The 144,179-nt window shown below is 46.5% G+C and overlaps 1 protein-coding gene across 5 annotated transcripts; it reads right to left on the bottom strand.

Moving 5' to 3' along the window:
* Positions 1 to 40,982: 40,982 nt before the first annotated feature.
* RIMKLB (ribosomal modification protein rimK like family member B) lies at positions 40,983 to 137,304 on the bottom strand. Of its 5 annotated transcripts, XR_006575114.1 has the most exons (11): positions 136,829 to 137,298; positions 135,364 to 135,872; positions 128,525 to 128,747; positions 67,622 to 67,852; positions 62,559 to 62,645; positions 59,737 to 59,940; positions 56,918 to 57,063; positions 51,904 to 52,084; positions 49,993 to 50,146; positions 41,435 to 41,503; positions 40,983 to 41,186 (listed from the first exon to the last, which is right to left on the bottom strand). XR_006575114.1 is itself a non-coding variant. In XM_044997985.1 (8 exons), the coding sequence occupies exons 4-8, from the start codon at positions 128,697 to 128,699 to the stop codon at positions 56,600 to 56,602; spliced, it is 1,161 nt and encodes a 386-aa protein (XP_044853920.1). In that variant the 5' UTR covers positions 128,700 to 128,747; positions 134,581 to 134,651; positions 135,364 to 135,872; positions 136,829 to 137,304; the 3' UTR covers positions 52,117 to 56,599. The 5 variants fall into 5 exon arrangements, 2 of the variants coding, with proteins under 2 accessions (XP_044853920.1, XP_044853912.1); XR_006575113.1 differs by having other exon boundaries at positions 49,993 to 52,084; XR_006575116.1 differs by lacking the exon at positions 41,435 to 41,503 and having other exon boundaries at positions 49,993 to 52,084.
* Between the last annotated feature and the right edge of the window lie 6,875 nt (positions 137,305 to 144,179).

Genomic DNA, 144,179 nt, shown 5'->3' with positions numbered 1-144,179 from the left:
GTGTCACTTCTACCTCTAGAGAGACAAGGTGGGCGAGGTAATATCTTTTATTAGACTAACTTCCGTTGGTGAAAGAGACCAGCTTTCATGCCACACAGAGCTCCTCTTCAGTGCACAGCCTTGAGGAGGTTATGGAGAAATGACGGATCATGAGGAGCACTTTGAGGGCCAAATCTAGAAGAGACACCATGGCTGCTTATGGCAGGCCTGACTCTCAAAAAACAGTGATAAGGGAAAATCTGATAGGTGCAAAACCCTTGGCAGCACAAGATTTGCAAACCTGTTATTTTGCATTCTGAAAGACAGAATCTAGACTGAGTTCTTGAACTATTTTTGCTTTAACGCCTCACCTCCTCCCAAGGGAGGTTCACTTATAAAATATTTTTCTTCCTAAATGGAAGTCTCTGCTCTTCATTAGGGGTATAGAACCCCCCAGGCCTCACAAAAGCTACACTGGTGCAAGTGGATGCCTTCGCCATTATTCTGCCATTAGAATTTATCTTGCCCTGCTCCATTTTTCACCCTCCTTTTTCCAGTAGAATTTCTCTCTCTCTCAGGGCAGGTCTACACTAAGGGCGGGGGTCGAACTAGGGTACGCAAGTTCAGCTACGTGAATAGCGTAGCTGAACGCGAAGTACCCTAGTTCGAACTACTTACCCGTCCAGATGCCGTGGGATCGAAGTCCGCGGTTCCAAGGTCGACTCCGCCACCGCCGTTTGCAGTGGTGGAGTACCGGAGTCGACCGGAGCGCGCGGGGAGTTCGAACTATCGCGTCTTGATTAGACGCGATAGTTCGAACTCCGAGAAGTCGAACTCACCGCGTCGACCCGGCAGGTAAGTGTAGACTAGCCCTAACTCTGCTTCATACTTCAGTCCTGACTTTCCAAACAGTTTCCCTTTCTGCTCCTTTTCTCACAGTTGCTTCTAAGCAGAACATGAGCACAATAAAATAACAATTAAAGACAAATATTTAAACCCACAAGGTTCAAGCATATGGGGCGACTCTAGGCACCAGCAAACCAAGCACCTGCTTGGGGCAGCCCATTTGCAGGGGCGGCATGGGAGCTGAGAACCAACAGGGGGCTCTGGGAGCTGTAGTTCCTTGGTTAGCTCCCTGCCTATAGAGCCAGCCCTGGAGCAGGGAAAGAACTACACTTCCCAGCATTCCCTTGGTCACTACCAACTGGAAAGGAAGGAGGGGGACCTCATGCGGCAGCATGTGCTGAGTGCTGTGAATGGCAGGGAGACCATATTTTAACATTAAAAAAACAGGACACTCCAGGGGGAGGGAAGCCCCAGCCTGCCACCATCCACTCCCTGCCCCCCACAGAAACCCAACCCCCCCCCCGCTCCCTGTCCCCTGATCACCCCCTCCTGGGACCCCTGCCCCTAACTGCCCCCCAAGACCTCACTCCCTATCTAAGCGCCGCTGCTCCTTGTCCCCTGATTGCTCCCTCCCGAGACCCCTGCCCCTAATTTCCCCCCAGGACCCCATCCCCAACTGTCCCCTGACAAACCCCTGGGACTCCCATGCCTATCCAACCGCTGCCTGTCCCCTGACTGCCCCCCTGAGCTCTGACCCATCTAACCCCCCCTTCTCCCTGTCCCTTGACTGCCCCCTGGAACTCCCTATCCCTTCTCCAACCCCCCAGCCCCCTTACCGAGCCACTCAGACCAGCGTGTCTGGCTCCGCGCAGCTCCAGACACGCTGCTGCATACATGCTGCCGTGCTCCCCCACGGAGCCCACAGCCACTCCCCCGCCCCCACACACACATACCCAGCACCTGCCTTCCAGATTTAAACACCTCAAAATTCAGGAGTGCTCAAGCTCAGTTTGGGCAGCTGTTACTTCATTTCTCCCAAATCAAATATACTGATCCACTGTAACTTGCTGTAGAAAAAGTAGGATAAAATTGAGCAAGAAATGCTTCTCAGTGGTTTTTAGGACTGGAATTGCTATTTTCAACAGCCATTGCCTTTTTGTTTGTTTGTTTAAAAGGAAGACAGTGATATTGCATTGTCAAATTCCCCATAGAAAGAAAGAGTGGACCAAAAAGCACCTCAACTTTTCCTCATTTATGGAGGACAGTCTTATAATATGCATCCAGATATCCTCCAGTCACACAAGCCGAAAATTGTTCCACTTTACTGCAGCTCTGTAACCATATGGGAACCAATCCTGTCTGTTTTGTGCACATCCAAAATTCCTGCTGAATGACCCTCCCTGGGAGCGAGTTACCAGTGACCCAGGGCTGCAGCGGTAGGAGGGTGCAGGTGGTGCGGGGGAGGGAGGAGAGCCCAGGGCTGGGGTGGCAGGAGGTGTGTGTGTGTGAGCACTGGTGGGGGGGGGGGAAGGGAGGAGCCCAGCGCTGGGGTGGCAGGGGGTGGGGGGAGGACACTGGTGGGGGGGAACGGGGGAAGCCTAGTGCTGGGGCGGCAGGGGGTGTGGATGGGGAGGGACAGCCCAGGGCTGGGGCAACATGAGGGTGGGGGGGGGGGAGCCCAGGGCTGGGACGGGGGGCAGCCACATTTTTTTTTGCTTGGGGTGGCAAAAAACCTAGAGCCAGCCCTGTCAAGCATGTTAGCCAATGCATATAGGTTATATACACGCACACACAAACCATATTAATAGGCATTATGCAGATGGTACTAATATAATGTGTGTGTGTGCGCGCGCGCGCTGGCTAAACATGCTAAATTGCACTATGCTTATTCTTGCTCATTTATGCTAAGACATATACCCCACAACGCCCAGGGACAAGTATAGGTCAGCAGCTTTGCTTAGGCATGGGAATAAGCAAGTGTAGACAAGCCCTTAGGAAAACACAGAAGCTGTCAAAGGCTAGATGGATGAGTATTATGAAACAAAGGTACAAGGTGGTAAGGAAATAATGTACAGTGTATAAATGCTTTGTATTAAGGAGTATCTTCATGCCTTTTAACATTTCAAATTTAATATTCAAAACAAAAGATGGGAAAGTACAGGGAGGCACCAAAGACAAAACTGGCACAGGCTGGCTAGTTAAACTTTAAGTGACATGAAAATTGCTCTGTTACTTGTAAACTGCCATTAGATAAAAAATGGCTAATTTAATGGGCCATTTGAGAAGCACACCTTCTGTGTAAGGTGAACAAAATACGCTGCAAAAATTCATTTCCTGGAAAGGATTGTTGACGTATTAACGCCTTCTTTCCTGTACTGTATTGCTTTATCCTTAGACATTACATTTGGCTGAGCTTGGTTATTTGGTCTCTTGAACATTCTTAACAATGAACTGCAACTATAGTCAATTAGTTGGCTATACCTTTTCATCAATAAGTGGGTTCGCAATTAGGCAAAAACTCGCTTGACATAGATACAGCCAGACTAAAGATACACAAATCAAAGCTGTGCCATTAACCTTGAGGGCTGAGGTGACAGTTATAGGTAGCTTGTTTTCACACCCCAACGATTTCCTTGCTTGGGTGATGCAATGCTACATCTCTTACTCTCCCTGGGCTGGATTGCATAATAAGGTTATCAGTACCTGGAGGGAGACTTAACCTCTGTGATGAGGGAGCTGGTCAAACTAGAGGAATCAACTGACTAACAGGTTGGTTTGGTTTTCAGAAATGGCAGCTGGAGCATCATCCTAGTTTAACTGGTTTTACTATCTCCAGCAGACAAGAGCTCACACAGCTGGAGATGTTTTGATCCTCCTAGATCTCCCCAGGAAATGCCAGAGGGAAACTGTTTTCTCTTGAGTTACCCAAAGAAATCTGAAAGTTAATCCAAGGATGGCCTAACACAGATGGGACAGAAGGGAGGTTGGTAAATGCTTCCTGTGAGAATAATCCTTCCCCTCAGTACTGCCCTGAAGTGCCACTGTGGAATACCCAGTGGAGATAAGCCAGAGAACAGCTAGATTGGTGGTATTGCTTTAGATTATCTCTGGCAGTCAGCTTCCCTCGAGCTATAAGTCATTAGCCATTTGCTCAAGAAATCACATCCAGATTTCGATTATCTCATCTTCCTATCGCTAACTTCTTCTTTTGGAGAAAGTTATTGAAAAGTTGGGGCAAGACATCTTGAGTACTGTCCGAAGGCTTCAGTCAGAATTTCATTGTGGGCATCTGTAAACCAGCAGGCAAACACCAATCTGAAAGGTAGAATAAAGTTTCCAACAACCATCTAATCCAAAGTCCTTTTTCAGGGCTGGCTTTAATTTAAAACAAGAATTCCAAAACCAAAGTAAGTAAATTCCAAACAACCACCCAGGGCTTTCCCAACATCTGCCCACTGGGAGGGGTCAGGATACTCCCTTCCTGGCTAGTATAGCCACACACTTCCATGGCCCTATGTCTCTCCTATTTGCTATCTTGCCTAAAAGGCAGGAAGCCTATTAACTGGTTTGCTGAAGGTCACATGACTAGAAGCAAGCATTTGACCTGCAACTACAACCCCCTATTTTAAATTGCTCAAGAGACACACTGGGGTGTGCTCACATGCTCTGAGGTCCTGTCCTCTTTTATATGATGGCAGAGAGGTTGCATTGGTCTCTGGCTGCTGAGCTGCAGATTGGCTTTCTTTGCCAATTTGATCTAAGTACCTATCTGGCCTCCATTACTGTATTTATCTGAGTGTCTCACAATCTTTCATGTATTTATCCTTGTGACACCCCTCAGAGACAGGGCAGTGCTATTATTCTATTGCACAGATGGGGAACTGAGGGCCAGTGCCTGATGACCATGGTGCATGCTGGAAGTATGTGTAACCCCCAAGGAGATGACCTAGATTCCTGGAGCTCTGTCTGCTGGCAGCTCAGCGAGGAGGAGCCAAGGCAAACTCAGAGTCTGCCCGGAAACCAATAGGGAGTGAGATGCCCCTCCTAGGGAGTTCAGAAGAGCGGAGAAGCCATTTTGGAGGGGCTGGAGCCAGCCAGGGCCAGGGCAGGACTGGCTGTGTGGGGAGCTGGGGAGTCCCAGGCCTGGAAGCAGGGTTCCCCCTGAGAACTGGCCTTTAGGGACCTGACAGCAGATCCCTCAGCTGGGTTTTCCTTCCCCACGGATGTTTCCCAATTGGTAGTGTTTGCTGAGAAATTTCCCCAGCCAGGCTGGGTTCACCTCCAGCTCCCCTGGTGAGACCAGTCCCCACATGGTCAGCTCTGCTAGTCCAGGGCTGCTGCCTGCTGAGTGTGTGACTGGAGGCTGGGCGAGGAGGCTACAGTTTGGATATTAGTGTAGTTGTATAACCTACACCTTGAGCCCTGCACCCCTTTGTGATGAGGGGAGATCCTGGGACCAACGCAGCCTGATTCCTGCTTGAGGAGGATCCCTGTCAGCAGACAGCAGCCCCTCTGCAGTGACTAAGGAGTGCAGAGTCATCTTCAAACCTGAAGATCATTCATGGAGTTCGTGAGTGCACCAGCTTTTAGTTAGTTAGTCAGGGAATTTGTTTTGGGGACCCCCTACTCCCTGAACTGTGTCCTCAAGCCAGGGAGTGAGGGTTTGAGGATTTTATAACCTGCTGCTTATTACACCTGTGGAGGGATTCGCCACCTCCTCCCACTTGTGGGTTTTATGGGCTGTACTGAACCCAGTCAGCCACACTGCTAAACCACTGCAGAGAATTTTATAGGTCATCAAGGGCCCCAGCAAAGTACGCGTACCAACAGGACACTAATTTTACACTTGTTACATCAAGTCACGGGTATTTTCAGTGTGGGCACCGGTGACCCTAAAAATAGTATTTCATCCTGTTTTTGTTGCCTGTTTAATATAATTGTGTTGAATATATTTTTAGGTGTTGTGTTATTTCTTGGAAGTCTCCAACTATCTGGCAAGTAAGTGGGAATTACTCTGTAGTTAGAATTTTCCTCCCAAGCTGCCCTGGTGACCTGCCAGGAAGGAGCGAGGGGGGTGGAGGCACTGCCAAATAATTTCATTGCAAAAAAGAAAAGAGACTCACCCTGCTGAGTGGATGGCGGGATCCAAAAGAACCCAGACCTGTCCATCAAAACCTGTAAGCGGATTGGCATTAAAGGAGGTAACCAGGTGGAGAGGGGCGCTACATATGCAAAATGGACACCTAGATAAGACTTGAACTCCTGTAGACCTCAGTTGCACAGAACTAGTTTGTGTACTGGGGACTCTGAAATATATTGGCTAAGGCAGCATGACCATGTCTCCATCTAGTTGCTGGTTCCTGTGCAGATAAATCAGAGCATGGTCCAGTAAGTTATGGTAGAGACAAAAAGCACTCAGGTACTATAGAAGTGGGTGCATTTCAAACACCTGGAAACCAATTCTTCACCTCCTGCACAGAATAAGAGTTCAAAGATTCCCCCTACAGTTTCATTTGGGAGCTGTTCTTCACTTCCTTCCCTGTGTTGCTTATCATCATTCGGGTAGAGTGACTCTCTTGATCTATGCCTCAGAAATAGCTGCATTTTAGGGATGAGTGTGATCCCTGGACAGTAGAGTTGGTCATATACTGCAGAAAAAAGTCCACAGGTATTCACTCAAATTTAAACCACCAATTTGGTTTTGTCGTGGCTAGGGCTGTTTGGTGTTTGCTTGCCAGGGAAGTCAGAGCAAGTGAGTTTATTTGCCTGAGTGCTTGCAGAAAGCTTGCACAGTGGAATATGCACATCAGAAGTGCCAAAGTTGCATCATAACTTCTTTTTAAAGGGGGCTCTTTCTAAGTCCTCTAAAATCAACATGCTTAGTCAGATTTCTTGAAATTTATTGAGCCTCAGGAGGGTGCAGGGTAGGGTTAATGAGCCAAATTTGAAGACATCTCATCTAGAGGGTTGCAGAAATATAAGGCATGAAAAAAATAGCCATTAAAAAAAAAAGTTTACCTAGCTTTTTGTAACTGTTGTTCTTCGAGATGTGTTGCTCATGTCGATTCCATTCTAGGTGTGTGCACCCCCATGTGCACAATCGTCGGAGATTTTTGCCTTAGTGGTATCCATAGGGCCGGCTGTGGTGCCCCCTTGAGTGCCATGCTCATGTGCTGGTATATTAGGTACCGCCAACCTTACGACCTCTCAGTTCCTTCTTGTCAGCAACTCTGACAAAGGGGCAGGAGGGCAGGTAATGGAATGCACATGAGCAACACATCTCGGAGAACAACAGTCACGAAAAGGTAGGAAACCGTTTTTTCTTCTTCGAGTGCTTGCTCATGTCGATTCCATTCTAGGTGACTCACAAGCAATATCCTCGGAGATGGGATTACAGCTCATGGTCTTGCAGCTTGCAGCTCTGCTCTACTGAAACCAGCATCGTCCCAGGCCTGCTGGGTTAAGTGCATAATGGGACATGAACGTCTGGACAGACAACCGGGTGGCCGCCCTACAGATGTTCTGGACACTTGGGTTAGGAAAGCTGCTGAAGAGGCTTGCGCCCTGGTTGAATGGTTGGTTACGATCACCGGAGGAGGCACCGTTGCCTGATTGTAGCAGCAGCGAATGCAGGCAGTGATCCAAGAAGAAATTCTTTGAGCGGACACAGGACAACCTTTCATCCTGTCAGCCACTGCGACGAACAATTGCGTCAACTTGCAGAATGTCTTGGTCCTTTCAGTGTAGAAAGCTAGCATCCTCCTGACCTCTAGGGAACGCAACCTGCGCTCCTCCTCCAACTTATGCGGCTTTGGAAAAAAGACAGGTAAGTAAATGTCCTGGCCTGTATGAAACTACAAGACCACCTTGGGCAGGAAAGCCGGGTGTGGCCGCAGCTGGACCTTGTCTTTGTAAAACACCATACAGGGCAGTACTGAGGTAAGGGCCCTAATCTCAGAGAGCCTGTGGACAGATGTTATTGCAACCAAGAACGTGGCCTTCCAAGAAAGGAGGAGGAGAGAGCAGGAAGCCAGAGGCTCGAACGGGGGTCCTGCAAGCCATGACAGTGCAAGGTTCATGTCCCACAGAGGGTTGGGGTCCCTGATGTGTGAGTAGAGGCCCTTGAGGACCCTAGCAGTCATATCTTGGGAGAAAACCGACCTACCCTCAAACGGCAGATGGAAGGCTGAGATAGCGGCCAAGGGGACCTTAACAGATGAAAGGGACAGGGCTTTGAGCTTGAGATGCAGAAGTTAGTCCAAGATTAACTGCAGTGAGGCCCGCTTGGGCCCAATGCCTTTATCTGAGATCCAACAGGCAAACCTCTTCCATTTGGCCAGGTAGATCTCTCTGGTGGAGGGCTTTCTGCTGCCCAACAGGACCTGTTGGACACTGGCCAAGCACTCCTGCTCTTACACATTTAACCATGCAGCAGCCAAGCTGTCAGGTGTAGCACCGCCAGGTTCAGGTGCAGACGACTGCTGTGGCTTTGGGACAGCAGGTCCAGCCGGAGCGGTAGCTGTAACACAGCAGCCACCGAGAGGTCCAGCAATGTGCTGAACCAGTGCTGGCGCAGCCAAGCCAGCACTATGAGGATCCCCTTCACCCTGTCCTGCTTGGTCTTCATGAGGATTCTGTGAATTAACGGCACTGGAGAGAAGACATACAACAGACCCCCTGACAACGGGAGCAGAAAATCATCCAACAGGGAGCCTCTGTCAATCCCTCAGATCAAGCAGAAAACTTAGCATTTCCTGTTTTCCCTAGATGCAAACAGGTCCACACGGGGAGTCCCCCACCTCTGGAAGATGATGCTGACCACTTCCGGATAGAGGGACCACTCGTGGTGAAATGAGAAGGTCCTGCTGAGGTGATCTGCCAAATCGTTCCTAGCCCTGGGGAGGTGCGCAGCTACGAGATGGAAGTCGTATTGTACACAGAAGTCCCAGAGCCTGAGGGCTTCTTGGCAAAGGGCAGACAATGTTGCTCCACCTTGCTTGTTGATATAGAAAATAGCCGCTGTATTGTCCATCAGGACTTGAACCACCCTGCTTCTTATGTGAAGTAGGAAGGCTTGTCAGGCCAGGCAAACCACTCTGAGCTCCCCGACGTTGATGTGTAGGGAGCAATTGTGACTTGACCAACCGTCTGCATGCTGAGATTGCCCAGGTGGGCTCCCCATCCCAAGTCTGAGGCATTGGAGATGAGGGTCACTGATGGGGATGGAGCCGCGAAGGGAGCTCCCTCCAACACCAATGCAGGATTCTGCAACCATGTGATTTACCACCTTAGACATGGCAGATATGACTGCCAGATCCATCTTCACATTGGTAGTTATGTGCAGGGTATCATGGCTCCAACGTTTGGGTTTCCAAGAGAGGTTCAGAATACAGTAGAGGGACTCCCCATTTGATGGTCATAAGCTTTTCCTGGAGACCATGACTGACTCCCTGCGTATGTTGAAGGACTCCAGGGCTACCTTATGCTCCTTGAATATCTATGAGCAAGAAGCATTATAGTAGATCACAGACTGCCCAGAGGTTACACTTGGCTCAGTTCTCAGGATACCGTAGACCAGCAGAACCCCCCAGAAAGAGACATAGGTTTCTGTGGAAGAGGTCTGCTCAGCTGCCCTTCATGTTCAATCAGGTGTCATCTAAACAGTAGTTCTGATGGGTTTGATGAGGGTTTGAATCTACCTGTTCCTCTGGATTTATAGCTGCACCCGTTAGCTTACCTCCCTCCCTTTGGGGACCTTCTTGTCCATTTCCACCAGGTGTGAGAATGGATCACCATAGACCAGTGTGTCTGGGAGGGCATAATATCAGGCTACAGCATCCATTTCCTGTCACTCCCTCCCTGCACCCCCCCTTCTCTGTCTCATAAGCTTCTACTGATGTAAGAGGTGGGCTCTCCTTCAGCTAGGAGCAATAAAACCGGTTCCTTCCCCTTCAAGGGGCAGGGCATTCTACTCAAAGTACTACCCAGTACCAAAGAAGGATGGAGGTTGAAGCTGGTCTTAGATCTAAGACAGCTGAACAAGTTTGTGAAGCCTCAAAAGTTCAGGGTGGTGACTTTGGCAACTCATTCCTTCACTAGAGGAAGGGAATTGATTTTTGTCCATTATCCAACAAGTCACCTACTTAACTTACCCTCCACAACTATGGACTGGAATTGCTCCCTGGAGTCATGTGACAGCTGTTCAATAAAGGCTGTGAGCCTGTTGTAATTAGTAAAGTTGCATTTGGCCATGATTGCCTGATGATTTACGATCCAGAACTGCAGGACTGCAGATGAGTAAGACTTTCATTCAAAGAGATCCAGCTGCTTTTGGTCCTTGTCATAGGGGATAATTCTCCAAAAGTGCTGCCTACCCTGTTCATTCACAGCATCCACCACTATGGAGTTAGATAGGGGATGGGAAAATAAGAAGTCGGCATATTTAAGGGTCACATAGTACTTCTTATCTGCCCTTTTACATGTTGGTGGAATAGTGGCTGACATCTGCCATACTATCTTAGCCAAATCCAGGAGCATCTCATTATTAGGTAGCACCACTCTGGAGGGTGTTGCTGACTGCAAAATGTCTAGCAGCTTGTGATGAAGATCTTTAATCTCCTTCAGAGGAATCTGCAGTGTCAGTTACCCTTCTCATGAGGTCCTGAAACTGTCTGAAGCCATCGGCCATGAAAGGTGGTGGAAGGATATCTGCCTCAACCAGCAATGACAATGAAATGAGAGTCTCAGGGATGACTTCCTCATCTGCCCTTGCCTCCTGCTTTTGAAACATCTCCTCCTGCCACGGATGGGTAGAGGGAGAGTGTGAAACCCTGGTCTCCCTCAGGGACAGTACTGCTGGTCTGTTGAATTGCTGTCAGTAGACAGCCTACTATGGGTCCCAATATGGCCATAAGGAAGTGGAGGTAGCATACTGATCCACAAGGTCCTGCCTGTGTGAAGGTGGATTCACAAAGAGGTATGTAGAACCACCCCTCACAGAAATTGAGAAGACTGATTGGGAGTCTCTTCTTTTTCCTCCACATCCTCTCATAGTGGGTGCATAGACGCCAACTCTGTGGGTGTTCCGGTGCTGGAGCACCCACGGGGAAAAATTAGTGGGTGCTCTGCATGCACCAGCAGCCAAGTTCCCCGCCTCACCCCACCTCACCTCACCACCTCTTACTCCCCTGAGCGTGCTGCCTCCCAGTTCCTCTGCCTACCTCCTAGTGCTTGCCACCACCAAACAGCTATAGCAAGCTCTGGGGGGAAGGAGGGAGGAGCGGGAACGTAGCGTGCTCAGGGGAGGAGGCGGGGCTGGGGTGGGGATTTGGAGAAGGAGTCAAATAGAGGCAGGGAAGGGGCAGAGTTGGGGCGGGGACTTTGGAGAAGGGGTTTGAATGGGGGCCGGGCATGGATGGAGTCGTGGTGGGGCTGGGGGCAGTAGAGGGTCGAGTACCCACCAGCGCCATTAGAAGTCGGTGCCTATGGGTTTGGGAGCAGCCAATGAGGACAGAGAAGAGTCCTATGCCACAGAATGGCCACACAGAGACCAAGGTCTCAGAATCAAGAGAGCAATGGGGATTCTGGTTCATCTGACACCAAGAGGTCCCTCAAGTATCAGAACTCCTGCGGTACCGGAAAGGACCACAGTACCGTCTCCATAGCTGAGGTTGCTGGAACTGGAGCTGACGGTACCAGTGATGATGGGCGTACTGGAGGCTTTATAGACATCAGGTGCTGATGCTCGCTCAGTACTGAGGGTACTGCTGGTACTGGGACCCCCAGCTGAACTGCTTGCATTGGGTTAAGGAGCACAATGACATCAATGGCTAAGCAGAGTGCTGTGGTGCCAATGGCAGGGTTGAGCTTGATGGTACCTTGTGCTTACTCTCCTTACTGGTGAAGGGTACAGATGCCCTGTTGGAGCAGTACTTCCTTTCCTTAGAGCTCTGGGGCTGTCAAGGCTGATTCCCCACTAAGGCACTTCGAGTGCAGAAAGTGGGGGCCTGCAAGGATTCTAAAAATTAATACAGGCCACTCCAGGCTGCTATTAAACTCCCAAGGTTACAGCTTCTCTCTGACCTTGGCTTGGTAAACGCTGCCACCACCCAAATGCAAAAAATCCCCTTGGACCCAGGAAGGAGCACTTGGGAATTCCTCCCTGTGGGGTACCCTCAAGCCCTTTCACCCCCACCCACACCCCCCGAGGAAGAGCTGAGAAAGAAAACAAAGGAAATTAGCTGTTGCCACCAGCTAATCAAACAACATGCACAAACCTCTTAGGACACAAAAATCCAAATCCTGTTCTTAAAAAAAGGTACATTTTATTAAAAACAAAAGCGAGAAAATACATCTGGAATTTAGGCTTTTGCTAGATTTTAAGAGCAATTCCAAAAATTAAGCACCCCAAATAGCTTTCTTGGGGTTCAGCTTTAAAGGTTACAAGCAAACAAAAGCATCAGAGGTTAGCACAGAGGAGATCCACAAGCCAAAATAAAGAAATAAACCTGATCACGTTTATCTAAATATTCCCTATACAAATGATTTCTTCTAGGTATGGAAGATACTTTTTCATACCTGGTTCAAACCTTACACAGCATTCCTGCTTATAGCATTGCTGCTCCGTGTCCCTGCAGCCCAGAGAATGACAGACAAAGGGAAGTTTTTCCCAATTTTAAAAAGTTCTAGCCTTCCCATTGGCTCTTATGGTGAAGTGCCCACTCCCTTTTTTTTTCCTTTTTCTTTTTTGTACATATGCAGGGAGGTAAAGCAAGCAGAAAACAGCTACCAAGAGGAATTGTACAGCTAACTGGCTTGTTGGGTGTCGATAAAAGGGAGCTAGCCCCCCTTCACTTATCACAGGGGCTTCACAGGCTTGCCAGTACCAGAGGAAGAGTGCTTGGCCCCAACAGTACCCTTGGAGACAGAGGACCTTGACAGGGACCTGGTCTTTTTCAGAACTGGCTCCTTACAGATAGATCCATGCTCCTCTTTTGGGGAGTCTTCCCAGTATGTTCCAAAGACTTCCCTTTCTTAGGGGAAGGATGCCCTGACATTTACTGGGCACTGGATCTGTCCAGAGACAGATGTACATGGGAGAGGATGTCTCCTGACCTGCTCAGAGGGTGGTTGCCGGGAGCATTCCATAGCCAACAGTCTGAGCTTTATCTCCCTGGTCTTCCTAGCCCTGGACTTATGGACCAAACAGAAGGAACACTTCTGGGAGATGTGGAACTCCCCTAGGCAATGGACACACTTGTACTGTCTGTTGCTTACCAGTATAGCCTCCTGGCAAGAGAGGCAACATTTGAAGCCTGGCAAACCAGGCATACCCTGCAAGGAGAAGACAAGTTTCCCAGGGGAAAAGGGAGGGAAAACAGCCCTCTCACTTATTACTAAACACTAACTGGTAACCTACAACTACACACTAACTTTGAAGGAAGAGAAAAGGCTGAGTATGCTCTAGGCCAGGGATCAACAACCTTTGTCATGCGGCCCATCAGGGAAATCTGCTTGCAGGCTGGGACGGTTTGTTTACCTGCAGCGTCCGCAGGTTCAGCCCATCGCAGCTCCCATTGGCCGTGGTTTGCCATTCCAGGCCAATGGGGGCTGTAGGAGGTGGCATGGACTGAGGGATATGCTGGCCACCGCTTCCTGCAGCCCCCATTGGCCTGGAAGAGCGAACCACGGCCAGTGGGAGCTGCGATTGGCCAAACCTGCAGACGCTACAGGTAAACAAACCGTCCTGGCCAGCCAATGGATTTTCCTGATGGGCTATGTGCCAAAGGTTGCCAATCCCTGGATAGGTGGACATGGGCTTCCATGTTGGGCTAAGGTAGTAGAAAAGGAACTAAGGGTGGTTTGCCTGCGCTCCCCTCTTTAGCCTTGGTATCTGCCACAAGGAGGAATAGAGTGCACGCAAGGGCTGGACACTGTTAGCTAGATATCTCTGATCGAGGGCTTGAGAGGCGCATGTGCACCTGACGTGACGCACCCACAGGGACAAAACCAAAGAAGAACAAACCATTTACCAATAGAACTGTAGAGGCAGTTACTTTGCTGCCTTCTCCACTGGCTCCTCCTCGTTTTTCCCACACGCCAGTAGGCTACATGCATGGCTCTTGGTGCATGGCATTGAGAGGAGTTTCTTGGCGGCACTAGCGAGCATGTCCTTTCATGGACTAGCTGAGTGCCACAGAAGCAGGAAAACTATGCCTGAGCCTGCAGCCCTGGACATAGAGGGGTTCCCATGACTGGATGGCATTACAGACTACCACGGGGGCAGGGAATGAAATGCAGGTGGCTTCAAGGAGACACCTGTTACTTTACCAGGATAATTGGATTTATATTATGCTGTAAGGATGGAGTGAGGCTCATGCAGATTTCCTTATCCCTGCTGTTCCTTTTCTTTGCTTCAACATGCTTCCTGACTAGCCTGGGCTTACCTGCCCCAAACAGCCTTTTTATCCCATTGCTCTTTGGACATGCCCCTCTCATAGAGCGGGTCTTGCTCTGCTTCTTTCTCTGTTCATGTAATACTTTCCTTCTCTCCACATGCTCGTATAGACTACCTGTTGTTCACAGAGTCCTCTTTGCAGTTCCCATCATCTCAACCAGTCATCTCTGTATCTCCAGCCTTAACTCTGCCCCCTTGTTCAGGTGCTTTATGATACAATCTTTAAATACAAGATCACATCCTATTTCTCAAGTAACACTGTATCCCAGACTTTTTTTTTTTTTTTTTACAATTAGAGATATAAATTTCTGCTTTCTACCCCCACTCACTTCAGCTGCAGGACTGTGAGGAGGAGGGAGTCAAAATAATTTATTTTTTAATACTTTATGCTCAAAGATTACAGACCTGTCTTTGCTTCAGTTTTCCAGGGAACAAAAAAATCTTTGGGCAGCGATCAAGCCTGGAAAATTTTTCTGCCCACAAGTTATTAAGTTCTGGAAACCACGGAACATTCTCTTCTGTCTAACGTATTTATATGGTCTCTCCCTGCCTTACTGTAATATCTGAGCACGTCAATCTTTTAATGTATTTATCCTCTCTGCACCCATGGGAGGAAGGAGGACTACGGGAAGAACTGTGGCACAGAGAGACTAAATGACTCACCAAAGGTCACACAGGAAGTGTGCGGCAACGCAGGGAATTGTTCCTGAATATCCAGTGTCCCAGCCTGGCACTGACTATCCTTCCCCTTCCTCTCATGTGGGAGGTTTTCTTCCAAAAGCTGTACAAGCCAGGATGGCCTACACTAAGCCCTGAAGAAGTAATTGGATTAAGCTGCAATATCTTACAAGCCTACAGTGCTACAAATAGCTACTTTATTCCAATAGAAAGGGGAGAGTGTCAATTTTTCAGTGGGACACTAAGGCGAGATCTACATTGGAAACTTTTGCCAGTAACATAACGTTGCGTAGGGATAAGATTCTTCATGACATTTTATATTAGCAAAAAGCCCTAGTCTAGACACAGTTGTACAGGCAAAACAGTCCTTTTGCAACATAGCTTATTTAATTCAGGGAACTGATCTAAGCTATATGGGCGAAGGCACTCTTTTAGCAGTATAAGCGGTGCTTGTATTAGGGGAATTTGCCAGTATAGCTATACTTTCTAGTGTAGACATACCCTAAGTACTTGCTTCTAGTGCTGGAGTCATAAGATACTGGACCTTAAAACTACAGCATTATTAGGTGTCAAAAAGCTAATTTAGAGTTGCCTACAATTTTCAGTTATAATTTTCCTCTCCTTCTGATTGTTGTACAGTTGGATTTGAAATACATGGCTGAAAAGCACTATATAATACAGGGGTGGGCAAACATTTTGGCCTGAGGGCCACATCTGGGTTCCGAAACTGTATGAAGGGCTGGGTAGGGAAGCCTGGCCCCCGCCCCCTATCAATCCCCTCCTACTTCCTGCCCCCTGACTGCCCCCCTCAGAACCCCGACCCATCCAACCCCCCCGCTCCTTGTCCCCTGACTGCCCCACCCCCTATCCACAGCCCCGCTCCCTGACAGGCCCCCCCAGGACTCCCATGCCTATCCCCATCCCCTGTTCCTATGGTGGCACGCGGCTGCTGGGGAGGGGCCGGGGGCTAGCCTCTGCAGCCAGGAGCTCAAGGGCTGGGCAGGAGGGTCCTGTGGGCCGGATGTGGCCAGCAGGTTGCAGTTTGCCCACCTCTGATATAATAGCTAAGTATTATTGCTACTTGAGGGCAAACATAAAAAAAAAACAGGAGAAAAAAATGTTAAACTCCCCACAACCATTTTGAAAACTGATTTTATGTAGCATATCCAGAGTATAAGGCCTTACAGTGGAATGCACTAGGCATCTTAACTATAGGCAGTGCTACCTGCCCCTGCAGGTAGCCGCTAAGAGAAAAGGCTTTAATAAAAATATAATTTTAGCTCCTGGTGCACATATCTAACTTTACTCACATGTGTAGTCCCAATGGAACTATTCATGTGAGTGAAGTTACATGCCTGCAGGATCAGGACCTATATATATATGTATTGTAACATTCAAATCAGACAACCTTATAATTTAGTTCATTCTATATTTTAACTTAGACTTGCAATGACATACATTTTCAAATTATTCTCAACCTGATTTCCACCAATGATTCAAAACAAAATAAACAAACAAGTGATTTAAATCACTCCACCCTGCCTGGTTGTGACTAAAATATACATGTTAAATAACACTTCTTCTTGCCACCTATGTTTGTAGGGACACTGATATCAAAGTCACTTTAGAACGGATATCATTTTGGATAATTAAAAATAAAGCACTTTACACATCTAGTTTCACTAACCCTCTCTCTCCCCTCCAACCCACAAAAAAAAAACAGATTCAATATGTCACAAACCAACATCTTTGCCTATGTTATTAATATCACTCAGATTATTATGGTGAAAGAATTTTAAACAAATATCTTTAATGGCATTTCTCTCAGCCTGGAAAATGAAAATTCAATGAAATCCGTTTCATTGGTTTACAGCCAGGTTTACTTAGCATTTCTCTGTGCTACAATGTTAGCTAGCTCACCCTGCTGGGATTTTTTGTTTGTTTTTAATCACTAGAAAACTTTCTAATGGATTGGGGGGTTTTCTTAGTTTTGGACTTCAAGTTTTGATTGATTTAAAGGCCTTTCTAGAAAACAAAACAAAAATGTGTGTTCATATGAGATACTAAAGCCCCCCCTCCTTTTTTTTAATTCCATATTTAGGCCTCAAATTACAGTTTTCAAAATGTCTCCTTCACAAGAATAAGGAAGCAACAGCTTCAGAAAATGCCTGAATGAGGAAAAACAGATTTTATTAGATACCAGCAGGGGGAGACCGAGCCTCAGAAAAACAATCATCCTTTCATTGTGGTGAAGCTATTTGGACAAAATCCTCTATAGTGTAACAGCACTGGAATCAACTGACTTACTCCAGGGATAAATTTAGCCCATTGAGATGTGGCAGTCTGAGTCTTGTTTCTATCCCATATGATATATTAAACACAATGACAATAGTACAGATGAAGGCACAGGTTTTCAGAATGACCTCTGATTTGGGGTACCTCTGCTTTTGAATGTCTAACCTGGGACAGCCTTAGGCCTGATTTCCAGAGGCGGTAAGCATCCTTTGTGCCAACTGATATTAATGGATACTCAGCATCTCCAACAAAATCATGTTGTGGGTATCTCGAGTTGGGGACCCACAATTAGAGACAACAGTAGAAAATGGGTTCACTTGTTTCAGCTCTGCAGACATGGTGCAAATACTAGTTAAAGTGACAGCAAGTGCTTTTAATAAACTTTATCTGGGGGAATAACTATGGTGCTTTCAGGACGGGAAGATAAGTAAATCTTATTACACCTCCATCCTAACCAGCAGTGATCCCTGCCTAAGTGCTGGGGAGGAAAGATTCACACAGCCATAAAGCAGCAGTTAATTGGGGGGGGGGGATGTTTCCTTGTCTGGAAGGCAGGGGCTGGTTTTTGAACAGCAGGGAAGTTTGGTGATAAGGAGACCCCCACCGTTAATGACTAGCTGAGGAAGGTGTGGATGAGGAGAGGATTCTAAAAATGAGGATGGGAATAATGGAAGAGTGAGACTTGCTGTGGGCAGGAATCTCATCTCTTCCTGCTGATCAAAAGTTTCCCCCACTCCATATTAGCACCCCTTGCTTCCAAAACCCTCCTAACCAGCCTGCTTCACTGAGTCACTGCCTGCGGAACTGCTCTGGCTCCTAAGGGTGACATCTATTCAATGGCACTTACCAAAACCTGTAATTAAAAGACAGCTAAACTCCTTCAGGCAACTGAAGCAAAACACACACACACACACCCACCCCAGTGTGAAGGGAAATTACGACCGCCCCAATTCCACATGAACAAAACAATGCGCCACAGTGTGTTGAGTTCAAAGAGGCACAGAATACAGAGAGGTTAAACATGAGCCACTCAGGCTAAGGGAAAGAAATGGAAATATAATTAAAAAGAGATGGCTGGGGTGATGTAATTTTGTAGAGTTTGGCTGCTTGTAAAATAGACTCAACTCTCTCTCCAGGCACACTAGAGAATCCAGGGGCCTAATCCTATGAGGTGCTGAGGACTTTCATTTCCCTTTTAAGACATCAGGCATTGAGAGCTTACAGCATCTTGCAGGATCGACTCCCTCTCGCCCAGGGAAGCATCCAGAAAATCTGTTCCCAACCCAGCTGCAAGCTCCCCTGTTGCAAACTGCTCTCCTGTCCCAGCTGGGCAAGAAAAGGCTTCAATCCCACAGGGGGAGAATAGAGCAGCAGTTCTCAACAAGAGCCCAGGACCCCCTGGGGGCCACAAGCAGGTTTCAGGGGGTCCACCAAAATAAACCAGAGAGGGGCCAGTATTAGATTCACTGGGTCCCAGGGCAGAAAGCCAAAGCATGAGCCCCACCACCTGGGACTGAAGCCTGAGCACTTTAGCTTCATGGGACCCCCCTATGGCATGGGGCCCTGGGCAGCTGCCCTGCTTGCTACCCCCTAACGCCAGCCCTGGTTTTAATCTACTGGATCTGCAGAAAGACAGTTGTTATGGCACAGGTGGGCTGTGGAATTTTTATAGCATGTTGGGGGGGGGCTCAAAAAGAGGTTCAGAACCCCTGGAGGAGAGAAACATGTACAGAGCTGGTGTGGATGTTTGTGGGGTGAGTTAGGAGAGCAGTAAACAGAAAGTTCCCTCTTAAACAGGAAGGGAATGTGATGTGCCCCAACACACATTGGCATAAAGCAGGATATGTCTGCATTCCCCAGGGACTCAAGCTCTCATCCCCTCAGGCTCCTTATGCTCTTAAGACAGACTTGTAAAAAACTTGATCTGTAAAATGAGGATTGTGACCCCTTGGTGCCAACTGGCAGAGGGCACAGGGGGAGCACAGGGATTTATGGGGATCCCCTAGGTCAGATATACACATAATAGCTCACCAAAGGTTGGCATGTGAGGTCTCTGCTCATTAGAAGGTGGCATAGCCCTGAAATGTTCCTTTCAGGCAGGGAGGTAACAGACAACTATCTCCCTGTCAAGCCATTTGGGTATTGTGTATTGTCTGCCTCACACTGTCTGCCTGTTTGCATACAGAGCCACATATGAATTAGCAGATTGCAAAATCTACAAGAAAAGAAATCTACAAGATGAAACAAACAGCAGGGAGCATCCTGTCTATGAATAAAGAGAAGGAATTGTCTATCTTGGGGTGTAAGGAAACACACGGACTCCTTCAACTGGGAGGCAATCTCACCACATATTTGCCTCATGAAACAAGTATCACAGCCAACTTGTCTGCAAAACACTGCAAGGATTTTGGGTAAGCAATATTCTACGAGCTATGAGAGTATCTTGTTAATTAACTCTAGGCGCTACAATGTGCATTAGGACTTTGTTTTACTTGTAACCATTTGTTTCCAATACTTCCAGTAGCTACTACTTGAATCTCTATCTTTGTTAAATAAACTCATACTTGATTTCACTGAAAACATATCCAAGTGCTGCATGTTAAGTAGAGTGGTGATGTGAGGTGTAATTGGTGAGCTGGGGTGTACTGTTCCTTTGGAAGCAGCAAATCACTGAATACGGAGTGTCTAGGAGGAGACCAGGGGCTGGGCACTACAGGGAGATGCTCAAAGGGCTCATGTGTTGGTGTGTGCCCATCACTAACCTGTAGAGTGACAGTGGGGCCTACGACGCCTAGAGCGGAGTGCTTGTGGTGCCGGTGGCTGGTGGAGTTGGGAGCTGACCCGTGGCAGGCACAGACAAGGCTTCCTCCTGTTATAGGCAGGTAGTAGTGAGGTGCCTCACAACCCTGAATGCCACCAGGAAGCATCACAGGAGTAATGCTGACCTACATTCCAAGGTCAGAGAGTGTGAGCTACTTCACTGCTTTAGAGATCCTCAGCTCGAAGGTGCTACTGAAGGTCAAATTACGTGGCTTCTTTGAGGAGACTGACAGGAAACAAATTCAAGTCATTTGGAAGAGTGAGATCATTACGTAATACAGAGCCAGCTCTGCTCAGGGCTGGAGTATGACCACCACCAAAGACTAATGACTGTCACTCCCCTTGACCAGGTGTGCATCAGGGGAAGGTGTAGTGGTAGGTCTTTTTCTTGCAGCTATGCCCATTTATTGCAAACATCAGGGAGTGCAGGAACAGAAAAAGTGATTGATCTTCTGAGGCAGTGTGTGTGTGGCAGGCAGAGCTCCTCATAGGACTCTAACCTGCCTTTAAAATACCACTTTGCCTCTCTCCCTTGGTTTCCACCTACAGATAGCAAAGTGCTTCACAAACCCTGGGGAGTTAAGGGTCACAGAACCATGGGAGGGGCACATCCATAGTTTCTCCATCTATAAAATTGCAAGACTGAGGCACAGGATGTCATGTGACTTGCCTCAGCTCACATAGTAAGTCAGTGGCAAGGCCAGGAAAAGAACAGAGATCCAAGTCTTGTGGCACTCCCCTCTAGCCACTAGACCACTATGCCTTTCCTAAACACACACATGATCTATTCTCTAGAATATTAACAAGCAAACCTTCCAAAGGGCTGAGAGGTTTGGTTCACAGGATCATTGTTTTTCCCTGCAACAGAGCAACTAACATCACCGAAGGGAGAGTGGGGCAGAACTGGCAACAGGCATCTCTCCTAGTCAAACCTGTTACAGAGCATTGCAAGAAGACGAACCCAGCAGAAAAATTAGTTGTAAAGAAATCGAATTGCATCAAAGAGCAACAGCAGTGGAACAAAGTAGGGAGTGACCATAATTGCTCCTCCTGAAGGAAGTTCTACTTAGCACCTTTCACAGCTCAATATGATCAACTAGACACTCACAAGGTCAGTATTATCCCCACGTTACAGCAGAGGAAACAAAGGCAGGGTGTTAAGAGACTTGACCAAGATTTCATAAGGCAGCTGCAGATCATGAAAAACAACACTGCTATCCTGACTCCATAATCCCTGTTCTAACAGACAATACTGCCTCATGGTATCTATCAAAACAGACAAAAATAGGGCAGCCAAGGTGTTGGGGCGGGGGGGGGGGGAGTGACCCGGAAAAGCAGCCAAGGTGACAGAGCAAAAGGTGCTGGAGGAAAAGCGATCCAGAGAAACAAAGGGCAGTGTCAAAGCACAATTGTCTGCACATCTCATACACAGCTGGGAAAGCAGGCCAGCCAAATCAAGAGGTTTTCCAAAGCTTGTGCTAACAAGGTCACCCACTCCACTCCATTACGCTAAGAAGTTTTGTTTATAACAATGGCTCCACTAAAGGAGAATGTGCTGTGCAGATTCAGGAGTGCGGCAGAAAAGACGGTTACTCACCGTAGTAACTGTTGTTCTTCGAGATGTGTTGCTCCTATCCATTCCATTTAGGTGTGCGTGCCGCGCGTGCACGGCTTCTCCGGAACATTTTTACCCTAGCAACTCCGGCGGGCCGGCTGGGCGCCCCCTGGAGTGGCGCCGGTATGGCGCTGGATATATACCCCAGCCGGCCCATCCGCTCCTCAGTTCCTTCTTGCCAGCTACTCCGACAGTGGGGAAGGAGGGCGGGTCTGGAATGGATAGGAGCAACACATCTCGAAGAACAACAGTTACTACGGTGAGTAACCGTCTTTTCTTCTTCGAGTGATTGCTCCTATGCATTCCATTTAGGTGATTCCCAAGCCTTACCTAGGCGGTGGGGTCGGAGTGAGACATGGCCGAGTGTAGGACTGCTGAGCCGAAGGCTGCATCGTCTCGAGACTGCTGCACCAACGCGTAGTGGGAAGCGAAGGTGTGTACCGAAGACCAGGTGGCCGCTCTACAGATGTCCTGGATGGGGACATGGGCCAGGAAGGCGGCCGACGAGGCGTGCGCCCTCGTCGAGTGTGCGGTGAGTCGGCACGGGGGGACGCGAGCAAGCTCGTAGCATGTTCGTATGCATGACGTCACCCAGGATGAAATCCGCTGCGAGGAGACCGGCTCGCCTTTCATGCGGTCGGCGATCGCCACAAAGAGCTGGGTTGAACGCCGGAAGGGCTTCGTCCGGTCGATGTAAAAGGCGAGGGCCCTGTGGACGTCCAGGGTGTGGAGCTGCTGCTCACGAGGTGAGGCATGCGGCTTCGGAAAGAAGACCGGGAGGAAGATCTCTTGGTTGAGATGGAAGGCCGACACCACCTTGGGGAGGAAGGCCGGGTGCGGTCGAAGTTGCACCTTGTCCCCATGGAAGACAGTATACGGGGGACCTGCCGTCAGGGCACGGAGTTCCGAGACTCGTCTGGCGGATGTAATGGCCACGAGGAAGGCCGTCTTCCAGGTGAGATGAAGCAGAGAGCACATGGCCAGGGGCTCGAAGGGTGGTCTCATCAACTGAGCGAGAACCAGGTTCAGGTCCCAGGTCAGGGCAGGAGGACGTACCGGCGGGTATAGACGGTCTAGCCCTTTAAGGAAGCGGGCAACCATTGGGTTAGAGAAGACAGACCGACCTGCCATGGCGGGCCGAAAGGCTGACAGAGCCGCCAGGTGCACTTTTAGGGAAGAGATCGCGAGACCTTGACCTTTCAGGTACCAGAGGTAGTCGAGGATGGTCTGGATGGGAGCCAAGAATGGGTTGAGACAACGTTGGTCGCACCAGAGTGCGAAGCGTTTCCACTTTGCGAGGTAGGTAGAGCGCGTCGAAGGCTTCCTGCTTTCGAGCAGCACTTGTTGTACCGGCAGCGAACAACCTCTTTCTGCGTCGGTCAACCACTCAGGAACCAAGCTGTAAGATGCAGCGACTGCAGGTTCGGGTGACAAAGCCTGCCGAGGTCCTGAGTGATGAGGTCCGGCCATAACGGGAGGGGAATGGGATCCCGAACCGACAGCTCGAGCAGCAGGGTGTACCAGTGCTGTCTCGGCCAGGCCGGAGCGACAAGTATTACGCGGGCCCTGTCCCTCCGAAGCTTGAGTAACACTCGGTGGATGAGCGGAAATGGGGGGAAAGCGTAGAGGAGGGGATCTGTCCATGGCAGGAGGAACGCATCCGAGAGGGAGCCTGGAGCTTGACCCTGGTAGGAGCAGAACCTGTGGCATTTCCTGTTGGCCCGGGAGGCAAACAGGTCTATCTGGGGAAACCCCCACCTCTGGAAGATTGTGTAAGCCACATCTGGGCGAAGGGACCACTCGTGGGAGGCGAAGGACCTGCTCAGATGGTCGGCCAATGTGTTCTGCACCCCTGGCAGAAAAAACGCTTCGAGGCGAATCGAGTGGGTCACGCAAAGATCCCAGAGGAGCATCGCCTCCTTGCAAAGCGGGGAGGATCGGGCTCCGCCCTGCTTGTTGACATAGAACATTGCTGTGGTGTTGTCCGTGTACACCGCTACACAGCGGTCCTGGAGGTGGGTCCGAAAGGCGAGACACGCCAAACGGATCGCTCTCAGCTCCCGGACGTTGATGTGGAGGGAGAGCTCCTGGGCTGACCAGAGACCCTGGGTGTGCAGGTCTCCTATGTGAGCCCCCCATCCAAGCGCCGAGGCGTCCGTGGTCAGGGTGACCGACGGGCGAGGAGGGCGGAATGGGACCCCTGCGCAGACAACCTCCGGCTCCAGCCACCAAGCGAGCGTCTGGAGAGTGGGCTTTGCCACCGTCACCACCATGTCTATGGGGTCGCGATGGGGGCGGTACACCGATGCCAGCCACATTTGGAACAGGCGAAGTCGCAGCCTTGCGTGTGCGGTCACAAACGTGCACGCTGCCATGTGACCCAGCAGGCGCAGGCAGGATCGCACCATTGTTGTAGGGAAAGCCTGCAGTGTCCGTATGAACGAGACCATCGTCTCGTGCTGAGGACGAGGTAGGCAGGCTCTGGCCAAATTGGAGTCGAGGACCGCTCCTATGAACTCCACCCTTTGTGTTGGAACTAAGCTGGACTTTTCCGCGTTGATAAGCAGGCCTAGAGACCGGAACAGGTGCAGTATCTCGGTCACCTGAGCCGCTACCAACTGTTGGGAGCGACCGCGAATCAGCCAGTCGTCGAGATACGGGTACACGTGAATTCGACGACGGCAGAGGGCTGCGGCCACGACCGCCATACACTTGGTGAACACTCTCGGTGCGGTGGAGAGGCCGAAGGGTAGTACCGCAAACTGGTAGTGGGCTTCGTTGACCACGAAGCGCAGGTAGTGTCTGTGGGGGGGGTAAATTGCCACATGAAAGTATGCATCCTTCATGTCGAGGGCGGCAAACCAGTCTCCCGGATCCAAGGAAGGAATAATGGTCCCCAAGGTCACCATACGAAACTTGAGCTTGCACAGGTGTCTGTTGAGCTCTCGGAGGTCTAAGATGGGACGAAGGCCTCCTTTCGCCTTGGGGATTAGAAAGTACCTGGAGTAGAATCCCCTGCCCCGCCTGCTGCGAGGCACCTCCTCGATAGCACCCACGCTCAACAGAGTCACGACCTCCTGTAAGAGGACTTGCTCGTGAGAGGGGTCCCTGAAGAGGGACGGGGAAGGTGGGTGGGAGGGAGAGGGCGAAATAAACTGCAGGCGGTAGCCGTGCTGGACGGTGTTGAGGACCCAGCTGTCCGACGTTATGGAACGCCACGCCGGGAGGAATCGGGAAAGGCGACTTGAAAACAATAGGGATGGATCCGGGTGGGAGAGTGGTGGGCCGTCCTCGGGCGTCCCATCAAAAGGCCGGTTTTGGGCCTTGAGGAGCCTTGGAGGAGCTCTGGGCCTGGTTACGCCGACCCCCCGATGGTCTGCGGCGGAAAGGGGCCGCTCGGCGATTATTAAATGGCTGGGACCTGGCCTGGGTGAAGGGCCGGTAGGGCTGTTGCCGGAACGATCGTCTTTGGGTAGCCGGGGTGTGCATTCCCAAAGTCCGAATAGCAACCCTCCCATCCTTCAGGGTCTGGATTCTCGTGTCCGTCTTTTCAGAGAAGAGACCCTGAGTCTCAAAGGGGAGGTCCTGGAGGGTATATTGTACCTCCGGCGGCAAGGTGGAGGATTGCAGCCACGCAATACGCCGCATCGTTATCCCGGAAGCCATGGTTCTGGCTCCCGAGTCTGCGGAGTCCACGGCCGCTCGAATCAAGGTCCGGTAGGCTGTCTTGCTCTCGTCCAGGAGCGCCGAGAATTCCCGGCGAGAGTCCTGCGGGGTCAGCTCTGCAAATTTACTCAGGCACCCCAAGATGTTGAAAGTGTTCCGGGAAAGGAGGGCCATTTGGTTCGCAATGCGGAGCTGAAGGCCTCCCGCTGAATAGATTTTTCGCCCCAAGAGGTCCATGCGCCGCGACTCCTTGGACTTTGGCGCAGCGGCCGGCTGCCCGTGCCTTTCCCGGTCGTTCATGGACTGGACAACCAGAGAGTCCAGGGCTGGGTGCACATACAAGTATTCGTACCCCTTGGGCGGAACGGAATATTTTCTCTCCACCCCTCGCGCCGTAGGGGGAACGGAGGAAGGCGACTGCCAGATGGTAGCATTATTCCGCTGGATTGTGCGGATAAATGGCAGTGCTACTCTCACGGGGGCCTCCGCTCCCACGACATCGGTAACTGGGTCATTGACCTCTTGGACCTCCTCAATGGGCAGGTTAATGGCCTTAGCTACCCATCGGAGAAGGTCCTGATGCGCTTTCAGGTCAATAGGTGGGGGTTCGGATGGCGATGCACCCGCCACCGCCTCATCAGGTGAAGAGGACGAGGATTGGCCTGGCAGCACCTCCTCAGGCAATTGCTCTGCCCCCGGGCGATCAGCCGCCAGTGTCTCCTGCCCCAATGGCGGGCCTCGAGGGGAGGTGGTCTGTCCCGTTGGAGACGAAGGGGGCCTGCTGATAGTGGCCTCCGGCACGGAACGCGCCACACTCGCCTGTCTCGGTGGAAGGGGGGGCCCTTGCTCATGTTGGGCCCAGGGTACCCAAAATCCCCACTGCTGGGGTCCATGGTCCCGTGGAAGAGACTCAGCCCTGAAGTCCACCACACTGCCCTCCGCGGAAGCAATGGAGGGTTCCCGCGAAGGCCAGGGAGGAGCTGTGGCGGCCCCCAAGCGGACGGCCGACGCCGGCGTCACGTGTCTCGCCGGTGCCGAAGGTCGGTGCCGGTCGTGAGACGTCAGCGGAGAGCGGGACCTGCGCGAGGCGCGGTACCGGGAGCTCGACCGACGGCGTCGGGAGCTCGACCGACGGCGCCGGGAGGTAGACCGACGGTGCCGGGAGCTCGACCGGCGATGCCTGGAGCTTGATCTTGAGCGCGAGCGTCGTCGTCGTGAGCGGCTCCGGGAGTCTCGGTGCCGAGAGCGATACTTGGAACCGGACCTGCTGCGGTGCCGGTGACTCGGTGACCGGGACCGTCGCCGGGAGTGCGACCGGCCTCGCGATTGAGAGCGGTGCCGGGACTGCGACCGGTGCCGAGACGGGGAGCGGCGTCGCGATGTAGACCGCCTTCCGGACCGGGACCGGTGCGGCGGCAACCGCCTCCGAGAGTGGGACCGGGATCGAGACCGAATCCTGGAGCGCCGACCGTCTCGCTCAGCCGGGGAAGGAGGCCGCATCATCAGCGGTTTGCCTATTGACTTAGGCGCCCGCACCGGCGGTGCCGGGGGCCGGAGGCTCTGAGCTTCCGTGAGCTCAATCAGCTCCCTCGCCGTCGCAAACGCCTCAGGCGTGGACGGGATCCGCAGCTCCTCCTCGGTGGGTACCGGGGAGCTGGGGGGTGCCGGACTCGACGGCCCTTGCGGCGCCGGAGTCGACGGCACGGTGCACTGCCTGTGCACTGCCTCAGCCTGAACCGTTTTTGTCGGCGGCGGCTGGGCTAACGGCTTCTGTGGCTGCTTTGCAGAGGCCGTCTTCGGCGCCTTATGCTTCCTTCCTGGGGAGAGGGAGCGGTGCCGGGACTTCGGTGCCGGGTGCCGAGGACCCTCCGCGGCACCGGAGCGGCTCGGTGCTGCCGGTGCGCTGCTCGCCGAGGAAGGCTTCGGCGCCGGTGGAGTTGGCGCCGGAGGCTGGAGCGAAGCCTCCATCAGCAGCTGCTTCAGGCGAGAGTCCCGCTCCTTCCTCGTTCGGGGTTTGAAGGCCACGCAGATCGGGCACTTGTCAGTCCTGTGCGACTCCCCGAGGCAGCGGAGGCAGGAGTCGTGCGGGTCACTCACCGGCATGGGCCGCTGGAAAGCCGCGCAGGGCTTGAATCCCGGTGCCCCGGGCATAAGCCCGCACCGGGAGCGGAAGAAGAGGGCTAACCCCTCTAATTCCCTACGAAACTACACTATACAACTATATATACAACTAGAACAATTAACTTAACTAACTACTAACAACTATGTACACTATAACTATGGAGAACGCTAGGGCAGTGGAGGTAAGGGAGCACTCCACTGTTCCTACTGGCCGTCACGGGCGGGAAGAAGGAACTGAGGAGCGGACGGGCCGGCTGGGGTATATATCCAGCGCCATACCGGCGCCACTCCAGGGGGCGCCCAGCCGGCCCGCCGGAGTTGCTAGGGTAAAAATGTTCCGGAGAAGCCGTGCACGCACGGCGTGCACACCTAAATGGAATGCATAGGAGCAATCACTCGAAGAAGAAGAGAAAGTTACTCACCTTACAGTAACTGAGGTTCTTCGAGATGTGTGTCCCTGTGGGTGCTCCACTCTAGGTGACGGTGCGTCCCGGCGCTGTCGATCGGAGATTTTCGGTAGCAGTGCCTGGTTGGGGCGCATACACCCAGATGGTATCTCCCGTCTAGTTGTAATCTTCCTGAGTGCGGTGCGCCCCACACCCTCCTCAGTTCCTTCTCTACCGTGGAGAGTCATCTCAGTACTCCAAAGTAGAGGGGAGGAGGGTGGGGAGTGGAGCACCCACAGGGACACACATCTCGAAGAACCTCAGTTACTGCAAGGTGAGTAACTTTCTCTTCTTCTTCGAGTGCTGTCCCTGTGGGTGCTCCACTCTAGGTGAATGTGTAGCAGTACCCACTACGGTTGGTGGGACTTTGGAGATACGGCAGGGAGTACTGAAGATAGTACTGTATGACCTACTATTGTGTCTGCCGTGGTGTCTTGCATTAAAGCATAGCGTTTTGCAAACGTGTGTTCAGATGACCATGTAGCTGCTTTGCAGATATCGGGAATGGGAACATTGTGTAGGAAGGCAACGGATGCCGACATGGCTCTAGTGGAATGAGTTCTAACGCCTTCAGGCGGTTGAAGATTCTTCGCACGGTAACAGGATCTGATGCAGTCAGAGATCCACTTGGATAGGCGTTGTTTAGAAATAGCCGTGCCTTTTGATCTTTCGGCAATTGAAAGAAAGAGTTGTGGAGACTTGCAAAATGGTTTAGTCCTGTCTAAATAAAAGGCAATTGCTCGCCTGACGTCGAGAGTACGCAGGGTTGCGTCTTGCGGAGTTTTGTGAGGTTTGGGATAGAAAGTAGGTAAATATATAGGTTGGTTGAGGTGGAAGTTTGACACCACCTTAGGAAGAAATTTAGGATGTGGTCTCAAAGTGACTTTATCTTTGGAGAAGATTGTGTATGGAGGGTGGGCCATCAAGGCACTTATTTCTCCAACTCTCCTTGCTGATGTTATGGCAACTAGGAAAGCCACCTTCATGGACATATGGAGATCAGAGGAGGTAGCCAAGGGCTCAAATGGAGGTTTCATGAGAGCATGAAGAATGAGGTTAAGATTCCATGTAGCCACTGTTGTGTGAATTTCAGGGTAGAGATTTTGCAGGCCAGAGAGAAAGCGTTTAATGGTGGGGTGTGTAAAGAATGAGTACCCATCCAATAGTTCGTGGAAGGTGGTAAGCGCCGCCAGGTGCACTTTGATGGAGCTAAGCGAAAGTCCGTCCTGTTTTAGTTCAAGGAGGTAATCTAGAATGTTAGGAAGGGTCACATTGTTGAGTGCTAAATGTTTATGTGAGCACCAAAGAGCGAAGCGCTTCCACTTCTGAAGGTAGGTTTTGCGGGTGGAGTCTCTCCTACTGTGCAGGAGGACATGTAGGACTTGCTCGGAACAAGCTAGTTCATGGGTTTGGAACCATGAAGGAACCAGGCCGTGAGGTGGAGCTTCTGGAGTTGGGGATGAAGGACCCGCCTGTTGTCCTGGTAAAGGAAGTCTGGCTGTTGGGGAGAGCCCATGGGTGACGGGAGGACATGTGGAGAAGGTAAGGGTACCACGTCTGTCTTGGCCAAGCCGGGGCAATAAGGATGACCTGGGCCTTGTCGTCCGCGATCTTCCGAATAACCCTGTGTAGTAGAGGGATAGGCGGGAAGGCGTACAGGAGGTAACTGTTCCATGAAATGAGGAATGCATCCCCTAGGGATGCAGTCCCGAGTCCCGCCCTGGAGCAAAACAGGGGGCATTTTCGATTTCGGGTCGTGGCGAAGAGATCTATTGATGGAGTGCCCCAGTGGGAGAAAAGGTGTTGGAGTACTGTGGGGTGCAGTTCCCACTCGTGTTCTGTGGAGAAGTGCCTGCTGAGTGCATCGGCAGTAGTGTTGTGGCAGCCTGGTAGATAGGAGGCGATGATCTGTATTCAATGTTGTATGCACCAATTCCAGAGTCAAATGGCTTCCATGCAGAGGGAATGTGATCTGGCACCCCCCTGTCTGTTTATGTAATACATACATGCTATGTTGTCTGTTAAAACTCACAGATATTTGTTCTTTATAAGGGGAAGAAAGTGAAGGCATGCTTTCCTCACTGCTCTGAGTTCTAGGAGATTTACCGTATTGTCCCGAGTATAGGCCGCACTTTTTTCCCCTAATTTAAGTCTTTAAACTAGGGGTGCGGCCTATAAGCGGGATCTTGCAAAAAAAAACCAATAAAAATACTTTAAATCCCAGCCGCGGCGGGGAATCAGAGGGCTCTGGGCTTCCCGCCGCGGCGGGGAGCCCAGAGCCCTTTAAATCCCAGGTGCGGCGGGGAATCAGAGGGCTCTGGGCTGCCTGCCGCGGCGGGGAGCCCAGAGCTCTTTAAATCCCAGCCGCGGCGGGGAAACAGAGGGCTCTAGGCTGCCCGCCGTGGCGGGGAGCCCAGAGCCCTTTAAATCCCAGCCGCGGCCGGGACTCAGAGGGCTCCGGGCTGCCCGCCGCGGCGGGGAGCCCAGAGCTCTTTAAATCCCAGCCACGGCGGGGACTCAGAGGGCTCTGGGCTGCCCGCCACGGCGGGGAGCCCAGAGCCCTTTAAATCTCAGCCGCGGCGGGGAATCAGAGTCCCAGGTTTTCTGTGGCTCCACCCAAGTCACCTACATTCAGACCCATTCCAGGGTAGCAGAAACAAGTCCAAAGAAAAGTCCAAATTAATAATTCTTCTGCCCTCTTGGGCTACCGTTCTCTTCTCTACTTAAAAATCCTGTCTCAGGGCTCCCTCCCACAGGAGCCTACATTACTCCCGCTGTGAATTTCCCTCTGTAGAAAAGTCCTGCCTTCCCCCAGTCTCTCCCTAGATCTTGCCCCCATTTTTTCCAGGGCCCACCACGGGTACCAATCCTGTCCCTCTGGCCTTCCTTAGTCTGCCTACCCCAGGCCTTTCCCGGGGAGGGAACTCCTTACCTCCTCTCTCATGGGTCTTCCCTCCACAACTGAGCTCCCTCAGTTAACTTATTAGGCCTTGCTCTGCCTCTTCTGGCCAGGAGGCAGTTAATTAATCAGCCACCCTACAGATGCAGAGCATGCCTAACTGGAGTGTTTGTCCCTTATCTTGCAGGTGATGGGGATTAAGCCCCATCACACCAATCTAATCCAGGTTTTTAAACTATAATTTGAAAATATGAATTTTTTGGTGAGTTTGCACACAGCCTATGATTTTAGTGAGAAAAATAGGCCTTTACAAATTGCATGTGTATATTTTCTTTAAGTTAAAAAAAGTTAAAAATTTAATTTTTTTAAAATAGCACCAAACTTTAAGGGTGCGGCTTATAATCAGGAGCGGCCTATACTCGGAACAATACGGTATAAGTAGATGCGTCTCTGATGGAGACCATCGACCTTGTGCTCTGTGTTCTCCTAGATGCGCTCCCCAACCTATCAGGGAAGCATCCGTGGTGAGCATGAGCGTTGGGGATCGTTGCTGGAAGGGAACTCCTGCACAGAGGTTTTCTGGACTTGTCCACCATTGTAGGGAAGTTATTACATTGGGAGGAGGAGTTAGCAGCATCCCTAAGGGATGTCTGCTGGGTTTGAAATTGGAGTTGAGCCAGCCCTGGAGGCATCTCATATGTAGCCTGGCGTGTTGAACCACGAAGGTGGTAGCTGCCATGTGACCAAGGAGCTGTAGGCAGATTCTTGCTTGTGTCCTGGGGCGAGTAGAGAGTGTGCGTATGAGGTGTGTGATAGCGAGGAATCGGTTGTATGGGAGCGAGGCCCTGCTCTGGGTTGTCTTGAGATGAGCTCCAATGAACTCTCTCTGTTGCGTAGGTATCAGGGTGGATTTTTGGGTGTTTATTTGGAGACCTAGGCTGTGAAAGAGGGAGATGGTGAGACGTGTGGCTTGAAGTGTGTCGCCACAGGAGTCGCCCTTGATGAGGCAATCGTCTAGATAGGGGGAAAGTGTGACTCCGTGTTTGCGGAGGTGAGCCACAACGATGGCTACGGTCTTGGAAAAAACTCTTGGAGCCGTGGAGAGTCCGAAAGGAAGAACTCGGTATTGGAAGTGATCGTGACCGATTGTGAATCGTAGGAAGCGTCTGTGAGCTGGATGAATTTATATGTGGAAGTAAGCGTCTTGTAGGTCGAGGGCTGTGAACCAGTCCCCATGATCCAATGCGGGTATTATTGTGCCCAGTGTGACCATCTTGAATCTTTGTGTCCTCACGAATTTGTTCAGTTGGCGTAGGTCTAATATAGGCCTCCATCCCCCGGTCTTTTTCTGCGTTAGAAAGTAATGGGAGTAGAAACCTGTCCCCTGGTGTTGCAGAGGCACAGGCTCCACTGCGCCTAGTTGCAGAAGGTGAGCCACTTCTGTGCGAAGTAATTGCTCCTGAGAGGGGTCCCTGAAGAGGGACGGGGAAGGGGGATGGGTAGGAGGGTAGGAAATAAAAGGGATGGAGTAACCGGTCTGAACTATTTCGAGGACCCAGCGGTCCTGTGTGATCCGCTACCAGGCATGTTGGAAATACTGGAGGCGGTGGCCAAATGGGAAAGTAAGTGGTGGAATCAAGGGGTGGTCGTGCAGACCCTCGACCAAAGCTTCAAAACTGTTGTTTATTGCCCTGTGGACGGAAGGTGGTGGCTTGGTTTTGATTTTGTCTGCGTTTGGGAGGTCTATTACGATTCCGAGTTGTGTCGTACGGTCTGGATTGAGGGCGATAGTACTGACATGTGCGTGGTCTTTGGTAGGGTTGGTATCGCTGTCTCCTGGGGAGAGATGCGCATAACCACAGCAGTTGCGGTAGTACGGGCTGCTGTGTCCGCTGTGTCTAAAGACGCCTGTAGGGCTGTTCTGGAGATTAATTGTCCCTCAGACAGGATTGATTTGAAGTCTGCTCTTCTGTCCTCTGGTATGTAGGAGGCAAATTCGAAAAGCTTATTGTAATTATTGAAATCATAACTGGCGAGGAGGGCAGAGTAGTTAGCAATCCTGAACTGTAGTGTAGAGGATGTATAAACCTTGCGTCCCAGGACATCAAGGCGTCTAAGGTCTTTGTCTTGAGGGGTGGGTCGATATTGTGACTGTTTGGTCCTCTGTGTCACTGCATCGATGACAAGGGAGTTCGGTGGTGGATGAGAGAATAGGAAGTCTGCGTCTTTTGCAGGAATGTAATATTTACGCTCAGCCTTCTTGCAAGTTGGTACCAGAGAAGCTGGGGTTTGCCAGAGTGTGTCAGCTGGCTCCATGAGTGCTTCATTTATAGGAAGCGCGATTTTCGAGGGCGCAGACGGTTGAAGGATTTTAAGGAGTTTGTGTTGCTTCTCCTGAACCTCTTCTAAGGGAATATCCTGGCTGATCGCAACCCTCCGAAAAAGTTCTTGGAACTGTTTGCAGTCGTCCACGGCCTGTGGAGGTGGAGGGAGGATAGCTTCATCTGAGGCTGATGGAGAGTTAGGATTAGGCGAATCAGGATATGGTGCATAGCTCCCCGGTTCAGGAGGGGGTTCAGGCACCCTGGAAGTGGATGGAGCAGGAGACTGAGGTACCGAAGGAAGGTGATTGATAGGAGGATTCTGCCACGGGTACCACTGCGGCCAAGGCATGGGGTAGGAGAACCCAGGCATCACCCACGGAGGGGCAGCATAGGGAAACTGAGGCTGCTGAACTTGAGCCGTGACCTGAGGTGGTAAAGGTGCCTGTGGAGGAGAAGCAGGAGGGGAGAACTCTGCCTGCTGTTGCAGTTCAAGGTCACCGTCGGTGAAAGCCATTTCAGGTGGAGAAAGTGGCAGGTCAAGGAAGGAGTCCTCTGCTTCCAGGAGTGGAGAGTGAGGCTCAGGTGGCACTAAAAGGTCACTTTGAGTGAGCAGCTGTCGTTCCTGCTCTCCAGGCTGAGCTAAGTCTACTCTCTGCTGTAGCTGTTTACTAGGAGAGAGTGACAGAGAGTTTCCTGTTGTATTGTGCTTGGACGCCCCCTGCCGGTCTGCTGCTAGTGCACGGGTAGCAGAGTGGCTGGGTGCCGACCCTGTTCTCGGTGCCGAGGCTGATCGTGCTGTTGGCACCGCAGCTATTTTTGTTGCTGAGGCAGAGCGCGCTGGCGGGATCGCGGCTGCTTTCAGCGCTGAAATTGACCAGGCTGAAAGCAGTGCGGCTGTTCTTGGTGTCGGTGCTGAATGCGCTGTCGGCACCGCTGCTGTTGCTGGTGCCGAGGTACGTGGTGCCGGTGTTGCAGCGTGCCTGGGTGCCGCAGAGGAGCAAGGTGTCCGTGCCACAGCCGTTTGCGGCGCTGAGGGGACCGAACGGGTAAGTGCCTTCCCAGCGCGGGAAGTCTGGTCCCTGCCTTTCAGCTCTGTCAGAGCAGTAGCTGAGGCATTCGAAGAGGCTGAGGCAGCTGTCTTTTCTGCTGTCAGCACAGGGGGTAGGGATCTCGCCGGAGACCCCTTACCCTTGTTAGAGTCTCGTTTGTGAGACTTTTCCGCTTCGTGCCTCCGCTCCAGGGAGGGTGAAGCGACGCTCCCCACCGGTTCTGATCTGGCTGGGGAGCGTGTGGGAGCGGGTTCCACTTTTCCCGTCTCCGACAGTGGCTGCAGGGATTTCTCCATCATGATGATCTTGAGGCGCAGATCCCTGTCACGACAAGCTCTTGATTTGAGGCTCGCACAGTGTTGGCACTTCGAGGGGATGTGGGTGTCCCCGAGGCACTTCACACACTGGGAGTGACCGTCTGACCATGGCATGGAGTCCTGACAGGAGATGCATCTTTTGAAACCCGAAGCTCCTGGCATTGTGAATTAGAGATGGGCGAGGAAAGTGTCTCAATGGGAGACAAGCCTGAGGGGTTTTATTTTTTTGTTTGTTTTTTTGTTTTTTTTTTAAACTAAGTAACTAACTATGTAACTATACTAAAGGAAGGGAAACAACTGGGAAGTAATTAATAATTATTTCTATGTTTCCTACAGAGATCAGGGAAGAGAAGGCAGCGCTGCTCCGAGTCCCGTCTTCAGCCGAGGACGGTAGAGAAGGAACTGAGGAGGGTGTGGGGCGCACGCACTCAGGAAGATTCCAACTAGATGGGAGATACCATCTGGGTGCATGCGCCCCAACCAGGCACTGCTACCGAAAATCTCCGATCGACAGCGCCGGGACGCACCGTCACCTAGAGTGGAGCACCCACAGGGACAGCACTCGAATAAGAACTGTTTATACCAGGGCTTCTCAAATATCATAGCATGGGCCACAGTGTGTAGTTCCCTCACCAACCAAGGGAAGAACACAAAGGAACACAAATAAGATGGGGCAGATGACACTCATTTATACTAACACAGTGTAGCTGAGTGGCTCTTGTACTGCAGCTGACCAGTTCCTTGTGGGAGTTGGCAGAATGAAAATTTGAGAACCAAGTAGAAAGGAAAGGGTGGAGAGATCACAAGGGAATCTCTCCCTGTTAGGAAGCCATGGTCTCTCTCTTTTCTCAGCATTGATGCAGTGTTCTAACCTCCCTCGCTTCACTTCACTCCATTTTGGCAGTGGACCTAGACAGCTCCATTTCACTTTACTAGCTGCTCACTGCTGCTGCATTCGGGCTTCACATTCCTACAAGGGAATGCTTAATGTCTAAACAACAAACCTGGTTTTCACTAGAAAAAGGACAACAGGCCTTTTGGGGAATTCATTTGAATATCAAAGAGTGGCTGTCAAGAGCCAGTGAATAAATATGAATAAGCCACTGTGATTTGGAAAGGGTGGGGAGGCTGGCAGCTGAAACAAGACTGCAGAGAGCAAGTAAGGCTAGGGGGTAGGAGCAGGAAAAGAATGGGTAAAGTCCCAGAGAAATCTAAAGGAAGCTGTATAGCTACTAGGGTGGCGGCCATCCTTGCTATTGGTATTTGAGAGTGTTGTATTGGTTCCTACACAAACAGCTGCAGCTTGCTGATACTGGTATCGTGACTCTGCATAATATTAATCACATTCCTAGCTTCCACTGACATTTAACACACAAAGGCCTTGGCTACACTTGCAAATTTGCAGCGCTGCAGCAGGGTGTGAAAACACATCCTCTCCAGCGCTGCAAATTGCGGCGCTGCAAAGCGCCAGTGTGGTCAAAGCCCCAGCGCTGGGAGCGCGGCTCCCAGCGCTGTACGTTATTCCCCACAGGGAGGTGGAGTACGGACAGCGCTGGGAGAGCTCTCTCCCAGCGCTGGCGCTTTGACTACACTTAACGCTTCAAAGCGCTGCCGCGGTAGCGCTTTGAAGTGCAAGTGTAGCCAAAGCCAAAGACCAAGAATAAGAGGCACAAATAACCCCAGAAATCAAAGTTCTACAGCAGCAGGGTGTGATTGTTATAGCGAGGTGTGTGCAGAAGCCACTGTCTCAAGGGAAAAAAATCATCTTGATATGTATTGCAAAAAGTTTTTTGGTTAAGTCAGAGAGCTGGCTACAGATTTCACTACATAGATTCCTTATTAATACATCTTGACTCCTCCCCTCAAGGCAAACATGAGAGAAAAGATTCTCATCCCACCCCTCCAAAAAAAAAAAAAAAAAGTTCATTCACTGAGTTGAAACTGGTCAGTATTTGGAGGGGATATCTAAGGCAGTGGTTTTCAACCTTTTTTCATTCGCAGACCCCTAAAAATTTTCAAATAAAAGTGCAGACCCCTTTGGAAATCTTAGACCACAAGTTGAAAACCACTGATCTAAGGGATAGCCACACAATGAAGTGGGTTACTGATTCAATAAGGGGCACTCTTTCCAAAATTAGTGTAAAGTGGTAATTCTGGTGCTGGGGCATTGCACAGTTGGAGCAGCCATTGTTGGATGAATCATAAAACACAGCCCTTGACTCAGAGATCCTATGATATTTTTTTCTAGAAACTTGTCTTCACTAGAAAAATGGTGTATTCTTCCCACAAGTCAGCTAGTACATGTACATGATCTTATCTTAATGTTAAAGGCCCAAGCATATTGATAACCCTACTGTATATAATTTAACACTGATTCTATTTGTGCACAAATCTGCTAATAATTTTTTTAGTTATTTAGTTGTGTAATGCCCTGATAATACAAAATCCTGTGAATGGACATTCAGTAGATATAATCAGCAAATGAAACAGACTATTTTTGGGACAGAATGAGTGATCCACAGATCTCAAAGTACTTCACATGGGCTGTCAAGTGTAATGACTAGGGCTGTCAAGCGCTTAATAAAATTAACCACGATTAATCATGCGATTAATCCTGCCATTAAATAGAATACCATTTTTTTGTTTTCTAAATTTTCAAATATATTGATTTCAATTACAATTAGATTTATTTTGATTACAAATACTTTCACTGTAAAAAACAAAAGAAATAGTATTTTTCAATTCACCTACTACAAGAACTGTAGTGCAATCTCTTTATCATGAAAGTGGAACTTACAAATGTAGATTACGTACAATAAAAATGTGCATTCAAAAATAAAACAATGTCAAACTTTAGAGCTTACAAGTCCTTGTTCAGCCAATTGCTCAGACAAACAAGTTTGTTTACATTTGCAGAAGATAATACTGCCTGCTTCTTGTTTACAATGTCACTTGAAAGTAAGAACAGGCGTTTGCATGGCACTGTTGTAAGCCAGCGTCGCAAGATATTTTCATGCCAGATGCGCTAAAGATTCGTATGTCCCTTGATGCTTCAACCACTATTCCAGCATGCATCCATGCTGATGACGGGTTCTGCTCAGTAACAATCCAAAGCAGTGCGGACCGACACATGTTAATTTTCATTATCTGAGTCAGATACGTCCAGCAGATGGATGATTTTCTTTTTTGGTGGTTCGGGTTCTGTTGTTTCTGCATCGGAGTGTTGCTCTTTTAAGACTTCTGAAAGCATGCGCCACACCTTGTCCCTCTGATTTTGGAAGGCACTTCAGATTCTTAAACCTTGGGTAGAGTGCTGTAGCTATCTTTAGAAATTTCACATTAGTACCTTCACATTGATACCTGTCAGATCTGCAGTGAAAGTGTTCTGAAAATGAACATGTGCTGGGTCATCATCTGAGACTGCTATAACATGAAATACATGGCAGAATGCAGGTAAAATAGAGCAAGGGATATACAATTCCCCCCCAAGGAATTCAGTCACAAATTTAATTCATGCATTATTTTTTTAACGAGCATCATCAGCATGAAAGCATGTCCTCTAGAACAATGGCCAAAGCATGAAGAGGCATGTGAATCTTTAGCGCATCTGGCAAGTAAATATCTTGCGACACCAGCTACAACAGTGCCATGCAAATGCCTGTGCTCACTTTCAGGTGACGTAATTAAGAAGTGGGCAGCATTATCTCCCATAAACATAAAAAAAATTGTTTCTCTTAGTGATTGGCTGAACAAGAAGTAGGATTGAGTGGATTTGTAGGCTCTAAAGTGTTACACTGTTTTGTTTGAGTGCAGTTATGTAACAAAAAACCCTAACTTGTAAGTTGCACTTTCATGATAAAGAGATTGCACTACAGTACTTGTATGAGGTGAATTGAAAAATACTTTATCATTTTTAAAGTGCAAATATTTGTAATAAAAAATATAAAGTGAGCACTGTACATTTTGTATTCTGTGTTGTAATTGAAATAAAAAACATCCACAAATATTTAATATATTTCAACTGGTATTCTATTGTTTAACAGTACGATTAATCACAATTAATTTTTTTGAGTTAATTGTGTGAGTTACCTGCGATTGACAGCCTTAGTAATTACCCCTCATTTTACACAAGGGGAAACTGAGGCAGAAAGGTATCAAACAATTTCTTGAGATCACACAGAAAAATCAGTGGCAGAGCTAGGAATAGAGCATAAATGTCTTGGTTCCTTGCCAGATGCCCCTTGCTTTGGACCATGCAGCTCATCATGCATGGAGCAATATGATGGTAGTTTTCTTGGTACAAACCTCATCTGGAAGACGACAACAATCTGTATGAAATCATAGCTGCTCATAACCACAAAGCAATCACAGATTACACACAAAACAGTCAAATGACCTAAATGCTGACCAAACACAGACCCCTGGGGAAAAGGACCTCCAGGGACCACTGTGTCTTTCAAATTTCAACACAAAGGATCGTGTGGAAAGAGAATTGTGGACCATTGTGCAGTACAGAAAGGAGTGAAAGAATTCACATAGAATGGTGACTTACTACTTAGCCACTTTCTGCACCTAGGATTTTGTTTTGAGCAGCTGATGAAATTGCTGGGGCACTGCAGTCAGCTCCCCACTTCAGCACATTTTATGTACTGTTACCCAGCCCGTAACAAAGCTCTGCAAAAGTATTTCAGTATGATAATTTCTATCAAACCATGCACACATCTGGACCTAGTAGGCTTCTGAAAGTCTAGATGGCAGCAGTCTGCCGCCACCTTCCATCTATACTTGACTAGGGAGCTTGTAACAATTCCTCTCAAGACGTGGACCTCATAACACAGTTTGGTGTGCCTTGGCGATCCCCAGATTGAACTAGTGCAAGGTGCTTCATATGTAGGGCTACAGTTGAACTGACATACCAGAGCAGATGAGTGGTCTATCACATCCTGTGTACGGTCAGATAGTAGTTAGTACCAAATGCTTCAAGGGAGTAAAACCCACACAATGGATTATGATGGAATAATATGCCCCTAAGGAAAATTTATTCTTGACCCCAGGCAGTTAGGGATTGCTTATGCCCAGAACAATGAGAGTTTATATCCTTTAGATATTTGTATCCTATCTAAAACAACTGTAGATGTTCTTATTCATATAAGGCCTAATCCTTTATGGAGTCCTGATAAGTTCTTGGCCTCAGCCTGAATTGTATTTTGAAACTTTAACTACTTTGACACTGCATTTTACCTGCTTACTTAGTAGTGCTTTTTGCATGAAATGTATTCCATTGGTGCTCCCTAAACTGCGCCAGCTTCCAACCTGATCGGATGCAGGTAGTTAGTTTTAACCTAAAAAGCCCTTTTTGTGCTTTAGGTCCTGAACAGACACTTCCTCTCTCTCGTAACATCCCAGGACAGCTGCCGTCAGCTATGGCACTTGAATTTGGCTCTAGTTTTGCATGTCCAGAAGTTCTCAGGAAAGGGGTACAACGCTGAATTTTGTCAATCCTTATAGTACTTTGTGAAACCTTTTGCCCTGGCTCTTAAAGGGGGGAAGAAAGAGTTCATTGACTTTGTGTCCATTTAGATTTCCATTTAGATTTCTTGTAAATTTCTTTCAATCTTTATAGCACACACTCCTAAAACTTTCCAAAGGCAAATTATAAAATAAGCATTAGTCAAAATTTACTTTTCTTCTTATATATTGTATTTTACTAATACCTTGCAGTTCCCTACCATGGTGAAATGTTCAGAATATGCATGTTCTACATCTCAGGTTCTTTTTTAACACACATTCCTAACTATCACATGAAATAGATATTGGAGTAAGTATATGGCTACCTAGGACATCACTGTTGTAAGTATTTTACTGTGGCCGCTTGGAACTTCATAGCAACAGTTGGGGTAAAACTCAGACCCTCCTACTCCAAAAGCAGAGAGTCTCTAATCTAACCATGTAAATAATTTCTATTTGGTGTCAGCTGAGCAGTTCTGACTGGTGCACACACATTCTGCCATAGGTCATTACAATATGTTTTGTATTGTGGTTTTATTAATTTTCCTTTTAAACTCTGCTAGAATAAACATGTTGGTTTTTTTTTTGTTTGTTTGTTTCTTTTAAGTCACTTGTTTTATTATCTGCATTTATAGCAGAGATCTGATAAAACTGAAGACCTGATGTTTGGTTTCTAAAGCATTTGGGAAAGTAAATTCATCACAACTCTACCCCATGCCCACTCCATAAATGTTTTGGCATCCTTCAAAATGAAACATGCTGGGGAAATACAAATTCTCCATCCTGTATCTTTAAAAGATCTTGGAGTTAGTTACGGGTTTCTGTCTTCACTGTACTAGTGCTGTGAGGTCAGCACATTTCTGATATCAGCTGACGCTTCAAGAAATTAATCACAAGACAGGGGAAGAAAACAATACGTTTGCAGAGAAACAGCTACTGAAAAGAACCTCACACTTCTGTGAGTTACAATTCACAACACTTTAATTTAGTTCTTCCATGTAACAAAGGCAGCATCATTGTGGCTGCTATCATCTCATCTCAAACTCTGGCTGTCGTCCCACACCTATGCAGTTCTGTTCTCTCATCCCTTCATCATCAAGAGGGTAATGGAGAGAGAAAAGTGTTCCCGTAAAGGGGAAAGGAAGATCTCTTGCCGCTTCACAATGCCTAGAGAAATAAACCACAGAAAATCAGTCTCCTTCATGAGAATATACAATCAGAAATTCAAGCAGGCATCACAAAAACTACCACCACCAACTGACAAGTCTTGGTAGACATGCCAAGAACTAAATAGGCCACGGAGACCGAAACTTCCCTCTTGACCTTAAGGTAGGCCCCTCCAGCTCAGGGGGTGAGGTGCAGTGGAGGCTGTGTGCCCTGAGGGAGAAGTCTGACCACTGATGCCTGTGTGTTACCTGTCCTGTAGATAGAGGATTTCAGTCTCTGGGGCTGCTGATCCAGCACCATTCACCAGCATTACATTCCTGCAGACATATTTCATATGGAGAGAAATGTGTGTAAAAAGTCTAGCAGGGTCAAACTGCAACCTCTCTCTTCCCAGCTCTCCCACTGACAAAGCCTCAGAATCTGCCACATAGAAGACAAACATTTCTGGCATTCAGGGAGGGGTACAAAGCCTCATACAGCAGACTGTGATTTTGGGCTACTGCTCCCATTTGCTGCCCCACAGCTGGGCGGGGAAGGTAATTAGAATGCTGGTGTGGGTTCTATCATCCTTGTGTTTGTCAGATGGATGGGGCCGTATGGTGTTCTCAGTCCCCTGAAGAAACTTGAGCAATTCATCTTGAGTGTCTTCCTAAGGCATCTAGAGTATATTGCAACTTGTGTGCATAACATACAACAGCAGCAAATTGCCAATACCTACAGGAGAGAGCGGAGACTGACTGACACACAGTATTCCACACCAAAGTGGTGACGAAGAAAAACTTTGCACAAGGACACTGGGGGAAATCCTATTCTTATAAAAATGGCAATGAAGTCTTTAAGGTGTAGACAGAGCCACAGCTGTCTTCCCATCCCACCCACCCACCCACACACTACTACGACCCACTCCCCTCTCTCTGCTGAAGTTTTAGGTCTCTGGGCTCATGGAGCTGCGCTCCACAGCACTTCCTGTTTGTTTATTTATCTGGGTAATAAGAATATGAATAATATGCACTTCTATAGCTCCTCCCTTCCAAGAATCTAAGTGCTTTACAGACATTAATGCATTAAGCCTCACAACCAGGGCCGGCTCTAGACCCCAGCGCACCAAGCGCGCGCTTGGGGCGGCATGTCACCGGGAGGGCGGCAGGCGGCTCCGGTGGACCTCCCGCAGGCATGCCTGCGGAGGGTCCGGTCGTCCGGCGGCTCCTGTGGACCTGCCGCAGATATGCCTGCAGAGGGTCCGCTGGTCCTGCGGCTCGGGTGGACCTCCCGCAGGCATGCCTGTGGATGCTCCACCGGAGCCGCGGGACCAGCGGACCCTCCGCAGGCACATCTGCAGGAGGTCCACCGGAGCCGCGGCACTGGTGACTGCCAGAGCGCCCCCCGCGGCGTGCCACCCTGCTTGGGGCGGCGCAATTGCTAGAGCCGCCCCTGCTCACAACACCCCCATGAGGGAAGTCAGTATGCTCAATTTCCCCCCATGCTTCTTTTGTGAATAATGGAGGACGCCTGCGTGGTGAAATTGAATGAATTCTTCAAGGTAACAGCAAGTTTGTGGCAAGGGCAGGAATAGAACCCAGGATTTCTAACTCCCAGTCCAAGTGATTTAACATAATAGCATTCTTCTCGTCAAACTCGAATTACCACACAATTTACCAAAGACTCCACCATATAATACAAAGAGTTCATATGATGGACTCAGAACTAAAATTCCCTCTGAACACTAACTATACAAATCTTTTTATGTTACCATAAAACAGTATCTATTATCAACTAGATTCTAGTTTGCTGCCCAACCACAAAATATAGGTCCATCTCATACTGCCCTAGTTCAACCCAAGGATTTAACATTGCTACATAAATGCAGTGCATCTGTAAATGAAATAACAGTACAGGGCCACAGTAAAAAACAACGAAAAAATAATTGGAGGTCAGAAAGCAGCTGCCATTTTCTGTAGCAGTTTTATCTATTAGTGCTCTGCAAATTCAAAGAAAGATTTTTGTAGTGTGCCCCAAAACAGAACTCCCCCATACCATCAGCTATTATGCTGAGTATGGTATAAATATGCAGGCAGACTGAGTAAAGTCTGGACCCAAACACCACCTCTTTCCCTCTGTGGAATGAGTCTGGGCGTTCGGGTGGAGGGAAAAGAGAGTCTAAATGACAGTATTTGAAAGGATATGCCTCGACTAGTGTAAAAGGTGTATTTTTAAAACATTAGCTAAAATATTTTAAAACTCTAGAGTAGACTAGGCAAGCTGTATTTTCATAAGTGTTAAAACCCCTCCTGGGAGTTCCCCTCAACCAGCTAGCATGTTAAAATACAACTTGCCCACTCTACAGACATTTGAAAATATGTTATTTTAAACATTTTAGCTAACATTAAAAAAAGAAAAACACCTTTAGTCTTAGTCTAGCCAAGCCCTAGAACTAAAATTCACTGGTAGGTAGGTTTTGGCTAGGTACCTGTTCAATCTAATCTCCCCCTCCCCGATCTCAACTCTCAACAGCAGAGGGCTTTCTGCAAGTCAGCCATTCTTTTAGTAAGACATATACACAACCACACCAGGAAGCTATAAAAAGCCAGCCACAAAGGATGCAGTTATTCAAGGCAGGCAGCACTTTCAACTTCCCCCTCCTTCTGTCTCTCTTCCTCCCTTACTAAACAGCAGATCTGATTCTCTCCCAGCAACATCAATGAGTGCAAGATTGGAACCAGACTAGATTAAACCTTTTATTTTACAGGCAAAATTACTGCTTACCAAAAATGCAGCCATGTTCCCCTCCCCCTTCCCACTCTGCTCCCTACAGGAGAGAAATTCCAGAGACTGGGAATGGGCAATGAAGTGACAAAACCATCGCTCTCCCACCCCCAGGCACTTTGCTCTTAGGAACAGTGCTACAGCAAAGAGAAACCTCTGCATATCCTAGTGATGCTATTTCTGTCTTTCCTATTCAGCAACTTTCCATCAAATCAGAAATGGACAATACCACCAAATAGACATAGGGGACGAAACCCACTGATATCTTTTTACGAAGCTCTCTTCTGGGCAAATATTCAGTCTACTGAGCCTCCTCCATACTGTTCCTCTCTGTCACTGTCATTTATATACTTTGGCAACACTTGCATTGCTTGTCAAGCCATTAAAGAGTTTTGATTTGCTATCAAACTGTCCCCACTCCCTCTCTGTCACCCCACCCAGCCCCTGCGCTTTTTTATCTGACATTCTGTAGAGGAGAGGAAAAAAAGAGGGTTTCTGAAGAGAACAAAAGGAAAATGGAGAAATACCCTGACAATGCCCTGCCTCAGCACAATGTAAATGCCACTCTTTGTCCCAGCCTAATCCATGCTGGCAGGGTGGGGGTGGGGGTGGGGGTGTCGGAGGGAGGAGGAGAGGAATGGGGAGGGTTGCTGAAGCCCCTCCCCTTTTCATGGATGCACCTCCTCTCCCCTCCCCCTCCCCATGAAAAGAAATACAAGCCACTCCCTTCTTGGATCTCTTTACCAGTGGGGGGGTTGCAGTAAACACAGGGCACTCTGCTCTGTGCTGCATCTGGTGGGGAAAGCAGAATGGACAGATGTTGACATGCAAAAAAGGGAGAAAAACATTAATCTAATCCCCACTTTTCTTGCATTTCAGAAGCCTTTGCTGAATACCTAAAATGGCTACCTCAAGCCTTGCCTTTGTGAGCAAGGCTCACATTTCTATACCCCTACCTCCCCAATTCAACTACCAGGAGCAGCTGGAGATGCCTTATGAGTAGGGCCCTACCAAATTTGTGGCCGTGAAAAACATGTCACGGACCCTGAAATCTGGTCTTTTGTGTACTTTTACCCTATACTATACAGATTTCATGGAGACCAGCATTTCACGAACTGGGAGTCCCAACCCAAAAGTGGGGGGTCGTAGTATTGCCATCCTTACTTCTGACCTGCCTTCAGAGCTGGATGGTCGGAGAACAGTGGTTGCTGGCTAGAAGCCCAGCCCTGAAGGCAGTGCCCCACCAGCAGCAGTGCAGAAGTAAGGGTGGCAATACCATACCATGCCATCTTTATTTATCTGCTGCCGCTGGTGGTGGTGCTGACTTCAGAGCTGGGCTCCCAGCCAGCAGCCACTGCTCTCCAGCAGCCCAGCTCTGAAGGCAGCACTGCCACCAGCAGCAGCACAGAAATAAGGGTGGCAATACCACAACCCGCCTACAATAACCTTCCGACACCCCACCCCCCTTGCAATCTCCTTTTGGGCCAGGACCCCTACAGTAACACCACAGTGAAATTTCTGATTTAAATATCTGAAATCATGACATTTACGATTTTTAAAATCCTATGACCGTGAAATTGACCAAAATGGACCATGAATTTGGTAGGGCCCTGGTTATGAGACTGACAAACATTTTGGGTTAGAGGACTGACTATTATCTGCCCTCCTCACGCCTCTTGGTTTTCCTGTTCCACTCACACTCTGGGTAAAAAATTGTCATTTTACTACGAGAAACATAGCAGCATTTTTAACCAGAATGACCATCTGTCTCTGTGGACAGGAGCTGTGCTGGCTTCTACACCATGCCCATCTCCAGGTCCACTGCAACACTCAGTTTTCCTCCTCCATCTTGTGAAGGCTAAAAAGCCTTTTCCATGGGAGGGGAGAGGGGTGGGGGGGTATGTTTCTTGTTTTCTTCCTCTCAATGGACAGTTGGGGAGTGCTAAGGCTGAGCAAGTTCCCTTTTGCTGTCTTTACTCCACTGCTGCTGGAACATTCACCTATGCTTTTGACTCCGCTTGCCTTGACTATCACAATCTGCTCTCGCCACTTCAGTCTCTTGACTGTAAATACAAGAGCCTTCTCCTCTAAAGCTCCCGCCATGTAGAACAGCATTTGTGATCACTCCACTGAACAGAACTCTCTTTACAAATCTCTACTCAAAACACCTTTCCAATTTGCACCTACACCTTAGTTTCTTGTGCCATCTGCAATGACCTCGGGTCAAATCCTGCTTACTTCCCACACAGTAAGTACTCCAGATGGTTTTAATGGGACTACTCAGATAAGTAAAGCAAACAGGATTTTACCCTTAGTATTTAACCAAGCGTGATATTTAAGTGCAAAGTGAACAGGGGATAGTCTTACTGAAGAAAAAAAAAAGCAATGACGATCTATTATTCACTGTATGCATTTTAATCACATCCAAGTAACATTTCTGCCATATCAATGCCCTATAACCTCAAGAAACTTCTTTTGGACTTTAAGACATTCTAGCAGGACTGACAGCAGAACAGTCTCCCTTGCCAGTTAATAACAGAGCTATTTTAGAAGGCAGGCTGCACATTTTACAAGTTACTTCCAAGGTACCTCATTTAGAAGCCAAATGCAGTAAGCTAGGCTGTAGATTTACAAAGTGTTCATTATAACAAAAGGGTCAGACATTTTGTTACTTTTGAGGGCTGAGTGCATTGCACATACCAGGTTCTCCTTGCATCCTTTTATTCCCCATAAACTACCTGTGTGCCACTCTCTCTATTTCAGGGACTCCCTGTAACCCTCACCAGCTCCTGCCCCTATGCCAGGGGCAAGGTGTTCCCCCCTTTTCTTCCTTCTCTCCACCCCCACTCATTTCTTTTCTTTCTGTCTGGGAGGAAGACAGACAGAAACATGGATGCCATCAGGCTGAGTGTTAGGCTATGTCTACACTCTGCAGCTTACAGTGGCACCGCTGTGCTGTTAAAGCAGAGGTGGGCAAACTACAGTGGGCAGACCCTCCTGCCCCTGAGCTCCTGGCCCCGGAGGCTAGCCTCCGGCCCCTTCCCTCCTGTTCCTCCTCCCACAGCGCCTCAGCTCACCCCGCCGCCAGCGCAATGCTCTGGCCGGTGGGGCTGCGAGCTCCTGGGACAGGGCGTGGCTGTAGCACCGGCAGCCACTGGTGCTCCAGGCAGCGTGGTAAGGGGGCAGGGGGGTTGGATAGACGGCAAGGGAGTTCGGGGTGGTGGTTAGGGAGCGCTAGGGTGACCAGATGTCCCAATTTCATAGAGACAGTCCCGATTTCGGAGTCTTTTTCTTATATAGGCTCCTGTTTACCTCTCCCCCCCCCGTCTTGATTTTTCACACTTGCTGTCTGGTCACCCTAGGGAGCGGGGGTATGGCTAGGGGTCAGGCCGTCAGAACGTGGGGAACAGAGGGGTTGAATGGGGGCAGGGGTCTGCAGGCGCAATCAGGAAGGAGGGGGCGGTTGGATGGGGCAGCAGGGGGCAGTCAGGGGCAGGGGTTCTGGGGCGGTCAGGGAACAGGGAGTGGGGAGGTGGATGGGGCAGGGGTCCCGGGGCGCTGTCAGGGGATATGGGGGGAGGGGTTGGATGGGACAGGAGTCCCAGGGGTAGGCCATCAGGGGGCAAGAAGTGGGGGAGGGGGTGGCAGGGTGGATGGGGGGGCAGGCCACGCCCCCCTCCTCTAACCGGCCCTCCATACTATTTCCAAAACCCAGTGCGGCCCTCAGGCCAAAAAGTTTGCCCACCCCTGTGCTAAAGCCTTGCTGCTGTAAGGCACGCAGTGTACCTGCTCTTTGTCAGTAGCAGAGAGGTCTCCTGGAGAGAAAATAAAGCCACCCCCAACAAGGGGCAGTAGCTTTGTTGGCAGGAGAGCATCTCCCGCCAACAAAGCACTGCCCACACTAGTGCTTTTCATCAGTAAAACTTTTGTTGGTCAGAGGTGCGTTTTTTTCCACACCCAAGTGACAAAAGTTTTACCAACAAAACTGCAATGTAGACATAGCCTTAAACCCTGCTTTGCATGGCCAATGAATAGGTAGTTTCCAGTATCTTTCGTTTCTGTCGTCCATGAAGACCACACAATATCCTTTTCACTGTATTTCTAGTGTGTCTATCACATACAGTATTCTAAGTATCATATGCAGTAATTAACATTTGCATAGTGATATGGGAGTGGATTTTATAATGGCTTCTGCTCTTAGCCTCTTCCTAGTTCATTAGCTTTTTGCTTACCATGTTGGGTTTGTTTTTGTTGCTGTATTAATTCTTTGTATTCGGTTATTATATAAAACTTTTTGATATTCTATATAACAAGTATAATCGGGAGTTTGTTCTTTTTAAATGAATTCCATCATCGATTATTAAATATTATTTTGAAGTCTTTTTCACATTTCACTTTGTAAGCACCTTAGCTTTTTGAACTTCACTTACCAACTTGACTTACTCAACTAGATCAAGACAAGGTGGGTGAGGCAGTATGTTTTATTGGACCAACTTCTGTTGGTGGAAAGGACAAGCTTTCAAGCTACATGGAGCTCTTTCTGAGGTCTGGGGAAGGTAACCACAGTGTTCAAGTTAAATACAAGGTGGGACAAACTGTTACACATAAGGATTTGGCAAATGTTGTAGGAGACCACTTAAAATAAAATGGGCAATTAACACCTCTGCAGTCATAGGACAAAGGAAGGTAGTAGGGAGCAAGGTATGTTAGAAATTGTTATAATGAGTCATAAAAGCAGTGTTTCTGTTATATCCATGGTTTTCGTGTGTCCAGCAGAGTTACAAAATTTACCTTCCCAGGCTCATCTTTTGAAGATGGTTTGCAGGTTTCCTTTGGAGGAGAGGACTCATATCCTAGGACCAACATGGCTACACCACCACTGAACCGGATGGATTAGTTTCACTTTATATTCACATGCACCAGTACAATGGTAATGGGGACAGTATAAGTCCCAAGGAGACTTTTTATTATTAATTATTATTATTAAAGTAATGTGAATAGAAATGTTTTCCATGATGGATTTTGAAAAATGTTTTTCTAAGGAAATAATGCACTGAACTGACTAGTACAGCCACCACTGCTCTCTGCTGGCTGGAATCAGAATGGCTTAACTGTGTGTCAACCTCTACGCTGCTAATGGCATTGTCCTTCCATTCAAGTGGCTGAGACCTGTGCATTTACTGAAGGATCTCTGCTGTTGCTGTGACATTTTGAGTGGCCACGGTGTGCAGCAAAGTGACAACTGTGGTGTCCTAGGCGGCACTGACTTGTTCTAACATGAACTATAGAACTAAGATATACAGCTAGTTGCCTGCTACACAATATGTAGTTAATGCTCCCCATATACACTAAATGGATGAAAACCTTTCAGAATACTACGATGAGAGCACTTGAGATTAAACAGGTGACTGATTTTAACGCACAAAGGAAAGTATTTGTGGGGAGGAAATGCTAAATATATTTATCAAGTGGTGTTTGCTACTATAGAGTAATAGTCAGAAAGATTCCAGAAAGGGATTATATATTCATATAAGGTGAATAGCACACAGACTAGCTAAGCATACTGGCTATGAGTCTTGTGGCTTCAGGGCTGATCACTGGCTGGGGGTCAGGAAGAAATTGTCTTCCCTTTTAACAACAAGTAGTATTATGGGGGCTTATGTCTCCCTCTGAGATATCCAAGTGTTAGCCCAGGGGTTCTCAAACTGGGGGTCGGGACCCCTCGGGGGTCATGAGGTTATTATATAGGGGGTCATGAGCTGTCAGCCTCCAGTCCCAAACCCCGCTTTGCCTCCAGCATTTATAATGATGTTAAATATATAAACAAGTGTTTTTAATTTACTGGGGGGGGTCGCACTCAGAGACTTGCTATATGAAAGGCGTCACCAGTACAATCATTTGAAAACCACTGTGTTAGCCCATGTCAGAGGCAGCTGGAAGTGGGATGCTGAATGTCAGACGACACTAATCGAGAAGGGCCAAGGTGTCCATTCTATTATGACAATTCCTATGACGAGTAAGAATTGAGTAAAATCACACTCACCATTCAGTGACAGTTCAAGGACTCTGCCTCTCTCCTCTGTCCCCCTTACTTCAGTTAACATTTTGCAATCCATCTCTCCTTGAATTGTAGGTTTCGCAGGTCCCAGCCACATTAGTTCCTTCTTCTGCTACTGCCACCTACCAGTTTTATTATTCTGTTGCAGCAGAAGGGCATATAGAAGAAGTTCTTGTTCAGCACTCACATAATTACACAATTGGGATCCCTTTGTCTAAGGTGCCACGGCTTATTCAAGTTTCTCCTCCATCCTCCCCTCACCCAACACCCTTTGCAAAGCACTGGACACAAGCAAGATTAATATCAGGCTTTGAAAGCCATTCCAGCAACGAGGGAGGGGTGGGAGAGTAGAGGATTGAGACATTAGCTTCAATGGACTGCAACAGCTTTTCTCTTCTACACTTCCCACCAAAGACTGTTTATAAACACTATAGGACTTAACATTTTCTACCACCAAGAAACCTTTGAAGAAATGCATTAGCTGTGGGTCGGAGCTGCAAAGTCTAGAGAAAAGTTCAGATATGGTTAACTTAAGGGCAACGGGAGGGAGAAGAATATTACAAATCCACAGATCTTTCCCCAAAACAGAAGACATCCAGCCACATGCCTGAAAGCCTGAAAAGTGTTACACTCTGTTTTACAGCAGCTGATTCACAAAAATATACACAAATAAAGGAATAGGCCTGCCCAGTGGTGAGACGAGAGAAGTGGGTGTGTCTGAAAGGAAAAAGCATTGGAAATGTGAGTATAACAGGTCTGTACAATTATCTTGCATGTAAAATTAAAGCACAAATTCTATACTCTGTTATACCCGTGAAAATCTGGTCATTTCACTGATATTTCAGATTAGCATAACAGAGCAAAATTTGGCTCTATGTAAAATCCTCCCCCCCATCTTGTTTTGAGTATTGCAGCTCATGTGAGCTGCATACACAAACACTCTTCTTTTCTAGAGCATAGAGGAAAACAAATTGAGAAGGTCACAAGTAGAATTTTTTTAATGCCTACAAAGATCAGAGTTATTCACATATACAAAAGATCTTCAGAAGAAGGGCAGGCATACCTAGAAATAAATTATATGAGGGAGCACTTGTAAGCCAGCCTGAAGTGTCATACTCGCCCTGCTTAGAAACTCCCCCCGATTCCCACTTCACCTCTTTGCCTCCACCTGTAGAACAAGGAATCTCTTACCCCACAAAGGATTTGGGAGGCTAAACTGTCAACATCTGCAAAGTGCTTTGAGATCAGTGGATGGGAGGTACCACAGAAGGGCAAATCATTTATTGCTGCTTGGATATTATAGTTAGCGGGATCATTAGAAATGCCTGAAACAGATAGTCAGCCCAGAGGTTGTTCTATTTAGCAGAGGTATTCTCCCATTTGCCATGTCCCCCATATCTGGATTAAGGTTAAAATTTTGCAATCTTTTTAGTACTAGTTTTCCATACCTTTCAACTCCTAATTGATGCTGTTAAACTTTGTGCTCACCGTGCACCTGGGGAAGCACCATAACCCTGTGAAAACTTAAGCCAGAATAGCATAATGGAAGGAAAAAGTAGAGATACACACAGAGGATGGTCGGATTTGTGCAGTTAGACATCATCCCTCCAATCATTCTGACACAGCAATGATATTTAACCCACCCTCACAGTGGCTCACCTGAGCACATTAAGGGAGAAACCCTGAAAATTTTCTTAAAATCTAGCTTGTACAAAGGAGGGGGAGGGGAGGAAAGTAGGATTTGCTCTCTAAGCCTCATTACTGAAGACATCCTCTGAGAAGCTTCATCAAACTAGGGTGTGGATGGGGGGAAATGGGAAGGAAGAAAGGCAAACACGTGAGGGTTAAAGAAAAAAAAAGAAAAGAAAAGAAAAAGAGCAGAAAGAGTGAATTTACCTGCCAACAGGTCGGTTTTGGATGCCACCAAACTGCTGCGTTTACTGTTTTACCAGCTTGCATTACTGGGGAGAAAAGTTTAGGAAGGAACATTCTCAAGGACTTTTCATAAGCTCTCACTCTCGCCATCAGAAAGGGGAGAAGGGAAGTTTTTCTCTGGATTGTTTGACTTTTTTGGCTCCTGAAAAGTTTTGCAAAGAACAGTAAGAAAGTGCGAACTGTTAGAACACATCTTTTTTAAAAGAAAAAAATAATACACATAAAATAGAACAATTTCAGTTAAACAAAATTACAATGCCCACCCAAAACCCACACTTCACTTTGTGAAACTGGTTTAAACAAATGAAAAAAACCCAAACATTTCAACTGAAAATTGGAACACAAGGGATTTGGAGATTACCAACAGTGGGCTAAGAGCCGCCATTGGAACACTCTCCAAGGTCAAGAGAGACGTAAAAGAAAAACAAAACAAAAGGAAAAGGCAGCAAACACTTGGTTATAAATCCTGCAATATGTTAACATTTTAAAGGAATTCCTAGAACAGTGAAAAATTAAAAATGAAGAGAAAAACAGTAGCAGCAGAGGTTACCTGTCTGAGCACCTACAATTCCATAGAGAGAACAGGAGTGGGTCGTGTGTCTCACACCAGCCATAAAGCCCATAAACCTTCTCAAAAAGAGTGAGCCATGAGAAAGATGTTGCGCACACGGGTTGCTTTCACAAAGTCTCTCTAAGCCCGTGAGGCCCCTTACATATTTAACCAACTAGGGCTTTTTGCATTTGAGGAAGAAGAGAGGAGGTTTAGAAAGAGTTACTGATTTCACATGTCAGATTTAAAAGTCCAGTGAAACATCTGAAGAAGTGTCCTCTTTTTTTGGCCAACATACACAGTAGTTCCAGAGGCATTTCCTGGGCAGATATCACACGTGAAAGATTGCAAATGTGAAGCAGGCGTGGAAAAGCCATCAAAGCATGACCACATAGCTCGGAGGGGGTAGAACACACACACACACAAAAATAGTCCATGTGTATACAGAGTGTCACTCTTCCATCATGTGTTACAGATGAGGCATTGTAGCATTCCAGAAAGGGGCGATTTTATAAAACACATCAAAAAATTAAAAAAATACTTAATATACAAAGCCATACAGACAATTCAGAATTAAGCACAGTAAACAAGGAATTGTAAACATGTGACCAAATCACACAGCAGAAAAATTCACAGACCCCCCCACCCCAAATCACTTACAAACAGGATAACAAATTCCATCAGGTTTAAATTAAGAAACTTATTTCTGCAAACAAAAGTTTCTGCTTGGCTCACTCAAGTTTCTCTCCCCTCCCTTAAAAAAATATAGACACATTAACTCATGCACCATAATTATCTGTATCAGCCCTTTTTAAAAAACAAAAAAAACCCTCAGTGTATCTTGATTACGTTTCCTTTCCAATATAAGCTTCCAAAGCAGAATATGACAGGTAATGTTAGCTCTATTAAAGCACTGGAGTATGGAAGGTGTTCTTTAGGATGTGGAAGTGAAGAGAACATAGCACATAGTGCTGAGCTGTAGTGTTTAGATGTGATGGGAGACATCTCTTGGTTAGCACAGGCTTGATTTTTTTAGTTGTATTACATGTGAAACCTGTTTTTCTTCCCCACTTTATACATCTCACTGACCATGGGACAATGGGTAGGTTGGGGAGAGGAACATACAAGATTGGTTCAAATAGACAAAGCTTTGAATCCTCAGCAAGGCTTTCCGTGAGCAATATCAAGAATTACTGTCTACATGGATGTGTGTAAAGTTTTAACTCCTGATCCTCCCCCATAACAAGCACTACCCATAGACTTTTCTCCAATCTTGCAAAAGAAGCACCAATTGCACAAGAGGATCTCATTACAAGGGAGCCAGCCACAACAGGATACCCTTCATTGTGTGTTTCAGAATAAAAGTATGTGTACCACTTCACAAATTTGTATTACTCTGAAGTGTGAGTAGGAAATTCTAAAGGCAAGATGCATTAAGAAGTCCCTGCTGCCACAGCCTTATTCCCTCAAGCAATGTGGGGACTCAAGACAGCTCAGCTCCTACAGCTATTACCAGCCTCTTTCCAACAAGTTATCTTTACTGTGACAGTAGTGCAGAGGCCCTAGCTGATTACTTCCAGCTGGCATGGAGTTGACTTGTCTGCCGTCCCACACTTATATCCCCGACAGGTGCTCACAGTGTGTATATTAAAGTAGGGTTGGAAACTGCAGGCTCAATCAGGGTCTCAAAGGGAATACAGAACACTATTTAAAAACAGCTCCTTAGTAAGCAGATGAGGGGAGAAGAGCTGTGAGAAGGCAAAGCTTTCCCACCCAGTAACTAGAAAGTTGGGTTGGATGTAACCTGTGCTGGGGTGTTTTGATTTTTTATACAAGGGAAAACTTTGTGTTCTTTTGTTATAATCTGTGCACTTGAAGGCTCAGAAATAAAACCTCAGAGATGACCTTGACTGCTGAAACTTCTTTTGTTGCTGGATCATCTGGATCACTCCATCAGCTAACATCAACAATCAACCTTCCACTTGTTTTTAATAATAATATTTAATTCTACAAAAACCCCTCATTTTATTACATTCCTTTTTAAAATTAAAAAAACTGTACAAATAAGCATGATCAAACCTCCATGAAAGCAGGTTAATACTGTTCTGTTTATTGCCTCTTGAAGTCTCTCTCCGTAGTGTCCATGAGTTGTGTTTGTTTAAGATCCGAGTGAGTGACGGTAAAGCAGCAGAGCAGCGGAGAGTTGAGGAGGGGCCACAGGGGTAGGAAGCGAAGAGCCTCAGCGGATACATGGGACATGCTCCTTTAAAGTATCCAGATAACAGCAGCATTGCACACACACAAACCCCCCTCCAAACCCTCTTTTCACAAAACCATCTTTCAGTCGTAAACGTTTTACTTTTTTTCCCTAAAAAGAGGCGCATATATATATCTATATATAACTATCTATATATATATATCTATATCTATATCTATAGTTCCAGTGCTTTATGAACCCAGAAGGAGGGAAGGAACAAGCAGGTGGTGAGAAGGAAGATGTGGACTTCAAAATGGACCCAACACTGCTGTTTTGGTTCTTTGTTTCCCAAAACTGCTCAAATTGAATGAGAAAATGCACAGCCAGAAGGACTGAGGAAAGAAAATCAATCAGCCTGAAAAAATGAAACTGAACAGCTCAAAACCAAAAAGAAATAAAGCAAAGCACGCACACACACACACACACACACACACACACACAGGGTCCAGGATCCATCTATTCATTGCTTGTGGCCTTTTATATTTTTATTCTAGCTGAGCCTTATTTTTTTTAAATCTGCTGCATAGTTTCCCAAAGCCAAGAACTGCGTATTTTTCCCCTGGATCCATGCTTTGGAACTCAGCTGACATCAGAGTTTGGACATTTTCAATGTGGAAAATACATGCCTAGTGATAGTGGTAATGAAGGAACTTCAGCTTTATCCTAAATGTCCTCGAGGTTTCAACCAACCTTTTCCCTCCTCCACACCCTACCACATTTCCCAGAAAAAAACAACAAAAATAAAAGAATGATTTACAGGCTTCAAGTCAGTGTTTTGTTAAATGGTTTGTGGTGTTCTCACTTTGGCCACTGTTAAAGATGCAGGCATAGAGAAGGATGTGTTGGACTAGCATGTATTAAAAAATGGAACATTAACATAGCATCTCTCTCTCAAAAAGACTAAAACACTAACAAATACAAGTCAATGCACATTTGTTTTAAACTAGTGTAATTCTTTTTCACATTGGATTAAACATTATTTTGTACACCAAACATTACAATGCTGTTTATCTCCTCCAATCGTGCAAAAATCGTTAAAACGTGCCACTTCTGCCATGAATGAGAACATGACTGATTCCTCTACAAACCTGCCCCAGGATTTAAAATGATAAAAAACACAAATTTAAAAAACAACTCCCTTTCAAAAGCTTTATAAACAAATATGGACACAATTTTGTGGACACATGCCAGTTAATACTGAGATGGCAGAAGTCGCAAGTTTGTACTGAAAGCTCAAGTTTCCTGTCCCTGCCCCATCACTTAAGGCCAGATCCTGCAAGGTCACAATGGGCTGATTTTAAGAGATGCTGAACTTTCACAGCTCCCACTTACGTGAATGGGAACTGCAGATGATCAGCACCTTTGAAATATCAGACCTTAAGCACCCTCAGCTCTCTTGGAAACTAAAGGCACTCAAGCAATTCACAAGATCAAGCTCTTAAAGAGGTAGGAGAGAGTTCACAGCTGCATTAGTTCACAGATGCTTTTGGAGAATTGCAAGATAGCATTCCAAAACCAGAAGTATGAATTGTGCTGTAATATCTCCCCATCGATACACGTGTTCTGCGATAAGCTTGGGACCACAGCTGCACATAAATAAAATCCCCATGTGGGTTTGAACTGGGTATCACTGACTAGAGATTGGCTGCCAAAAAATGAAACCAATCATATGTTCTGCAGGATTAAAAAGTAAGAGCAGCAATCAGAGAATATGCACTTTTTAATCTCACTTTTGACTAATTCTCTCCCTACTCCATTCATCTCCCTGAGCTTCTCTGATAAACAGCATTGCAAGTTGGTTTAAAAAAAAATTTACAAGAGTTTTGTTGGTCATGTATTTACACGTGGCATCATTCCACAAGGAGTTTGATCTCATTGGCTAGTAGCTGGTTCATGTTGAATAAAGCCCCCGGGAGCTTGGTGAGCAACTCTCTCTCCGTGGTCTCAGGGTCGCTGTCGACAGAGCTGGAGCTAGCACTCATATTGTCGACAGCGGCACTAGCTGGAGGGCCCAGCTCTGGCTCGCTAGTCTCGCTGGCCGTGGACACCACAGAGAGCAAGGACATACGCCGCGTCAAGCGACCGGGGGGAAGGAGAGAAGCGGCATAGTCCGCTATGATACCAGCTACATCTAGATTACAAGCCTTGTCAAAGGCAATGAAACCTACATTTGCATTGGCCTCGCAGACGTAGAACGAGCCATCATCTTTCATCAGTAGGTCGATGCCACACACGTCCATCCCCAGGATGTTTGACACCTGGACTGCCAGCTGCTTGCCTTGTTCACTCAGTGAGCACATCATCCCTACACCGCCTGGCAAAAGGGAAAATAAGCGTCAGCCCTCAGGCTGCGATCTGGTCAAAAGTCACTTGCTGAGCATGGTAGGGATGGCTCAGTTCCTGGATGGGAAACATTCAAGGCAAATCTAGAGTGCTGCTGGGAAGGGTGTGACCACTTTCGGTCAGAAAGGATATTAACACATTTTTTAATTGTAGGGGTGTTAAAGTTGACCTGCAAATTTAAAAAAAAAGGAAGACGAAGAAAAAAAAAGCCATGTATCTGTTTTGCTTCTTTGTTCCGTTAGAAGGTGGTCTGACAGAGTGTCATTCCTCTGCCCCCCACCTCAGAGCATTGCTTGTTTCTCCTATTAGCTACTCAGACCTTCGTTAGCCCAGAAGACTATGATAACCGAAGAATTAGTGATATGACATCACAAAAGATGAGCCTGAAAGCTAAGCAATTGAGAGGAAAATGGATTTTTAGTTTTTCTTTTTAACATTTAAGCCAGACAATTCTTAAAAATTAGATTGACCTAACTACATCAGTGAGGGCTGGAAAAAATTTTGCATCCTGTCCTATATAGTTAGCTCAACCTAACCCCTTCTGTGGACATAGGAAGCATCTACACCAGTGGTTCTCAAACTTTTGTACTGGTGACTCCTTTCACATAGCAAGCCTCTGAGTGAGACCCCACCCCCTTATAAATTAAAAATACTTTTTTATATATTTAACGCCATTATAAATGCTGGATGCAAAGCGGGGTTTGGGGTGTAGGCTGACAGCTCGCAACCCCCATATAATAACCTCGTGACCCCAAGGGGTTCCGACCCCCAGTTTGAGAACCCCTGATCTACAGTATACCACCACAAAAAACACAACTGCAGCACTGTTGCTGTGCCACTGTAGTTCAAACAATGCCTTACTTAATTCAAATGCCTAATGAATATTTGAAAGAAAGGGCATCTTTGTTGCAGATTTAGCACCCCGCCCTTTAAGCCAAAGTGTGGGCTCCCAATACATATCTCTAAGCACTCTTAAGAAGCCTTTGAACAAGACCAAGAAGGACCAGACATAGCATTCCAAATATTGCTAAGGTCAAAAGTCATAAAACATTTAACAGAAACCTTTTAAGGCCACCTTTACTCAGTATAAAGCAGTCTCTCCACCCCACCCAAAAAACCCAAAAGTGGGTGCTGCTGACCCAACATTTTAAAAATCTTTTGCAGACTTCTTAACTCCAGTGTCCAGGTTGAATTCTAGCTTGGATATCAGTTATTTTGATTCCCTACAATTCCCTTTGCAGTTTCAATTGTATAGAGTGTTCTTCATTTCCTGTACTAAAATATTACATAGCACTGCTGTTTAATGTTAAAACAGCTGCCCCAGAATGTCTATATTTCAGTGGCGGGTGTGTAAGTGTTCAGAGGTACATCTAGATTTTAGATATGTATGTGCACATGTTTTGCCAAGCTCTTTGGGATCTTTGCTTTTGTGTGCCATGTACACTAATGGCCTGATGTTCAAAGCTCCCATTGGCTTTAATGAAAACTGTGGATGCTCAGCATCTTAGGAAGAATTAAGCTACTGAGCATTCTATCTGAAACACCTTTCCTCAAATCATCTCTCCAACTGAGTCATGTCCCCTTCTATCTGTTACACTGAAAATTCCCCAATTATCCAAACATTTTTGATCTCCCATAACATTTTGAAAACTGAAGTTTTACTGCATGTGAAGGAGGCAGCAAAAATGGGGCCTAGTCAGGGCCAACTCTCCCCCCACAGCACTCTCCAGACCGAGAACTGTGCAGGGGAGGAGGCCTTCCCATCTCCACCCCCCAACTTTGAGGGCACTAGGAGCCAGGTGTCTTTGGGAAGAAATTGCATGGAGAAGCCAGCCAGAGACTGAAGCTGGTCCAGCAGCTGCACTAAACACTTTAAGCAGGGGCTGACAGACACTGATGTCAGGCAGCTCTCTCCAGTTTTCACTCCTAACATTCTCTCCCCTGTGCTGGTTGGTTTGCGCCAATCCCTCCCATCCCCTTCTTTCCTGTGTCTTTCCATCTAGCTCAGCGGTTCTCAAACTGTGGGGCGCAATGGGGTTCCCAAGGCTGGTTTAAACTTGCTGGGGCTCAGGTTACAGGCCCCCTGCCTGGGGCTGAAGTCCTTGGATTTCAGCTTTGACCCCCGCACCTGGGGAGGTGGAGCTTTGGGCTTTGCCTCCCCTCCCCCTGTGATGGCGGGGCTTGGGCAGGCTCAGGCAGGCTCAGGCTTCGGTCCCCACTCCTCAAGTCCTGTAGTAATTTTTATTGTCAGAAGGGGGTCACGGTGCAATTAAGTTTGAGAACCCCTGATCTAGCTTATCCCCTTCTACTATAACCCCACTCAAAGACCAAAAATACCATGGCACTAACATGACATTTGCCACTATTGCATCATTCACTCTGCTTGTGCGTGCTATCTTTTTCTCCCACACGGTCTTATCTATTTAGACTATAAGCTCGTTGTGGCAGGGACTGTCTCATTCTTTGTTTGTATAGTTCCTAGCACAACGGGGTCCCATCCTTAGGTGGCCCCTAGGCATTACTGTAATAAACATCAATAAATAAAAAATAAAATGTCAAACTTCTCATTTAAATTGGGGTTGCCACTCATCTCCCATTGGGCTCCACAAATTCCAATCAAGACCACAAACAATGCCATTCCTACCAAGTGAGCAGTTGCTCTGCATCCTTCCATCTGTTGAGCAGCGCAGCATGGTCCCCACCACGCGGCCGCCTACCACGATGACACGCACATCCTTGCCATGGGACTCCTTGACATATTTCTGGAACAGGTAAGGAGCCTCATGACGAATTAAATGGCTCAGGTCTGCCAAATGGTGCTTATCTCGTGCCAGGAATACAGCTTTGCCTGTTCCAAGAGAAAACATTGAGATTGGGGACTGGTGAAAGAGGGCAAGAGCCACTAGACTTGTCTTGTGTTGAGTTATAGATTCAACACATGAAGAATTTCCCAAAAAACCCCAAAAATCCTGCCTATCATGAGCCAGATATATTTTATAACCCTTTACACATTCTCCTGTGTAGATCAGTACTCAACTGCTTCAGTGCTGCTGAATGTACCAAGTACTGAGACAGTCAGTGTGGTAAGTCAGTCAAAAAAGCTCTTTAATAGAGAAACTGGGTCTTGTAACTCCCACCCCTTTTGGGACAGGTGCCTGGTGAGAGAGGAGTGGAGTCACAAACCATAGAGAGAAGCACACATGCAACCAACAGCAAAACTTCCCCGCCATTTCAGGCAGAAGGCTGGAACTTCAAGGTATAAAAACAAAGTTAACTTAGAACTCTACCCAGATACACTGTAGGAAGTACGCTATGGCATTAGTCCACTGCTGTAAAATCCTTATAATAATACAGGAGGAAAACAGCACCCCTGTACCCACAACAACCCAGTACTGGAGTGACAAGAGGTCCAGTGGAGCATAAGGGTTTAGACAGAAATGTAGCTGTGAGTGACTCTGATAGAACTGATAAAATGACAACTTCAGCAGCTTATTCCATTAAAAATAAGAACCTGTGGGGCATACTGACAGTTGGTGAAAGAGGGCTAGCTTGATTCTTTAGAAATTCAATGCCCCTTGCCAGCAAACTATTCTAAAGACTTGCTTCAGCCAATCTCTGATTTGTTCTTTTACTCCTCACCCTGTTTCCTCAGCTCACCTCACAGAGACTTCTCGTCCCCGCACGTAACCTCCCCGGTGTCTGTGAAAGGCACTTCTGGAACAGACTCCTGTACTCTGCAGCTCATTTCCTTACCTCTTACTTGCTCTCCTCCTCTGTTGACACCCCTTGTTTTATGTGGCACATTAGATTTACATTTTGCAGTAAGGCACCACCAATTTATGTGGCAGAACTTCACTGAATTATGCTGCAACATTACTGCATTACAAAATCCCTTGATAAACTGCCTCGTTTAATGAAGAAACGGAAAAAAAAAGCAGAAGGAAGAGGAGATGAAGTACTGTGTTGGGGGTACCACATCAGCAGACTCTGCTCCTTCAGGGCTTAGGGTCTGTGTAGCAAAAGACTTCTATATAACATGGAACTGCTGAAGACAGCAGTAATGGTGCACTGCTTCTGAAGGATTTAAGATGGTACTGGTACCACCTACTCAGTCCCAGACAGCACTGAAGCTCATTCTCCTCATGCTGCTTCTTATCCCCTACTTCTCCACTCTCACAGCTACTTTGCTCCCAAAATGGGGATGAAAAAAACGAGGACTTGGAAGATGGTAAGAAATTGCCCATTTCAGTGGGATTATGTGGTACCAGAGATGTGCGGCATTTTGATAAAAACGATGTGCCCATTTGCACTGATGCAAATTGCACTGAAAATGGCCTTAGGTGTGAGTGGTTACATTTATTCACCATATCTAACATGCAAGCCTTTGTTTTCTAAAATATCATTTGCTATCCGCTCTTCTGTATTTAACTTCAAAGTATTTAGGGGGAAGCTTTTCATCTAAGAATCCATGCCACTGAAACGGCACTGAACAGAGACACTGGACTAAGTGTGTTTTAAAGTACCCCTTATAAACAGGGGTTTATGCAAGTCCAGGTTGGTGAAGGAGAAGAAATTTGATAGCTGTAAGCTATCTAATTGATTTTATTTAGTAGATCTAATCAGCAGAATACCATATAAAGTCAAGTAAAATCCTGGTCCCACATATTCCACAGATATGAAATTCACCCTTTCCTGCATAATCATGCTCCAGAGTCAAAGGCTCTGGCTACATAAGAAACTTTCATCACTAACTAAAATCAGTTTTTAAAAGTTAATTCAGTTAAATTGGTGCAATCACCTGTGTGGAAACACATCAGTTTACACCTGTCTTCATTTGATAATATACTGATTTAACATTAAAATAAACGGATTTAACACTTAACATTTAAATTACAAAATGAAGTTCTTATTCAGTTATTTGAAGCTGCTGCTGAATTTGCACTGATGTCACAGAATCAGAAATCCTGTTGTAGAATTTAGGTCCAGTTTGGTACTTAGTGCCTTGCTAAGGCTAAGCAGAAAGAAAAAGATATTAAGGTTCACTGAACTGAGATGTAGTCTCTTAAGCCTATTTAGAAATTGCCCCTCAATTCCACTACTATTCCAAGTCCTGGGGCCTCTCTCCACAGTTTTGCCCATGCCATTCAATCAAAAGCTGTAGAAACCTTCTGCTATTCCAGTCCTGGCTCCTCACACAGCTCTGCCAATGCACCACATGCAGGACCTCTGTTATTTCTATTCTATGCTCCTTGAACAAGTTACCAGCTGTATTAAAAACTGCCTCCCAAGTTTGAAGTCTGTTTAACGCTCAGAAGCAATTCAGAAGTTGGAAGGATTTAGACAGAGAATGAAATCAAAGTCTAATCCCCAACATAAAGCCTCTTCAAATCCTTTCCATTCACCACACATGGAATCCTGGAATGCTGGTTACCACCACACACCTCTTCCCCAAATCCCTGCACCCACCTCGGTGACCTCGTGTGTTCTTCACCACCATGGGAAACTCCAGCACCTCCGCCTCATCAATCATTTTGGCAAAGTTCTCATGACCACCTGACAAGAAGAGAACCAAGAAATGTTACATGTTGCCAGTCGGATACTACCAATCTAATCTGTGACTGCTGGATACAGACTACACACCTTCCACCTCTGATCTTGAAGACAGCAGTGTAGGCCAAAGGTTAATAGAAGGCAGGTCATTCAGAAGGATCAGCACTTCCCTGACACTTGTCATCTATGGGACATTAACCCTTAGTAATTGGGAAAGGGTACTGTTGCCCTTATCTCATCTTCCTTCCAAATATGCCCCAATACTCCCTGGAACTCCTGATCCCTATCCATGAGGATAAACCCAATCCCCAAATTTGAATGCCCCAAACTCTATTGCTCTTTCCTGCTCCCTATTCCTTCTCCATGTTTATCAACTCTCACCTACCTGCCTCCCATCTACCTGGCAGGGAACCAACAGGGGGATGCTCTGGAGACACAGGTCCGCCTACATGTAGCAGGAGGACAAGATGTGATATAGGGACCCACATCCCCCAAAATCCTATCCCATTCTACTCCCCAGATTCCTAGATCTGAGTTTCTCACATTTCAGCCTGCCTCCCTAACTCCGGGACTAATGTTTCCATTCCTCCATCCCACTGCATCTATAAAGCCACTAGAAGCATAGGCGGCAGGTTTGTATAATTTTTGGTGGGGCCCAAAATGGTGGTGCCCCCCCGCTCCCGCCCTGTAAGCCGATATAAAATGAAGCTACAACGCGTCAGTGCCACAAGATTACAAGGGTCAATTAAAAGTGGAAAGTCAGAAGCAGCACTTGCCTACTTCAATATACAGTATTATATTTTGTTGCATCTGTTGTGATGAAGTGGGAATGTTCTTAATATTTTCTCTGAATACTGTGTGGGTGCCTCAGTTTCCCCTGCAAGATGCCAACTGAAGGTGTTGGGGACAAAGAGATCAGGTGGCCTCCTTGTCCAGAAGAGACACAGAGGCCAGAGGAGAGAGTGTCAGTTTGGAGCTGGCTGGGGAAATGGGGAGAGACCCAGAACTTGGTTCTGGGCTCCCTACCCCCCAAGATGGACCTGACAGAGGGGTTCTGTTTTCTGTACCAACAAGCTCTGTTTAAACTGTGTTCCCGTCATCTAATAAACCTTCTGTTTTACTGTCTGGCTGAGAGTCACATCTGACTGCAGAGTTGGGGTGCAGCGACCTCTGATTGCCCCAGGACCAGCCTGGGCAGACTCACTTTGGAAAGTGCATGATGTGGAAGGGCATGCTGAATGCTCCGAGGTCAGACCCAGGAAGGTGTAAACTTCTTGCCCTGGAGACAGTATGCTCCGAGAGAGGAGGCTCCCCCAGAGTCCTGACTGGCTTTGTATGGAGATGTTCCAAAGCATCACAGCATCCCCTTCCACACCGTGCACTTCCCAGAAGTCCGCACAGGCACTGACACTCCCTCCTCCGGCCTTTGTCTCTTTTCCAGGCATTAGGAGGCCACCTGATCTCTCTGTTCTCCAACACCTTCAGTTGGCACCTTGCAGGGGAAACTGATTTGGGAGAAATGAAGTAAAAGCTGCCCAAACCGAGCTTGAGCACTCCTGAATTTTGAGGTGTTCAAATCTGGAAGGCAGGTGCTGGGGGTGGGAGAGGGCTGTGGGCTCCATGGGGGAGCATGGCAGCAACTGTCTGGAGCTGCATGGAGCCAGATACGCTGGTCTGAGTGGCACAGTAAGCGGTTTGGGGGTTGGTGAAGAGGTAGGGAGTTCCGGGGGGCAGTCAAGGGACAAGGAGCAGGGGGAGTTGGATGGGGCAGAGGTTCGAAGGGGCAGTCAGGGGACAGGCAGCAATTGGATAGGCATGGGAGTCTAAGGTTTATCAGGGACAGGTAGGGGGTGCGGTCCTGGGGGGGGGAAGTTGGGTGGGGTCTCAGGAGGGGGCAGTTGGGGACAAGGAGAAGGGAGGCTTAGATAGGGGCTGAGGTCCCAAGGGGCAGTTAGGGGCAGGGGTCTCGGGAGGGGGTAATTGGGGAACAAGGACCAGTGGGGCTTAGATAGGGGGTGGAGGTTCTGGGGGGCAGTTGGGGCAGGGGTCTGGGGAGGGGGCAATCAGCGGACAGAGGCTGGGATTCAAAGGGCTCTGGGCTGCTGGCAGCCGCGGGGATCCCAGAGCCCTTTAAATCCCAGCCCCGGCTGGGAGTCAGAGGACTCTGGGCTGCCTGCAACCGCAGGGAGCCCAGAGCCTTTTAAATCCCAGCCGGGGCCGGGAATCAGAGGGCTCTGGGCTGCCCGCTGCGGCGGGGAGCCCAGAACCCTTTAAATCTCAGCCGCGGCCGGGAATCAGAGGGCTCTGGGCTGCCTGCAACCGCGGGGAGCCCAGAGCCTTTTAAATCCCAGCCGCAGCCGGGAATCAGAGGGCTCTGGGCTTCCCGCTGCAGCAGGCAGCCCAGAGCCCTCTGATTCCCGGCCGCGGCTGGGATTTAAAGGGCTCTGGGCTGCCTGCAACCGCGGGGAGCCCAGAGCCTTTTAAATCCCAGCTACAGCCGGGAATCAGAGGGCTCTGGGCTTCCCGCTGCGGCGGGGAGCCCAGAGCCCTTTAAATCCCAGCCGCGGCCGGGAATCAGAGGGCTCTGGGCTGCCTGCAACAGCGGGGAGCCCAGAGCCTTTTAAATCTCAGCCGCTGCTGGGATTTAAAGGGCTCTGGGCTGCCTGCAACCGCGGGGAGCCCAGAGCCTTTTAAATCCCAGCCGCAGCCGGGCATCAGAGGGCTCGGGGCTTCCCGCTGCAGCAGACAGCCCAGAGCCCTCTGATTCCCGGCCGCGGCTGGGATTTAAAGGGCTCTGGGCTGCCTGCAACCGCGGGGAGCGCAGAGCCTTTTAAATCCCAGCCGCGGCTGGGATTTAAAGGGCTCTGGGCTGCCTGCAACCGCGGGGAGCCCAGAGCCTTTTAAATCCCAGCCGCAGCCGGGAATCAGAGGGCTCTGGGCTGTCTGCTGCGGCGGGGAGCCCAGAGCCCTTTAAATCCCAGCCGCGGCCGGGAATCAGAGGGCTCTGAGCTTCCCGCTGCAGCAGGCAGCCCAGAGCCCTCTGATTCCCGGCCGCGGCTGGGATTTACCGGGCTCGGGGCTGCCTGCACCCGCGGGGAGCCCAGAGCCTTTTAAATCCCAGCCGCAGCCGGGAATCAGAGGGCTCTGGGCTGTCTGCTGCGGCGGGGAGCCCAGAGCCCTTTAAATCCCAGCCGCGGCCGGGAATCAGAGGGCTCTGGGCTGTCTGCTGCGGCGGGCAGCCCAGAGCCTTTTAAATCCCAGCCGCCGCCGGGAATCAGAGGGCTCTGGGCTGCCTGCAACCGCGGGGAGCCCAGAGCCTTTTAAATCTCAGCCGCTGCTGGCATTTAAAGGGCTCTGGGCTGCCTGCAACCGCGGGGAGCCCAGAGCCTTTTTAATCCCAGCCGCAGCCGGGAATCAGAGGGCTCTGGGCTTCCCGCTGCAGCAGGCAGCCCAGAGCCCTCTGATTCCCAGCCGCGGCTGGGATTTAAAGGGCTCTGGGCAGCCCCGGCGGCGGCGGCGGGGGGCGCTCCAAGCAGGGGAGAAAAAATATTGGTGGGGCAGAGCCCCTGCTTGGGATTTATTCATGGGGCTAAAGCCCCAGAGCCCCATATAAGTCGGCGCCTATGACTAGAAGAGTACTTTTTAAATGTTGTTTACCTGATAACAGCCTAACAAAGGTTACCTGAGCTCAATTCACCATTCATTCAGAGGGCTGTTTGTAGTGTGGGGAACAGAAAGGAGGGGGTTAGAGGGAGAGAGAATGAGAGCGCTCAGAGGCTTGTGCAATAAAGCAGAGAACTCAAGTCAGGGTGAAGGTCTGAAAATCAGCAGCAGCTGCCACTGCCCTGGATTTTACTGCTCATGATGGAATAGGAGCAGCTCAACATCTCCTGTTTTTCTTGGCAATGCCACCCTTTACAAGCCACCTACCACTTAAAACAGAAGAGGGGGCAACCCTGAGTCCAATTTGTTATACAGACAGGGAGAGCTGTGCAGGCTGGGAGACACACTCTGATTACCCCTCATGCTTCACATCCCCCTTTCTCAAAGGAACAACACACATCTTCCCTTCCTCAACAGTTGGGACATCTGAATCTCTAATGCAAGGACAGAGTCACTTTTCAAATAAGTATCTGTTTTATTTATATCACATTAGTTTATGTAACAGGTGGACAGACTTTATTCATGAATCAGTTCTCCTGTCAAGGAGAACTTGTATGACAGATCCCATTACTACAGCCTGTTGGTGTATCTGCACAGAGACAATAAGCTTCCCCCTTTCCTTGGCGGAAAGGAAGGCTGAGAGGGAATCTTTCATTCTTAAATACATTACAGTTAAAAACAAAGAAGTACCCATACTAGATCGGACCACAGGTCTATTTAGCCCAATATCCTGTCTCTGACAGTGGCCAGTACCAGACACTTGAGGAAGGTGCAATAAACCCCCTTGTAGACAAAGACTGAATAATCATCCCATAGGGGAAGTTATCTTCCTACTACCAGGCAATTTTTGGTAATAAAGCATGAGGATTTGAACCCTTATACATTTTTTCCTATCCAATATAGCTGTGGATGTTCTTGATCATATAAATTTCTAATCCTTTTTCAGATACAGCTAAATTCTTGACTTCAGTAATGCATCAAGTTTCTGCACGTTATCTGTGTGTTGAGCAAGGGACATAGCTTTTTCATTTGAAGATATCAAAGTATTTTAGATTATAATCTTCACAATACCGCACATTAAAGATGGGGAAAGTGGGGCACAGAGCCTAAATGATTTGCCCGCAGTGTCACAACAAAGCCCAAAATAGAACAATCAAGCAGACCTGACTCCCAATCCCCAATCTAGCCACTACACAACACTCCTAGAGGGCAGTTACACACTGCAACCCAATAATAAGGGCCTTCCCAAACTTGACTAATGTCCCACCTGCTATAAGTGCTTTTAGTATGCTGCCCTTTTCAGTCAATGGGCTTACCATAGGAGAAGGTGTCTGGGAGAGGCACACCATGACCAGCCAGCTCCTGGAAGGTCCAGAACTTGTTGACGCAGTTGAGGATGGCTTGGGGCCGATTCATCAATCGGCAGCCCATCTTCTCCAAGTGGCGAAGGACCGTGATGTCACTGTCGCTCTGGACCCAGGGTGTTGGCACACGTACAACCACCACCTGTGGATAGGCAGTAATGAGCTCCCCATTCACCCGGAGACCTACAGAAGGGAAGGAAAGGAAAGCCATTCCAATCAACTCCAAGGCCTCAAGAAGACAACAGATGGATAAACAAAGCATAGAAATACTTACAATACCAGATCACACCATCAATCCATCTGTATTCTGCATCTAACAGATGTCTAATGCCTTATGTTTAAATGGCACCCCATTACTCTTATAATGCACCTGGTCAACTGTGCCACTTTGTACACAGAGGCAAAAAAATCCTTCCTGTCCCCCTTGATATACTTAAAACTAGGACTGGACAATCCTGGACTAGCCCCCAGAGTGTTGAATTATTAGAGATGGGAAAATACCAATCTAATCCAACAGTTTGTGTGTCTGGAGGGATGGGGTGGGAGGGAAAGTTGGAGTGAAACAAGTTCCAGGAAAGTAAGTATGATGGGGTTGCTTTTGGAAGATGTCAGGTCACCTGAGGAGGACCTAGCAGATGACAGCGGGTTGGGAGCAAGTCATTTTGACCAACTTGTCAGGTCAATAACGTGAAAACGGATGGAAACCCATCACTCTGTGCAATTCACTGAGGTGATGGCACTTGCTATTGGTACCGTAATAATTAAAGGAGGAGAGAAGAGATAGGAAGACAGATGACAATGCACTTAGATTTCCATAAACCGTGGAAGCCAGCTGGAACAATTCAAATCTGGTACAGTGTATTTGCTGACTATCCCCATAACAAAAAAGGGTATTTACTTTTAAAATAGGGGTGCCAATTCATCGTATACAACTGCTATATCAACAGTTTGTGTTTTATTCTGCTTTTAAGGAGCACTTGAATTAATGCTTTTTCCTGGAGACAGGTCTTTTCTGTTCCTCTTCCTCTCATAGCTCTCCTCCCACCTAACATACATTTCAGAACATGCCTTTAATAGAAAAGAGAAGACATCTCTGCCCTGCAATGCATGGAGAAGGATGCCCTCCCACCCACCCACCCACCCACCCCACCCCCTTTTTTCTTTTTTTGGAAAGAGCAGAAACAGAGCCATTCCCAATACAGATCCCTTTCCCCAATCCTCTCTCCTACTATATATACATACTATTGTATGTATGTATGTGTGTATATATATACACATACACATACACACACACACACAAACAGCATGCGAGCACACAAGAGGAAGGCTGCTCTGAAAGCTCACCTCATTAGCACCGAGCACTGCCGCATTGCAGCTGACATGACTTGCGTGTTTAAGCAAGCAGGCTTCACACACACCATTTTACAGTGCTTTCTCAAACAAAATCAAGAATATCCACTGCAAAAAAACCCAAGCGAGATGCAAACATCAGGGAGAGGGTCGCCATCTCCTTCAACATGAAAAGGAACTCTGATTTGGCAAGCACAGAACTTTGATGTTGTCAGAGCAATTAGATAGTAGCATTCTCCATTAGACACACTCTTCCCCGCCTAAATCTCCATTCACACCCACTTTTCGTTATCCTATTTACATGCATGTATTGAGACACATGCAAGTTGAGTAACAGTTTTTTACGGGGAAGCGCTTTTTCAACAGTAGCTGTTGTATATTTTTGTGTTGTGAATTGGAATTATGCAGTTTTCTGACAAAAAACCTCTCTGAATCCACTTTGGCATTTTCCCTTTAAAATGGAATATACTAAATTGAGAAGGTTTTGGCTGCAGGAGTTGCAAAAGGGATGCAGCAATCTGAAGGAGAAGTATAAACCACCTCCAATGCCCTCCTAAATATTTTGGACCAGATTTGACTGTTACAACTGGTGCAAATTCAGTCAGGCCATCAGCTCCCATGGAGTGACACTGGAATTACAATGATTTAACCCAGAGGATAATCTGGCCCTTTGTTTAGATTCAAACTGGTTCTCTACAGAACACTGTTCTCTACAGAACAAAAAACATTTTCTCTCCCTTTAGAGAAGACAGTTTAAAAACAAAGAGGAAAAAGGCACTCAATGAAATGTATAATTTGAGTCACTGCTACTGACGCGCACCATAAAAATTAGCTGCAGTATCCCAGCAACGGAGTACTCCAATGAGAGGCAGTTCCATTAAGGTAAATGGGAGAGCCAGATCCTGCCATTTTGAAAAATAAGCTTTTATTTAGCATTGGCCCTGAGATGCAGTCATTTGTAGTCAAATGAACATCCTAGAGAACTGAATGCCCTGATGAGTAGATTTATAAATCCACTCATTAGGCTGTGGGGCATGCAGTAACATGTTTATGTATATGGCTAATCAGCTTTTCAAAGAATAGATCTATACATATGATATGAAATCAAACCAAGATACCAGAGAGCTATAGGAAGTGACTGAATGGCTTGAGAAATTGGCAAACAGTATGCAGAGTATCTCACCTCTAAGGTACTGGTACCATTCTAGCCTTTGGACAGAAGTAATAAGTTACTTCCCAGACTTTTGGCATCCTATGTGAAATGAATTAGTTTCAGGCCAGCATTTAGCAGGCATCTGTCCATAGACAAAAAAAATCCTGAACATGATTAACTGGCTGCGTTGGTGGCAGTCTCAGGATACGTCTACAGTACCGCGGGTTCAACACTGCTGCGATCAATGCACCAAGGGTTGATTTAGCGGGACTAGTGAGACCCGCTAAATCGACGGCACAATGCTCTCCAGTTAACTCCAGTATTCTACAAGGAACGAGAAGAGTAAAGTAAGTCGACGGGAGAGCATCTCCCATCGACCCAGCATGGTGTAGACACCGCAGTAAGTTGACCTAAGCTACGTCGATTCCAGCTAAGTTATTCACGTAGCTGGAATAGAGTAACTTAGGTCAACTTACTGTGATAATGCAGATATAGCCTCAGTGGAGGCCCACAAATGAATAGGCCAGGTAGACATAGCTATCCACTCATCCTCAGCCCTAGCAGGTTTAGGCACATTTGGAGGAGGGAAGCTTGTATTGACACTTCCTGAACTTCACTGGTATCCACTTGAGGCCTCTTGCCAGCAAAAATGTTCACTTTAAAGTGGGCGGGGGCGGGGGGGGGGAAGGAGCAACTCCTGTATATGTAATCAATATAAAGCACTTTGGGATTCTTTGGCACAAGGAGCACCTAAGACCACATGAGCTTGAACAGCACCATAAAAAACAACAATCTTACATTTAAATAGGGTTTTACATTCAGTAATACAGCCATTCCTTAGCCCTCCTCCGCAAGGCAGATGTCTCCACAATAGAATGTGGCAGCTCTAACTCTATTCAGTGAATTTAATTCACTGTATCCAGATGATGCTGCAAAAGGAATTTTAGCAATGCACAATGTAATTACTTGAGATGGAATTTTGCCAGGATACTTTACTCTTGGGGGGAAAAGCCATTGAAGCTCCAGTTCTCGCTCTTACATGAAGGGTGGCCCCTCAAAACAACATCTGATAACTGAGTAAGACGAGCACTCCTTGAGTCACCAATACACTCATATAAGAGCCAACCCTATTTTGATGGTGAGATAGATGGGATCACAGCTTCCTCGCCACAAGCTGGACTGACTGCCATTTTATGCATTTCTCTAGGAAAGAATGCTTTCTCCCCATCTCTTCACACCAGAGGTCTTTCTAGCTGCTTCATTGTGACATCCGTCCATTAACCACCTTTTCTGCAGAAAAGGCAACTGTTCCTAAGACATGAAATATTTAAAGAGGGAAGATTACATTCCAAAGTACTATCAGAGGGGTTAGTCTGTATCCACAAAAACGAGCCCGGTGGCACCTAAGCTTATGCCCAAATAAATCAGTTAGTCTTTAAAGTGTCACCGGACTCCTCGTTATTCCAAAGAAGATGTATCAGTGTTTAAATGTTTCAACTTTAGTTGAACCTGCCTTCTTTCCAAGCTCAACAACTATCGTTAGTGTTTCAGCCTCACATCCAGCTGTCTCTCTCATGCTTCTGAAGCTGCTAGGTTGAGAATGCAGATAACTTTTGCACTGAGGGCATTCTAGTTCACTAAAAAGGATCAAGCTATTTCAAGACACTATATCCAGGTCTGATCATCTTAATTCATGCACCTTCAGAAGTATTTGAGAGTGTCTGACATCTTTACAGCTCACTGTGCCCACCCTTCTCCCCACAAATCCTTTACAAACTGTACAAGAATCACTTTACTAGTAGCTGTTCAGATGTGATACAACAACATTACACTTCCTGTCCTAAACTGTTGTGAAGAATTGTGTTTTCAGTTGAAACAGTGGAGTGAATTTTAGGGAGGCAGAAAGCTATTCAGAAAAAGGGTACCACACCCCCATGGACTTGCAAAAATTGCCAAAAGATTTTAACAAGTTTTATCTCACATCATAACAAATACTTGACATTTATAACAAAACTCTTCATCTATCAAACTCAAATCTTTTTACAAAACTGGTTACACATTATTACTTCTATATTATGGATGGGTAAACTGAGGTAGAAAGAGGTGAAATGACTTGCCAGGATATCCAAGTCTGTGGTACTCAGGAATCAAACCCAGGTTTTCTGACTCCTAGAGTTCAGTGTTTGACCACTAGAATTTTAATATAAAGTTAAACATGTAATATAATTTTTAACACACAAACACAAGGAGTATTGTATGGGCATATATTTACAATGTAGTTACATAAAGCAAACATCTAGTTATGTGCAAATTCTAAACACCAACATCTCTAGGGTATAGGAAGACACACAGGTTAAGATGCATTTAGGGCGAGGAAGGAAAAACTTTATCCATGAGAAACCTTGCACTTGCATAATTGCTGTTTACAAAACGTTAAAATCTGCAACACAAGATTTCCTGGCTTGGTATTGCCAAACTCGCTGAATTCCTGGCCCAAAACCAACTGATAATAAAATGCCTTCCTTAAAAAAAAATCTATGTCATGTAAACAAGCCTGGAGGAGTCTCTGACATACACATCAAGTCAAAAGGAGCATAGTTGTGCAAGTTCCCTTTTCAGCATGCTGCAATTGATCCAGCAACACAGAACATTTGAGCATCTTGGACCTTCCTTTTTAAAGCTGGCTTCCAACTAGACTTTTTTTCTAAATTTCATCTGTGAATGTACCAACGATGAAAGGTGCCCAAATGACAAACTGGATGATTGAAGTTCTCTATTTAACCCAGAATAGTATAGCTGTGCAAGTTTCCCACACCATCCCAGCAATGGGAGTGATCATTGCCCAGGAGAGACCATCTTTGGGAGTGAGAGCAGAGTTCAGCCTCTCTGACTTGTTCTATCCTTGGAGTCTTTGCTGAAATTGCCAGTAAGTGCCAATGCAATTGGGGTGGGGGGTGTAATTATTATGAGTATGCAGACACTTGTCCTGTTATGAACAGGACTGACTCACTGAAAAGTCATCAAAAATGCTCTAAAGTTGATGATTACAACAGTAAAATGAGCACACCCCAAAATGCACCTTCCTTACTTTATACATTTGCCAATTTCACTGACCCAAACTAGACTTTAAGTCCATTAGATCTACAAAGCCCACAAAAGATATAGGCACACAAGCTCTTGAGCTCCATGGATAAACTCCATCTTTACTACCAGTGAAAGCATCAGAGTCGGAAAGGACAGAACCCCTGCCTCACTCAGAGCACAGGATGGACTTGCTCGGGAGATGTATCAGGGTTGTGTAGTGGAGGAGGATTTTGGCTATAGGACTTCTGCCTCATTTTTTGCAGAAGTTGGAAGGTATGTAGTTAAAAAGGCAGGGAAAGAAAGGATGGCCTCATAGTCAAGACAGTTGAATGCTGCCTTGAAGAACTGGATTTTACCCCTGCTTTCTAGAGTTGCTATGTGAAGCCAACCAAGGCACTTAAACCAAACCTTTCACAGGTTGCCACTAATTTGAAGTGACTCAAGTGATGGAAGTTTTTTTTTGTTTTTTTTTTTTAAAAAGGTCCACTTACGTTGTATATTTAACTGGACACAGTCAAGCACTGGGCCCTTTTTGTCAATTCTGATTCATCAATTCAGAACCACCATAGAAAGTCTCCCCCGCCCCCCCCAAATATATATATATATATATATATATTAAATCCAAAGTTATGAGGGAGAAGAGAGATTTGTGCTTGGTAAAGTGAATAGTTCAAGCTGCAGTTCTCAGAGTTCACAACTTGTGGTTTTTTTGTTTTTCCTCTCTCCCCTTAAGAATTGGCCAAAGAACATTTCTTACATACATTCCTGAGCAAACCACAAAAGGCAGAGGGTGAAAAAATGTGAACTTGCTACTAGGAGCATGATGCTAACTACATATTCGTTTGGGCATAAGCTGTCGTGGGTAAAAAACCCCACTTCTTCAGATGCTTGGACAACTGGGTTTTTTACCCACAAAAGCTTATCCCCAAATAAATCTGTTAGTCTTCAAGATGTCACCGGACTCCTCGTTGTTTTTGTGGATACAGACTAACACTGCTACCCCACTGATACTTGGTACATATTAGTTAGAATTCAAGGGATCATACAAGTGTATTACTTATTTAGAAATCATCTCTGGATTTATTTCTACCTATCTCAACCTTATCTAGTCATCTTGTACTAGCTCCCTTTCCACCTTTTCCCAAAAATCTCATTCCTCACTGAGTGCTCAAGAACCTTCTCCTCTGCAGCTCCTCTCATCTGGAAAAGCCTCAATGCATCAACTCAAGAATACGACAATTTGTTTCAATTCTCTCCTAAAGCTCTTTTCTCCCCTTCCCATGCCTCTTTCACACCATCTATGATGACCCTAATGTACACAGAAATGGGATCTTCCAAAATACTTTAATGCTGGATGATCTAGTTTGATTTCTTTTTCCATGTCAATCCACCCTTTTATTTATTACAGCTACAGAATGGAAGATGTCATTTTTAGCTCATCTTGAGCATGAGATCTCCCCACTCACCCCTCACCTTTATAAAACACTAGGCAGGCACTTCTATCATTTGAAGGCTCAAATAAAGTTAGAAATAACGCAATAAAGTGATTTTCATTAGTACAACATCTGCTCCATTCTCCTCCTTTAAAGTAGGGACTGGGAGAGAAGAAGGGAGAAAAATGAGACAGCAGCGGCTTCAATTACAATTTGCAAGTTTATAAGTTTAACTTGCTGTGAAAACCTTGACAAAAGGCCTCTTTCAGTTCGGCTTCAGCTCTGGCCAGATAGGAGAGCAGAAGCCTGGCTGCAACAGTTCCATTTCCTACCCCCACCCATTGTAGGGACGGTTTTCTGCATCCTCTCCTCTGGAAACCAAGGCACAGCAACATGCTTGTTAAAAAACCATGGGGTGGAGTGTTACGAGAATGAAAAACAGTAACTGAGTTTGTTTTGTTTTTTAGCCCCTCTAAATAGGGGTTCATTTCAGGTGTGAGGAGAAATCACACACCCATATTCAGCACTGCATTCACACCAACAAAACAGTTAGTTTGATAACTGTTAGAGTTGTGCTTCTGAGCCAGGTTTCCCGCCATGGGGAAAAAATTACCATATATACTCGATCATAAGCTGGTTTGTTTATAAGCCAACTCCCCCCCAAGATGGATAAGTAAAAATGGAAAATTTTTATAACCCGTTCATAACCTGACCCTATAATTCAGGGGTCAGCAAACTTTGGCTCCGGGGCCACCAGGTTAAGCCGCTGGTGGGCCGAGATGGTTTGTTTACCTCGAGCGTCCGCAGGCACGGAGGTAAACCTAAGTAAACAAAGTGTCCAGGCGTGCCAGCTGCTTACCCTGATGGGTCGGGACAGCAACTGGTGGGGACATTTTTGGGGGGGGAGAAGCTGGGAGTCACAGGAGTAACCCCTGTGACCAAACCCCACATGACCCCACCCCTAGCTCGGGACACCCACACTCTCCCCATCCCATCCCTTCCCACCTTATCTGGGGAGGGCCAGGGGAGGATGTCTCTGGCCTGGCTGGAGCTGCTCTGGCGGGCTGGGCAGCGCGGCCGCAGCCTGTTCTGGCGGGCCGGGCGGCACGGCCACAGCCTGCTGTGCGGGGCGGGGCTGAGCGGCATGACTGCAGCCTGCCAGCCCATGGGCTGCAGCCTCTTTGGAGGCTGGGGGGGGGAGAGCAGTGTGGCCCCGCCTCTTCCCATCTGGCTCTGCTGGTTGTGCTGCCTCTCCTTGCTCCCTCTGTTGGGGGGAGGGGCTGTGTCCCACCTCTCCCTCTCTATACCCGTTCATAAGCCCTTCTCTGGTGCTTCCCTTTTTTACTAAAAGTATATACTGTAAGTGATGTGAGCTGGGATCAGGAGCAATCTCTGAGGGTTATTTCCACCTGTGTGGTAAAAGGACCCAAATAAACAAATGCACAGGTTGTTTTGAGTTTTTTAAAAGGCATGCTGCAAGAAAAAAAAGTTAATTTATAGAACACTCTCCCACCCCCATCTTGTGAATTAATTCTACAGTAGCAATAAAAATGGGATTCCTAATTAAAAATCTCCATCTTAAAACAAATACACTTGTTACATTTACAGAAAAAAAAAGTTACAGTAAAATAAACAAAGGTCCTACCTACACTATCAATAGCTATAATATTCCAGAACACATTTAAATATAGTTGGTTCTTACAGCAGATGGGACCAAACCATGTTTAACCATGTTCCCAAACCAGTGCACCACCTTAGACTTTACAGAGCTGTAACAATTAACACACATTTCTTATAAATGTGTTTTTACATAATTCCATTTGAAACTATAACAAAACAAAGATTCAAATGCCAAATTACAAATAACTAAGCCATTTTGGAAACCATTCCATTTTGGCAACTGCTACAAATCAGTTTTTTTATGATGTATTTTAATTAACTTCTCAATCTGACAAATCAGAAACTAGTTAAAAAGCAACACAGTTGGGGGGAGGGATAGCTCAGTGGTTTGAGCATTGGCCTGCTAAACCCAGGATTGTAAGCTCAATCCTTGAGAGGGCCATTTAAGGAAATGGGGTAAAAATCTGGGGATTGGTCCTGCTTTGAGCAGCAGGTTGAACTAGATGACCTCCTGAGGTCCCTTCCAACCCTGATATTCTGTGAAAAGAGTTCTAAAGTAGGTAAGAAAGCATACAATTTCTTGACTCAGCCTTGAACTCAAGTCTGCAAAAATAATGCTTTTAATATTGAGATTGATTTAAATCTGTTGAATTTAATTTTTCAGATAAGTTGAAGGTATCTACTGATCAAGAGATATTTGGATTCGTTGATTATAATGAAGCCAAGGCTTTAACAGCTTACATTAATGAGTGTCTGCATGCAAAGGGAATTTTGTTTTGATGATGATCTTGTGGAGAGGTTCCTGATTTAAAAAAACATAGTATGCTTTTACAAAGCACTTTAACCAAATATTAATCGTTTTGATAGACTCTTGTCTACCTTACCTCCAACTAAACATCTTAACGAATAGAAGGTTTATTCTAATTAGGAGAAATATTCAAAAGCACAAATGTGATTTAGGCACCCAGCTGCCATTGACTTTCAATGAGGGTTGGACACAATTGCTTTTTGTGTCCTTGAAAATCTACCACCATTAAGAGTATTTATAGAGATTCCCCATCACCTTGTTATCTAGTAAGTGTCAAATAAACTTAAGAAAAGCAGTAAAAAAAAAAAAAAGTCCTGAAAATCTAGTATTTCCTCTCCGTTTCCCAGAATTCCAGTAAAGGGGTGTTTGTAATGTTGCTGTAGCCATGTTGGTTCCACTACAGAGGTGTATTAATTTATATTGTATGGGAGCATATTTTTAAGAAATTGTCATAATTACTTGATAGAGGCTTTATCAAAAGGACTATCCTTTGAACTTCGAACGGAACACAGACTTGAGGTGCAGATTAATTTATTCTGACTAGTTCCATAGTTTGGGTCCTGCTGATGTTCCCAGTCCTGATAGTGCAAGTAGTGGCCCCGGTTCCTGTGGAACATAGTTTTAAAATCTTAGAATGTGAGGTGGTGTCAGATTGAGAGCTGGCTACTTCAGAAAAGGATTTTGTAGATTAGTACTTGGATTTCTGCAAATGGGGAGCCAGTGGAGTTTGTGAAGGAAAGACAAGATCATATCAGCCTTTCTTGCTTGTAGGCTTGCTGCTGTGTGCCACACTAACTTCTACCTTCTTGCAGCAGTCACATTCAAAACCAAGTAAAACAAGTTGGATTAGTCTAACCTGGAAGTGAAAATAAAGGCATGTATCACCTTGGTTAGGTCCTTGTCTGAAAGGAAAGGGTGTAACTTCTTAGCTAGATGAAAGGGGAACAAGTCACTCCCCACTACAGAGGCAGTAAGCAAGTTTAGGAGTCAGGCACAATACAGAGACATCACACCACTTCAACTATCTGTGGTCCAACTCCTTCAGTCTTTTGGTTAGGTCATATAACTGGCAAATTCCTCAAAGTATTCCCCCCCTCCACTAATGTCATCTCTTTTTGCTGGATTGATCCCAAGCCAACTCTCTTCATTCTGATCTCTTTTGAGCATTGGGACATCTTGGCGATAGTAGTAGCTACATCAGTGAAGGAGGAGCTATATAGGTAAGTGCCATCTACAAATTAGTGGAACCAGTCTGGGATCTCATGAGATATGGAAGAGAAGGGGAGGGAACAGTGAGGCTTAAGCAACTCCACAAGAAAGGAGTCTGGGATCATCATGACTGTGGGATATGTCTGACAGGAATGAGCAGAACCAATATAGTGCTGCCCCACCTGGCTCCTAAATATTGTGTGCGCGCTTCATCAGTGCTGTATAAACAATGTCAAAGGCTGCAAAGGGATTTAGCATTATAAGCCCAGAAGACTTTTTTTTCCACTATCCAAGGCCAGGATAAGTTTACCGATCAGCAAAAATAGAGATGGCTGTGTACTGGTCCAAAAACCTTACTGTGGGGATCCAGGTGGCAAATAGATGCTTTTGTAGTTTGGAAGCCTACACCACCTCGACCAGATGGGGCTAGAGATTGGTTTAACAATTGATAAAGTTACTGAGATTAAGCACAATCTTCTTCACTACTAGGTGAACTACCGCATTTTTAAGGTGTTTGCCCTCTTTGAAGAAAGCACTGAAGAGCTCTACTATAATGGATACTAGGGTCTCTAAACTGATTATGTTTAAGAACTTCTTTCAACTGACTCTACTTCTTTCTTTTCCATTATAATTCTGTCATTCCTTGCTAAGATGATTAATTTCTCAAATATAACTAGGAATTAAAACCACTGTTCAGACCAGCCTACACTTCAATATCAAAACCATTTTGAGTATAGAAGGAATCACAATGTTGTGATCAAGTTCTTCCAGAACCTTACGCTTTTTTGTAGGTTAGATGGGGACCTCATAACTGATTTCTGTTCAGTTTATTATCCTTTACACTAAAGTACTCTACAGTATTTTCCATCTGAAGATCTCAAAGCATTAACGTAAAAACCTTCCCACTTACATTATAACAGGGTATTCAACACACACAAAAATCCATTCAGCTCATCTTCACCTTCTGCCCTTTCCAGATCCCTTCATTATTGAAAGCCTGATGAGCAGCAATAAATACTGAAGCAAATATAAGCAATATTCTCCTTTACAGATATGGATATTTCAAGTATTGGTTGGAGAAAGTTCTGTCGACTGGACCGACAAGCTACTCCCTAAATACCTCTCCCACTGCTGCATCAAAGAGTCTTCAGCATTGTGGGATAAGGCTAGAGATACAAATATTGCTCATCTAAATACAAATTCTGGAAGTTCAATCCTCCTAAATACCATTGCCCCTGTCAGTTTGTATTTCCTCACACCCTACCACAGCTATTGTTAGAAAACCATATAGAAAAAATGTTCCCATTCCAAGTTGAAAACACCTGAAATCTGGATGTTTAGAGGGTTTTCCCAACAGTGGGAGACAATTAAGAAGAGATTCCAACAACAGAGAAGGGCAGGGACTTTGCATCCACCCCAAGCAGAGTGAATCCCAACCTACCCACTCACCCCTGTGAACTGCGCGGTTGGGCGGTTGCCTAGGAGAGATTCAAGTGCCTCCCAGTTGATTAGCAGAGTGCACACATCCAGCAGCATGTGTTCAGGCGCTCCTCCTCCCGCTGCTTTGCAGCCACATTGTTCCCTCCTGAAGCTGCTCCCAGGACCCTCCTGCTGGCTGTGCAGAGTAGGGGTTGGGGAGGAGGGTGCTGATGTCAGGGTGTCCCCTTCCCCCCGCCCCCGTACCTCATCTCCACAAAGCAGGGGAGAGGAGACAGCCGGGTCTCGGAGCTACTGAGGTCTTAGGTCTGAAAGGTAAGTGCGTGCCTTTCTTAAAGAGACAGCACACAGTTTCAGAGACTTCCCCAGCAGCCAGCTCACACGGTCTCTGTCTTTCTCACACAAACACTCTCTCTCCCCCTCCTCCCTGCCCATGTACCCCATCTTCGCAGGAAGGGAGACAACAGAGCTCAGGACAGAGCAGAAGAGCTTTCTGTGAGTGCCTTAAAGAGACAGGGCACAGCATCTCTCAAACTTCCCCAGTAGCCCTACACAGTCCGTGGGTGTCTCTCTCTCTCTCACACACACACACTTTCACACTCACCTCCCAACACATACTTGTATCGTTGTTACTTCTTGGTACTTACTGCAGTGCACATATATTCTCTGTACTTTTATTCTTTCAAATTTTGTTATTTTAGTGTTTTGACTGGTCTATGCATTTCATAATTTTTATTTCTTACACTTAAATTTAATTCTTTGAGTAGCGAGTTCTAAAATACCTAACTTGTGCTGGCTGGAGTAATTATCCCTATGGTAACTTTTTAAAACTATATATTATATCTAGGTTTTGTGTTTCTACTGGTGACGCACATCCACATGTACCTTGGTGCACATAACAAAATTTATTCCGCACATGGATGGAAAAAATTAGAGGGAATATTGCCACCTACTGCCAAAAAGCCTTCCCAAATCTTCTGAAATGTGCATCCCACGGAATTCACCTTCCCATTGCTGGAACCCTTTACAATTTCCATAAATATCCCATATGATCACCTCCCTGCTGCCAAAAACTCTTCATGCATCTCAGGTAATTCACCTCATTACTGCTTGAAAAACACACCTAATTCCCCAATAAATGCTTCCTATGTGATCGTTTCATTCTACTGTCAATATTCCTCTCAAATTCCATCAGAGACATGTCGTCCCCTAGAGTCTGCCTCCCAGTTGCTAGAAACACTCCTCATATGACACAATTCCATGCTGCCAGAAATTTTCAACAGTGCCCAAATGCCCCCTTTCCCAATTCCCCACTGTTTGCAGCCTCGGCTCCTCACTCAAGGATTAAGGACTGGTCTGCACCAAATTAATCAAACTGATTTTAGTTCACGTTTTATTTCAGTGCAAGTCTGTGCATAACACTTAGTTTGAAATAAATCTGTCCTTTTTAAACATGTAAAATAAAGTGTTATTTTGATGCAAGTGTGGGTGAAGACTAGCCCTAATATTTAAGAGGCCATTTCAGTCTGTCTCACCAGCGAGACTTCATGTTCCACTGCTCTCTTTTAGTAGGGTAAAGAAAAAATGACTATTTACCTATAATGTAACTGTTGTTCTTCAAGATGTGTTGTGCACATATAGATTCCCCTTTAGGTGTATGTGTGCCCAATGCACCTGAGTCAGAGACTTTTGCTAACAGTGCCACTAGGGTGGTGCACGCACTCCTGTCCTCCTTGTGCTCTCAGATGAGAGCATAAAAGGTGTGTCTGCCACCTTCCTCTCCTTTCCTCTGCACTGCTGTATGTAATAATGTCTGAAGTAGTGGGGAAGGTATGATGGTCATGGAACATATATGTGCACAACACAGTTCGAAGAACTTCAAACAATTGTCCTTATAAGTGAAGAGGCTTTGGATCATCTGAACAGAGACCGTAACACTATCTTGCCAAAGTTGGCATCGTCATGAGAGGTTAGAGGATGGTGTAATGTCTGGAAAAGGTATGTCCAGACAACCACAATGCTTTTTTGCAGATTTCTGCTATCACAATATTGATCAGAAATGCTGACGTAGTGGACTAAGCCCTGGTGGAGTGAGACTTTATTTTAGGTGGAGGCGAGATTTTAGAAAGATCATAGCAGAGCTCAATGCAGCTGGAAATCCAAGGTGAAATTCTCTGAGCTGACATCAATTGGCCTGTAACACACTCAGCATAGGCTACAGAAGGACCTATTGTGTGTGTTCCAAATAAAACACCAAAGCTCTACAGACATCTAAGGTGTGAAATCCTCTCTTACACTTTGGAAGAATGGCATTTAAGAAGACTGGAAAATTAATAGTTTAGTTCAGATGGAAAGTTTACACCTCCTTAGGCACGAACTTAGGATGTGGCCTAAGGGAAACACGGACTTTATGGAAGACAGTGAAAAGGAGAGTCAACTAGGAGAACTTGAAGTTCTGAATCCCTCCTTGTGGAAGTGACTGTCACCAAAAACTCCATCTTCACAGACAATATAGGCAGTGGGTTGTCGCCATTGGTTGAAAAAGGATCCATTTTGAGAGGATTACGCTGATATACCATATAGGCACGGGCTCAGACACAAGAGAGTAAGTGCTGAGTACACCTTTCAAGAACTGGGAAATCAGAGTGTGAGAGAAACCATCTATTGGTGGATGTAGTGCAAATATGGAAGCCAGATAGACACTCACAGGACTAACTGAAAGGCCCAATGATTTCAGATAGCCCAGCACATGTCTAATCTCTGTGTGATAGAGCAATAAGTGTGGAGATTGCACCCAAAATCGACAATCTCTTCCGCTTTGCTGTGTAAGTGCTCCAGTGGATTCTTTTCTGTTGCTCACCAAGTTGGCCTGTACAACTTGGAGTACAAATCCTCCTGAGAATTCAACCAGAGACCATCCCTGGTGTGAAGTGGAGAGACATCCTGGTTCTGAAACAGAAGATCCTCAACCAGAGGTAAAGTTATCTGTGTCTGGGCAGAGAGCTAATGTAGGTCCATGAACCAAACTGTCTTGGCCACACCAATGCCACAATGATTAATGTTGCTGTGTCTCTTTTCAGTTTCTGAGTACCCCTGGAATGAGAGGAACTCAAGGAAATACATATAGAAAAGGACAGGACTAAGGGAGAAGGAAGATATCTGTCATTACAGAACCCAGGCTCAGCCTGCCCTGGAGCAAAATTTCCCGCACTTGTTCAGATTGCTTTTGAGCAAGTCTATTACTGGGTATGCTCAGTGATGGAAAACCTGAAGGAGAACATCCTTTCTGATTGACCATGTCTATGAAATCCCTGCTGAGGGAACCTGCAATTGTGTCTCTCACTCTTGGAAGGTGGAACGCCTTTAAGGAGAGACAGTTTCTTATACTTAGATTCCATAAGATAGCTTCCTGGCATAGCTCAGATGATCTTGCATCTCCCTATTTGTTCAGATAAAATATGGCAGTAGTGTGGTCATAAGAACTCGTATCACCTAGTTCTTGATGATAACAAACATAATGCAGGCCTGACAAACAGCTTGAAGCGCCAGAAAATTTATGCAAAGTGAAACTTGCTAAGGTGACCAAAGACCTTGAGCCTGAAGTTGATTGAGATGAGCCTACCCCCCCTCCCCCTCCCCCTGCCTTTAGTAGATGAATTTTGTTACTAGACTCAGTCAGTTCTGGGGACAAAAGTGGAACTCCTTTGCACACGTTCCACGGATCCAACCACCAATCTGGAGACTGAAGCACAAATCTGCATCTCCATGGATGCCTGGAAGGATGAAACACCAAATGGAACCAGGCCTGCAGACAGCAAAGGTGAAGTCTGGCATATGGAGTTGCATATGTGCACAAAGCCAAGTAGTCCAGAAGCTGTAGGCAGACACGTAGTGATGTTGCTGGGTTGGACTTGGGGCTTTCTGAAAGAAAGGCTGTGAACTAAAACCTTTCCTTTGTACGATAATGGATCAGTGTCAAGGTCAGCTCCAATGAAGTTATGTGCTGTGTTGGTTGTAATTGTGATTTATTCAAATTTAGTTTCAGGCTGAGATGAGAGAACAACTGTCTGATGACAAGGATGCTGTTTGGGACTCCATTGCTTGATGCTCTGTGAACTAGCCAATCATCCAGGTAAGGCAAGTACTGTGTACTGGGAATGGAATGAATTACCTGCTATGAATTAAAGATGCATCTTGACCACAGGAAGCATCACTGCATGGAAGTATGAATCCTGCAAACTCAGGGCAGCACAATAATCTCCAATTTACAGAGAAGAGATAATGGAAGCAAGAGTGAACATCCTGAACATGATTTTCTTGATGAAAAAACTTTTGTCTTCCTTAACTCTAGATTTCCTCAGGATCAAGAAGAACCGGAAACAGAAGCCTTTCCCTTTGTGTTGGTAAGGAACTTCCTCTGTACTGCTTGATGTAATACAGTCTCATGAGATTTCCCACTGAGAAGGCATGGGGAAGGTGAGCTGGAAAAAGGGCGGGAGATGCACAGGATAACATACCCCTCTGCACTGAGCATCCACTTGTCTGATGTGATGTCTTCCAAAGCACAGTGGAAGAGGGACAGGCGTATTCCAAAGGGAGGAGATATGCTTAGTTTGCTATCCTCAACTGAGCAGTCCAAAATGGCTGCTTGGAGGTTGGGGCAGTAAGAAGTGCCTGCTGGAGAGAAAGGCAGTGGGAGACATGGAGGAGGCCTTGACCTGCTGTTCATGGAAAGAGGATTTACAATAAGAGTGTGGCCTACAGTTTCCTCTTTGTAGCTGGAATGTAAACTCCTAGTGAACAAAGTGTTGTATGGGAGTCTCGCAGGGTGCGCATAGCATCGTCATCGGTTTTGTTGAAAAACAGCATACACCAGAGGTTCTCAAACTGTGGACCAAGCTCCATTCAGGTGGTCTGCAGACAGTTCCCCCTAAGATGTGCGCTTGGGCAGCCACACACGAAAGAATAAAGGGCCACCCACCTAATCAGTGGAGCCTCGCAGGTGTGGCTCCACTAATTAGGTGCCCGGTGTGACGTTCTGTACCTCGTGGGAACACCGTACACCCCCATGTTCATCCTTATAATATGATTTTGTGGTATCTAATGCAAAGTTTGCATGTGTCTTCGGAAGGCTCATGATGTACTGAGCATTGTTATGATAATATTATGGTAATCGTTGTTATAGTAATGTTATAGGTTGTAATTTCATGTATGTAGTTATGAGGCTGAAAATGTGTCCTCGTGGCTTAAAGCAAGCCAAGGCAAAAACTCGCTAGAAGCAGAGGGGCAGTTCACACCTCATCAGGGCATGTATGGGACAAACCCAGCCCAGCTCACAGGAATGAAGGACACTGGCCTAGGCAACAACTAAGGATCTGTTGGACTCTCTGAGTCACCCCCCATCCTTTGGTCAGTTTGGGACTGTGATGAGATAATGCTCACCTGACTCTGAAGGGGGACGAGGGGGCAAAGCCAAGAAGGAAGGAAGAACATGATAAAAGGGAGAGACGTTTGCCATGCTCTTCCTCTCTCTCTTCCACCTACATCGACAGACATCACCGCCACGAGACTGAAACACGGATCAAAGGAGAAAGCCTGGCTGAAGGGCAGCCAGCCAGCCTGTGGTGAAAAGCATCTAAGTTTGTAAGGGCACTGAAAGTGTTACTAGCAGCTTAGAATGCATTTTGCTTTTATTTCATTTGACCAAATCTGACTTATGTTTTGACTTAAAATCACTTAAAATCTATCTTTGTATTTAATAAATCTGTTTATTTATTATACCTGAAGCAATGTGTTTGGTTTGAAGTGTGTCAGAGACTCCCCTTGGGATAACAAGCGTGGTACATATCAATTTCTTTGTTAAATTGATGAACTCATATAAGCTTGCAGCATCCAGCGGGCATAACTGGACACTGCAAGACGGAGGTTCCTACAATTGTGTCTGGGACTGGAGACATTGGCTAATGTCATTCGGTTGCACAATCCAAGGAGCAGCTTACATGTTAGAGGCTGTGCGTGAACAGCCCAGGAGTGGCTGGCTCCCAGACTCAAGGATTGAAGTGACCTAGCAGATCACCAGTTCAGATAACACCAGAGGGGAATGTCACACCTGGACCCTGGAGAAGATGCATATGTAAAGTGAGGTGGTCGCCTTGGGGGGAATAGAGGGTAGGTGGGAGGGAGCAGTGGGGTGATAAGGGGGGGGGGGAATTTGGGACATGCAGGGCTCTGGCGGCCAGAGAAAGAGGAGACTTCCCCAGCTTCAGGACTGCGGCCCCCCTCCTTCCCAGCCCCAGCTCGGGGGCTGCCACGGCAGGGGAGAGGGGGCACATCCATCGCATTAGAACGGTAAGAGTACTGATATTAAAATATGAGTTGTGTGCTTTTATTTGTAGAACAAAAAAATGTTAATTGAGGTTTTTTTAAAATAGCGCTTATAAAAGCGCTTTACAATACAAAACAACATTTGGAAAGATCATTAAGTTGTCTGCCGAGAGCCTCAGCAATTTTCAAGTAGTCAGCGAAAAAAAAAAGTTTGAGATACACTAGTATAGACACTTCACAGGGTAAATCTTCTACTATATTTTACAGTTTCTCCAAAACACCAGAAGCCTGAAGCCAAAACACCAGAAGCCTGAAGCCAGGAAGAGTATCTCATGGAAACCATGGCTACTAAATGAGAGGCCATAACAGTGGAGCCTTATATTCCTCTTGCAATTTGTCAGTAAACTTAGAAATTGTACAGAAATTAATAAAAATATATCTAGACAAGAGAAACCAACAGTTATTCCACCATTTCTCTTCACAAGAGGGAGGCTAAGCCTTTTAAACACATAAATCCCATCTCTTGAATTCCCTGTTTTTGGGAGTGGCTTTACAATGAGATTAATAAAATCGCTCCAACTCTCACCATGGGTGCCAAGAAGGAACTGAGAGGAAGATGCCTCTTTTTTGCCCTCATTTGAGAGCACAAAGAAAACAGGTGCACATGCCATTTTGTGGTACTACTGGCAAAAGTTTCTGACAAGTGCATTAGGTGAGTGTGTGTGTGTATATATAACATACACACACCCCTGCAGTGGAATGTATGTGTGCACCACTCAAAGGAGAAATACTCAATGCACCCAAATGTGCACTGCACATGGATTTGGGACTTGTCATAGGACACGCATCTTAGAGAAAACAGCTCTCAGGACCATGAGCTATAAATTGATTATTGTCAACTGGCAGGAATTAAGAATTTGCAATGGGAGATGAGGCAAACAGCAAAAGGACTTCAGCTTTCTCTAGCCCTGTTAAGATGTGCTTGTTTTCCCTACACAAGTTACATGATTTACACTGCAGTGCAGCAGCAGCCACACACACAGAGTCCCCTGCCAGAACTATAAAGAAAACACAAGTGACCCCAATACTACTGATCTCAATCTGAGCTGGCTGCCGGATCTTCCAACGCACACCAGGTACACAAAAGTCAGTAATTAGGAACTTGGAGTAACCCCTGATTATCTTATAAAAAAACAAACCCGTCCATGGTATTACACTTGAATACAGCTCTTCAAACTTTGATTAGAAATAGGTTCAGAGATTATTATTACTCCACTCCAAAGACAGCAAATTAAAGTAAGCATAAGGAAAGCGCTCTGCTGTCCAAACCTCTAGTTTCCAAAAATAGTTAGTTTTGGCCTTTGAAGATATCATGTTCAAAACAGGAGGACACACTGCAGCCAGGCTTCAAGTTTGAAAATGTGGTTTTGGTAAGTATCAACTTGTAGAGCTAGCTAAATTAACACTTACATATGCATTTTAAGCCTTAAAAGCACTCTTTATCTACCTCTTTTGGGATGGAGGAGGAGTACTATCCCCATTTTATAGATGGAGAAACAGAAGCACTGAAAGGTCACCAATTTGACCAAGGTCACACAAACAAGACAATAGGAGAATCCCAGAGATAGAAGTTCTCTGTTTACATACATCAGGTACCATAAGCTTCCCCAGCCATCATGCCTTAGTTGTGCACAGAAAACCCCAGCTCTACAAGAAGCTCATTTTAATGTCTGATGCTTATATATTTTTCCAATGACCTCCATCATTTGGCAGCATTTTGGATGCAACCCACTAACTGCCAGTTTGAAAGCCTCACAATGCCAAAGCTCTTGACAGTATGTACAGAAATTATGGTATTTGACTATGTATAGCTTCAAATTCACAGTATCTGACCCACAAAGAATCCCGCCCTTGACCCATTCCCAACAGAATTGGATATACTCACTCATGCAGTATGTGCCCACAACACTAAATATTCTTAACAAATTATGCCCCTTTCCTCTAAGAGTGTTTATCAGCACATTTTATATCTTGAAAGAGTCAAGCCAGCAAAAAGAAGAGTGGCAGGGAGTATACTTTAGGAATTATTTGGAAAGGATACTAAATGAATCAGACACATGAGACCACAGATCTCTGCAGAGAGATTTTACCATCCTCTTCTCCCTTATGTTTACAGATCCATGCTCACTGCACTAGCCCAGGATCCATTTTGTAAACAGAATGGTCAGTCAAGCATCTCTCCCTCCAACTGTCCTTCCCTCTCCTGGCCATGCAACCTTTCCCAGAGCAGAAAGCACATTCATCAGCATAAAGAGTGACTCATGTTTCCAGGCAGTACAGCTCTTTGCAAATGTAACCGCTATAAAGGCCCAGCTGCTCACCTCTTTATTAGCACAGTCGGTGATCATTTGGTTAACCCATGGTAGGTCTTCATTTCAATGATCACTGCTAATAGTTTTCCCACATTTACATAATCATTATAAAGCCAGACCATGCTGGTGCACCTTACACATTAAGCCATTTTCAAGCAAGTCTCTGTAGACTTCAAAGCCCTAATACCATGTTGGTTATTTAACATGCATGTAAAATATATACAGTGATATTACACAAAAAAATGTTAAAAGATTATTAAGATTGCAAGCAAGCCCTCAACAGTTAGAAAATGGCAAAATTAAGGTTGCCTGGGCAAATGGAATTCGGCCTCTTTTGCACATGCATTATGATAGTCTTAATTACATTATCACAAACTATTTTTCTCACACCTCCTCTCCTTATTCAGTGCAGGGACAGATGTGCTCTGGGGATGAAACAGGGCTGCGTAGAGAAGGAGACTTGTCTGTTGCATTTGTTGCAGAACTTGGAAGATATGTAGTGAATTTCACCAGGGTGTTGTGAAGACAAATTCATTAACGTTTGTAACACACTCAGATACTGAAGTGATCAGTGCAACAGGAAAGACCATGAATAAATTAATAAATCTGTCTTCCAAACAGGAGTTGCAGTAAATAAACCATAGGGTCACAGGCCGACCAACGAGAAGAAAACAAAATACTGAACAACCGCTCATCAAGCAGTGAGCAATGTCCAATTCTGTGTACTGAATGAGGCATTGCTTCTGTGGAAAAAAATAGTATTTGATCATATAATTAAAGTCTATTTCAATACATACTCACCAGGAAGCCAAATTAAGTTGCACAGGCAACCTTTATTCCAGTGCTCTTCACTATTTTTGAAGTGGGGGCCACTTTGGCAAAAACCCTTCAATATGAGAGCCACACCAACCCAACACAGATGGTTGAACACTCCAAGTTCTTTGTTGGTTGATCGGGTAATATTACCATTATTGGTAATATTGCTTGGGGTGCAGGAGGGGATATGGGGGGCTGTCTCTGGGAGGGGGCTCAGGGCTGGGGCTTGGAGTGCAGGAGGGGGTGAGGGATGCAAGCTCTAGGAAGGAGTTTGGGTGCAGTAGGGAACTCCAGGCTGGGGCAGAGTGTTCGGGTGCAGGAGGGGGTACAGGATGCTGGCTCCAGGAGGGGGCTCAGGGCTAGGGCAGGGGCTTGGGGTGCAGGAGTGAGTATGGAGTGCTGGCTCCAGGAGGGAGTATGGGGTGCAGGAGGGGTTATGGGATACACACTCTGGGAGGGGCTCAAGGCTGGGGCCGGGGCTTGGGGTGTAGGCTCCGGGAGGCTGCAGGTTGGGTGGTAGAAGAGCTATTCAGAACCTGCCCACTGAAGGGGGCAACACTTACTTCGGGCGGCCCCAGCCCCTGGAAGGGCATGTGGCTCTGTGCACTGCCCCTCTCTGCAGGCACCACCCCCGCAACTCCCATTGGCCACAGTTCCCCGTTCCCGGCCAATGGGAGCTGCAGGGGGCAGTGTTTGCAGGCAGGCAGTAGTGCGCAGAGACCTCTGCTCCCCGCCTTATCCCTTGGGGCCATGGGGGGGTGGGGCCAGGGTAGGCAGGGAGCCTGTCTTAGCTGCAGCCCCACTGTGCTACCAGAGTGCACAATCGACAGGGAGACGCACTTAGGGTCCACAGGAGCCCCCACTGGCTCGCGGGCCTTGCAGTGAAGAACACTGCTTTATTCTGCCATTTCTTAACATCTGAGGGCTTGAGTTTGCAATCCTTTTAACAGTTCTGTGTGTAATCAAAAGCAAACTGAAAACTAACAGCTACCTAAACACACAAAAAGAAAAGGTTACTAAACTTCTGTAACTGTTATTCTTCAAAATGCGTTGCTCAAGTCCCTTCCACCGTAGGTGCATGCACACCTTGTGCACAGTTGCTGGAGACTTTTCCCTCAGCAGTACCCATTAGGGAGGTGTGAATGCCTTCTGTTGCCTCACGCCACTGCGTGCAGGTATAAAGGACAGAGCCATCCCCACACTCTCAATTCCTTCCGAACAGAAAGACTCTGATAGAAAGGGGAAGGAGGGAAGGTTGTGGAACAGACATGTGCAACACATCTTGGACAGTTAAAGAAAAAGGTTAGTAAACCTTTCTTCAAGTGACTGCACGTGTCCGTTCCACTGTATGTTACCCACAAGCAGTTCAAACTGGAGATGGGCTATAAGTTTTCTTGAAGAAGGATTTGTATAACCACTTGTCCAAATCTGGCACCATCTCTAGACTGATGAGAGATGATGTAGTAAGAGGCAAACATATGGATTGATGACCGGGCTGCAGCCTTACAAATGTTTGAGAAGGGCACACAAGAATTCTGTTCCTTGATATGCAAGCCAGATGGCCCGAAGCTTCTTGACATTTATATGGAGCTTTAGATAAAGACCTTGTGTCTGAAAGGGACTTAGGGCTTGGCTACACTTACAAATTTGCAGCGCTGCAGCAGGGTGTGAAAACACACCCTCTCCAGCGCTGCAAATTGCGGCGCTGCAAAGTGCCAGTATGGTCAAAGCCCCAGCGCTGGGAGCGCGGCTCCCAGCACTGTACGTTATTCCCCACAGGGAGGTAGAGTACGGACAGCGCTGGGAGAGCTCTCTCCCAGCGCTGGCGCTTTGACTACACTTAACGCTTCAAAGCGCTGCCACGGCAGCGCTACCGCGGCAGCGCTTTGAAGTGCTAAGTGTAGCCACAGCCTTAAGTGAGCTCCCCAATCTAGATCTGATGCATCTGTGACTAGGGCGTCTTGAGGAGGAGCAAAGGAGATTTCCATACAAACATTCAACGGTTCTATCCACCAGTCCCAGGAAGACAATACCTGAGTAGACACTTGTACCACTATGTCTATATGATGATGGTCTGGTGAATACACCACAGCTAGTCAGCTTTGTAGTTTCCTGAAGTGCAGCCTGGCATGCTGCACCCATTTAAGTGCACGCTGCCATGTGCCCTTGAAACTTAAGGCAGTTTTGTGCTGTAATGACAGGATGCATCTTTAGATCTAGAGCAAGGGTGGGCAAAATATGACCCGCTGGCTGGATCTGGCATGTCTAACATCTCTCTCCAGCTCACCATGACTAACATTTCTGTCCAGCCTCCTCCGCAACCTCACAATCTCCGAGTCCAGGCCGCTAAAAGTCCTGTGGCGCAGGGGGGTGCTCAGGCAGGCTGCCTGCCTGCTGTGGCCCCACACCACTCCTGTAAGCAGCCGGCTGCTGCTGGCACGTCTCTGTGTACCCCTGGGTGGGGGGGGGCGAGAGAGAAGAGGCAACTCCATGTGCTGCCCCCACCCCCAGCACCATCCTCACAGCTATGGGGGCAGTGCTTGCAGGCACAGGCTGGCTGCAACCACTTCTGGGAGCAGCATGGGGCTATGGCAGGCAGGCAGGCAGGCAGCCTGCCTGAGCCCTGCTGTGCCACCGGCTGGGAGCCACCTGTGGTAAGTGCCTCCTGACCAGAGCCTGCACCTCGCACCCCCTCCTGCAACTCAATCCCCTGCCCCAGGTCAGAATCCCCTCCTGCACCAAACTTCCTCCCAGAGCCCACACCCCCTCCTGCACCCCAACACTCTGAACCAGCCCAGAGCTCCCTCCTGCACCAAAACTCCCTCCCACACTTGCTCCATTAATATAGTAGAAATGTGCGGCCCATGACATCTTACCAAAATTTGTGGAGTGGCCCCCCCTCCGAAAATTATTGCCCACCCCTGATCTAGAGAAATGACCCACATCTTTTGGAATCTCAATCTTAGCAAGAAAGCCTTGGCCTTTGTAGAGTTTAGGACCACCCCAATAAATTCTTTTTCTTTGTACTGGAGAAATCTATCCTGATTGATTAGGTGCCCCAGCACACTGAATCTGGACTGTCTAGTGGCCATGATGGACAGTACCTCAGACCTGAATCAACCTCTCATTAACCAGTCATCTAAGTGAATACATGGACTCCTGACTTTCACAGGAACTTCACTATCACAGCCATGCACTTTGTGAATATGTGAGGAGCTTCTAACAGGGTAAAGTGCAGAACTGTGAATTGATATCGGGATCCATTGACCATGAACCTGAGGAAATTTCAGGGATTCTGGTAAATCGGCATGTGAAAATCTTTTAAGTTAAGGGCAACATATCAGTCCCTGTGATCTATGGAAGGGATAACATAAGCTAGAGTGACCAGTCAACATTTTATTTTCTTTAGGAACTTGTTTAGCTGTCTTAGATCTAAAATAGACCTGATACCCACCCACCCTTTGCTTAGGCAACCATGATAACAGATGGTGCTACCTGCCTGCCTATAATATACAGGTGTCATGGAGTCCACTAAGCCACAAAGTGCAGAATCAGAAACAGAATCCAGGACCCCTTCGCTCAAACTAAGCAAAGCTTCAGTTTAGATCAGTGTCCTCCAATATGGGGTGTAGAAAGAAGGCTACCCTAATCTTTCTTTAGATCCATGGGAGGGGAAGGAAGGACTTGATCCCAATGTTCTCATCTCTTATTAAGAAGTGAGAGAGGATGGCAGTGTTGGGCTTAGGACATTTTATGCTTTTAAATCTTAAATGATTGCTACGTAAGTGGCCTGATTTTCATCCTGACAAGCATCTGAGGCTGCCAATGCCCAGCAACTTTGAAAATTAGGTCACTTATACAGAAGTCAAAATATGAATGATATTAGTATTTAGAAGCAAAATGCCTGGAATCACGAAGGATGATTTTCTATTCCCACCTCTGCCGCTTACTCACTTTGTGACCTTGGGCAAGTCCCATAATTTCTCTCAACCTCATTTTCTGCATTGAGAAAATGGGAATACCAGCAGATCTATGTTACAAGGGTATCTGGAGGAAGGAGCTCTGAGACCCTGAAAAAGAAAGTGCTATATAAATGTGGAGTATTGTGGCTAATAGCCTACAAGATCTTATGATCTTCAGCTTCCAAAGTCACATAGGCATCTACTACTGACAGAACACTGAGACTCTTCTGCACCTATGATATTTACACTTCTGTTCCAACATAAATATTCAGCACCATCACCTATCGAGTTGGAATAGAGTTTGAACTGATTCTTCCAATTTACTCAACCTGACAGAGTGGTATGTGTGTGTCAACTTTCTTCTGAGTGTCAGTGAGGGGGTGGATTAGGCCCAGAGGCCCCCTGCTGGAGGCCTCATGGTCCTGTCACACTGAGCTCAGCAAAGGAGCAGTGGAGAGGTCCTCCAAGCTGCCTAGAGCCGCTGTGTGGGACACAGCCAATGAGAGGGGCTCCAGGGAGCAATCAGGGCCCAGTAGGCTCACATAAAAGGAGCTGCAGGGCCAAAGTAAGTTCAGTCTGCTTGCAAGGATCGGGGAGCAAGAGGTGCTCCTGGCTGACCACAGGGGTTGCAAAGGCTAAGGCAGGTAGTAGCTGTCAGGGACCAGGAAAGCAAGGGAACAGCTTCTGGCTGGCTGCCAGGACTCAGTTAAAATGGGCTACAGGGAAGTGGCCCAGGGGAATGCAGTTAGTTAAAAGGACGTGGCACATGGCTGATATTTAGAGGGTCCCTGGGCTGGGATCCAGAGTAGTGGGAGGGCCTGAGTCCCCCTAGCCTCCACCCAACAGCCACTGGGGAAGTGGCTGTGCCCAGAGAGAAGGGAGTTTACACAGGCCCAAGGAAGGGACTGTATGTTCACATGTTCCCCCCTTCTCTGGAAGGAGGCTGAACTGAAACTGACACAGCTCAAGAGCCAGAGTTAGAGGACTAAAGGGAAGGCGAAGAACTTCCAGGGAGGAAGCCCTGGCGGTGCGGCTCCATCCCAGAGCAAAAACCTTCACACACAGAAGCTGGCCAACTATGGTACTGAGATCAGTCCTCAGTCTGACCAACAGGGCCTGTGCCAGTGGAGAGCTAAAGAAACGTTGCCAATGGAAGGGTACTGTGATGGGCCCAGGTGGACAAAGGACTGAGCCTGGGAAGGGCTGCAGGACATAAGAACATAAGAACGGCCGTACCGGGTCAGACCAAAGGTCCATCTAGCCCAGTATCTGTCTACCAACAGTGGCCAATGCCAGGTGCCCCAGAGGGAGTGAACCTAACAGGCAATGATCAAGTGATCTCTCTCCTGCCATCCATCTCCATCCTCTGACGAACAGAGGCTAGGGACACCATTCTTACCCATCCTAGCTAATAGCCATTTATGGACTTAGCCACCATGAATTTATCCAGTCCCCTTTTAAACATTGTTATAGTCCTAGCCTACACAACCTCCTCAGGTAAGGAGTTCCACAAGTTGACTGTGTGCTGCGTGAAGAAGAACTTCCTTTTATTTGTTTTAAACCTGCTGCCTATTAATTTCATTTGGTGACCCCTAGTTCTTGTATTATGGGAATAAGTAAATAACTTTTCCTTATCCACTTTCTCAACATCACTCATGATTTTATATACGTCTATCATATCCCCCCTTAGTCTTCTCTTTTCCAAGCTGAAGAGTCCTAGCCTCTTTAATCTTTCCTCGTATGGGACCCTCTCCAAACCCCTAATCATTTTAGTTGCCCTTCTCTGAACCTTTTCTAGTGCTAGAATATCTTTTTTGAGGTGAGGAGACCACATCTGTACACAGTATTCGAGATGTGGGTGTACCATGGATTTATATAAGGGCAATAATATATTCTCAGTCTTATTTTCTATCCCCTTTTTAATGATTCCTAACATCCTGTTTGCTTTTTTGACCGCCTCTGCACACTGCGTGGACATCTTCAGAGAACTATCCATAATGACTCCAAGATCTTTTTTCTGACTCGTTGTAGCTAAATTAGCCCCCATCATGTTGTATGTATAGTTGGGGTTATTTTTTCCAATGTGCATTACTCTACATTTATCCACATTAAATTTCATTTGCCATTTTGTTGCCCAATCACTTAGTTTTGTGAGATCTTTTTGAAGTTCTTCACAATCTGCTTTGGTCTTAACTATCTTGAGTAGTTTAGTATCATCTGCAAACTTTGCCACCTCACTGTTTACCCCTTTCTCCAGATCATTTATGAATAAATTGAATAGGATTGGTCCTAGGACTGACCCTTGGGGAACACCACTAGTTAACCCTCTCCATTCTGAGAATTTACCATTAATTCCTACCCTTTGTTCCCTGTCCTTTAGCCAGTTCTCAATCCATGAAAGGACCTTCCCTCTTATCCCATGACAGCTTAATTTACGTAAGAGCCTTTGGTGAGGGACCTTGTCAAAGGCTTTCTGGAAATCTAAGTACACTACGTCCACCGGATCCCCCTTGTCCACATGTTTGTTGACCCCTTCAAAGAACTCTAATAGATGAGTAAGACACGATTTCCCTTTACAGAAACCATGTTGACTATTGCTCAACAGTTTATGTTTTTCTATGTGTCTGACAATTTTATTCTTAACTATTGTTTCAACTAATTTGCCCGGTACCGACATTAGACTTACCGGTCTGTAATTGCCAGGATCACCTCTAGAGCCCTTTTTAAATATTGGCGTTACATTAGCTAACTTCCAGTCATTGGGTACCAAAGCCGATTTAAAGGACAGGTTACTAACCTTAGTTAATAGTTCCGCAACTTCACATTTGAGTTCTTTCAGAACTCTTTGGGGAATGCCATCTGGTCCCGGTGACTTGTTAATGTTGAGTTTATCAATTAATTCCAAAACCTCCTCTAGTGACACTTCAATCTGTGACAGTTCCTCAGATTTGTCACCTACAAAAGCCAGCTCAGGTTTGGGAATCTCCCTAACATCCTCAGCCGTGAAGACTGAAGCAAAGAATCCATTTAGTTTCTCCGCAATGACTTTATCGTCTTTAAGCGCTCCTTTTGTAGTTTGATCGTCAAGGGGCCCCACTGGTTGTTTAGCAGGCATCCTGCTTCTGATGTACTTAAAAAACATTTTGTTATTACCTTTGGAGTTTTTGGCTAGCCATTCTTCAAACTCCTCTTTGGCTTTTCTTATTACACTCTTGCACTTAAGTTGGCAGTGTTTGTGCTCCTTTCTATTTGCCTCAGTAGGAATTGACTTCCACCTTTTAAAGGAAGTCTTTTTATCTCTCACTGCTTCTTTTACATGGTTGTTAAGCCACGGTGGCTCTTTTTTTAGTTTTTACTGTTTTTTCTTAATTTGTGGTATACATTGAAGTTGGGCCTCTATTATGGTGTCTTTAAAAAGGGCCCATGCAACTTGCAGGGATTTCACTTTAGTCACTGTACCTTTTAACTTTTGTCTAACCCCCTCATTTTTGTATAGTTCCCCCTTTTGAAATTAAATGCCACAGTGTTGGGCAGTTGAGGTGTTCTTCCCACCACAGGGATGTTGAATGCTATTGTATTATGGTCACTATTTCCAAGCAGTCCTGCTATAGTTACCTCTTGGACCAGCTCCTGCGCTCCACACAGGATTAAATCTAGAGTTGCCTCTCCCCTTGTGGGTTCCCGTACCAGCTGCTCCATGAAGCAGTCATTTAAAGTATCGAGAAATTTTATCTCTGCATTTCGTCCTAAAGTGAAATGTTCCCAGTCAATATGAGGATAATTGAAATCCCCCACTATTATTGGGTTCTTAATTTTGATAGCCTCTCTAATTTCCCTTAGCATTTCATCATCACTATTACTGTCCTGGTCAGGTGGTCGATAATAGATCCCTAATGTTATATTTTTACTAGAGCATGAAATTTCTATCCATAGAGATTCTATGGAACATGTGGATTCGCTTAAGATTTTTACTTCATTTGAATCTACACTTTCTTTCACATATAGTGCCACTCCTCCCCCGCACGACCTGTTCTGTCCTTTCGATATATTTTGTACCCCGGAATGATTGTGTCCCATTGATTGCTCTCAGTCCACCAGGTTTCTGTGATGCCTATTATATCAATATCCTCCTTTATCACAAGGCACTCTAGTTCACCCATCTTATTATTTAGACTTCTGGCATTTGTGTACAAGCACTTTAAAAACTTGTCCCTGTTTATTAGCCTGCCTTTTTCTGATGTGCCAGATTCTTTTTTATGTGACTGTTTATCATCTGATCCGGCCCTTACATTATACTCTTCAATCCTCTGCTCCTGACTATAACCTGGAGATTCTCTATCATCAGACTCTCCCCTAAGAGAAGTCTGTGTCCGATCCACACGCTCCTCTGCGGCAGTCGGCTTTCCCCCATCTCCTAGTTTAAAAACTGCTCTACAACCTTTTTAATGTTTAGTGCCAGCAGTCTGGTTCCACTTTGGTTTAGGTGGAGCCCATCTCTCCTGTATAGGCTCCTCCCATCCCAGAAGTTTCCCCAGTTCCTAATGAACGTGAACCCCTCCTCTCTACACCATCGTCTCATCCACACATTGAGACTCTGAAGCTCTGCCTGCCTACCTGGCCCTGCACGTGGAATTGGGAGCAATTCTGAGAATGCCACCATAGAGGTCCTGGATTTCAGTCTCTTCCCTAGCAGCCTAAATTTGGCTTCCAGGACATCTCTCCTACCCTTCCCTATGTCATTGGTACCTACATGTACCACGACCACCGGCTCCTCCCCAGCACTACACATAAGTCTGTCTAGATGCCTCGAGAGATCCGCAACCTTCGCACCAGGCAGGCAAGTCACCATATGGTTCTCCCGGTCATCACAGACCAAGCTATCTACGTTTCTAATAATCGAATCTCCCATTACTAACACCTGTCTTTTCCTAGAAACTGGAGTTCCCTCCCCCGGAGAGGCAACCTCAGTGCGAGAGGCAACCCCAGCACCATCTGGAAGGAGGGTCCCAACTACGGGAAGGTTTCCCTCTGCTCCCATTGACTGCTCTGCTTCCCTGGGCCGTTCTTCCTCTTCAACAGCGCAGGGGCTGTCTGAGCGGAGGTGGGACAATTCTACAGTGTCCCGGAAAGCCTCATCAACATACCTCTCTGCCTCTCTTAGCTCCTCCAGTTCCGCCACCCTGGCCTCCAAAGTCCGTACATGGTCTCTGAGGGCCAGGAGCTCCTTGCACCGACTGCACACATACGCCACCCGCCCACAGGGCAGGTAATCATACATGCAACACTCAGTGCAATAAACTGGATAGCCCCCACACTGCTGCTGGGCTTCTGCCTGCATTGTCTCCTAGTTAATGGAAGAGTGGTTTACAGAAAGGGGTTTTGAAATGTGGTTCGGTTTATAGGTTTTAGGGGGACTACAGGGAAGGGGTTTAGGGCTGGCGAGGGACTCCCACTCCCTTCCCACTCCCCTTCTAAACTCCCTTGCAAAACTCCCTGTTAGCAGCCCCTGGTCGCTTGTGCGCGGCTTTATAAAGCCCTGGCCTGAGTGAATGCCCCGCCCACTGATTAAGGCTCAGCCAATTACCAGAGGCTTAGAGCTTTCAAACCTGCCTCCAACTGCCAGCCAGAGCACACGGTCCTTCAAACAGCCAAACAAACAAACAGACTGACAAACACAAGCTCAGCACACAGCAAGTAACCCCCAAACACAAACACACACACACTACAGACAGTCACTTACCCCACAGATGCTGTATTTGCTCCTCCTTCACCTGGAGAACTCCCTTGCGAAACTCCCTGTTAGACATTTTGGACTTATACCCCAGAAAGGGTGTTTGTCTGTTTGCACATGGATGTGTGTGACTTGGCCAGAGGCCTGAGTCACTGAAGACCTGCCTGACAGGTGCAGCAACCAACAGGGGGCACTGGGAAATTGAGAAAAACTGCAGGCATGCACACACTCGAACAGGGGGCGCTCACAAGAGGTGGGTGCCACCCCATTACAGACAAAGTCTAATTGGCTCTAATTCAGCCATGTAATGTTCCCTTTTGTAACCAAATCCTTAGTTTATTGCTGATTATCTGTTCTAAACAGTTTTAAGGGCTAGTTGTAAATAACCAAGTTGAAGGCTACATGTTTATGTGCAAAGGCACACAATTTGCATCTGCCCAAAATTAATCAATAACTGATTTTTTTTTAAAACCTGTATTTCTTACACTTAGTCAGATTTCCTGTGCTCAAACAAACATTAGGTCAGTTTGTCACATCCTCTTCCCAGTATACAGCCATGGGAAATGCACCACATAAATGGCAACAGATAATTCACTCTGGAGGAGGGAGCCTACCAAGCTGGTAATGCATTTGAAGCTTTGCAGGCATCAAACCTGGACAGACTGGCCTGAGAGATTACACCAGGGGTCGGCAACCTTTCAGAAGTGCTGTGCCGAGTCTTCATTTATTCACTCTAATTTAAGGTTCCGCATGCCAGTAATACATTAACGTTTTTAGAAGGGCTCTTTCTATAAGTCTATAATATATAACTAAACTGTGGTTGTATGTAAAGTAAATAAGGTTTTTAAAATGTTTAAGAAGCTTCATTTAAAATTAAATTAAAATGCAGAGCCCCCTGGATCGGTAGCCAGGACCTGAGCCGTGTGGGTGCCGCTGAAAATCAGCTCGGGTGCCGCCTTTGGCACGTGTGCCATAGGTTGCCTACCTCTGGATTACACCAATGGTTAAGCAGAAACAAGACTGGACATTACACCTCTGCCCTTGGCATTCACACCATTATCTCCATTTGTTAAATTGCCTCTCAAAATTAGATAAATGTTCTTTATTCAGAATTGAGATTAAATATGCAACTCAATCCAAACACCACCTACTTCTGTGATGTCAGTGCAAAAATATTGAAAAGAATCCCTTTGCCCCAAGTCAAAAGTTCTGTAGTACTGTCCCAACAAGGCAAGAAAATAGACTACTAGATGACCAATTACAGATCCTTTCCAACACAAATTCCTATAATCCTAGCTAGACATTTTCTACTCTTCTGAGGGTATGCCAAGAAGGGAAAGGCAAGTTCTGGCCAAAACTAAAGGAGTGGAGGTCACCGAAACAATCAGTTCCAGCAGGGTCAGGAACCTGTCCTGTGGTCGGTAGGCATGCACAGAGACTGCATTGATGTGTGCCCTGATAAACAAGGGACTGTGTTGGGTCCATGTCGATTTTTCAACATTGACATTCACCCCCAAGGAGGAGAGGAATAGAAGCAGCAGGGAAGTTGATTGCTTGAGCCTTGACTCTGGATAGCACTGACAGCAGCCAGTCGTTGAGATAAGGGAAGATGAGGACTCCTTGATGCTGGAGATAGGCCACCACTATAGAGACGACCTTGGTGAAGATCTGGGGGGCAGTGGTGTGTCTGAATGGTAGAACCCTGTATTGGAAATGCTATGGGTCCACTGTAAACCTCCGGAATCATCTGTGGGTCAGGTGGATATTTATGTGAAAGTATGCATCTTGCATGTCGAGAGCCGTAAACCACATGCCTTTTTCTAGCAAAGGTCTGATGGCCACGAGCATGACCATACAAAACTTTGGCTTGTGTATGAAGCAGTTGAGATGACAGATCTAGGATTGCTCTCCATCCTCCCTTTTTCTCAAGTACCAGGAAGTTGGTGGAAGAAGAACACTGTGCCCTGAAAGGCCATGGGCACAGGATCTATCACCCCTCTCTGCAGAAGGGAGTCCACCTGTAGGACGAGGATACCGTCATGAGAGTGGTCCCAGAAGCGTGATAGGTCATGGGAATGAGATGGCTATACGATCGAGTTCACGATGCTATGTTGAATGACATCCAGGACCCACTTATCTGTTATCACACCCCAGACTGGTAGAAAGAGAACAATGTGAGTGGGGTACAAGAACAGTAGGGTGCAATGTGGTTGACAGTTCTCTATTTGCAATCAGAAATATTGCTAATGTGAGGGTTGAGCGTGTGGTGACAGGCCAGGCAGACAGGGTCACTGAGGATTTTGACACTTGTGAGGAGGCTCACAGGGCCGCTGATGGAAAAACTGAGGGGCTCTGTACAGTTGTGCAGGAGGTGGCAGATAGAATTTGCATTTGAGTGCTGATGTATATATGTCGAGTGATTGCAGGGTGACTCTAGCCTTTGAGTGTAGTGAATCATCAGTCTTCCAGTTGAAGAGGTGAGATTCTCAGTTGAAAGGGAAGATCCTTAATTGTGTTTTGTACCTCCCTCGGGAAACCAGAGGAACGTAACCAGGATTCTCTCTTCATAATAATCCTGGTGGCCATAGTGCCCAAAGACATGTCCATTGAATCTACCACAGCCTGGAGTGTCATCCTGGAAACCAGTTTGTCTTCCTGTAAAACCACCTGGAAATGGGCACAATTCTGCTGGGGCTTGTCTGCAAATTCTGCTAACTGGCCATAATTCAAAAAGTCATATTTTGTCAGTAATGCCAGGTAATTAGAGATGTGGAACTGAAAGCTGGCCAACAAATAGATCTTACAACCCAGAAGGTCCAGCCTCTTTACCCTCCTTGTCAGTCGGAGTGGAACGTGGGTGCTGCTGCCTGGACTGCTCAGTAGCAACTTGAATAACCAGGCAATTGGGTGGGAGGTGAGAAAACAGACACACAGACTTCACCAATATGTAATATCTCTTTTCCACCCCCTTCAGAGTGGGCTCACAAGTTGCTGGGATATGCCAGATGGTGTGGGCCAGTTGGAGAATTACACTGTTGCTTGGTAGCACCACTCTGTCCAGTACCAATGTATGCAGAATGTCCAGTAACTGATGCTGGCCATACCCTACACCTCCTCCAGTGGAACGCAGAAGGCCTCAGACACCCTCCTTAACAACTCCTGGAAATGGCAGTAGTCTTCCAGGGAGGAGGAGGGAGTTGAGGACCCTGCTGCATCCAGAGATATGGGAAGGGGGATCCATAGCATTGGTACTGGTGGAACTGGACTGTACTTCTGTAATAGAAGGCGCGCTCCTTGACTGCTCAGGTCGACGTATAGGGGGATTCTCCAGCCTGGATCCAACAGCAGCCTCCTGGTGAACTCCATGAGGTGCTTCTTGAGGCAGAGAGCCCGGCGTTCCCAGGTATGGGCAGAGAAGGAGAGGCAGATATTGCACCTGCATGCAACATCGGCTTCCTCCAAGCAGTAAAGGCAGCATTGGTGCTTGTTGCTGATTGAAAACAAGCAAGGGCAGGAAGCGCAGATCTTCAGCATAATCCAGTACCCATGCGTGGGTGCCGGGGGGGAGGGAAGGGACTGGTAGGTGGGAAATTGCCAAACCAACATCCTAAGTCCTTAAATCCTAAGAAAACTCCTACTAACACTAAAACCTACTACAAAAGACAATAAAATGTTTATATACAAGATTATCATATGGATGGCTGACTCTTCAATCTTCAGCGTCTCCAAAGAAAATCTAAGATCACGAGAATTGGCATCATTGACCTTCAGTATGCAGATAACTGTGACATTCTAGCACACATAGAGGCTGACCTGCAAAGCACCCTAAATCTTTTTGAAGATGCCTATCACAGCCTGAGCGTCTCTCTCTCAACATCGGGAAAACCAAGGTACTCTACCAGCCCTCACCAGCAGAAATTACTTTTTGTTCTCCACAAATCACCATCAGTGGAGAACCCCTGGAAAATGTGGACCATTTTCCATATGTTGGCAGCCACATCTCCCAAACAGCCAGCACTGACACAGAAATTGAATATAGGATCCACTGTGCCAGAACATCTTTTGGAAGACTACTCAAACGAGTCTTCAGTTATAGGGATCTACAAACAGGTACCAAGATCTTGGTTTACAAGGCAATTGTCATCCCCACCCTTCTCTATGGGTGTGAGACCTGGGTGACCTACAGATGACATCTCAAACAGCTGAAGTGGTTCAAACAGCGCTGCCTCAGGAGGATTCTCATGATCAGCTGGGAAAACCAATGCACTAACATCAGGGTTCTCTCTGCAGCCAACATAAGCAGTATAAAAGTGCAGGTCATGAAACACCAACTCTGCTGGACTGGCCATTGTGTACATATACCTGACACTTGCCTCCCAAAGCAAGTAGTCTTCTCTCAGTTAAGTCAGGGAAGAAGGGCTCACGGAGGGCAGCGGAAGAATTTCAAAGACATACTGAAAGTACATCTTAAAAAGGGAGGCATCAACCCAACAAACTAGGAGGACTGGGCACGGAACAGAACACAGTGGCGCCGCACCATACACCAAGCCACAGCTCACTTTGAGAACAGATGTGCTCATGCGACAGAGAAGCAACAAAGGAACAAAGAAAGGGCACAACACTCCAGCCAAACTACTATATCTCCTCCAAGATTACAACTGTCACTTTTGTGGTGAAATCTGCAGGGCAAGAATTGGGCTCCTCAGCCACTTAAAAACTCATCAATGAACCCCCTTAGCAAACATCATCATCGCATCAAGGGATAGCCAAAGATGACAAGAATAAAACAGCCTTTTCAATGAAACGTGGAAAGTGCATCACAAGGGATGACAGAACAGCAGAAACTCCAACTTGGAGAGTGGTGAGAAGGAACTGAGGGTGCAGTTTGTCCACCACACCCTTTATTGCCTCAGTCGAAACCATGAGGTGGAACAAGGACACATGCATGGCTCAACGGAAGCTACTACTTTCAAACTGTCCGGCTCCAGACACATGGCACATGTGTATAACCCTCAGTGGAATACAATAGGGACCATCACACTCAAAGAACACCACTAGCTTGTTCCAGACCTTGATCTAGAGAAGCACAATGCCTATCTAATCCAGTTTCTTACCTTCTCGATGCAGCAACCAGATGAGTGCATTGGTCCATATAGTCCTAGTATGCCACTTCCTGCTATAGTGGATCAAACCACTGATTCGTCTAGTCCAGTATCCAATCTCTGCTGGATATTTTTAGTAAAGGGAGGGGGGGGGAATCCATACTACACTTGGATATATTGTGTAACACCGTATAATTAGGTGATGGAGAGTGTGTATATGAAGAGGAAGGAGTTTCTTCATGCAAGTGACCAGCTGAAGCATGAGATTTGATTAGCTCTCATCTTGCCTTCAAAAGGAACACTCTCCTCTTACCCTCCAATCTGTCAGTGAACACATGGATCTGGAATTTAGGGGCCAAATTCACTATTGGTGCAACTCCATTCAATTCAAAGGAGTTAAACCAGGGATTAATTTTGCCCTAAGGATATAAAACATACAGTTACAGAGCAAGCACACACTAGAATTCCCCATTCATTCCAATGACTTGCACATTTTAAGAATGCATGAGTCTGTCTCTCTTCTAAACCAGAGTTTGGTTTCAATCCACTATCTGCAATATATGGCAAGAATGGCTGTGTCTGTAGTGGAGGTGATTGAGTCAGAGGCCTTTTCCACATTATGGCTGAAACAATTCCAGTAATGAGGGTAATCAAGCACAGTTTTCTTGATCACTGAGAGCAGACTATTTCTCCTCCCATCCTCAGGTAACATTAGTACATTTTGCCTATCATGATGTTTAGAAAGTGGCTTCCATCCAAGCTCTACATGCTGTGCAAACATTAAAAGGGCACTGTATCTATTGGGTTTCCGGGAAACGGGGCAGGCAAAGCCCGCCCCATGCTAACGGAACCCCCCCCAGCCTAAGGGGAGCTTCCACGGGGCCTCAGAAACCCACTAATTGCAGGGTGGATCCCTGCTCCTGCCCGGAGGGGTTTAAAAGCGGCCTGGCAGGGCTTGAGAGCAGTGGCTTTAAAAGCTGGGCTGATTGGGGAAGTGGCTGCAGCTGGGCCACACCCCAATCAGGCCACAGCGGGCCCTATAAAAGGCCAGGGAAGCCAGAAGTACAGTCAGTCTCTCTCTGTCTTCAGAGAGAGAAGGGCCTGGCTGCAGGAAGCTAGAGACCGGATACCTGAGTGGAGCAGGGCTGGGGAAAGGCTGAGGAGCTAGGGAGCTCCAGTCTGGAAAGCCCCAGGCTGTGGCCTAGCAGAGGGCTAACAGGTACTGGGGGTTGCAGAGGGCAGCCCAGGGGTAGGCCAAAGCAGCAGGTCCAAACCCTCCTTGCCAGTGATGAGTTGGCTGATACTGCAGTCTGCCCCAGGACGTGGGGCTAGACAATGACTGGCAGTGGCCATACACTGAGGCAAGGTAGGGATAGAGGGAGAGGGTTCCCTGAGAAGGGGAAACCCTGAGAGAAAAGGGGTTACTGCCAGAGATCGAACAGAGCTAATTCCCAGAGTCACCAGCAGGAGGCACCACAGGGGTGAGTCTGACCCGTTTACAGGCACTGTCAAGTTAAAAAAAAAAATCACAACTGTCTGAAAATGTTGTACATGCTATTACCACTTGCAATATCTAGCTGAAAGAGATAAAAGCAAAAAAATACATATATACTAGTTTGTTTAGTTTGTGTACTTGACAGTAGTCTAGTCAATTTCAGTCTTCCCCCTTATAGTCAGTTTCCCTTATTTATGCCAGTTTCATACAGTAATGGGGAAATAAATTAAAGGAAAATGTTATAAAAACAAAAATTAACAGTGACTCAGGAGCAAGTGCCAGATCTCAAGCTATTTTTAATTCAGCCTTTGAAATTAACGAGATTAAGGGTACGTCTAGACTACCCGCCGTATCGGCGGGTAACGATCGATTTCTCGGGGATTGATATATCACGTCTCATCTAGATGCGATATATCGATCCCTGAAAGTGCTCCCGTCGACTCCGGAACTCCACCAGTGCGAACGGCGGTAGCGGAGTCAACATGGGGAGCCGCGGACATCGATCCCGTGCCGTGAGGACAAGGGGGTAAATCGATCTAAGATACTTCGACTTCAGCTACGCTATTCACGTAGCTGAAGTTGCGTATCTTAGATTGATCCCCCCACCCAGTGTAGACCAGCCCTAAGATCCCTTTAAACCTCATAACAACCTTACGAGGTCAGTCAGAATTTTGGCCCCGTTTTACTTATGGGGAAACTGAAGCACAAAAAGGCTAAGTGACTTGTCCACAGTCAAACAGTGAGTCAGTGGAACTTCTAGGAATAGAACCCATGTCTCCTAATGTCCAATCCTGTGCTTTAAGCACTAAATGACCTTGTTTCACCATATTCCACCTAACCAAGATATCCTAATATCCACCGTCCCCCACACCCACAATTCCACGTCGTAATCAAATGATGTGTATTATTCATGAACTGATGACCTCTAGCACTGCTCTAGGGAAAGGTGAAAGTAAATCCAAGATACCCCACTGTCATTCCCTGAAGGGACTGGGGGTAGAGTTGTTTTCTGATCAAATCTAGTGAGATGCTTAAATTCAACCCTCTGCATATGACATAGATAAGCATCCTTGATCCAGGTCTGATCCATTTTGACACAAGATTGTTTTCCCCAATACACCCAGCCTTGGGATTCCGTGCAGTGATCCCAAAATTCAGCCACGTTCTTCAGCATTTTCAAACAGTGACCTGTTTGGAGGTTCAGGCTGCAGTTTCCTTTAGTTCTGACTTTCTTGCTCAATGGTCTAAAAGGTGAGTAAAACAGAATGGCCTGACTTCTAAGAGCATTTCTGAAGTGATGTATGAAGAAAAAACTCCCCACACAGATTCTTGTCCTTCTAACTTGCTTAACTGAATCATGCACAGATGATACTCTAGGGTGAGGCCAGTTCTACTATTGGTGGGGTATTATTGAGATCCTCTGGAGTGACTGAAGAACTTTAAAATAGCTATGCACACTTTTAGCCGTCATTATGTGGAATTAGCCCCAACAGAATACCACATTTGTGAGCTCCAATACCTGCAAGTAAGGAAACTTGCAACCACAGCAACATTCTGGCACACAACTTAAGGCTCTCTTGTCTGTATGTTCAGCGTGGGAAAGTTTATGTTCAATGCCATGATGATGAAAGCATGCAGAGAAACGGCAATGTTCACCACTTCATGTGGCAGCTATTAAAAAATGTACCTGATATAATAATGGAGGGCTTCTTTGGTCATTCAGGCCCTGGCACCTAAAGTTTGCTGCTGTTACATAATCTCATGCCTATACTCAGCAGCTACTATTACAAACCCCACTACTTGTGGTCCATAGTTGCCAAGTAATGACAATCACCCCTAGGGTTCAACCTGAATCAATTTGGCAAGTCCTTGGAAATTCAGATTATAGGGAGTAAGAGATTCAAAGTTAATGGGCTAGAAGTTAATTGGTTACTACTGTGGCAAAGTACCTTTTTGCCTTGGAGACACAGGCTTGGGCAAAGCAAAGTCCTTCCCGGTCGCACAGGGTCTGGCTGATCCTTTTCTCAGTCAGTCCCTTGCTGTTTTTCTCCCCTTCTGGGGACAGAGTGCAGTCTTCCTTGCTGGAAGAGTTCAGAGTCTTGCTGCACCTACTCGCTGGCAGCTTCTCTGCTTCTCTCACTCTCCCTCTGCTTCCCTGCCAGGGAGGGTTTAAAAAGGTCTCCAGCAATTGGGGCCAGCTGAACCTAATTAGTTCCCTGGTAACCCCTGTTCCAGCTGAACCTTATTTCTCCATGGCTCTCTCTCCTCAATGAATAGGGAGAGGCCTTTTAACCCCTCTGGAACTAACTACTACCCCTCCCTTGGTAGCTATTAGTCCTGGGTTTGCCACATATCCTTCCCCCCCCCCCCCAACACTACGGGGTTGGGCTACTTGGATCAGAAAGCGGTGCACCCTCGACAGGCCTTGCCATGTTGGGTTCCAGACCTATGTCGTACTGTGAAGTGGAAGGGTTGAAGCGACGGAAACCATCTTGTTACTCTCGCATTTTTGTCCTTGTTTTGGTGCATCCACTGCAAAGGGCATGGTCCGTGACGAGGGTAAACCTCCGTCCAAGTAAATAGTAGCGGAGGCTTTCTATGGCCCATTTTACTGCCAGGCATTCCTTCTCCACCATGGCGTATTTCCGTTCCCTAGGTAGGAGCTTCCTACTGAGGAAGAGGACGGGGTGTTCGTCATCTCCGACCATTTGTGAAAGCACCGCCCCCAGCCCTACTTCAGAGGCGTCTGTTTGTAGGATAAACTCCTTCCCCCAGTCTGGGGCTACTAGTACGGGGTCTATGCAGAGGGCCGTCCTCAGATCTGCAAAAGCGGCTTCGGCTGCAGCAGACCATTTTACTATGTCTGGGCCCCGAGCTTTGGTTAGGTCCATTAATGGGCATGCCCTGGTGGCGAAGTGGGGAATGAACCGTCTATAGTACCCCACTAGTCCCAGGAATGCTCTGACCTGTTTTTTCCGGAGTGGTCGGGGCCACTTCTGTATAGCTTCTAACTTGTTGAGCTGGGGCTTCACCACGCCCCTCCCCACTATATACCCAAGGTACTTGGCCTCAGCTAACCCGATCGAACATTTGGAGGGATTTGCAGTCAGTCCTGCCTTCCTCAAGGTGTCTAGGACTGCTTCTACCTTCTCCATGTGCGTCTCCCAGTCGGGGCTATATATGATGACGTCATCGAGATAGGCAGCCACGTACTTTCCATGGGGTTGTAACAGTTTGTCCATTAGCCGTTGGAAAGTAGCGGGGGCCCCATGCAACCCAAAGGGGAGAACAGTGTACTGATATAGTCCTTCTGGAGTTGCAAAGGCCGTCTTCTCCTTGTCGGCCTTCACCAGGGGGATCTGCCAATAGCCCTTAGTAAGGTCAAGGGTAGACCTAAACCGTGCCTTTCCCAGTCTGTCAATCAGTTCATCTATCCTGAGTATAGGGTATGCATCAAATTGGGACACCTCATTCAGCTTGCGGAAGTCATTGCAGAACCTCATACTGCCATCCGGCTTAGGCACTAAAACCACGGGACTGGACCATTGGCTATGAGATTCTTCGATGACTCCTAAGGCCAGCATCTTCCTGACCTTTCCTAATCTCCTCTCTCTTGGCCTCCGGGATCCGGTATGGCTTGACGTTCACCTTCACTCCAGGCTCTGTGAAGATGTGATGGTGAACCTCAGTAGTCCTGCCTGGCTTTTACGAGAACACACCCTGGTTGCGTTTGATCAGGCTGATCACTTCTGATCATTGTTCCGGAGTCAACTCCGGGGATATTCCCACCAGGTTGGGCTGATTGCCTTTAGGGGATGGTGCCCCCAGCGCAACCACTGGAGCTTTTCTATCCTGCCAAGGTTTCAGCAGATTTATATGGTAGATCTGCTCCAGCTTCCGGCAACCTGGCTGCCGGACCTTATAGTCGACTTCTCCTATAGCTTCTATTACCTCATATGGCCCCTGCCACCTGGCCAGGAGCTTGCTCTCCGCTGTGGGTATGAGCACCATCACCCAGTCCCCTACCTGAAACTTCCAGGTCATTGCTTGACGATTGTAGTACGTCCGTTGTGCCCCTTGGGCCTTCTCCATGTGTTCGTGCACAAGGGGGGCAACTCGGGCTATTCGGTCTTTCATCTGCAGCACATGTTCCACAACGTTTCTCCCCGGGTTCGGCTGTTCTTCCCAGTTTTCTTTAGCCAGGTCCAGTATGCCCCTGGGGTGTCGACATATAACAGCTCAAAGGGGGAGAATCCAGTGGAAGCCTGAGGAACTTCCCGTATGGCAGACAGTACATAAGGCAGCAGGACATCCCAGTCTTTCCCGTCACGACTAATCACCTTCCGTAACATGTTTTTCAATGTCCTATTCAAACGTTCGACGAGGCCATCGGTCTGGGGATGGTAGACCGATGTTCTAAGGGTCCGTATGTGGAGCATGGTACATAAGTCCTTCATTAGTTTAGACACAAAGGGGGTCCCCTGGTCCGTCAGGATCTCCTTAGGTATTCCTACTCTGGAAAAAATCTGGACTAATTCTTTGGCTATGGTCTTGGACATGGTATTCCTTAGGGGAATGGCCTCAGGGTATCGGGTGGCATAATCTAATACCACTAGAATGTACTGATGGCCCCGGGCCCTACTATGTCCATAGCTATTCGCTCAAACGGAACCTCAATAATTGGCAGAGGTACCAGAAGGGCCCTTAAGTATGGTCGGGGCCCATGTATTTGGCATTCCAGACAGGAGGTACAATACCGCCAGACAGCTGCATAAATGCCAGGCCAAAAAAACCTCTGTAGAATCTGATCGAGGGTCTTATCTACCCCTAGATGGGCCCCGAACAGATGACTGTGGGCCAGATCCATTACCGCTCTCCGATGCTTCCGGGGGACCAAGAGTTGTTCTATGACTTGCTCTTGGATGCGAACTACTCTATATAGCAGATCCTTCTTAATCATATAATATGCCCCTGGGCCCTTAACTCTCCCCTCCACTGGGACCCCATTTACCTCAACTACTTCCTTATTAATATTGTGGTATATGGGATCATTGGCCTGATCCTGACCAAAATTCCCACGTGCGGTCCCTATTTGTCCAAATTCGGGGGGGGGTCTACCTCCGTCTCCCCCTCGGGGAAAGCCCTTGGGGAACCAGGTCCAACAATAGGGTTGTTGATGGCCGACCCAGTCCTGCTGTCAGCTAAGCCCCTTCTTTCCCCTGCCAGCGTAGACTTCAGGTACTGGGTCAGGATCCTCGTCCCCCTCTTTTTATCTGCCCTCCATTCCCTCCGAGTCTTCCTGGACTTCCCCGGCAGGGAGAACAAATTCCGGCTAAACTCATGGAAGGTGGGGGGAGGGTCACCTATCTAGGCCACACCTTGGATCCCAGGGTCATTATTTTCTTCTACCTCATCCCCGGGGAGTAGGTCATCAAACCCCAGGAAGTCTCGTCCAATAAGGACAGGGTAGGGGAGTTTCGGAACGACTCCCACCATCAGCTTAGTGGGGTTTCCGAGCACTTCTATGCTTACGGGGATGGTCGGATAATAGTTGACATCCCCATGCACACAGGATATTCCCGAGCATTTGGCCTGGGATAGTTGGCCCGGCCTGACCAGCTTCCCTGAGACTAATGTGATTGCACTTCCCGAGACTATTAATGCTGTGGTCTCTATACCGTTCATCTTAACGGGCCTAGTGTATCTATGAGGGACCATCGCAACCCCGACTAGACTTATTAGATCGCATGGTCCCCCTATATCTCCCAGTTCACATTGCATAGGCTCTCCTAGATTTGGGCATTGGGCAGCAATATGCCCCAGTTTGCCACAGGCATAACATCGGTACCCTGCTCGGGGCAGCCCCCTATTTTTTGGGCTGCTGGGATTTATCCCCTGAGTCTTTCTCCCCCAGTCCTCCAGTCTCTCCAGGACTGCCGGCTGCTCTTCCGCCTCCTTCCTCCCCTCCATTGTCCGGCCTGGCGCTAGGGCAAACCGGGGCCTCGGCGCAGAGACTGGTCTCCTGGCGCCTTCCTTCCCCGGTGGTCCGAGAAAGTTCTTGGGCTGCTAAGTGTCTCTCCACGAGAGCAACTAGTTCATCATAAGAGGAGGGATCATTTTGGCGGACCCACCCTCGTATGTCCGGCGGCAACCCCCTCATTTACCTGTCCAATACCAGGATTTCCACTACCTTCATTGGCCCATGGGTCTCGGGGTGGAGCCACTTCCGAGCGAGGTATATCAAGTCAAATAGCTGGGACGTTGGTGCTTTGTCATCCCGGTACTTCCACTCATGGAAGCGCTGGGCCCTTATGGCCGGCGTCACACCTGTCCTCGCCAAGATTTCCGCCTTCAGCTGGGGGTAATTCATAGCTGCTTCTGTGGTCATGTCAAAGTAGGCTTTCTGGGCCTCCCCACACAGGAATGGAGCCAGGAGGCCTGCCCATTGGTCTTGGAGCCAGGCCTCCCGCAGTGCCGTCCTCTCGAATGCAAGGAGATATGCCTCTATATCGTCGTCTGTTGTCATTTTCTGTAAATAGTTGCTCGCCCGTAGCAGCCGGGCCCCGTGCATCAGCGTGGTCAGGGCTTTCAACTGGTTCACTACTTCATTCAGGGTGGCTCGATCTTGGGCCACCTGGCTCATCAGCAGCTGGTTTGTCTCCTGTTGGACACGTACTGACTCTTGCTGGGCCGCCACCTGTACTCTGGTAGCCTCTTGTTGAGCCGCAGTGGCCTGTATCAACGCCTTCACTACGTCCTCCATATTTTTTTTATTTTTTATTTTTTTGTTATTTTACCTTGCCCTGAGATGGCTTGCCACAGAGCCTCATTCACTATGACATCCCACTCCTGACACCACGTGTGGCAAAGTTCCTGCTTCTCCTCAGCTGGCTCAGTCCCTTTTTGCCTTGGAGACACAGGCTTGGGCAAAGCAAAGTCCTTCCTGGTCGCGCAGGGTCTGGCTGATCCTTTTCTCAGTCAGTCCCTTGCTGTTTTTCTCCCCTTCTGGGGACAGAGTGCAGTCTTCCTTGCTGGAAGAGTTCAGAGTCTTGCTGCACCTACTCGCTGGCAGCTTCTCTGCTTCTCTCACTCCCCCCCTGCTTCCCTGCCAGGGAGGGTTTAAAAAGGTCTCCAGCAATTGGGGCCAGCTGAACCTAGTTAGTTCCCTGGTAACCCCTGTTCCAGCTGAACCTTATTTCTCCATGGCTATCTCTCCTCAATGAATAGGGAGAGGCCTTTTAACCCCTCTGGGACTAATTACTACCCCTCCCTTGGTAGCTATTAGTCCTGGGTTTGCCACACTACTAAAAGGCAAACTGAAACGGCTTTTTTATTTGCCAAGACCCAAGTCAGTAGTTACAAGTGTCTTGCACAACTGCTAATGTAACAAGCAGCAAAGGAACCTGCTCTCCAATGCACTGCTTTACTAATTATCCAATTCTGAGATATAGTTGTCAGGAAAGCAAATACCAGGTTTCATCAGGTAAGCAAAGATTAGCCTCAGAGTTGGTTGGGCAACTCCCACCTTTTCATGTTCTCTGTATGTATATATATCTCCTCACTATATGTTCCATTCTATGCGTCTGATGAAGTGGGCTGTAGCCCACGAAAGCTTATGCTCAAATACATTTGTTAGTCTCTAAAGTGCCACAAGTACTCCTGTAATTTTTAATTGAATTTTTAAACGTTGGTAATGTCAGCAGGGAAATCAAGGATTGAATAAACCACAGATTAACCTTGCTTTTCCTCCTAGAGATGACCCTGACTAGTCAAATTTGAGGCACACCAGGAAGAGGACAAGAACTCTTGCACCTTTGCTGTTCTTGCTCATGGAATAAAGACCACAGCAGCTCTAATAGGCACCCAATCTCAGCACATTTCATGAGCACTAAATTCACCTAATTTCTAGTCACTGTTTGGTATTTTGTGCTCATTGCAATTTTCTCTCCAGTCTCTAGTGTGAAGTTACATCATCCACACATCATCAAGGAGACAGTTTGTGATGGCTGCTGCCAGCAGCAGGAGACATGCCAATTCTGCAGTGCTGGGCGAGGCTGGACAAGGCTGCTGGCCTCCGTTCCATCATTTCCAGAGCCATTTGCTGCATATTATAGGGAGGGCTCTCAAACAGAGCTGTATGACTAATACCAGAAAGATGCTGAAGGGAGCAGTAGCAAAACATCTGGACATCGAGCTAACTGAAAAAGAGGCAGAAATGAAAACACCTCTTGGTAGATTTAATGGCAGCTCTTTAAAACACAAGAAAACATCTTTCCACCAGAGATGATCCAAGGCCACCCCTTATGTTGTACTGAAAAGGAGGATAGTCATCCTCTAATCCTCATTGTTCCTTCCAGTTCTCTCAACCTGAAGATATGCCCACATGTCCTGGTCTCATTATTCCCTTTAGCATCTTCACCCGCCGCCACAGGAACTTGGCGAGACAGGACCTCAACTACTGGTTTCCAATTCAATGGCTGACTCAGTAACAAGGGACAGGTTGCATGAGGGGAAATGAATCAGGTCCCAGGATGTGGTGGAGAGGTAGGTCAGGGTGGACTTGCACTAGACTGCATCCTTCCTGGTCTCAGCTCTCAAAGAAACCTCAGATGCTTGGATCAGCATCTTCTATTGACTGTAGGGACAAGCCATTCTCTGCAACCCAACATCTCCGTTTTATTAATATCTCCCTTTCAAAATATAGAAATAAAAACCCCTAGCCATTTCCCAGACATCATCCACCTGGCAACAAATAGGCTAGCTAACCACAGGTTGGGTCTTTTCACTTATGCACATACCACTACTCTCCCTTCCTGTAATCCCCAATCCAGGTTCTCATTCATTTTTGCATCCCCAATTGTGCAGGAGCCCAGAAGATCTTCTAAAGACTGCAGTCTTAGTTTTATGACCAAACACTTTTTAGGACACACCACCTCCATTCAATCCAACAGCTCTAACTGATGAAAAGCTCATGAAAGAGCCTCTCTGGTCTACCTCACAACCTCTCTCCTCCAATATCAGAGGCAAGGAGGAGCTACTCCTATCAAACTGCTAATAAATACAGAGCAAGATTTTCAAAGATGGATGTTCAGGTGAACAATTTTGGTGGAAGAGGGATTCAGAGTTCCTTAGTGATGCTCTTACCAGCATCTAGGTCCTATGCTCCATTTCTCTGCTGGCCAGCCTCTTTCTTAAAAAAAATAAATTAAAGTAGTAGTCATGCAAGACCTATACACAGGCAAGGGACAAAAACCTACTCAATTCTATACAGATAATTGTTGGGTTATATATCTTTGTCCATCTCCCGCTTCCACTCATAGCAAAATTGTTTTCCCTATAGTCTATTCTTCAGGGCTTTGTTTAGTCTAGTTTTAAAGGTCCCAGCCAAACGAAAGAGGGACAAACTGGGCATGAGGAATGTTCCGTCATTACCCTTGGGTAAGACTATTCCATAGTTTAACAGAACTCTTAGTGTTAGCAAACATTTTCTAATACCCAGACTAAAGTCACACAGCTTTGCTCAATTTCATCCCATTTACTTCTAATCACTTTCAGAGGAGCACAGCAATTGCCATACCAGATCAGCTCAGTAGTCCATCTAGTTTAATAATGCTGTACCCTATCTCCAACAGTGGCCAGCAGCAGATGCTTCCATGTAGGGTGCAACTTCAGGGTTCTTGTAAGTTATGGAGTATCCTGCCCATAGGGAAAAAAATCACCCTCCGCTTCCTTTATAGTGTGGTTTATGCCCCAACTCATGAAAAGTTTCTATCCCTTCCAAACATTAAAAAAAACTTTATTACAGTAATTCTGAATGTTCTCAATTTCCATATAAATATACAATCCTGGTTTGAGTCCTAGTAACTTTTTGACCTGAGTGGTATTTTATGGCAAGGAGTTCCACTGTTAGTGCACTGCACAAACAGATAATGTATTTCCTTTTATCAGTTTTCAACTTGCTGCCTTTCAATCTCATTTAATGCTCCATTGTTCTTGTTTTGTGAGAAATGGTGAACAGAAGGGTCCAATCTACTTTCTGTGTAGCATTCATTATTTTGTATGACAGCTTATTATATCCTCTGTTACTCATCTCTTCATAGAATCATAGACTTTAAGGTCAGAAGGGACCATTATGATCGTCTAGTCCAGGGGTCTCAAACTCAAATGACCCCGAGGGCCGCATGAGGACTAGTGCATTGGCCCGAGGGCCGCATCACTGACACGCCCCCTTGCTGCCCCTGGCCCCACCCCCAATCCACCCCTTCCATGAGACCCTGCCCCTGCCCTGTCTCTTCTCCACCTCCTCCCCTAAGCGCGCGGCTCCCCGCTCCTCCCCCCTCCCTCCTGGAAAGTGCTAAGCGCCACCAACAGCTGTTTGGCGGCTTGGCGGCGGGAAGCGCCTGGAGGTAGGCAGAAAAAAAATGAAGAGTAATATAGTAGTATAGTATTAAAATACAGTATGCTATTAAAAGTCAATTTATTAACTTTTTTATTAACTTCTTTAACTGTAATGTGAAACGTCAGTGCTAATTTTGACAGTCATTTCATTTTTGGCCACTTAGCTGGCAGCGTTTTGCATCAACCAGAGCATCAATATTAGGTTTGATATCCTGAGACGAAACCAATCTCAGTGTTGCTTGCAAATGTTCATCAGTGAGCCTTGACCTTAACACAGATTTGTTAATCTTCATGGAAGAGAAAAACTGTTCACATATATATGTACTTCCAAACATTGCCATTATCCTTGCAGAAGCAGAGAATAACATGGGAAAACTTTCTTGTGAAAGAAACCTGTAGAATTCTGGAATTCCAACATCTGTATACTTCTGCTTCAAAATCGTGTCACACTGAAGCTCCACTAACTCCATCTGCATTTCCTCTGCAACATTGTCAATTTCAACAGCAAATGGTGTGGGAAAAAGTTGAAAATGTGGTTCAAGTGCCTTGAAATCTTTAAACCGCACATCAAACTGTTTGTGTAAGTTAGAAATGATCTCTGCATATTCTTTCAAGGATTTGGGTTCAACTTTTCCTAAGGAATTCAGAGTTGAGAAATGGACCAAATTGCCAGCAGTCAGCTGTTTCCCCCATAAAGTAAGCTTGACTTTGAATGACTTAATACTGTCATACATCTGTGTTATCGCCTGTTTTCTACCCTGAAGTTTCAAGTTCAGTGCATTCAGGTGATCAGTTACATCTGTTAGAAAAGCAAGGTTGCAGATAAAAGTGGAATCAGCAAGCTGTGGAACCTCCTTGTTTTTCATTTTCATGAAGGAATCAATCTCCTCTTTAAGTGCAAAAAAACGCTTCAAAACATTTCCACGACTCAGCCATCTAACTTGAGTGTGATACAGAAGTTCCCCATATTCACAGTCCATACTTGCTAGAAAAGAAGTGAACTGTCTGTGATTCAGCCCTCGTGCACGTATAAAATTAACAGTTTTAACAACTACATCCATAACTTCTTTCATTTGTAGACTTTTACTACACAGGGCTTCTTGGTGCAAAATACAATGTATAATGGGGAAGCTAATTCCTGGTATATTGAGGCTGTTCAGTTTGGTCTTCAATAATCCAACCACACCAATGTTTTCAGAGCACATTGATGGCGCACCGTCCGTAGCCAAAGATACAAGTTTGTTCCATGGCAGCGCAGCTTTTTCAATGCACTCTTCCAATCCTTGAAATATGTCACGTCCCGTTGTGGTACCCTTCAGTGGCATTAAGTCTAGCAATTCTTCAGTTATATTCAAATTGCAGTCCACACCTCTAATGAACACTGCACACTGTGCGATATCTGATACATCTGTACTCTCATCAAGAGCAATTGAAAATACTTCAAAGTCTTTTGCCATTTGAATCAATTGTTTTTGCACATTATCAGCTAAATCCGTTATCCTGCAGGCAACTGTATTTGCAGACAAGCTTATGCCTTCAAAAACTTTCTTCCTATCAGGACATAAAATTTCACTGGCCTTCATAAGACATTCTTTTATGAATAAGCCTTCTGTAAAAGGTCGCGATGATTTAGCTATCATTTCGCTTATCACAAAACTTGCTCTTACTGAATCTTCGCTAGACTTGTTAATCCCTGAAAATAAATTTCTTTGCTTGGCAAATGCTGCTTTAAGTTGCTGAACTTTTTCCTCTCGGATTTTTCCGGTGAATGCATCATATTTTTCACGGTGCATCGTGTCATAGTGCCGACGCACGTTATACTCCTTGGGAACAGCAATCATTTGCTGACAAATAAGGCATTGAATTTTATCTTTTACCTCTGTGAAAAAATATAAATTCTCCCATTTGTCTTGGAAAACTCTCTTTTCTTCCATGAGTGTTCTTTTTTTTGACGAAGTCATTTCCAAGCAGTTTTAATAAATACATACACTCAGTAATGCACCTCACTCAAAGGACAAAACACGCACTTAGATTTACTGCCTAAGGCTCTGGGAGGGAGTTTGGGTGGGGGAGGGGGTCTGGAGTACAGGCCCTGGGCTGGAGTTTGGGTGGGGGAGGGGGTCTGGAGTGCAGGCTCTGTGCTCGGTGCAGGCTCCAGGCTGCGGCAGGGGGTGGGGGTGCAGGCTTTGGGACGGAGTTTGGGGATAGGAGGGGGTGCAGGGGTGAGGGCTGTGGGGCTGAGGGTGAGGGGTTTGAGGCATTGGAGAGGCTCGGGGCATTGGAGAGTCTCAGGACTAGGGCAGAAGGGCAGGGGAAGGGCAGCGTGCCCTGGCCCTAGTGCAGGGGGGCGCTAGGACCCTGCGGCAGCAGGTGATGCCGGAAGCCGGCATAGCGGAGGAGTGGTGTCAGCGTGAGCTCCCGGGCAGTGAGGGGGCAGCAAGTGGGGGCCGGGAGACACTGGGGGGAGGCGCGTGGGGGCAGCAGGTGGGGCCAGGGGAGAGACCCGGCCCCAAACATTGGGGAGCAGCGCGCGGGGAGTTTAGGCACAGAAAATAACTCGGGGAGGGGGGCGGGGGTGAGGGGAGTTTGGCGGCGACAGGAAGTAACTGGGGGAGCTCCGCGGGCCGCAGGGAAGAGCTCCGAGGGCCGCATGCGGCCCACAGGCCGCATGTTTGAGACCCCTGGTCTAGTCTGACCTCCTGCACAACACAGGCCACAGAATCTCACCCATCCACTCCTGTATCAAATCCCTAACCTATGTCTGAGCTACTGAAGTCCTCACATCATGGTTTAAAGACTTCAAGGTGCAGAAAATCCTCCAGCAAGTGACACCGTGCCCCACGCTGCAGAGGAAGGCTAAAAACCCCCAGGGCCTCTGCCAATCTTCCCTGGAGGAAAATTCCTTCCTGACCCCAACCAGTTCTAGTCTTTTTAATCTCATCATATGTAAGTTTTTTCTTGCTGCTGATCATTTTTCTCTGAACTTCTGCTGTTTCTGCCAGATTTTTGAGACAGGACAACTACAACTGCACACAAGCAGAGTGAAAATGTGCCACTGATTATACAAAATAACATGCTGAAATAATTTTTTTTTTAAAGTTGCAACCTTAATTCTGGCACTTCCTAACTTGTGGGTTCTTGACTTTTCAAATGTAATGTCTTATGTTTTTAACAAAGAAAAAATGCAAACAAATGCCATTAAATACAATTGTAACCATCACCTTCCCCACACCATGCGTTGTTAGCCGCATTTGAACCCTACACCTCCAGCCCTGCAATAGACATCTATGATTTGCGCTAAAATAATATGAGCTGGCAGCAGCAGTAGGTCATTATCCTCTGTGGACTAGTCACTTGAGAAGAAACAGTGGATTGTATCTGCAGGGAGGAAGAACATAAGAATGGCTATACTGGGTTAATCTAGCTCAGTATCTTTTCCTCTGACAGTGACTGATGCTAGATACTTCAGAGGCAATTAACAGAACCGGGCAGTTATTGAGTGATCTATCCCCCTGTCATCCAGGCCCAGCTTCTAACAGTCAGAGGCCTATGGACATCCACAGCATGGGGTTGTGTTCCTGACCATCTTGGCTAATAGCCATTGAAGGACCTATCCATGAACTTATCTAATTCTTTTTTTAACCTAGTTATACTTTTGACCTTCCCAACAACCTCTGGCAATGACATCCACAGGTTGACTGTGTGTTGTGTGAAGAAACACTTCCTTTTGTTTAGTTTTAAACCCGATGCCTATTAATTTCATTGGACAACTCCTGCTTCCTGTGTTATACGAGGGGGTAAATAACACTTCCTTATTCCCTTTCTCCATGCCACTCATGATTTTATAGATTTCTATCACATCCTCCCTTAATCGTCACTTTTCCAAACTTGACAGTCCCAGTCTTTTTAATCTCTCCTCATAGAGAAGCTGTTCCATATCCCTAATCATTTTTGTTGGCTTTCAAAAAAGATATTACAATTAGAAAAAGTACAAAGTGGCAGGGAAAACAGAACTGCATGCAGTATTCAAGGTACAGCCGTACCATGGATTCATATAAGTGGCATTACCTATCCCTTTCCAAATGGTTCCTAACATTGTTAGTTTGACTGACACCACACACTGATTGGATGTTTTCAGAGAACTGTCAACAATGACTCCTAGATCTCTTTCCTGAGTCGTAACAGCTAATTTAGACCCCATCATTTCATATGTATTGTTACGATTATGCTTTCCAATGTGCATTATTTTGCATTTATCAACACTGAATTTCATCTATCATTTTGTCACCCAGTCTTGTGAAATCCCTTTCTAACTCTCACGGTCTGCTATAGATATCATCTTGAGTAATTCTGAATCATCTGCAAATTTTGCCACTTCACTTTTTTTCCCTTTTCCAGATCATTTATGAATATGTTGAACAGCACTGGGCCAAGTACAGACCCTGGGGGGACCCCATTATTTACCTCTCTCCATTCTAAAATCTGATCACTTATTCCTACCCTATCTTTTAACCAGTTACTGATCCATGAGCGGACCTTCCCTCTGATACCATGACTGCTCCCTTTGATTAAGAGCCTTTAGTAAGGGCCCTTGTCAAAGACATTCTGAAAATCCAAGTACCCCAATATGACTGGATCACCCTTGCCCATGTTTGTTTGACCCCCCCTCAAAGAATTCTAATAGACTGGTGAGGCATGATTTCGCTTTACAAAAGCTGCATTGGCTCTTCCCCAACATATCATGTTCGCCTGTGTGTCTGATAATTCTGTTCCTTACTACAATTCCAAGCAATTTGCCTGGTATTGAAGTTAGGCTTTCCAGCTTGTAATTGCCAGGATCACCTCTGTACCCATTTTTTCAGAATTGTCGTTACATTAGCTATCCTCCAGTCATCTGGTACAGAGGCTGATTTAAGTGATAGGTTACATACCACAGTTAATAGTTCTATAATTTTGTATTTCAGTCCATTCAGAACTCTTGGGTAAGTACCATCTAGTCCTGGTGAACTGTTACTGTTTTATTTATCAATTTGTTCCAAAACCTCCTCTATTGACACCTCAATCTAGGACAGTTCCTCAGATTTGTCACCTACATTGTATGGCTCCAATGTAAGAATCTCCCTCACATCCTCTGCAGAGAAGACTAATGCAAATAATTGATTTAGTTTCTCTGCAACGGTCTTGTCTTCCTTGAGTGCTCCTTTAGCACCTCTATCATTCAGTGGGGTCCCACTGATTGTTTGACAGGTTTCCTGCTTCTGACATACTTAAAAAGAAAATTGTGTCTTTTGGTAGCTACTCTTCAAATTCTTGGTTGGCTTGCCTAATTATATTTTTAAACTTGACATGCCAGAGTTTATAGAATCACATAATCACAGACTTTAAGGTCAGAAGGGACCATTATGATCATCTGGTCTGACCTCCTGCACAATGCAGGCTACAGAATCTCACCCACCCACTCCTGTATCAAACCTGTGAGCCACTGAAGTCCTCAAATCATGGTTTAAAGACTTCAAGGTGCAGAGAATCTTTCAGCAAGTGACCCATGCCCCACGCAGCAAAGGAAGGTGAAAAAACCGCAGGGCCTCTGCCAATCTGCCCTGGAGGAAAATTCCTTCCTGGCCCCAAATATGGTGATCAGCTAAACCCCTGAGCATGTGGACAAGACTCACCAGGCAGACACCGAGGAAAGAATTCTCTGTAGTAACTCAGATCCCACCCCATCTAACATCCCATCACAAGCCATTGGACATATTTACCGCTAATAGTCAAAGACCAATCTCATTATACCATCCCCTCCATAAGCTTATCAAGCTTAGTCTTGAAGCCAGATGTGTCTTTTGCCCCCACTGCTCCCCTTGGAAGGCTGTTCCAGAACTTCACTTCTCTGATGGTTAGAAACCTGTGTCTAATTTCAAGTCTAAACTTCCTGATGAGCAGTTTATATCCATTTGTTCTTGTGTCCACATTGGTACTGAGCTTAAATAACTCCTCTCCCTCCCTGGTATTTATTCCTCTGATATATTGGTAGAGAGTAATCATATCTCCCCTCAGCCTTCTTTTGGTTAGACTAAACAAGCCAAGCTCTTTGAGTCTCCTTTCATAAGACAGGTTTTCCATTCCTTGAATCCTTGTAGCCCTTCTCTGTACCTGTTCCAGTTTGAATTCATCCTTCTTCAACATGGGAGACCAGAACTGCACACATTATTCCAGATGAGGTCTCACCAGTGCCTCATATAACGGTATTAACACCTCCTCTCTACTGGAAATACCTCGCCAGATGCATCCCAAGACCGCATTAGCTTTTTTCACGGCCATATCACATTGGCGGCTCATAGTCATCCTGTGATCAACCAATATTCCAAGGTCCTTCTCCTCCTCCTATTACTTCCAACTGATGCGTCCCCAGCTTATAACAATAATTCTTGTTATTAATCCCTAAATGCATGACCTTGCACTTTTCACTATTAAATTTCATCCTATTACTCCAGTTTACGAGGTCATCCAGATCATCCTGTATGACATCCCAGTCCTTCTCTGTATTGGCAATACCATCTTTGTGTCATCCGCAAACTTTATTAGCACATTCCCACTTTCTGCCCACTAATAGAAAGATTAAATAAGATTGGTCCCAAAACTGATGCCTGAGAAATTCCACTAGTAACCTCCCTCCAGCCTGACAGTTCACCTTTCAGTACGACTCTTTGTAGTCTCCCCTTTAACCAGTTCCTTATCCACCTTTCAATTTTCATATTGATCCCCATCTTTTCCAATTTAGTTAATAAATCCTCATGTGGAACCGTATCGAATGCCTTACTGATATCCAGGTAAATTAGATCCACTGCGTTTCCTTTGTCTAAAAAATCTGGTACCTTCTCAAAGAAGGAGATCAGGTTGGTTTGGCACGATCTACCTTTTGTAAAACCATGTTGTAATTTGTCCCAATTACTGTTGACCTCACTGTCCTTAACTACTTTCTCCTTCAAAATTTTTTCCAAGACCTTGCATACTACAGATGTCAAACTAACAGGCCTGTAGTTGCCCGGATCACTTTTTTTTCCCCTTTCTTAAAGGTAGGAACTATGTTAGCAATTTTCCAGTCATATGATACAACCCCTGAGTTTACAGATTCATTAAAAATTCTTGCTAATGGGCTTGCAATTTCATGTGCCAGTTCCTTTAATATTCTTGGATGAAGATTATCTGGGCCTCCTGATTTAGTCCCATTAAGCTGTTCGAGTCTGGCTTCTACCTCGGATGTGGTAATATCTACCTCCATATCCTCATTCCCATTTGTCATCCTACCATTATCCCCAAGCTCCTCATTAAAGATTGAGGCAAAGTATTTGTTTAGATATTGGGCCATGCCTAGATTATCCTTAACCTCCACTCCATCCTCACTGTTTAGTGGTCCCACTTCTTTCTGTTTTCTTTTTATTTATATGGCTATTTATTTATAAACCTTTTACTATTGGTTTTAATTCCCTTTGCAAGGTCCAACTCTACATGGCTTTTGGCCTTTCTCACTTTATCCTACATGTTCTGACCTCAATAAGGTAGCTTTCCTTGCTGATCACTCCCATCTTCTACTCCTTGTAGGCTTTTTCTTAATCACCTCTCTGAGATGCTTGCTCATCCAGCTTGGTCTACAACTCCTGCCTATGATTTTTTTCCCCTTTCTTGGGATGCGGGTTTCTGATAGTTTTTTGTTTATCCTTCCATTTAGTTTAAACTGAATTAGCTCACCTCATTGGGGGTGGGATAGCTCAGTGGTTTGAGCATTGGCCTGCTAAACCCAGGGTTGAGAGTTCAATCCTTGAGGGGGCCATTTAGGGAATTGGGGTAAAAATCTGTATGGGGATTGGTCCTGTTTTGAGCAGGGGGTTGGACTACATGACCTCCTGAGGTCCCTTCCAACCTTGATATCCTATAATTGCTCGAACCAAGGTTGTCCCCTAAAACCATTTCGTCTATGAGGTCCTCACTACTCACCAAAACCAAATCTAAAATGGCATCCCCTCTTGTTGGTTCAGCAACTACTTGGTGAAGAAATCCATCAGCTATCACATCTAGGAAAATCTGAGCCCTATTATTACTAGCACTTGTCTTCCAGTCTATATCTGGGAAGTTAAAGTCTCCCATGATCTCACAATTCCTATTAGTATTTACTTCATTAAAAACATTTTAAAAGTCTCTATCCATATCTAAATCAGATCCCGGTGGTCTACAGCACACCCCAAATGCTATCTCAGGGGAGGCTCTAGTAGCTTTCTTCCCCAATGTGATTTTTGCCAGACAGACTCTGTCTTATCCATTCCATCCCTTCTTATTTCTTTACAGTCTATCTCATCATTGATATACAATGCTACTCCACCACCTTTGCCTTTATTTCTGTCTTTCCTAAACAGCACATAGCCTTCAATACCTGTACTCCAGTCATGACTACTATTCCACCATGTTTCTGTTATCCCTATAATATCCAGTTTCACTTCCTGCACCAGTAACTCTAGTTCCTCCATTTTGTTACCTAGGCTCCTCGCATTGGTGTACAAACATCTTAATTCTTGCTGTTTGGCTTCACTCACATTCTTTACCAGATTAGGCCCAGACATTTTACCACCAGTATCACCTATTAGACTGATATCTACACTACCCTTCCTCCTTATGTCCATTCTCCTACCCAATGCTGTATCCTTTCTTCATTTTCTTCCCTCTCAATGTTAAAATCTGGCGTGGAGATTACCTGGACATCTCCCAACCATCTCCCCTCAATTCCTAGTTTAAAGCTCTCTTAATCGGTTGTGCCAGCCTCCATCCTAGAAGGCTATTTCCCTCCCTACTCAGGTGAAGTCCATCCCGAGAGAACAGTCCTCTGTCCATGAATGCCTCCCAGTGGCCATACATCCCAAAGCCCTCCTTATAGCACCACTGCCTGAGCCATCTGTTGATTGTCATAATCTTGTCGCACCTTTGTTGCCCTTCTCTAGGAACAGGCAGAATCCCACTGAAGATCACCTGAGCCTCGATTTTTCTTAAGCGTCTTCCCCAGCCTGGCAGTCTCCCTTGACACGTTCCAGCGAGAATCTAGCCATATCATTTGTTCCCACATGAAGGACAACCATCAGGATTCTTTCCCGCTTCCATCAGGATCCTCTTCAGCCACATCCCGTATCTTACCACCGAGCAGACAGCACACCCTTCTATTCTCTGGATCAGCTCTGGGTATAGGCTTGTCTATTCTTCTCAGTAAGGAGTCTCCAATCACGTAGACCTGCCTTTTCCTGGTGACGGTGCGATTCTCCAGTCTATCCCGTTCCCTCTGGCTGCAAGTCCTCTCGATTCCTATTCACCCTTGCAATCCTCCGCAACCCATCCCGTATCCTCCTGGGGCTCATGTTTGGTGTTATCTCCATTGACTCTTTCCCTCTTCTTATAAGGCTAGCTGCTCTTCTCTTCTTCCTTGCCCTCTCATTTCTATCTTCCTCAGTAAGATTTTACTTCCAATTTTTAAAGAACACCTTTTTGCCCCAATTCTTTTACTCTACTGTTTAGTCATGGTGGCCTTTTTTTTAAACCCTCTTACTATTTTTTTAATTATTATTTTGGGGTATACATTTAATCTGAGCCTCTATTACGGTGTTTTTAATAAGTTTCCATGAAACTTGCAGGTATTTCACTCTTGTGACTGTTCCTTTTAATTTCCATTTAACGACCTTCCTCATTTTTGTGTAGTTCCCCTTTTTGAAGTTAAATGATACTTTGGTAGCCTTCTCTGGTATTTTCTCCCCAACAAAGATGTTAAATTTAATTACATTATGGTCGCAAGTACTGAGCAGTTCAGCTACATTCACCTCTTGGATCAGATCGTGTGCGCCACTCAGGACTAAATCAAGAATTGCTTCCCCACTCCTTGTGGGTTTCAAGATTAGCTGTTTCAAGAAGCAGTCATTAATGGTATCCAGAAATGTTATCTCTGCATCCATTGTGAGGTGGCATGTACCCAGTCAATAGGATAATAGTTGAAATCCCCATTATTGAGTTTTCTATTTTTGTAACCTCTCCATTCTCCCTGAGCATTTCACAATTACCATCACCATCTTGGTCAGTAGTATATTTCTACTGCTATACTCTTATTATTAAAGCATGGAATTTCTATCCATAGAGATTCTATGGTATAATTTAAGATTTTTACTATATTTGACTATGCTTTCTTTCACATATAGTCCTATTCCCCCACCTGCACAACCTCTTCTGTCATTCTTATACATTTTACCGGTATTACCATGTCCATGTCCCATTGATATCATCATTCCGCCAAGTTTCTATGGTGCCTATTATATCAATAGCCTCATTTAACACCAGGCGCTCAAGTTCACCTAGGTGAATATTTGTACTTCTAGCAGTTGTATATGAGCACTTACAAAATTTGTATATATTTAGTTGCCTGCTTTCATGTAATCTAATTGAATAGGACTCTCATTTGACACTCTCTCTTCAACTCCTACCTGTACACTTCTATCCTCTCCTCTTTACTAGGATATAGAGTTGCCCCATTTTACAGATAGTGTAGTTAGGCACACAGCACTGGCAGATTCTTTCTCAGAGGCAGTGAGATAAAATGAATGAGCTTGGGTTTGCCATATTAAAGATGTGGATTCCATTCCAGGCTGCCAGAGTGACCTTCTGTAGCTTCTTAGTGGAGTATGATGCCTTGTTCAATAATAGTTCTGTGCCCTTCACAACCCTGTACACCAGTTGGTATAAGAGATGAGGACAGAATACATTTATACTGGATCTATTCCAGTGCACCTTCCCCTAAGCCAAAAGGTATTTTGATGGGGATGGATAGAAAGAGGCAAAAGCAACAGTGGAAGACAACAGATTAATTTTGCCTGTGTCCCATCTGGAGATTTGGTTCTGTATATAGGTGCAACCACAGGGAGGGAAAAAGCCTGCAAGGCAGGAGGAAGAGACGACCAGGAGGGAGAATGTGGTTCAGCAAAAGACAAAAATGAGGAGAAAGGAAGAGGAAGGCTAGACATACAAGCCCTAAGAAAATTTCTCTTCCCACCCTTCCAGCACATTTTATACCACTCCTTTAAACAAATAAAAATCTTATTTAGGGTATTTTGCATCACCAAGGAAAAACAAAGTAAAAATGTTAAAAAGTGGGGGACAGAACATGTTTCCCACTCTGTCCATCCTTCCCAGCAGCTGTGTCTATGGTTCTGTGTAGTTGCCTTAGCCCGGCACAGAGACAGTGGAGAAGCATGCTCAGTGGAGATAGAACGTTCTGAAATTTTAGCAGTAAGACTCTCATAAATGCTGTGGAGTAACACAGCTTTCATAACATGTTAATCAACAACTTAAAACTGCCAAATCTGAACAGACTTCATGGGGAAAACACAAAACACCTCTTTGACCACAGGACCATCTCCTTGACAACTTTCACATTCCTCATACGAATCTTGGAGCATTGGAAATCTTAAAGGTTGGAAAGATTTTGATAATGGGAACTCCTGGACAACTTTACGTAAGTGTCACTATTGCTCCTCTTGTAATAGTGGCATTGTATTTTCGATATTATTTTACAACCCATTCCTTATACATCCTAACATCTTGTTTTCCTTTTGATCACTATGGAAGAGGTATTCATTGATTGTCCACAACACCAACAACAACTTTTCCCCAAAGTGTTACAGCTAATTCAGAACCCACTAAGGTGTAGCAGTAGTTCAAATTATTTTGATGTGCATTACTTCACATTTGTCAACACTGAATTTCATCCACTCACCTAATTTTTTTTGTTTTTTAAGTCCTGTCTTCCTCAGTCTTGACTAACCTAAATAGCTGTGCATTGTTGAAATTTTATTTCCTGACCACTCACTACTTCTTCCAGATACCTTTTCATTTTGGTGTTTACACTCATCATATCTGAAGAGGACACACTTTAGTCATCTTTTAATTAAGCTAGAGATATTCAACTATTTTAATCGCAATATAAATCAATCCTTCCAACCCCATGACTACTCATATTACTCTTCTCTGAAATTCCCTTTCAGTTTGCTTGCTTGTTTGGCTATCTAGGCTGAGTTCAGAATCCAACCTGCAGAGAGATATTGATGTGTTACCCTCACAGCTTCCCCTAAACACAAGTAATCAACTTACAAAGCCCACACAAAATTAAATGAAGTCAATTCTCTTTAACCCAGCAATCCTGGAGGTAGTTAACCTTGTATTAGTTCATTATTGTCTCTTGGAGAGAACCCCCTCATACAGTAAGGCTGGGTTGCCAAAGCATGACCCCATGGCTCTAAAACAGACTTGCTCCCCTCATTCAGCAGAGGGAGAACAAAGCTTATCCAACTGCCAGTCAACAATTTCTATTTGATGATCAAGTACCCAAGAGCAATGCATTTATATGAAATATTAATTTAGATTAGGTGTCCTGATCCTGGCATATGTGCACTACATTGTCACGAAGGTTAGCCACCCCTGCATTACAATCTGCATGTCAGATCCCCTCCCCAGCCCACACTCCAACTTTGACCTCATCCTCACCCAGGTTTCCATGCTCAATGGTCAGTACCACTTCATCCATCACCAAGGCCCGAAAGTCTAGTTCCTCTTCACAGCACTTGGCCTTGAGTGCCCTCAGGATCTCCTGTTGAGGGTAGTCTTCCCTGATACGACGATCTGTTAAGAACCACAGCCTGGGAGCAACTGAGCTGCACATCTTGTCTGACTAGTCTTGCAACCTCTGGGATCTCCTTTTAATGGAACTCTAGGTAAGGGAGAAGATAAGAAATCATAGTACAAACGTTTCTGTCCACATGCTTCTCACCACCCCTCAAACCTCTTCCCTGTACACACAGCTCTGTCCTTGGTTCAGAGGGGAGGAAAAAAAATATCTCTATAGCATGTCCTATCCAAGGATCTCAAGGACGCAATTAATGTCTTATAAACATTAATTAAGCTTCACATCTCCCTTGTGAGGACATTCAGTCTTATCCCAATTTACTGATGGAAAAACTGAAGCATACAGAGATGAAGTAACCTGCCTAAGGCAATTCACCAAGCCTGTGTCAGAATCAGGACTCAGGTCTGAGTCCCAGTTCTGTTCCTTAGTCACAAGGCCATCCTTCCTCATACACAGAAAATATCAGCAGATTCCAACCCATTCCCACAAGTGCTGTAAAGTACTGAATTTGAACATTGTTGGTGGAGATGATCCTGCCAGGTGACCAGTGAGGCTGTATGGATTTGCATTGTTTTTGCTCCCCATGCTTTGGCTATATAGAGGACATGAGTCTCTAGTGACCTTTTACCACCTGCCAACATCATTAAAAACTGTAAAGCAATCAAGAAAGACTGATATGCAGACTGAAAAATCCACTCCATTGGTGTGTAAGAAACCTTCCTTAATTAATATGAGGAAGCATGAGGTAAGCAGCAGAATTCACAAAAACCTGGACTTTCGTTTGTTTAAATATGAAGTTTCCTGTTCTCATGGTTGCCCCAAAAAAAGAGAGAAAACTCTTCAGAATATGACCTGAAACAGGTACTATCTACCCAAGGACTTGCCTATGCTGAGATTTTCCCTGGAAACAGCCTTCAGTGGCCAGTAACTGGTAGACACTCAAAGTGTAGACAGGTAAAGCTGCTACTCAAAGGCTTTCCCAACCAGCAGCAGGATGAAATTAAAACTGGCCATCTTCACCTTCTATTTGGAACCCAGTGGGACAGCAAGGAAACTGTCAAGAACCATATCAACATCACAATATTGCTATTGCTTTGGAAACCCAGGAGCAGCAGCACCATCACAGGACCAGAGCTCTTTGTGCAGGAGAAAGGACAAAACCAACTGCTGGGGGAGGGGAAGTAAGGCAGCAGACCTGCCCCCTGTGGCAGACAAGAAGGTCTTGCAGAAGTGTGAGAGGGAGCACCTTCTCCTTCCAGCAGTGAAAAGGTGTTTGGAGTGAAGGGGGCAGGATTCAAGTTTTATACCCCTGGTAGATAGAAGTTACAATATAAAAGTCCCAAAGCAATGTCCACTGCATCCCAGTAACAATAATTTCTTCTTCCAGGCACCAAAAGGTGGCAAGGGGCAGGGGAAGTCTGGGCTTATGCCTGGGCCTCACTGGCTCACAATTCCCCAACCCTGCCCTACTTCATCTTTCATATTAGCCTCTAGGAAGTAGGTTGCGGTTTCCTTCTATGGCTAGCAGGTTACTGAAGCTCTGCTGGCAACGAACTTAACTATATATCCTCTTCCAGTGCTTAGTTCAGAAATAGCAGAACATAAGAACAAAGGAAAAGCCAAGTTCAGAAGGTTTCTAGTCAATTTATCCTCCTTTCTGCTCCCTACAAACATCTCCTTACTATCAACAGACAGAAACCGACTACTTACTGTCTCTCTCCTCAAAAGCATGCAATGTCCATTAGAAATGCAGACCCATCTCGTTTTAAATCCAGCCATAGAGCATTAAGTGTGTAAAGAATACAACAGACAAATGTTTTGATTTTTAAGACCATGTCAATCAGAAGCCATTACAGATCTTCAGCATGTGTTTCAATGGACTTGTCTAGACAGGGAAGTTAGTGCACGCTAAGCTAGGGTGTGAATTTAAAGTGCACTTGTTACTCCCACACTAATTCCTCATGTGGACACACTTACTGCACACTAAGAGTGCTCCCAGGCAGTTTAGCTTAGTACACTTCCAAAGTGCATTACACTAACATGCACAAAAACACTTCGTGCAGTGAGAGTGTCCACGTAGTAAGTTAGTACAGAATATCTAACATGCACCAGCTACTTCATTCTTTTTCCCTACATAGATATGTCCTATGTCTCATCCCCTTGCCCCAGTATCAAAACCAGTGTCAAGTTCTCTCACCTGTGCTTGTTTCCTACTCCTTCTTGCCACCAATGTGCCCCTCAGCTCCTCTGCCAAGATGAATCTCTTCCCTGCACTTCCCCTTTCTCAAATCTCTTCTTCCCAACCTAACACCCCTTCCACCCTTGAAAGCTGCAGACACTCAGCCAACTCTTTCCTGATTATTTCAGCTTTCTTTCTTTCTCAAAAAGGCTGAAGCTGGCAGAGAAAAAAAAACCCTGAAGAAGCTCTCATGCAGAGCTGCAGCATGACCAGGAAGAAGAAAAGCCATCTAGATACTGTCACTTATACATTAAGATGATGTTCACATCAGAAATGTCTTATAGTTTGCAGTATTGTTTACACAAATATAGATCAGCCTTTCTAGAAATAATACTTTCTCCTTCTACACTATCTTTCATCTGAAGATCTCAAAGTGGTTTATAAAATGTATAAACATTAAGACTCATATCCTTGTAAGGTAGGCAGAACATAGCCCCACTTTACTGACTGGGACATAGAAGTTAAGTGGCTTGCCTAAGGCCAGAAAGCAATTCACCAGCAGAGATGGGAAACAGAACTTACAAATCCTAGCTCCCAGTCCTCTGCTCTGCTAGCACTATACCACATGATCACCACCTCTTTCACATCCTAAGTAGGCCAGGCAGGGTTGTAAAGATATCTTATCACCATTATTTTAGCATTCTGATCAGAAAGACAGTCTGGACTATTCAGCTTCAAGCTCTCATTAGAACTCTTCACTCAGTCAAAATTTGTTATTAGGGACACACTGAAAATATTATAATTTGTTCTATTAAGGCCAGCATCTGAAGGGTCCTGCCCATATTCTCAAAAATATTCTGAGGAAAACGTGCCTCAGAGCTTGTCTACATTTAAAAGGCTGCAGCATCACCGACGCAGCTATGCTGCACTAATGCAGCTTCACTGCTGTAGTGATTCAGTGAAGAAGCTACCTACACCAATGGGAGAGCTTCTCCCATCAGTGTAGGAAATCCACCTCACAGAGAGGCAGCAGCTATGTTGAGGGGAGAAGCGATCTCATCAATATAGCATTGTCTATACCAGGAACTAGGCCACTATAATTGCATATAACTGTGAAAAATCCACTCCCCTGAGCAATACAGTTATACACTGACATAAGTTACTAGTGTAGACCAAGCTTCAGACAGCTACATGCAGCATCAGCTTTTAAGTAGGATATGCCTTCCAGAACTCCTCCCCAGAAACTAACCCCACCCCCCTGGATCTAACAGACACACAGCCCGAGACAATGCTGGGTGTGCGTTAAACATTTTCCGCAGTGTCTATGGGAATACCAAATCCAAAACATGCATGCATGAGGGGGAAGGGGAAACAGGAGATGTTTAAACATCTTCAGAGATCAGAAGTGGCTGAAAAGCCTTTGCACTAAAAGCCACAATGGCCAAACTGGGAACAATCTCTCAGCAGGTGCTCAACCCGCTTACCTGATCAAAAGCGACAACAAAAAAAACCATCAAGGACAACAGCTAAATGAATGTCAGACTACCCCTGCAATCACGGATTGCATCTGCTTCAGAGATTAAATCAGTCACAAACCCTCCAGTGACTTGATTATGGATGGAATGGAAGTGCCATCTCAACTTTTAGCTCTAGTACTGCAGTACTGCTGATGCTAGGTTACACTCTAGCATCTCCATACCAGCTCCTTTTCTCTTCATTTGCAGTCTTCCTCAGGGTACATCTCTATATTGGAATAAAAGACCAAAGGCTGTATCGCAGGCATTTAATTGCTATGTAAACATGCCCTGGTTGTTATCTTGTTCCCTGCAACAGTCTAGTGGAAGACACCTATTCTGCCTCAAATCATATAAGATTTTATTCACTAAGCATGAAGGGAAAGTAGGCAGATCAGACTGGCTGTCTTTAGGTCCTAGAAACCCGAAGTCCTCTGTTTACACTCAGAACAGGTACGGCAAAAGCTTCCTATCCCCACCAATACACCCTTGCCCTGCACATAAGGAAGTACTTCCATGAGCAAGAGGGGAGTTCAATCTCCATGGACCACTCATTCCTTGTCTCCAGACTAGTGACAGCCAACAAACGGGACAATTGTGGGTTTTTTTGTTTGTTTGTTTTTATGTGAAGAGTTTTCCTTTAGAAGATGAGAATCCAACATCTCATTTTATATTGTGCAAACTGAACAACTGTCAAACTAGTAACTCCTTTAGGTATTACTGACAAATGGCTGAATTAGAATCAGTCGTCTAAGTGAAGTAGTAAACTGTTCCATAGCCCTTTTCCTCAAAGTGCCATTGTCACAAGAGCTGCTGCATTAAAAAAAGCCACACTTAATTTCTTCCCTCCAGGAAAGCTGAATGAAATTCCAGATGTTTCACAACATTAGGACTCCATGTCATTTAGCCTCAATTATCTGGCTTGTGATCTGCGGTTACGGTATATTCCTACTGATTACAGAATGGTCTGGGGCACAAGATATTGGAGACAATCTCTCTCGTTAACTCTTTTCTAGTCTTTGGGTTAGATCCTGGTCTCAGTTACATCATGATGTATCCAAAGCAACTCCAGAGTTAATAACTGGAGAGCAGAATCTAATTTTTAATAGATCTCCAGGTCTGTTTGATCCCTGCCAGCTCAGATTTGAGATATACAATGTTAATCAATAATGGGGGGAAAAAAAAATCTGATCATCCCGAGGAGGAGGTAATCAGGAAAAAAAATCACTCACCGCCCTTTACTATGTACAGCATTGCACTCTTGTTTATGATTTGTAACAAAGCACCTATGCTCTCGTTGGAATATTATTGGGGAAAGGAAGGGTATTTTACTTTCCACAAAATCATCATGAATTAGCTGATGCTGGACTACACTTTAAACAGAACAAGTGCCTGTTCCATAATGGCAATTTCTGCAACTCTATTTCGGAAGCCACACCTTAAGACAGTGGGATCAATAGCTACAAGACTAGCAAAGGACCTTTGAGAGACTGTCATAAATAGCAGTAAGGAAGATGGTTAGCCCATGGTTGATCAGAATTATTATGACTCTGTCAGGGATAAGATAGGGTGGGACAGTTAGCAAAATACCATCCATCATACATTGGTGGAAAGACTCTGACTGAATTTTACAGTTATTGTGCAAGGGGAGCAGAGTGGTATTTTACATTACGGAACCAGAACTGCTCCTTATGTCATGCTGAAAAGAGAACACTATCAAAAACAATTTTAAACTGAAGTACAAAACGCAGCTAATTCTGCCTTCTGTACATAGATACCAAGGTAATCAGTGCCTAAGAAAAAAATTACAGAAATAGTTATGTATCAAGAGTATATCCAATAAGAGAGATATATACAGATAAGGACCTATTAAAAAGAAAGCTTTTGACCATTACTTAAAAATAAAATTAAAAAAAATGCAACCCTCTCTCCTGTCACTACAGCTAAACAGGAATGCCCAGGGACAACCACAAGTAGTAGAGTCCCTTTATTACAAAAATAAGAATTGGTTGTAGTTTTTATAAGAACGTCATGTACAAACATGACTGTTTCAAGGGCTTTAGAGAGAACAAAAGACTACAAAAACAATGGAATCAGAAAAAAAATAAAGGCTATGGTAACAGCAGCAGTGCAATCTGTCCATCACTCCTGCATGTCATCTGCCTTCCCCATACACACATTATACAATTTAAAATCACTGCAGGCAGGTGAATCCAAAGCACACCTCTTTGAAAGCATAAGCACTGTATTCACACACCCCTCTTCGCCATCCCCTTTGGATATTTGTAGAGACCACTGCAGTCAAGGGAGGAAGGAATATGTTAAGCATATTGGTAAACAGACTGCAGAAGGGTAAAAAATAAAATCATCTTCCTTCTGCACCCCCTCCCCCAATTCCTTCCCAGTATGCCCTCTCCTGCAGATAGGCAAATACTCAAATGGATCCTCTGACTGAATCCCATACTACTTTTATCTGCTCAATCTCTTCCCTTCAACTGAGTAATCTTAAAGATACCAGCAGCCCTTCTCCACAATCCCCCTCAGACACAGACATCCCCGCCCCTTTTCTTTCCTCATCTCTCCAGGCTTGCAAGTAGGTGATAACATTCTTCACCCATACATCCCAGTTTCTGATCTCCAGTGAGGAATCTATTCCCCTGCCTCACAAAGTTGATATTGGTCAACATTAACTCCCCCCACCACTTGATCTGTAAACATGTTACATCCATCTTCTTTCTCTCAGACTCAGCTATTACACTCCTCTCTAGTGTGCACATAAATGTATAAATTCCCCATTGCTTTCTCTGAGGCCAGCATGCCTCTGTCCTTATCCCCCCTCTCCCGCAGAGTGGGTGTGTGATATAAACCCCGCTTTCCTGATCCATGTACATAGCCACTTCTCTCAGATCCCTTCCCCCACTCTGCTCTCAATCTCTGTGCATGCCTCTCTTGTAGCAGTGGGGGAGGGGAAAAAAAGCATTGAATGAATGAATGTGGTATGACTTACCAGAGGCTTGGAGAGCAAGGGGTAAGAGATGAAGGGATGTCAAAGACGGGTGATTCTTTCAGTGCCCCCAGTAACTGGTGCTTCAGTCCTGGCTCTCTCAGTGAGATGAAGGCTTGCTGGTACCCTTGGTGCCCCCTGAGAAGAGGGTGCTAATGAAGTCCTTTCAGGGCCTCTCTGATCTGCACTCCAAGGGAGGGAGCAGAGTCCTGCTGGAGCCCCCAAGGCCAGGAAAGGAGCGATGAGGATTATGTTCTCCTGGTACTACAATGGGTGATGCCTGGCTTGTGCCCCCAGGGACCAAGGTGTGTTGGGGAAGGGGGTGGGGGATATTAGAAGTGATTCCCAGCTCCTCCCCCCCCTCGGGGGAGAGGAGGGTGGGGAAGAGAAGTGAGGATACTGATGTAGAGCTGTGGCAGCCTGCGCAAAATAGATTCAATCCAATAAGCCCCTCGAGTCTCTGCTTCCTCAGAACTGAACCCCTAACTGTCTGAGTCTGGAATCACCAACACCTACGGAAAGAAAGACATATTAGACATTAAAAACCCCAACCTATTAAACAGGGAATGAGATTGCAACCTGGAGAAAAGAGAATGAGACACACAAGACACTAAGAAAAAGCAGAGCAAAAATCAGATGGATATAATTTGGGGGGGGGACTGTAAGTAAAACAAAATAATTTACATAAAATATATTAAATTAGAAGTCTTAAAAGGAAAAAGTCTTAAAAGACGTTACACTTGGGCAAATGTGTGTTTAATACAGATAAGTCAATCTCTGTATCTTAATACAGGCAGAAAATTCTATGCTTTAAAAGAATAAAATTTTATTCTACACACTTTAAATATCACATTGTGAACCCAGTCAAGACAAAAATGAGATTAACAGAACCACGGTTAAGGTCAGAAGCATGCTCATGTGAATGAAATCACAGCCCCCTAAAGCCCAGTGGTTTCTAAACAGAAGCAAATAACCAAAAGATAAAATCCATTTCTAAAAGGTGTTTGCTTCCATGATGTAATACATTTAATTATTATAAAATTAATGATTGTACAGCACTTTGGTCGTCCTTGGCACTATATATCATAAATGCCTGATCGCAGAAGTTAACAATATACAATTATCCTTTTAAAAATCAAAAAGGCAACAAAAGAGAAAAAGAAACCCAGTTAAAAGGGTTTTGTTAGGAGTATGTGATACAATACAAACATATTAAAACCATACTAAAACACCCCCGATTTTTGCATATCTTTATGTCCAAAAAGGTTTTAATATCTGTTTACACGTTGGTGCATGTGAAGATACACAGACGCCCGCAAGCACGAGTGTGTAAATGCAGATATTAAAGTACACAAATAAATACCACACAGATACGGAATTATCACAGCAGACATGAGTCTGGGGTGAAGGACACAGCACGATTTCAAATTCAAGCCAGAAGAAACGTGTGTTTTTTAAAGACACAAACCTGGCCGCTGCTTCAGTCCTCCCGGGCAGGAGTGTGTGAGATGGTTAGAAAGTTGGGGATGGAGGGTTTAAAATTCTCCCCTTCTCCGCCAGGGACAGTGTAAAATATACATATGGGACCCAACTAAACCAGTGGAAACCAGGGGGGGGTGGCGAGACAAGAGAGATAATCCCGAGAAAATTGGCCACTAATTAACCCACCCACAGGAAAGGAGGCTCCCGACCATGCCCCCAGCAATAGCTATCCACGGCAGCCCCCCCAATTATTCATGCTAATTAGGGCAGCTAATCAACCCCCTCAAACGTCCCCCATCTGGTCAGCAGTTGAGCTCCCCGCCACACACGCCCCTGGCCTTCACACCCGCTGAAACCGGGCTGAAAACAATAACCGCCCGCCAAGAGCCCCCCGGCCCAGCCCGCACTCCGGGCTGGGGGGCGGCGCGGGGGCCGGGCGGCTGGAGGGGGCCCACTGGAGACTCCCCCCGCCCCCCGCGAGCAGGAGTCGCTCGGCGACGCTGGATGAGGGGGTGACGGTCGCCCCTGCCCTCGGCCCCCTCCCCTGGCTCCCGCCCCCTCTGACGGGGAGAGGAGGCAGCCCGGACTCGGCTGTTCCCTGCTGCGCCCCCCTCCCCTTGCTGCGGATGCTCCACTCGCAGAGCCGCCGCCGCCGCCTCCTGCGCCTGCTGCCGCCCGACTGAGCCAGCCCGGGGGCGTGCGCGAGGCCCCGAGCGCTGACATACGAAAGGGGTGGCCGCCGGGCGAGCACGCGCACTGGGCAGAATCCCCCTCCCGCCTCCGGCGCAGCAGCGACTTGCTGCTGCCTCAGGTTGCGCGAAACGCGCAGAGGGGCCCGCCCCCCTCCTCTAGCCCGCGCTCCCTCAAACAGCCCACGCGCCAAAGTGCGCCAGGGCAACAGAGCCGGGGGCGCGAATAACCGTCACTCTGTGCCGTGCCCACTCCTGCCCCTCCCCTCTCCTCGCACCAGCTGCAAACCCAGAGTAGCCCCATGGTATTGGTGGTCACCCCGCTTGTCCGTCACAGGCCTGTTCTGAGTGTGAGGCGCCAGGCTAAGTGTGTGTGACATGCTACCCTGCACGCCCTGCACATGTGGGACACGCCTGACCCAACTCAACCGAGACACGTGGCTAAAGTGCGTGTGACACTCTTGTCCCCCTGACACACTAATCCCACTGCCCTGAGTGCTGGGCACTCCCAGCCCACCAACACGCATGGCCAACACAAGTGTGAGACACCCATCCTGCTGCCCTGACATGACACACACACACTCACCTTTACCCGTATGTGAGTGACATACCCAATACACCTGCCACCACATACCCAGACTGGGTGACATGAGCGTGACACACTGACCCCATCCCACTTCCCCCATGTGTCAGACAGTAATACTGTTGGCAATAAATGGTTCTGACACACCCAACACAGCAGCCAACCCTTTGCCCATCAATATGTGTGATGCCTCTCATGCTTCCCCTCATACCCACACTTGTGATACACCTAATTGTCTGCCCTATATGCACTATACATACAACACACCTAACATACTGACTGTCCTGACCCATATCCCCAAACATAAACACACCAGATACCTTTTGCCATCACATGACACACCTAACGCATCGTCTGTTATCCCATGCACTCCCACTCGCACCAACCTATACTCCCAACATGCTGTCCCAGGCCCATCCATACAAATGTATCATCCCTCCTTTATACCTTTTATCCCATGTGTGATGCATCCAATACACAAATGCTGCCCTCCATTCCCTTCACATGTGTGACATGCCCAAAACATTAGCTGTTCCATGCTGCCTCACATCTGAAACATCCAATACACTGCACTGCATCACAATGAGTATATGATACACTTAACTGGCCACTCGTGTCTAACATCTAACACACTATCAAAACCATGACACGCACACCCGTCCCACGGCCCCACATTCTCACAGAGATAACATTCCTACCAACCTACCTCTGGACACCATTGCATGTGACATATCCAGATGGCAGACCTTCATCACCACACATCTGATGTGCCCAACTTACCGCCCTTTGCTCTCATGTGTGACATTCCCAACCCACCAGCCTGCATGTGTAATACTCTCAACTTGTGCCTTCTCAAGTATGCCCAATCCCTGCCTGGCTCCACCAAAGATGTAACACACATAACCTGCCATCTCTAGCATTCACAAATGTGACATACCTATCTCAATGCCTTGTCCCCAATGTGTGATACACCCAAACAGCCACACTACCATGCATGTAACATGCCCAACCTGCTTCTCTCCCCCTCCCAAGCATGTGATAGACCCATCTCAAGCAAGTGCCCTGCTCTTCCACGTGAATGACTGATGCTGTCTATGTCCCCATGGATGAAAAACCCATTCCATGTACCATCAGCACATATGACACGCCCAGAGCCAGTCCAGCTGTGAATCCTGAAGCCGCAGACATCGCCTGGATATGGGTGTGTCATGCATATTCCATGCAAAAAAACCCCGATGTACTCTGTGGCACAATGGGCCCATTTTCTGCAGCAGAAACCCCCAAATTATCTGGCAGATAATAAATGCAAATTTATTTTACTACCATGTAATACCCTTTATTCCTAGCCCCTCCCCTTCTGCCCTGCCTCCCCCAGCCAGATGTATGGCTCACAGTTAAAAATACTCACTGATGTAAACATTGTTGATTATTTTCAAGAGTGACTTTTTGAGGATGTTTGTTTGCTGGGCTCACAGAAGCAGCCTGGCTCCACTCTCCAGGCCTCAGCTCCCAGGCTATTTATTGTCCAAGCAATCTGGCTCAGAACCTCCTTCCAAACGTGTGCCATAGAAGAGGGGAGCTTAGTTGACTTCAGTGGCCTGTCTCCCTAATTGCCCTGGCCTCATCTGAAGCACTGTTCTCCAAACCTCCAGACAGCCCAGGTTCATGGGCGCCAACTTATATGGGCTCTTGGAGCTAAAGCCCCAGGAATATTCATAATCAGGGGCTCTGCTCCACCAATATTTGGAGCTAGATTTTTTCCCCTCCCCGGAGCTTCCCTGCCTGAATGTAAAGAGAGCGCACAGCGCATCTCTCTCTCCTTTGCTGCTGCTGCCGTAGCCTAAGGGCTGCAGCATTAGCATAAAAGGAATGCTAACTGCTGCTGAAGCACTCAGGAGGGGGAGGGGAGTGGAGGGGGCCTCCCCTCCCCTCCCCTCTTCTGCCCCTACCTGGAGGAGACACAAACGGGCCAGGAGACAGACATCACTCACCTTAGCAGCTGTTGGGGCTTCCGTGAGTGTTTGACCCTATGATTTTTTATTGTGTTTGACCCTATGATTCCCCCCCTGCCCCAGCCCCAGTCCCAGTCCCAGTCCCAGCCCCTACTCCTACCCCCAGTGAGGCACAGCAGGCTGCACAGGGGAGGCAGGAAGCCACATGTGAAGGCAATGCCCCCTCCCCCAGCACCGACCAACCCACCCGCCACAGGAGGGATGGGAGAGGGAGGCTTCCTAGACCTGAGCAGCTGGGGCTTGGGTGAATTTTATGACACCCTGCTCCCCCATCCCATAGCCAGCCACCACCCTGCCTACCCCACTTCTGCCCCATGCTGGGCAAGGGGCAGCCCCATCCACGGTGAAGTTATGGTGAGGGGCAGCAACATGGAAGGCCACCTGTGCCCCTCCCCCAGTACCCATCATAGGGGAGGGGAGTGAGCTTTCTGGACCTGAGAGGGGCCCTAGGAGCATGTGCAGAGTGTGTGTGCCGTGGGGGGCAGGAGGGGTCTCTCCCCTGGAGCTTGCTGCTGACAGTGGTGGTGATGGGGAGTCCTCTCTGGCCCTAGCCCTGGGGCAGCCTGTCTGCACCCCAAGTTCCTCATCCTCAGCCCTGCCTCACCCCAAAGCCTGCACCCCCAGCACCGAGCACGCTCCTGCACTGTGAACCCCTCATCCCCAGCCCCACCCCAGAACCCTCACCTGAGGGGAAAAACATGCAACTTAAATTTGGTGGTCAGTTTGGAGTATCATTGTATTTAGCACAATATTTGATTATTTTACACCCTTCAAAGTATGTAACTGGTCGTATACAGGTGTTTTCTCTGAATACTGTCTGTGTGCCTCAGTTTCCCCAATGCATTTCTTAAGGCTCTAGATGGTAGGATAAGGGGGTGTGATTGTTGTAAAGCCCTAGAGGGCCAGTGTGATGCTGTCTGCACAGAGAATGGCCGACACCCTGTCTCCAGGCAACTGATGGCCTGGGCCACTCTCCTGCAAGGTGCCAACTGAAGGTGTTTGGAGTATCATTGTATTTAGCACAATATTTGATTATTTTACACCCTTCAAAGTATGTAACTGGTCGTATACAAGTGTTTTCTCTGAATACTGTCTGTGTGCCTCAGTTTCCCCAATGCATTTCTTAAGGCTCTAGATGGTGGGATAAGGGGGTGTGATTGTTGTAAAGCCCTAGAGGGCCAGTGTGATGCTGTCTGCACAGAGAATGGCCGACACCCTGTCTCCAGGCAACTGATAGCCTGGGCCACTCTCCTGCAAGGTGCCAACTGAAGGTGTTGGAGAACAAAGAGATCAGGTGGCCTCCTAATGCCTGGAAAAGAGACAAAGGCCAGAGGAGGGAGTGTCAGTGCCTGTGCAGACTTCTGGGAAGCGCATGGTGTGGAAGGGGATGCTGGGATGCTTTGGAACAACTCCATACAAAGCCAGTCAGGACTCTGGGGGAGCCTCCTCTCTGAGCATACTGTCTCCAGGGCAAGAAGCTTACACCTTCCTGGGTCTGACCTCGGAGCATTCAGCATGCCCTTCCACACCATGCACTTTCTGCAGCGAGTCTGCCCAGGCAGGTCCTGGGGCAACCAGAGGTCCCTGCACCCCAACTCCGCAGTCAGATGTGACTCTCAGCCAGACAGTAAAACAGAAGGTTTATTAGATGACAGGGATACAGTCTAAAACAGAGCTTGTAGGTACAGAAAACAGGACCCCTCAGTCAGGTCCATCTTGGGGGGTGGGGAGCCCAGACCCAAGTTCTGGGCCTCTCCCGATTTCCCCAGCCAGCTCCAAACTGACACTCCCTCATCTGGCCTTTGTGTCTCTTCCGGACAAGGAGGCCACCTGATCTCTTTGTCCCCAACACCGTCAGTTGGCACTTTGCAGGGGAAACTGAGGCACCCACACAGTATTCAGAGAAAACATTAAGAACATTCCCACTTTCTCACAACAGGTGCAACAAAATTTAATACCGTATATTGAAGCAGGCAAGTGCTGCTTCTGACTTTCCACTTTTAATTGACCCTTGTAATCTTGTGGTGCTGACGCATTGTAGCTTCATTTTATATCAGCTTACAGGGTGAGAGCGGGGGGCGGGGGGGGGGACCACCATTTTGGGCCCCACCAAAAATTATACGAACCTGCCGCCTATGCCCAGGTTGCCTGCCTACACTTCCAGTTTCCCCTATTCCATGGCTGCAAATTGGATACCAGTTCTGTCTCCATGGCATCCTGCTGCCTTGCTCCATTTAGCAGTACAGGAAAGATGTACTATATAATCCATTTAATTCACCACTGTGGGGAAAGCTGAAGAGCAAAAGACAGCTGCAGGCAAGTCCCAGCAGGGTAGGGAGACAAACAATAACAAAAACAAAAATGCTGGGCACCTGGCTGCAACAAAATGGCAAATTATGTGACAAAATTGCTGAAATCTGTTGCATCTTGGAAAAACAGAGTTAATGATTGCACTGAATCACTGTTCAAGGCATACAGGAATGCTCCAGATGCTATCTAAGCATTTTTTTGGGGAGCTGGAACAGCATTCGTGCTTCTGATGAATTTTAAGTAAACTAATGACTATTGGTTATTTATTTCCCTCTGTATTTTGCAGTATGCGTAGTCAGCCTCTGTAATGAATTTGTGCATTCCAGCACTTCTGTTTTTAGGAATTGAGCACTGCACTGAGTTCACACCTCTCAGAGCTATCATTTCAGGCTGTCTGCAGTCTAAGGGCCTGTCAACACTGGGAAAAATAACTATAGCACTCTAGTTCTACTGGTTATACAGTAGAACGTCAGAGTTACGAACACATCGGGAATGGAGGTTGTTCGTAACTGAAATGTTCGTAACTCTGAACAAAACATTATGGCTGTTTTTTTCAAAAGTTAACAACTGAAAATTGACAACACAGCTTTGAAACTTTACTATGTACAAGAAAAATGCTGCTTTAACTATCTTAATTTAAATCAAACAAGCACAGAAACAGTTTCCTTACCTTGTTAAATCTTTATTTTAAACTTTTCCTTCATTTTTTTAATAGTTTACATTTAACATAGTACTGTACATAGTTTTTGTCTCTGCTGCTGCCTGATTGTGTACTTCCGGTTCCAAATTAGATGTGTGGTTGACCAGTCAGTTTGTAACTCTGGTGTTTGTAACTCTGAGGGTCTACTGTATTGGTAGTGGTATAATTACACTAGTAAATTTCTCCATGTAGATAAGCCCTAAGGCAGGTGTCACTACATCCATTCATACTTGGTTCACATTTCTGAAGTTGTCTTTGCAATCCTAATGGCTAAAACCATGTTTGTTTTAAAAATAAAAGTTGAGCTCCTGGAGCAAAATTTTGTGGCAAGGGATGAATTCCACAGTGGGGAAATCATGGAATACGTGGAGTTCTGTCTATATGTATGTAAATTTGCTTATGAGGAGTATGAGAAGGAGAAGGAGCTCTGAATATTGGAAAGAATCTCAGTATGGTGAACACAAAGCTGCTGAGCTCCCTCTCAAGCCTGCTGGGATCCCCCAGTCTGGTCTTCTGACCTTAGGTGAGAGCCCAAGTCTGGGAGTTACTACTGGACATCACCCACAAGCTGTGTTCTGATACTAAACTTGTGCCCATCCTTCCACCACCTACCTCCCTGTCTCTCTGGAATGGGAGATGTAGCTTTAAGATGGAGATCCTTATTACCTGTTGTTTGGCTGCTAGACTTGAGGTGAATTGAACTTTCTTACATACTGTCCTTGATTGCTGGACTGACAACCTTGTTCTGGTGCTGGGGTGGGCTGAGGTAGTCTGTCCTCAGGAGAGTGTTTTTCACTATCTGGGATCTAAGCTCCTGTCTGGAGACAGTCTTAGGGTGTTTCTGCTGTTTGTCAGGATGGTAGGCCAGAGGGTCCTGTCTGACAATCTTGTTCCCTGGCACATGGCTAGGGCCTTATCAAATTCATGGCCATGAAAAACGTGTCATGGACCGTGAAATCTAATCTTTTGTGTGCTTTTACCCTATACTATATAGATTTCATGGAGGAGACCAGCTTTTTTCAGATTGGGAGTCTTGACCCAAA

The sequence above is a fragment of the Mauremys mutica genome, chromosome 1 (assembly GCF_020497125.1).
Source record: "Mauremys mutica isolate MM-2020 ecotype Southern chromosome 1, ASM2049712v1, whole genome shotgun sequence".
Lineage (NCBI taxonomy): Eukaryota > Metazoa > Chordata > Testudines > Geoemydidae > Mauremys > Mauremys mutica.
This window is presented reverse-complemented; position numbering and strand designations above follow the sequence as displayed.

Bases quoted from the DNA above. Each gene is read 5' to 3' on its own strand.
- RIMKLB (XM_044997985.1), bottom strand. From the start codon at position 128,699: ATGTGCAGCTCAGTTGCTCCCAGGCTGTGGTTCTTAACAGATCGTCGT. The intron at 59,941-62,558 runs GTGGGTGCAGGG...CTCTTGGAACAG, and splicing joins GAACACACGAGGTCACCGAG to GCAAAGCTGTATTCCTGGCA. The intron at 57,064-59,736 runs GTAGGAATGGCA...CCCTTTTGCCAG, and splicing joins GCAGAGCAACTGCTCACTTG to GCGGTGTAGGGATGATGTGC.